This window comes from Diorhabda sublineata, chromosome 2, assembly GCF_026230105.1.
Source record: "Diorhabda sublineata isolate icDioSubl1.1 chromosome 2, icDioSubl1.1, whole genome shotgun sequence".
NCBI lineage: Eukaryota > Metazoa > Arthropoda > Insecta > Coleoptera > Chrysomelidae > Diorhabda > Diorhabda sublineata.
The window spans coordinates 36,777,942-36,922,120 of NC_079475.1; the positions used below are offsets into that span (position 1 = coordinate 36,777,942).

Genomic DNA, 144,179 nt, shown 5'->3' on the forward strand with positions numbered 1-144,179 from the left:
TATTCATCTTTGAATTTCAGGACGTTGCACGGTTATTCACTCAGGAACGGGGAGCACGACCTTTACCTACCTACTCCACGTTCGTAATTAGTTGGGGGCTCAATATTTTACAATGCAAAAAAATGCACAATCACTTGTCAATTGGAATCAAATCGATATCATCTTTTTCCGCCTTTCGCAATAATTTGAGGGCGTATTTACTGGAAAGTGCTTTCTACTCTGTAAACGACTTCTATTCTATTTATTCTAATAATAATATTTATTTCCGGGCATGCTGCATACTGGTTTAATTTTTCATTGGACTTCCATCTATCCTGTATAATTAGTTGTTTATAATTATTGATCAAGGTTAATTAATCCATATATGTAGTTATATCACAACACTATTTATGATGTGAATTCATTAACAATCCTTACTAAGTCTAGCAATGATGAATTTCCCAGCAAACATTATCGAAAGTCACCTTGCTTTGTATCATGCTCAGTAAAATATTAGCATGATACAATTACTTATTTCGGAGAGTAGTTCTCTGCAGTCCCTGTCCCTATAATCATTCAGCTTACATATTTTCCACCATGAAATAAACTAGATGCCGACTCTTGTTCGATCTCAAAAATTACTTGGCACTTTTTTCTCTTTCCTATTCATTTACAATCTATAATAATTGTTACGATAAGCAAATTGTGTAATATTTCATTTGGAATGCTCGACAGGAATCCAGTGATTACTACATCTTATATCTTTAATTAAAAACTAATTAGTTTTGTCTATTGGGAATAGGCTAATTCTCATTAAAACCTATTAATTAGGTCGTAAGGATCATGTAGCTTAAGTCTACGTTGAAAATCTAGTTAAGGTTAGATGTCTACTTGGACAATTTTTTATATCCGCTTCGTCCGATTCGACTTGAAGATTACGGGCTATAACAAAACTAAGAACAAACTTTGGAGCATCTACAACAATAATTGTTAATACTTTCAATTGGAATCCTGTCTAAAAAAGTTTGAGTATTTCTTTTTAAAGAACTTATTTTTCTTAAATGAGATTTTCCACCCTTTGATGCAAAGGGTGCTTGGTAAAAATTTATTCCCTCCAGGTTAGGCACTTATCTAGGTGTATACTCAGTTATCTGCCAACGCTTCGTTGAGGTAGATTTTAATTATTTAGAGTAACTGGACATTTGCCTTTACGTTTGGTGAAAGTTACCAGTGCATCTCAATTTATTTGTTTCAATTCTCTATTCTCCATTAGTATCTGAAGTATCTGAAAAGTTTTAAATGATAATAGTGGTTGTTTTTCAGATCTCGTAGACACCCAGAATAAGTTTTTGGTTTTGTTGATCCCTGGAAAGCCGACAGAAAAGTATTTTTACTGTTTCTATCAAAATACTCAGTAGAAAGCTGGATATAGTTAATAAATAATTGGTTCTTACACTCTTTTATTAATAAAATGAATTGATGGAATATGTTCGGATCATTTTATTGTGCTGAAAATTTATTTAAACAGTGTGTATCTACATATGTCTATCTAAAATTTTTATTCAAGGGGTTGATTGTTTTTTTGTCATATAATCACCGAATACTGTTCTTATAACAGCCATGTAAGAATAGGACGTTCTCAGGATCTAGAAAATAATTTTAAACATTACGAGTGAAATAAAGTAAGATAATGTTTACCATTGTAAATGTTTCTAGGGTGAGATCGAATATTCCAGCCGACAAAACAATTGCTTTCGAGCATCTTGTCATCAAAATTAATAAAGACTTTTTTACTTTAAAGTCGAATTCGTACCATTTGGACAAATAACACGCCTCGGTCACTCTTTCACTCTGTAAAGTAGAAAGCATAATTCATATTTAGTGAATACCTACATCCTGAATATTGAATACTAATTTTTTCTTGTGAATATATAAACACCAATCCACCCAATATATGATAGCATATCTAACAATATCAAAATTATATGAAGTTAGCGAAAATACGAACATGAATCATATCCACCAAAGGCTGTCAAGAGCTTATATAATTTGAAATCAGCAGTAAAATTAAGTAATAATGTATCAGAGTCTTTCACAGTCAAGAAAGGCCTGAAACAAGGGCGCTGCAACTCCCCAATACATTTTAAAAGATATGTTTCGAAAGCTCTAACAACTTGGAAGAAAAGATCAAAGGAATAAGTTTCAAAATCGACGATGACACCAGTTTAAACAATCTATAGTTTGTAGATGATCCGATAAAATTGAAAGCAACTAAATTATAGCGAGTTGGGAGAGCTAGGAGTTAATTTTAACGAATAGATAGAGGATACAGAAATAAAATGTAGAATAAACAGGAGAACAGGAAAAACTAAACACTAATTGAAATACGGAGAATCTACATAAAGCAATGATAAGAATTACGTTGGTATATAGAGAACAATTAAAGAAAAAAATAGAAGTCACAGAAATGACGCCTCAGGAAGAACAAATAAAACGTCAAGGCAACGAGAAGGAAATATCTCAAATTGGAATATCTAATGGATACCACAGGAGAACAGAAAAAAAGTAAGATTAAGAATATCACTGATCATGGAATATATTCTTCTAAAGTCTATGAACAAAACGTAAAGATCACCATTTTCTACTATTTTATGCTTCAAATTCAAGGGACAAACATTTAACCTCCTTATAGACAATTGGTCGATATAACCAAAATCGTAATCAATAAAATCCATCGTATTTCGAGATAACGATAAATGTCTTAAATGTATGGAGATATCAGGCTCCTTCCCGATGATTTGTTAATTTTTTCGTGTTTTCGCTTACTTCCTAATTCCAAAAGAATTCTAATACCAGTTATCAGAAGACACACCTCCAAACAGTTTAAGGATCGATGGCATGCGCACTTGTCGTTCGTGGGTCATCCAGTTCTGAATTTTTAGTAACAATTCCGTTTTCGTAAGTTATTGATAACGTTAGCTCAATTCTGAATGCGCTTGCGCATAACCGCGATCCTAAATTGGTTATCAAATGATTTTCATTTTTCTTTATATTTTCATATTTCATTTATTTATATTTTTATTTTTTGCCATTTGTCTGGTTCAGTCTTGCTCTTATCAGTAAACAAGAAGAATGAATTTTTTTGTAAAAAGTCGTGTTGAAAAAATAAACAAAATGATTTTTAATAAACTCCATTTTAAAAAACTGAAAATTCATGAGAAATACATATTATGCTGGTGTCAAATTCACATTCAAATGTATGTGAAAACGGTCTGAACTCAAGATAATACTAACAGCTCTCTATTTGGAATGCCAATGGTCTGAAGAGAACCACTGGATTATCATGATGATTCCTACTTCTGTCTTTGTGATATTAGGAGGCATAACAGAAAAACTTGAAATATATTTTGTACCGAAACAATATCAAATCAGCTATCAGACCAGTTCCTCGTAGTATAGATACTATACCCAGCAAAATATTGAAAACTCCTCATCTTTCAGCTCCCTAGATGCGAACCATCAACTTCAGGTCAAAACCAGCTATAACTATTTCCACAAACCGCACTGAATGTTTTAGTAAGAGATTAGGAGTTTTAGAAAAACCTCTCTGAATTAATGTCGTCAAGGTGGAAGCAGAAAAAATTGCTCGCTCCAGAAGCTGTAATTGAAAATGTAATACATCAAAGTCCTATTGACTTTGAATAAGTTTCACTTTCATTATTTCAAATTAAACTTGAGAAAAAATTTGTTAAGGTGTTGTTTTAAATATTTCGGTTAAATATTTCCGGATCTATCAGATGCAAAATAAAAGGACGGAACATCTTTATTTTAACGCGAATTAGAGTTTTATGAAAAATACGGAATTTGCAAATATAATTGAAGATATAGAGAAAAATGGAAGTTGTACCTAAACTATGTTGATAATGTGTGGAAAAATTCAGGATTGTTGCTTGTAATATGTTCATAAAAAAGTTTCCTTCAACAAAGAAAAGGTGATTTTGAAAAGCGTAAATAAAAACTTAATATTTCGAACAGTTTCTGTACAGATATTTCGTATATTTCTATATATTTTCTCCAATTCGAAGTATTTATATATTTCAGAATCTTGCTGTTTTGATTATTTTGGGCTTGTATTATCGAAATACCTTTACCTTAATCATCAATTTTTGACCGAACCATGTATAACAGAATATTTGAAAAATCATGGAAAACAAGTAAATAGATTGTATAAAGAATGTTTCAGATGGAAATGGTATCTAAAAATAAAATATTTATTTACAAAATAAGTGAACAATTGTCTGTCTTACAGTAACACTCAATTGAAATCCTAAAACGCAAATGACCATTACACTTCCAATACATTGCACGAAGATGAGAGTGGAATACATTTTGTGAAAATTCCTTACAAACCTGAAATATTAATATAAAAATCTATAGTCATTGTACAATAGAGAGAGGTAAATGAAGCCGGTCCTGTTCGACCATGTTAATAGAATCCAAAATTTAGAGGATCCGCCGGGCACAATTTCCAAAAACTGTTACAAGGCGGCGAATTTTTTAATTGTATTTTTATAACCTGCTTAAAGTATGTTGTGGTCGTATTTTTGAAATCAATTTCTAAGAGGGTCTTTTTGTTAACAATCTAGAATTGTAATTGCATTTTCGAGAAATTCGTTGTGCTTGTTTGTTAGCCACTAGGTCAGTAATTGATCTGATGTCATCCCGAACACATCGGGATAGACAAATAAAAGGTAAATTTAAGTAAATTATTTGGGTGTTTAGTAATAAGTTAGTGAATAGTTAAGTCTTTGCGGATAATTTAGTGAATGGTGCTAGTGTTAGTGCATAGTTTAGTGTATTTAGTGTTAGTGTATATATGTAAGTAAGTAAGTATGCAATAAACATCGTGTGTATAAATTCATGAAAAATTACAATATATACCGGATTCTCTAAAACTTGTTAGAAGTTGCTTTCTAATGTACGCAATTGAACGGCGTGTAATTATACTAATCAAGTGATCTATAGATAAAAATTAGACCTTGATGCATCTTGTATCAGGGCTAAATGGTAGCTAACAATAAATGTTTGATTCTCATGTTTTTCTTCTCATGCTCATAGTAGATTGGTAGATAGAAAAGTAAAATGGGATCCGTTTAGACAAAATTTGAAATGTTGAAACCACGAAGTGGAGTAATAACTAAAAATGGACAATATAATAAGTTATATATAGGTTATAATCATTCAACTTGCAATTGATCTTATACAGGCTTTTTCTTCTTCTTATTCTTCTGCTGTCTATTAATGGATGTTTGCGATCATCTCTAACCATTTTATCCTGTATCTTATTGTATGAAATAATGGTTTTTAACCATGCTCAATTTTTAATATTATGGAGCTAACACATCCTCTTTCTGCCCAATCCTCTTCTTCCTTCTATCTTTTCTCCTATCAAGAGTTGAAGCTCTTGTTCCGTACCACATGTCCCAGGTATGCTGTTTTATCGTGCCCAGCAATCGACGTTCTCTTTTTATTCTCCTCAGAATTTCTTTATTCGTTTTTTCTGTCGTCCATCGAACTCTCAGAATTATTAGGTAGATTCATATCTCAAATGCCTCCAATCTATTAATGGTGTTAACTTCCAGTGTCCAGCCTTCCATATCGTACAGGTAACATGGACAATACGTAATATTTAGTGAATCTTTTTCTGAAGTTGAGGTCAAATTCAGAGTTTGTAAACACGTTAATGAATTTCATGAATGAGCTCCTTGCCTTTTTTATCCAGTACTTGATTTCTACGTATGATGAACAGTCTTCAGATAACCAAGTCCCCAGATAGTTGAACCCATACTAGGACCGGTGGAAGTATTCCATCACGTAACTCAAACTATGGATTATGAATAGTTATTTGTATGCCAAGGACTGAAAGTGCTATAAAGTAGTATTTCAGCCGCGGCGTACACAACATTTTTTAGACGACGCATAAGATCCAAAACTTTTTCAATTACACCGAGGAAAGAAAATAAATAACAGAGAATTATAAACATTTTATTTATCGAACAATATAATGAAGTTAATGATATTTGCAATGTCAATATTAATTTATTAATTATTTGCAAAATGTAATGTTGATTGTACCTTAATATTTATTGCATTGGTTATGGTTAGGGTTAGGTTAGGTTAGGTTAGGGTTATGCAAAATCATCGAGGTGAACCTGTCAACTGTCAACATTGAAGTAGCTAGAGTCACAATTAAGGAAGTTAAAGTTGTCTACTCCAGAGCGTCCCAAAAGTGTTTTGCGGTACGGAACTGTCACTTTCACTACATGGAACACTCAAAACACAACTTTCGGTATGTAAATGAATACAGAACGAACAACTTTCAGATGGCGTCGTCTAAAAACACATATTTCTACATAATATCTTCTATGAAATCAAACATATTAACCTAAAATCGATTGTCCATCTCAGAAGACCAACTACAAGATAAGTTTACTGTGTTGTTTTCAGCGAGTTTTTGAATTCAACTTTCATTTACTGTTAAAAACAGATCTTTTAGAAACTAATTTAACTTTTTATTCAATTTTACACCGGTGAGTACAAATATAATACATCAACTTGTCAACTATTGACATTTTATGATACCTAAGATGCCGTGAGACGGCAATGCTTATGTTACTAGTATATTAGTGCTAAATAGTAAATAGTAAATCTTTGAAGAATTTTCAAAATTGCATTAATCAAGTGTCTGCTTATACTTGTAATTAACCAACAATTATAATTTCCAAACGTTTAGTGGATGAAAACACGTCACTGAGACTCGATTTTTTTTCCATTTTTGAACTATATTCTGTCCCTTTTGGAATGTTACATTTTTCTTATCGATTTTCAACTTTCTTCCCAATTTTCGGAAACTGACTACCAGTTTTCCGTGAACCGATTGAATTGTTTTTTTAGCTTTCTTCAGATCTTGATTTTGTTCATAAAACTTGGCAATTATTCTACGTTATTCGTTTCCTTTTAAATTTTTAACTTCTTAGCAGACGTAATGTTTATACTTGGGACATTTGACAACTGCCAAATTATGAGAAACAATAATAAACATTCTCAGTTAACGTCTACTTTACCAGCTAAGTCGTCTAGCCGGATTTAATAGCTTTTTCAGTCAAGTTAGCTTGTAGTAGCAAAATGCGTCCTTGGTCACCCTATTCATCGTCGAAACGCTTATTTGCCTTTGACAAATTTCTAAACCCTTATCTCACTGCACTCACTAGCAATGATTCTGCAGTGAATGCAGTATTACATTCTTCAACAAATCACAATCTATATCAAGGATTGAATTCACACAATTGGTTCAAACTCTTATGCAATGTCCCTCCATGCATTCTGAATGATAGAGATAAGGTTAGCCTTGATGAAGTGGAGCTTTGTCTTCCGATCTAGCTTGGATCGTCTTCCGATGAGTCATGTTAGCCCTTTTGTTTTCTTGTCTAGTCTACTAGTTAGTCGATGAGGTCCTTGAATGTTATTTCTTGATCCAGCTAGAAAGCCAGGTATTTGGCCTTGGTGTCCGAAGGCACTAGTGATAAACAGCGAAATTGTACCACGCGGCGCAGATTTGCTTTCTGCCTTTACAGCATTTACTTTTAGAAAGAACGAAAATTAAAAAAAAAAATAAGTTCCAGAATGTGAGAATTTCTAATACCAACCTTATAATTTCGATATGATTCAATATATTCTTATTCAAGTTTCGATACAGTTGAATATCTCCTTTCGAATTATCCAAATTGGCCAGGTTGAACACTAATATGTCCATTTGACAGCATGCTATATCTACTAAAATATAGTATGTAATATCAATGGATCCATTTGGTAATCCGCTTGCCAGGTATGCAATTGATTGAAAAACTAACGTGGAATAGTAATATTTGGGATCCTGCAGGTTAAAAGGAGACCAGCTAATAAGAACAAGAGTTCTTTCGTTTGGGTGTCGCAAGCAAGAAAACAGTATATGAACTAAATTTCCTAGAACTGCATACCTTCAACAAAAGTATTAATATAAATATTTTAGTCATTTGTGAGAGCTGTTGATAAGAAATGATGCAGAAAGTAAATTCCATATTTTTAACTACACAAGAATACGATTTTTATTGGTTTGCAGTTGTGACGTCATAGGTTTAATAAAAATATTGAGCAGGTGTCTGCATGATGATCAGAAGGTTATCGTTCCTGGCAACGTAGCATGTGCCGTTATAATACAGTTTTTATTTATTAGTTACGTATAAATAAAACATTTTTCTATAAATAGGAATAAAATGAATAAACCCTTTATAGGTTAAGTTCTTACATCATTACATAATCAATGTTAAAAGTTAAAAGCATAATAAACTTAATTACTTTGAATATTGAAAAAAAGTTGGATTGGAATCTTACTTTAATTAAAATGATCCTGGCATCAAAAGTAATTACATCTCGCCGGATTGTCAAAACTACCAACACTTTGAAACCATTTTTGTTGTATATCGAGCTTCTTGGAATCATAAAAAAGCTTTATCAGGTGGTTTAGTTGTGGTATTTTTCAGATTAATCAAAGTTTAATAATAAGGTTTTTTTTTAGAATAACCGAGAAAACAACTGTCGTATTTACTTTGAATGATATGTTCAGTATTTATACCTTATCTTATACCTAAGACGTCACGCAATATGGCGACCTTACTGAAATGTTTAAGCTACCTATAAAATTTTGGAATTTTCAATAATTTTTTCTCTATAAATATTGATCAGAATTGGAAAGACTTATAATTGAATATAAACTATTCAAAACTATTTTTTCTTACTCCATGCAAGTACCCTCTTGTTTAGATTTAGCCAAGCAATACAGTAGTCGAATTTCTGGCCTATCTTATATATTAAAAAAATTGATGATTTCCATTCTGAGTCCGTTCGGCGTTCTACCCAACCGATTTGCTTAATTTTTTTTTCAATGAAAGGTATTGTTGCACAGATCAACCATCGGATTTCATCTAATTTTCACCATTCTCAAGTTATACTCAAGTGCGATTTCCCCCTGTACATTACTTATGGGAGTTTTTCACATACACACGTTCTATCCTCAATATCTCAGGTTCTAATATAGCTACAGAGTTCGTTTTGATTTAAGAACACTCGCTGAAGCACCTTCTTTCTTTTGAGTTTTTGGACACTTAAATCGGTTGAGTTGGAGAGGAGCTAGGCGCGGACATTCAATGTGGAGTTATGGATTTTTGTAGGTTTTTGGAAATTTTTCTACATTCAAAGATCTATATCTCAGGTTCTAATATAGCTACAGAATTCGTTTTGATTCAAGAACACTCGCCAAAATATCTTCTTTCTCTTGAGGTGTTGAACACTTAAATCGATTGAGTTGGAGAGGAGCTACGCTCGGACATTCAATGTGGAGTTATGGATTTTTGTAGGTTTTTGGCAATTTTTCTACATTCAAAGATCTATCTCAGGTTCTAATATAGCTACAGAGTTTGTTTTGATTTAAGAACACTCGCTGAAGCACCTTCTTTCTTTTGAGTTTTTGGACACTTAAATCGGTTGAGTTGGAGAGGAGCTAGGCGCGGACATTCAATGTGGAGTTATGGATTTTTGTAGGTTTTTGGCAATTTTTCTACATTTAAAGATCTATATCTCACGTTCTAATATAGCTACAGAGTTTGTTCTTTTCTATTATAATGATTTCTGATACTTATTTAATGGATTCGATGCGAGCGAAGCCGCGGGTAAAAGCTAGTATTGTTAATAAATGATAATTTTTTGGTTTAAAAAAATATTTTAATTTATAAATACTCATTTTCTACAAATAATTGCGATTGCTCTACTAGATTGAAGTTTTTTTGCACCTACTCATCATTTTTTCTCTGATAGTCGTTTTGTCAAAATAACTTTCAAGAAATTATGACTTTGTGAAGGCTATAAATAAACACGACGAAGAATTCAAATACCTTAGACAGATCTTTCCCTAGTTCAGTAACGCAAAGTTAAAAGAGGGTTGTTTTATTGGGCCACAAATAAGAAAGTTGCTGGGCACTTTTAATCCTATACAAAAGCTTATCACGCAATAATTTAAAGCTTGGAACTTATTTGTATGTGTCGTGAGGGGATTTTTGAGCTACAATATGGATGAAAACTACAAACATCTGCTCAATGAGCTTTTAGATTTCTATAATTCACTTGGTTAATGAATATATTTATCATTAAATCCATGCGTAGGTATTATATAGTAAATGAATGAGATTATATATATATATTTCAATTTATGGAACAAAAAGTAGGTATACCTTTGTGGGAAATATATCCAGCTTCTGCGGTTCTCCTCTTTTTTCACATGTTCCATTATTCCCATCGGAATATTTGCTACATCGATTGAATTTATATGGTCCTCGATGCTTTTCATAACCTTTGAAAATACAAACAAGGGAAATTTGCACAAGAACGTAAAGCTGATCACGATGAAATGAGAAGCGTCCAAAAATTTTTTCATATCATTGACGAACGGCAACATCATAGTTAAACATAAATTCAACACGTTAATACTGTAACACACGAAACAACGCAGTCGTTGAAACCTAATTTTTGGACCAACTAGTGGGTACACTCCAAAAGTTTGAAGTAGAAATTTTTCTTTATCGAACGCTTTTTTGAAATCCTGCAATGTTAGTATGATTAATAAATAATCACAGCTTAAAATTATAGTCAAATATACTACAACCAACGGGAAAACTATGTATATCACCTGAGCGCCGAAGTTTTTGAAGGGAAAATATATTAAGAATCGTACACTATAATTTTTCTACGGATGCGCTATTTTGACATGTTAAAATAATTTTTATATTATACTTAAAAATGCAACTGAATAATTTTCAAATTTTAGATCCTTGTTGGTGTTTCGGTTCAACACATCGAAAATTGAAATAGTTATTAGCTGAAAACGAAGTTGAAGTTGATGGGAAAACGTACTCAGTTTTCAAAGCATTGTTGTGTCCAGGTTCTACCGGGGCTGGAGCCTGAATAGATAGCACTACACTTCATGACCTTCTCAGTTTTTTTGCCATAGCACGGTTGATGAAGATATGCCTAATTTCCCAAACTAAATAGGGTTGGGAAAATAGTACATTTGTATTTGAAATGAAGTCAAATATAGATATCACAAATGCAAATGCAAAGATAGTAGTCAAGTCACGCCTTCGTCTTAGTAGAAAGGTATCGCGTGGGGTTGCTTTTGATTTTTGTTCCACGTAGCGTAGTGCTGCCTCCAACTCCACCAGCTCGTTAGTGGAAATCATCACTGATACAATACTATCTTCGTCATCGTCATCATTTATTTCGTTTGACTCAGACACCATTTCTATGATAGCAGAATTAGCCACTCATCAGGGTTGTCAACCCTTCAAGATACGTTATAGATTATCGTACACCTCTCTAATTATCGCGAAACTACTGTATACGAATTCCATATTCGGTTATTGTTAAAAATTTCCCTTCATTTTATTTAAAGAAAAGCGCGTATGGACTAAGGTTTGGTAGAGCTCTTTTGTGAGAATGTTGCAATCAACCATGAGATTTTTTCGAACAGATCAGCAATTATTTTTCATCAGGTGCATCTTGTAGAAATTATTGAATTTCTTTAGAAGTTGAGGTTTGTGAAGTTCTGGAAGATATTTTTCCAATTATAGTGTTAAAATGAACTTATTTTGATATATCAACAAAGTTTTTATTAATTATGTCACTCCTCAAACTCGACTACTGGAACCATAATGTATATGATCACAAATTTGTTGCAAACGAAGTTATTTCATAAAAATAATTCACCCTGACTTCCAATCTCCAGTCTATTTCATATTATTGTCTCTAAGAATTGTTATGACCAATTTGAGAGAGTTTGGAAGACGTTATCTTTACAGAGCAATGAGGTATGTGGAAGTATATTGAATATTTATGAAAATTGAGGGTCATTTAGGAGTTTTGTTATCTGTGACGACAGTATACAATCACTGAGCATCTCGAGAAAAAAGCTGCAAGCATAGTAGAATGTCCAATGTAGAATAACTCGTACTGAAAATATTGGTACTAGAATTGAGGGTGAAGGGATAAAAGATCCAATTTATTGTGGTGATATTTATCATTCTTCAAACACTTTAGCTTAAAAGAAAAAGTTTTTTTTGTTGGTTACCATGAAATTAATACTATCAAAAAATCCCAATGTATATACTCACAGGCTTAAACATAACGAATGATTTCTTATCAAACAAGAATAATTTATCAAACTTATATAACTGGAATTGAACTGAATCATTGGAAAAAAAAACGGTTCTATTAAAAGGAATTATTTGAAACAGAATTTAAAATGAGGAGAAAATTGTGCTCATCGGCGTATGCTACTTTAATTCCGCAATTTTTAATTCAAAACTCTCTTTAGTATGTTTATTTTATATGTTATCATGTCCAGATGTGAACAATTTATTTTTATTTGTAAATATTTTTTAATTGAAATTATCTTCGTACTACCCAATAATTTGTTTGTTTAGCTTAAAAAGTCTATTTCACAATAATAAAACAACATTTGCTTTGATTTTTATTTTACAAATTCAAAAATAAATATATACATTCTTTTCACTTAAATCTATTTTTTCAGTAATGGATACAAATCTTATTTATTATTGAGAAAGCGAGATATGAAAAAAAGGCAAAAAAATCTAACCTACACTTTTACTTCTGAAACTTATCAAGGCAGTCTGAACAAGTATATATACATTGATATACATTATACAAAAGTTAGAATTAAATTTAGTTCAAACTTTGTCAAAATATTTTTTTAGCGAATTTTTTTTAAATATAATCTTGTTTTGACACTTATGTGACATGCAAAAACACCCTTAAAATATTTATATTATTTTCTCTAGAATTCCTTAGTGTGTTTATTGTTTTTGATTTTCATTTTAAAATAAAATTGGTTTGTTCAATCTAGATGCAGTTTTTTAAATGAAAAACCGTTTTTTTTAAATCAAAATTCATTTTTGAAATATTTGATTGAAAAAACTATTGGCCGCAAAGCAAAAAAGCACACCCAATATACTAGTACTTCCTATATTTTTGTCTGTGGATTTCATTGCTGAATTTATTTTTTTAGCTTGTAAAATTTTTGATTAAATTTTTCAAAATATCATCTCATTCTTGTACGAGTCATTTTTAGGGTTTCAAATATTTTAAGGGTGTCTTCGGATTCTTTTAACCGAAAAGTACATTTAAAAAAATTATTTTTTAAATCTCAAAGCTAACTTCCAGATTTAAAATAAATATTTGAAAAACTTCCTGTTAAAAAATATTCTAAATTCACTTCTGAAAAAAAAAAAGATAAAAAAAAATATTTTTTGTAATATACTGGCAAATTTTACGATTGTAGTTATAAATTTGTATATGACTTATAACTTTTATGAAAGACATTTTTTTCTTGTTAGTTTTTTGTAATTTCCTAGTCAATTCTAAGGTTGTTGTAGAGTTTTGTACTTTTGTATGATTGTTCTTGTCTCTAAACTCTATCTTAGAGACAAGAAAGTTATTTATGCAGTTGGTGTATCTAGAAAACAAAACTGAAATTGCAAAATATTTCAATTTTTCCTTGATCCATTCATTAAACACTAATAAAATTTGAAGGATTTGTGTCTGGAGTTGTGATGTCACTGAGTGACAAAATTAATATCTTTGACTAGTTATAAATATTCAACTACGGTTGAAATTTGAAATATACCGTGTTTATGTAATGATTGCTTGATTACTAAAAATACAGGTTTCAAGTTTAACCCACAACGAAGTTATAGGGATTCGAAAATGGGCTGAACTGTTTCGAAAAAATGATGGTACGGGCGTGTCGCTTTTTTCGTTCACCTTGGAAGGGAATTGCCATGCTCCCAGATAAATTTAATTTGCCTAAGAATAATAAAACTAATGTATTGGGTATGAATATATTTATCTAGACTGTGTTAGCTTACAAAAAGATAAACGGTTTTTATAAAAGTTTAGTCGATACAAAAAAACATTACGTAAAATATTATTTTAACGAAGCTGCCGTTTTCGAATCAAAAACTAATAGACCCAAAAGTATTCTTAGGTCAATACCGAGTGGTTTGAATAGAAAATCATTAAGTAGACCAATTTCAAACAAAAGCTGTATTATTATTTATAATAATAGCCTGCTCATTATATCTATTCATTTTATATCAATTCAAATTCAACGCATAACATTAAAAAATAATTTAAAAATTAACACCTGTTTGTTAGAATCGATTAATAGACCTTGAAAATTAATTGTGAAATTTTATTTTCACCAAAACTTAAAAACTACTACAAAAGATGATATTTTACTCCATAATTGCAGCAATTTCTATTGGAAACTCAATTAACTTATAAATTTTAAAAAATCGTTGTTATTAATTCAATTACTATGAATTGTTTCATTGAGGCATGACGTTATTCAACTTAACACAGCATAGTGAGACCGATAATATCAAAACGTGGTCAAAAGTATATGTAAAGTTTGTTAAAAACAGTTTTTTGAAATATATTGAAATAACAATAATTTATCATAATTTGTTTTTTTATATACATTATAAACTATCGTCGCTATCAGCCGTGAGTTCAGTTGAACTTCAAATAATTTATTCACAGATGTTTTCTACCTCATAAGTTGGCACTAAAAATTCTAGAATTTTCGGCGATAATGGTTTCCTTCATTTCTGTGGCAATTTCCTCCAACTAGTAATAACTAGATTTGATGACACTAGTAGAATACTAAAAAGATCTGCAGTTCTCAAGTTTTAGATTTTTGAATTATTAACTATTTTTGTGTATATATTATACAGGGTGGAACGTTACATACTATTACCACATGTAGAGCTTAGGATAAATTTACAGGGTTATTAATGAAATTTAAAATAAATTTTAATTTGATATAGTGTTTAAACAGCTCATTTCAAAAATTTTTCATCATGTAGTACAGAACTATCAGCTAAACTTAGAAATTCCAGGACAGGCTTTGAAAAAATAAATTTAGGGATTCGTAATGAATATAGCAGTTTTTTTAAATGCAATAAGTGATTTCCAAACTACATAAATAATGAAAACGGCATATATGACAATGTTGTCGCACTTCTGTGATTGTTCAAAAAATAGATCAACAAAAATGACGTATCACATAATATAATATTAATTTAAACAAATTTTATATATTTCCAGTGTTTTAACTAAAACTACAACGTACTGTATAATCTAATATGTAAGTATGAACTCAACTACATCTTTATTTCCAATGTGTATAATCTCTAATTGCAGAGTCGTTTTTCAATTTTTAATTTTAAGGTAAAAATCGCATTGGGGCTTCATTTATGATAAATAATGAATCAAATTTATTTAAATGTCAAATTTCTTATATGCTATAATATGTGTTGATTGTAACTCATTAACATTTTGTGTCAGATAATAATACATTGTTTCAATTTTCCCAAATAAAAATAACCTACAAGTTACGATTTGTTAAGTTAGGTTAGGTAAGTTAAGGTAAGGTTAGGTTAGGTTAGGTTACGATAGGTTAGGTTAGGTTGGGTTGATAATAAAAATAACGAACAACTCAAGATTGGTGTTAACTGTTTCCTATTGTCATTATTGTTATTATCGACCGTTATTTTTGTGTAGAATACATTTTTCTTCTGTTACGCCGGTCCTGGAATTTCGAAGTTTTGCGAATACCAGTCGGATTCTTTATTAGGTTAGGTTAAGTTAATAGTAGTGAGCTGCATCATGAAAAAATCTAAAAAGTAAAGAAGAGGAGTCGACACTTTTTAGTAAACACATGATATTTTCTCTAAGTGGTTCTACATATGGTAGTAGTAATCAAAGTACCCCATTACTCATCCTGTATTTAGTGATTACTTCAATAGTTCCCTTCTGTTTTAAAGTTTTTTGAGTTTGTTAGTGCAAGGCAAAATGTTTTATTTGAATTTATTCAGTAAACTGGAGCCTGTTGTGAAATGATGTGGAAACCCACAAAATATTTAACATTTACTTTTTATTGCAAAACTATTCATAAGCTTCCTTCCCACATTTGGCAAAAAGTAAAAATACAAATTACATGGTAACCCTTATTACAAGGTTGGTATTTGTTTTTACTATACCTAGATTATATTGTTTATATAGTCCCAAACTGCCACAGTTTCAAACACCCTCGCTAAAACTGTGTGTTGTGTGTATTTTGTTGGTTGTTGCTTACAAAATATACTGTATATTAGTAGCCTTGGTCCTGGTATAAAGTCCATTCTTCAAACTTCCCGTCTTATAAAGCTTGTATTCTCTGTTAACCTAACATTAGATTGTAGTTTGGCTTTTATTATTGCATAAAAATTTGACAATAAGCTTCTCAAATCAATTTTAGTTAAGGTTAGAGTAAAAACATTTTGTGTGCTACAGGAACTAACGTCTAAGCTTTTAGACCGATTTCAATCAAATTTGGACCTTGGCGACAGTGTTTTTTGGCTACAAATTTTATTCTTAGGATGACTGGAATGATAAAAATGCTGCAGGTGTGTATAGGAAAAAAACGGAAAATCTCCCAAATGGTTACAAGCTTCGTTTATTAAAAACCGAATAAAAAGTTCCTCAAAGCCTGCCAAGGTTTAGCAGGTGAAAAAAAAGTGTATAAGGCGTGACATGGTTAAACCGTAAAAGAAAATAGCGAAAAAAATAATTTTAACAGAAGCAGAATTGGAATCAAGTCAGAAAGAACTTGTTGTCAATGTAATTTTTTGGGTACTAAAAGGACTTAGCGTTATCTTAAGAAGACAAGAGCATTAGAACTCTCACATTCGATTTACAAAAATCTCATCCTTTACCATTATTATCGACTGGAAATTGGATGTTTCAATTAGTGAGAAAGCTTGAAAAAAAAAAGACTAACAGAAGAGTATGTGTTCAGAACAGAATAAATTGGCTTAATACATTAGAGACATAATTAAAAAAAGAAGATCCGCAGTTTATATAAATGAAATCAAACTTAGAAGGCGTTATTTGGGTGGTGATATTTGTGATGCTTGTCCTCATAGACGCTAAGGATTATTACCGATTTTTAAGAACGGTCTTGGTGGCCGAATTTGAAAACGACAACAATGGCCTTTGTGGTAGACTTTAATCCAGAGCTGGAAATGGATAAAAACAAATAAGGATTTCCATTTAAAAACCTTACTACTTACTTACCTAACCTTACTATTATTACTAGTAATAAAGCTTGTGTTAAATGTTTTCCAATAGTTTTTCATTGCCAGAAGTTTCTTTATGTACTGAGTGATACATTATTTAGTAAGATTTTCCAGAAATAAAAACATAAAATGTTTATTCAAGGGCTAAGATAAACTGCTGATCAACCAGATCAAATAAATATATCCTGGCTGTAAAATTGAAGGTCCAGTGGTCATAAATTCAGAGCAAATCTTTAAATCGCTCTCTGTAAATTTGCTTTCTTGTGGATCAACATACCATTGCACAAGGTTCAACACTGAGGTGGAATTCAGATTTTTGTTTTCAGTAATGCATTTCAGATCGGAATTTCGCTGCAACAATTGTTTAAAAACTATGTCTATAGCTGTAAAGTCACACCATGTGTAAAAGCAAACATGTTGACACCAGTTCTGACATTGAGAAGGTCACGATATAGCAGATAGATACAAGGCTTTCAGTTCGGATAGATAATTGTTTGTCGAAATTTATTATTATACTTCAAACTAGTTACCAAAGTAAAAAATTTGAAGGTTAAGAAACATGGTATGACATGCAATGTATGTTGAAAGGAAATATGATATTTTTTTAATATACAGTGCTTTTCAGATAAAAGTATCCACCTTTAATAACTTTTGTAATACTGGTATTTAGAAAAAATCCAAAAACACGTCAATTTATGTTGGAAGGGGCAAGCATTATGGCTTATTTAAACTTACTGGAAAAGCCACCCCCTCACCCCTAGCAGCATCCCCTTTATTTTTTTAAATTAAATTTGGATACTCCTCTTTGAGCTGATTTCAAAAATGTATAATACTTGTTTGTTAAAGTGGTTAGTTTATGAGATAAACAATTTTTCTTTTAAGAGCACAAATTTTACTTATTATTTACTTTCACCTTATTTGCCTGTACTAAAATGGGTTGTACAACAGTTCAAACTCTTTAATCATTTTAACTGTGCTATTTATTCTACTTAAAAAATCCAAACAACGAAAAACTCTACTTTTTATTAAAGTTTGACATTGTCAACTAGAATTTGTAGTCACTATTGATAGTGTAATTTGATACATTATTTATTTTGTTTCTCTGAATTGGTTTACTCTTTGCAAGAAAGAATTGAAATTGTAGGTTTATACTACCAAAATAATAATTGTGCAAGAGCTGCTGCTAGAATATTTAACGAATTACATGACGGAAGACATGCAACTCATAAGTATGTAATTCAACTGATGGAGAAATTTACCACAACAGGGTCTGTTTGCAATAAAGTGCATAAGCGAGAGGGACTCGTAAATAACGAAGCAATCCAAGTGGCAATTTTAGGGCAAGTCAGCTTAGAGGCTCAACAACCCCAATCGTTGTCAACAATAAGTAGAGCGATCGGTGTTTCATCTTCTACAGTTTTCCGAGTTCTACATAAATTCAAGTACCACCCATACAAAGTTAAGTTGGTGCACGAGTTGAATGAAGATGATTTTGATCGTCGTCTAGAATTTTGCGGATCAATGACGCAAATTATCAATAACAATCCACAATTGTTAAACAATATTTGCTTTTCTGATGAATGCTCATGGTCATTAAATGGCTTAGTAAGTAGGCATAATTGTAGATATTGGGCTGAAAGTGATCCACATATTATGCGTGAATTCCATACACAACATCCCCAAAAGTTAAACGTTTGGTGTGGTATCCTAGGTGACCACATTGTCGGACCTTTCCTCATCAACGGAAATTTAAATGGTGAATCATATCTTGAGTTACTCAGGGAAGGGGTTGACCCACGTATTACAACAATAATAGAAAATGATGATAACCTTTCCGAAGATTTACTGGTATTTCAACAAGACGGAGCTCCCCCACACTATGCTATGCCTGACCGACAATTTTTAAACGAAACATTCCCCGCTCGTTGGATAGGTAGAAGGGGGCAGATGATGGAGTGGCCACCTAGGTCACCGGATTTAACACCCCTAGACTTATTTTTATGGGGGTATTTAAAAACAAAAGTTTATGCTACCCAACCAGAATCTCTGGATGATTTACGAGAGAGGATAGAAAATGAATGTCGACAACTAAATCCAGCCGTATTAAGCAATGTCAGAGAGGCATTTCAAAATAGATTATACCATTGTATGGAAGTGAATGGTACTCATTTTGAACACTTATTGTAACTTATAATAATATATAATAATAATATATAATAAGTATAAATAGCACAGTTAAAAAGATTAAAGAGTTTGAACTGTTGTACAACCCATTTTAGGACAGGCAAATAAGGTGAAAGTAAATAATAAGTAAAATTTGTACTCTTAAAAGAAAAATTGTTTATCTCATAAACTAACCACTTTAACCTACAAGTATTATACATTTTTGAAATCAGCTCAAAGAGGAGTATCCAAATTTTACATAAAAAATATGACAAGTAATTTAAAAAAATAAAGGGGATGCTTCTAGGGGTTTTTCCAGTAAGTTTAAATAAGCCATAATGCTTGCCCCTTCCAACATAAATTGACGTGTTTTTGGATTTTTTCTAAATACCAGTATTACAAAAGTTATTAAAGGTGGATACTTTTATCTGAAAAGCACTGTATATTGAAAAGAAAACGAATACTCATCGGATTTATTAATTTCACGTTTAATATCCATATAAATAGCTAAAATTATTTATGCTAAATGTTGTACAACACTCGTTTATGAAATACATTTGTGTATTTATTGAAAAAAAAAATTAAGTACTTAACTAAATCACTAAACAGAGCTACTGAAATTGCAGGCGCCTACTACATATTTCACCATCTTGGATTTATCAACATAAAAAATGTTAAGAATGACATTTTTATTTGTGGACTTTCAATATAGCTCAACTTAAATTTATATTTGAAGAAAATCATTGATTCTCTTCAATTGTAAGATAGCGATCTTTTCGTTGACCCTTCTTTCACACACTCTAGTTCAACTAATAAATAATTGTGAAGCGCTATAAATACTAAGTAACTAGATACTGATTGTCGTTGTTGTCAATTTAGTTTTTAATTCAGTACATCATTCCAGGATGCATTCCATTTCCTCTTTGAAAGTATACGTTCGGATTGCTGCTAAGTGTGGGTTCTAGTGTTGTGTACACATTTCCGTCATCGGGTCGTAATAATATGCCGGCTGCAAAAGATAAAAATATGTTAAAAAAGGTCTCGAGCATAGAACAAAACTTTAGAAGAAAACGACAAGAATTTAAAATAAATTTGTGTGAACAGGTCATGTCATACCATGACATTTTCTTAAAACAAAAAAAAAATGAGAAGAAATTTTTCTAAACATGCACTCTTTATTTAAAACCTCAATTCAAATAAACTTTTTGGCGTTTGTCTGCTAACGTACAAGGGAAATAAAGTTGAAAAATGGTTGTAGTGCGTGGAAAAATAATTAACCTTCCGGAACACGTAGCTGATCTGAGAGATCAACCATTCGTGATATTTCGGAATTAAATTTCAGTTACCATAGCTCTTTCTCGGTAACTATAGTTGCTATAGTGAAAAAAGCGCTATGCTTTGATGTTGAATTTAGGTTTGTTTGCATTTTTCCACTTGTCACACCCTGTATAATTGAAAGATCAGTTATGGAGAATTAAATAAAATTAAATAAAGAAAATAGTTTTATGAAAATACATAATTTACGTAGCAAAATAAATAATAATTGGGAACTTGTTTATCCAAATTTTTTGCTTATTAAAATTTTGTAGAGCGGCCATTTTTTTATTGTTTACCGTCCTGTTTTCCTCAAGGATATTTGCCTAACACAAAATCCGTTATAAAAACATTCCGATAAACTGTACCATTTCAATGGTCACGATTAGATCTTTTAAGGTAAAGAGAAAACACCATGAAAAATCATAAATATTCCGATGACATTTCAGTCACTAAATTCTTTGAAAGAAATATTTTAAAATGGAAAAGACAACTATAGGAAACTACAAAGAACCGTTCAGAAATACTTCATTGCAATGTTACACGTTAAAATTGGATACTTGTAGCTGTATCGAGAAGAGTAAATGCTTAATAAAATTTAATATATCGCGTTAGCTTCTGAATACGTAACATGCTCGAAAATATGTATATATTCGATCAAATTTATATTTACGTTGACATTACTAAGAGTAAACTCAAACTCAAACTCTATAAAGTCTTGAATGACAAGTTTCCGACCTCAACCTGAAGATGTCAGCACTGTAACGTTGTTTCGTCGTTACGTTTGACGCCAAATATCAGTTATCAGGCTACCTCGGGAGCCAAGCTTCTATCATGGTATGCTTCGGGCAGTGTCCGTGAAGAAAATATAATGCTCCAAGGGAAAATGTGGTTATTACGAATACGCTGAAGCCATTTGAACTGATTTTACTTGCTCTTTTGGATTAATAACCTGGGTATTTGCTGTTGATGCTCCTTACAAAGTTTTTCAGATAGGGAATCGTACAATAAAGTGAAACAATTGTTAAAAATAATTCCTTTAATTAAAACCTGAAGAAACTATACATAAAGACACACCAATGTAAATAAACTAATCAGGAACAGGTACTTCCCAGTAACTAGCAGGCTATTATTATATCAAAATAAAACATTTGTCATTTACAGATTGAATAATTCTGTACGTATACGCGTGTTTGTTCACTTTAGACCAAAAGCGGTATCCACCAGATCAGGCCACCAGTAACTTTTTCCTGTTTCCTAGCTTCAAAGTTTCACAATTATTATTTTGAAGGTTTAAAAGGTATAGACTAGATTAAGTGTAAATATTTGGAAGGATTATGTTGAAAAGTATAATTGATTATGGCAGAAATATCTTCTGATATTGTCTTAGGTTTAAATAGAGGTTGTTCTTGAGCTGGATAGGGACCATTATTTAGGCATGTAAGCCAAAGCGCACTACGGTTCCTAGTTTTTCCTATTGCCATCTTTCTACTGGTGTCTTCACTTCAAGTCTTTTTTTTTTCTCCAACGTTTGAATTAATATCACTCGTTTTCCAAAATTTTTTCTTTTCTTTTTAACTTCTTTTATGATTCTTACAATGATTTTAATTTCAATAACTATTCAGAGTTTTCTGATTATTTGTTCGTATAATTTTTGAATATCAAATGGTTCGTCCTTTCGAGTTAACTCTGTAAAATCCTAATGACTGCGCCAATTAAGGGTTACTTAAAACTCGCTTTTCAATATGATACTTTACTGAAAGTACAGGAGACAACATTTAGTAACTTAGAGATTGTGTGTAATATGGATTGTGAATAGATCTTATGAACAATAAATGAATGGAACCAAATATACGCAATTTTATCTTCAAACCTTTCCCTATACATAGAATACTTCTGTTCACTTGATTCTCTTCGTTAAGTTACTATTTTTGAAGATAAATATTTGTTTATTGTTAACTTGTAGCTGTAGGAGTTGGATTTTGAACAGCTACGATTTCTATTTGCAGATCTATAGAGTCGTTTGATCTTCATTTCAAGCAAAAATAAATCTATTGAACTATGTTTAAATGAATTTTTCATCAATTTGAAAATGAAATTATGCATGAAGTTCATTTGTATACTCGATAGAATTTCATCAATAACGTTAGAATTTCAAAAATCTTCTTAACCATTAACAACTACTTGTAAGGCTTCCGCATTTATTATTAATGTCGGTACGACCTAACTAGCATTGAAAGTATCGATACCTCTCTTCATAAATCTGTTAAAAAAGATTCTAAATTACCAATTCTTTGTTCTACCGTTAGGTTGGTTAATAAGTCAGCGCCATCGTGCTCGATGTACTGCGCTAACATCACCCAGTGTATCAAAAACCCAGATTACTTAAATAATTGGCGTTTCGTGTGAGTAGCTTCCTTGAATAGTGGATTTAATACCTTTTTAACTGGTAGGTAGGTACCCTCGCGCACGAGTTACCGTTCATATTAATAATATACATGAACCGTATAAATAGTTCAAAAGTGCAGCTATGCTTACAAGTTTCCATCAATATCTTAAGTAATGAACACATATTTTACTGGTAATTTGGTGTAACTGAAATTTGATTAATATAATGGATTTTCGAATGTTATACTTCTATAAATGAGAGCATGCTCGAAACAGTATACTTCTTTCAAATAAATGAATACTGTATTCGAGAACTGCAAAAAATTCGTAGGAAAAAGTGGGTAGATGAGTTGAGAATAATGTTGTGACATGAAACAAATTTTGTCATACGACTCATAGTTAAAAATCCAAAAAACTTTGACAGAGACAACCTGTACAATCTAAAGATAGCAAAAATTATTTTCCAATCGATTTTTCAACAAAAATATAATCTCTGTTAATCTCTATAAAATTTATGGTTTAGAAGATACATAGATTTTTAGATCGTTGTACATGCCAAGAAGACCGTTTGCCATAAAGAGACATTCTGACAAAACTTATCATACATTGTGATTATTTATTGAAAATACTACCAAAAAAGTATTAGAACACAATCCAACATTTCTTAGAGAACTAATGAATAAATAAATAAACATTTGTACTACATACTATCGAAAATCAAATTACTCATCATCGTTAGAATACACTTCCATTGTGACGCTATAAGGTAGAATCTTAGAATGCTCTTCCAAAATCGAAAAAATATCGCCCATAGATTCTGGAAGTGTGTAAAAGGACAAGGTGCCCATTTCGAACATTTATTATAGTTTTTTTTTGTTTTTATTTGATAAGTTGTAGGCTAACAAACTAAATTTTTCTACATTTCAAATTTTTCCTGAGGTATTTCCGTGTTTTAATACCTCCCGTACCAATAAATAATTACAATTATTGATAATGTTTTTCAGAATGTCTCACTATGGCGAACGGTTTCCTTGACATGTACAACTATCTATAAATCTTCGAAACCATAAAGTTTATCAATTGAAAACCTCATTTTTGCTATCTTTAGATTGTACTGTAAAAGTTACGTTATTGTTAACCATTGGGCATGAACTGCCCCTGGCCTTCAGATAGTAGTGTAGAATTATTTATTTCGTCAAACATACTACATAATCATCTATTTAAAATTAAAATTGTACGAATCTATAATTAAGAAAATATACTTGAATGTAAGTTCTAATTTCGCAACTTTTAAGGCCTATAACTCAGAAACGTTGGGTCGAATGACAAAATTTTTTCTAAATATATAAACCAGCACAACAGGCCTTATAGGCTCATGACATAAAAATCGGAATGAACGGGACTTGAACCTGGGATCTCCCGCATGTGAGCCTTGGACTCTAGCCACTACACTACAGAAATAGTTTTTTTTTCTATGTCGCAGTATTATTTTCACGTCATCTACTTACTCCCGAATTTTTTGCATCAAGTCCAGGTATATCTAAATGGACTTTCGTAATTCCTATATTTCCTATAAATGGAGTTACTGAAATTAATTTCTTATTCCGGTTAATTCTAGTTTTGTTTCGCTGGAAAACTTTTCATTTCCTAGTCCTACGATTGAAGTTGATCTTTTATTGTATCATGATGCAGTGAAATTTGAGGTTTTCTTTTAGGAAAAATTCAATCAATATAAAGAAGCATTTACCCCAATATATTCAAAGATGAGCGCAAACAAAAAAATGGAAATATATACTGAAATTAGTTTGAAAAGAAAGACAACCGTTGATGAACCTAGAAACTCACCATTTAGTAAATACAGAAAATTTAAGTCACCAGGAATTCGATATTATAGGCATATATATTTATAAAGCAGAGTAATACAATAGTGAGGAAAAAACAGAATGGATACCATAAGTAGAAAGGTAAACGAAAATCTAAATGTAAGAAGTCATTAGAAGAATGATTAACAATCATTAAAAAGAAGTTTTACGTCTATTGAAAATGAGAAGATTTTTGCCATCAAGTTTTTTCATAATCCTTTTTGAGAGCTGATCCCTGTCTCACAGTAATAAACTGATAAATATTTTCATCGAACGAATTCCAATACGCTTCGAAAGAAAGATTATTACACATCTGATAACCAATGATATATCACAGTGTTCTTCGAATTTTGAGAACAGTCGGTTTCGGTTATTGCTGAGAAAGTTGCAATTGCGGATCTATGGACGTTTTCTTCCATTGCCTCATGTAATTTTGGAACTGAATTGTCATAATAAGCTCTCGTAATTGCGGTTACCTTTTGTGGTGTCAACATTAAATTGAATTAGAAAGATGTATCTTTACAACACATAATAATTATATCAAGCAATGAAGTTATTATTGATTATTAATATTAGTTCACACGGATGTTGTTTCAGAATATACTTAACCTATAAAATCAGTATCTCGTGATAGATAAAATCGTTCAAACCGTTCCGGACACTCCTCTATTTGCAGATTTTATTGAATTACCTTTTACGTAAACAGCATAGGACATTTGTATGCGTAAAAATCACAAAGGCATGTGGGTACGTATGTTTTCGGTATTGATGCATCGTGACAAAGGCTATTTAACACGTTACTAATTATCAGGAAGATGACCATTGACCCAAACATTTATACCGTTATAAGTTAACTATATGCAACTATTATAGAGACAAACTACATTACAATATGTCATACCTGCGATCCATAAATAATAATTAATATAAATATTGTCGATTATGATAGTCGTACCAAATAGAGAAATACCATTGAATTTTCATCAATAAATCAACTACTTATTAAAGTTGCTTGAAATTAATATATACGGGTTAAATAGAAAGCTTATCTAATATTATCGGATCCATTTTGTGGTTATAATAATACGAGTGTTAAACTAAATTTTCGAAGATAGAAACAAAATGAATCTGATGTATTCAGGAGATGACTTATAAATACAAGTCCATCTGGAGTTTCTCTTTATAAATCTTTATCAATAATCTGATTCTTTATCACAGGCACTGATAAAATGTGCTGTATAAGCACAATACTAAATATACCACTACGTACGAGTACACGCCATTGAACAAAATAAGTAATTTTGAAAATCTTTGAGTGCGTCTTCAAACCCTGCATTGTTGTCCCATACCCTGAAGTGTTAAGATAATAAAGTGACAAGTTTCAGCCCGTTTCGGATTGTCCGTCTGCTTTTATAATCGATTAAGTAACATCGTGTCTGTCGTGAGGCATGAATTTTGAACAACACATCCAGTTTTGTTTTCAAATGAGTGAACATGCAAGAAGTAGCTGGAAACATGCTAAAACCTGGCTATGGTGATGGTGTAATAACTGTCTTAGTGGTTTGAGCGACTTAAACGTAAAAATGTGTGAGTTAAGTTAGAGGAATGGTCGGGGACGTCGTTCTAACTCATATACAAAAGTGAGGAAAGCAGAAAATCTTGTTCGTTCAGCAGATGTGCGAAAAAAGAGTCCAGACCAAGGGCCCAACGGTTCTTCATTATGCTAACGCGCCGTGCTACAATGCTTCCCTTTATCACTCCACGTAGTTCATGAATAGTATGTCTAATATCCTGAAGTTTCAAAATTATGAGTAGCTAGTTTGATCTTATTTGGAATTGTCTGTCTGCTACTATAACCGATTTAGTAGGATTATGTCTGTCGTGAGACAATCGCATGGTTTAAGCGATTTAAAAGTAGAAATGATCCATTTAAGTTTGAAAAATGGTTCTAACTTAATAACAAATGTTGGGAAAATGGAAAATTTTGTTTGTCCAAGCAGATGTGCGAAGAAAGACCAAAGACAAAGACAGTAATTTTATGAGAAAACTTTTACTTCGATTTCAATCAAATGACTTTACCATATATTTTGCCACGTTTCTTTTTTGGAAATTTATATAAAAATTATTTATTAGTGTATGAGTAATTTATAGTAAAACATAAAAGTGGTTTCAATAACTACTGTTCTCGTTGGATGTTAAGACTATTAAGAACACAATAGGCGTATATATGTTATTTTAAATACTAATCCTATTGTATACAAAAGCTAAAATTAATTTATGGTCGTTAGAGTAACATCAATACAAATCTGAGGGTAAGTAATTAGGTTTATGATTCTTCACAGTCACATTAATATAAGACAGAAATTAGGTAATTTTATAATTTTATCACATATTTACACTAAACTATCAATATTGTGAATATTCGAATATTTACTTAATTTTTTAAGTAGACAAAAAATATACTCTATTAGAAAATAATTTTTATTTCCTACTTTTTGAGCAGAAAATTGTAATGAATCAATTTGTCCTTCTAGTCACGGTCGTGTGAACGTGTCTAAGTTTAATCAGCAGATAAAATATTATGAAAAATTAACTTTACCGTTTAGTTAACGTGATAATAATTTTGAATTATGATTTTCATTAATATTTTCCTAGTGGACCATGTTAGGTTATAACCAGTAATAATAAGTTATTTATCTCATAGTAATTTTGTTTATAATTAGAATGGAAAAGAAATATTCATTGAATATATATGTTTCAACAAATAATCTATAAAAAACTCAATTTATGTGTCTCCCTCACGCTATCTCCTTCTACGTGGTTAAGTCTATAAAAATTGCTACTTAGTTGCAAATTCGAGAAATATGTGGGATGAGAACTAACTGGAATTATAAGAAATGTATTACGTGCTATCTATAAACAATTTTTAACGAGATTTTATCATTATGGTATCTACGAGGCTTCTTTTAAAAGTTTTCGATCAAACAAGGAATGAGGACATTCTTTACAATAATCATTTTGAATTTTCAACATAGTCCATGAACTTTGTCCAGCAATGCTTTAATCCTTCTAAATAATAATAACTTTGAGGTTAGGAGACAAGAAAAAGTCGCTGGAGATTGGTGGTGCAAATGGCGCAGAGTTGAGCAATTTAAACACAATAAACCGCCTCTTTCTGAAGCAGTTCAAAAAGTTATAAAACTAATTTATGAGGTCGTATCCAAAGAATAATTGTTAAGCAGATGTCTGAGAGCGGAAACTCACAATAATTACTGACTGAGTCGTTCAATTCGTCAATTTGTACTTCTGCTCCGAGGTACCTCTATTCTGGGCCAAAAGTGGTTGAAATCACTACGTTAATTGCTGTCTAGAAGGATTCAAATTTATTCTGAAGACCTTGGGAACCGTGAGAGTGAAAATCGGCCAACAAGCTAAAGGATACGTTTACTAGCGTGATAGCTTTCGAGTCGACTGTTCAGATGCATGAGTGATGTTGTAAAACAAGTCCAAATCGCGAAAAAGGAAGACGAAGCAGCTCACGTGACTTCCAAGAAGAAGATGAAGGCCTACTGCATGATCCAGGCTTAGCCGATTTACGGTGAGATGAAATTTCTAGTATAAATCACATGCGCGAACTTTCAAATGCTATTCTCGTAAAACTATCTTACCAAACGGTGACCACGATATTTATACAGCATCTTTAATATATTTTGGGTCAGCAATTGAACTATGAATATCATGATTGCTTCAGGTATTTTTTTTTCTACGAGCGAAAAAATGAGGAAAAATATAATATAACTTTCCAAAGTGTATGAAAACTCAATTTTTGTTATTCAGAATTCACTTTAGCTCAATCGCTAATCTTTAATATTAAGATTAAAATTCCGTTTGGTTTTTTAATTACATATTAGCAGAATGGCCACAATAGCACCGTCAAGAACCGATTACTTAACAGAATTGTGTCAGAATTGGTATAAAAAATTCCGTTCTGGAGTTTTTCCCCTCAAAGATGAGCAACGTTCTGGACGGCCTACTGAAGTTGATGATGACCATATCAAAGTCATAATTGAAGAGGATCGATATATAATTGTTGGAAAGGTTGCGAGAGGCTTAATGTATCGCACACAATAATTGAAAAATACTTAAAATATCTTGGGCTAGTTAATAAGCTAGATATTTGAATACCTCACAAATTGAAAGAAATTCATTCAACACAAAGAATCAACATTTGCGATATGTACCTTAAGCGAAATGAAACCAGCCCTCCCTTTCTTGAAAATAATCCTCACTGGTGATGGAAAATAGGTCCTGTACAGTAACATAGTTCGAAAACGACTATGGAGCAAACGCGATGAACCAGTACCAACTACATCGAAAGTTGAAAAACAACAAAAAAAGCACATGCAGTCAGTTTGGTGAGACTACAAAGGTGTTTACTGACAACAATTAATGAAATTGGATGAAGCAATCCAAGAAAAACGGCCAGAATTGTGAAATCAGAAAGGTTTAAGTCCTCACACACCTTTGGCAACTCTTAAGAAACTATTGAAGCTTGGCTTGACAGTAATACCACATCTCCCATACAGCCCTGATTTGGCACCATCTGATTCCCATTTATTTCGAAGTTTGCAGAATTCTTTGGTTGGTGAAACTTTTACAAATGACGATGACCTTCAATCTAGTTCAGTTTTCTGCTGATAAGGACCAGAAATTTTATAAGCGCGGAATCATGAATCTGAAAGAAAGATTGCAGAAAGTCATTGAGCAAAATGGAAAATATATAATTGATTAAAAACTATTTCTTGTTTAAAAAGAATGTTCTATTTTATACTACAAAATCGAAATTACTTTGTCGCCAACTATAATAATATTTACTGAAAATATAGTTTTTGAGATACGGGAGTTTATAGTAAAAACTTTACGGAATCTGGAAATTGGCGTACATCGCCACCAATAAATTATCCAATCAATACTTTTTTGTACTCTTTTAATTTGTTTAGAAAGTAATAATTGCCATTCTGAATAATGGCAATTTGAATTATGAGTTATGTTTCGTTTTCAAATTTTATTTTACAAGGTACGTTATTTAATTTGTCTTGTATTTTTAATCTCAGCGGGTTGTACAATTATTTAAATAGCTCTTTAATACATAAATTACTATGGTGAATGAACTGGTAACCACATAAAAGCAGAATCGAATTAAGGGGTTTTTGAAGTAGATTATAATTTAGAAAACTATAGTTTCCTTTAATTTCTTAAGAAAATAATATCGAAAACCTCGATTTTCAATTGTGAAAAGCAGTTAAATAAATTGAATTGTTTAGGTTTGAATTTTTTTAAATTAAAAACATTTTCTGTGACACCGACTAATAAATACATAAACTAGAAGACTTTTTCGTCATTGTTCATTATTTAAAATTAGTAAAAATTACCATTTCATGTGCGGGAAAACTTAGTAGAATAATTCGAATAAATTATCATTTCATTTTATGAATATATTTGAAACTTTATTAGAACAAACAATAATTTAAGTGATTATTAAAGAGGCATTGTTTATAGATTTAAATCCGCACCTGCATAATTGCAAATAAAATCTAATTCATTAATGCAATTATTTTATGATTCACTAGAACGAAATTAAAACCGATATATGGTTAAACAAATAAACATTTTTCGAAAGTTTATGGATTTTATAGCGAAGGAGTGAAACGGCAGATTCGAGAGTGTAATTTTTATGAACCAATAATTATGTAGGCACAGCAAAACACCAGCTGCTCCTTTAGATATTTTTTCCAATCGGAGTTATGAAGTAATTTTACACTTAGTTTAGTTTGAATTATTATAACAATAGTTTATTCAAATATCGAATTGGTAAACTGGTAAACCAAAACCCTTTAGAATCTTGTTTATGAGTGTAGATTCTATCTAGCGGAGAAAAAACTAATTTCATCTACTTTTAGAATGTTTTATGCATACAAGCATATCCAAGGAACGATTACCGTTAGAAATCTGTAGGGACTTAGAGCTAACATGCTTCAAGTCAGCGCAGTTACTGGTTCATAAAAAATAAACCTAGTAATTTGACACTTGTTTGATTAAGGTAGTTTTATTGGTGATAACAGCTAAAGAACAGGATATAAACTATAATTGACCAACGGATTATTACGATGAAGTGTTCTTTGTTTTAATGTGCACCAATAAAAAAACACGTTCATGGAATGACTTCAAGTTATTTTAAAACATAATCCAACTCAAATTATTGAATATTATTATTAAGAAAATATGCTACAAATTAGCTAATGATAACTGTAAAACACGTAGTTTATTATTACTTCTGGTATATGATTGTTAGATTTATTTTGAGCAAAAGATTTTATCATGAGTATATTTTTATATTAACCTCGAGATTCGGTATAGATAAAGTCCATTGTTGCTTTTGTATTCGTAAGCACTATGAGGTTATTGGAGGGGTGTTCATCCCATAGAAATAAAACTGTTTTTTCACCCAAATTATTATTGAATTAACTTCAATATTTGCTAGAATGCTTTGCTTGTTTTTCACATTAGCAAACAATATGAAAATATTTGAAATTCTTCACCATTACCTATACCAACGAAATTATAAAAGAAAGCAAAATAGTTCACATGCAGAAAAAATAATTCTAGACAAGTATCTGAAGAGATAGTTGGAAAACGAACTGCTTTATTGGAAGATGAAAATATTAGGGAAGTTGTAGATACGTTCGTGTATGAGTTAGGACAGTAATAGGGAAGTAAATAATCAATTTTGAATCAATTGATGATATGATTAATCGATCAAATTTTAATACACAGATAAATAAAATAAGTAAAGTTTTAAATTAAAATCGGGCAACAGCTCTTTCGAATGAGCTTGATATATGTACGAAGTCGTGTTAAGCAGCCATAAACCGATGGAGGATGGCAAGAAGTTTTCCTTTGTCTGAAATGCATTTGCGTCGTTCTTTTGGTGTTGTAAAATTTTTTGCAGAAAATTTAATTTTTACAAATCACGGTTTTACAAACAGGTCTTGAAACCGACACTAATTTCTAAACAGCAGCGTTGTTTTCATGTTGTCCAGTTTTTTAGTGTTTGAAACAACCATTGCGCGGCGCAGCTATCTATGGATGGGTCTTGGTAGGGTAGGGACAGGAATTTGGATATAGAGCATACAACCTAAAATCGGAGTACGTCACCTGAGTGAGTTATTTCGTGTTTTTCATATTTATTATAAGTCATTTGAAGTTGAATATCCAATTTTCCTATCCCACGATCACAATGTCGACCTGGTGGCCACAGAATGAGTTAACTAAGCCACCCCCTACCTTCGTTTCAAGACCTGTATGTAAGAATATGCTACAAATAGAACGTGTACAATACATAAAATAATAGAATAATGAAGTTTAGTTTTCTGTTAATTATAAAATTGTTTTTTTTTGTAGAATGATTTTGTTTTCAATGTTTTTTATTCACACTGGAATAATTTTTCGAAATCTCATTGTATCTCAGCCTCTCTTATTCATCCAGGAAACCCAACGTTTCTTTGTCATAATCCACTATTGTAGTGTTTGTTGGTGTAGATCAAGAGTTAAATTGCATAGCTTCTGCCCCACCCTATCTTATTAATTGCTACACTACCCTGTACGGAAACTAGTTTTTAAATTCGTAATCGCCGTCAGAGTGGATCTCTTTCGATTTGTTCTGTCTCATCTTCCACTTTCTTCTAGCAACATTTTTCTACATCACAGAAAGATTCAGGGCCAATAAGTTCATTAGTTATGTTTGCTTCTTTCTCGGTTATTTCTGTTTGATCAGAAACACAGAATAAATGCTTGTACATAATCCTAGTACTGAAGCCCCTAATTCCAGCTTCAGCTTCGGTGGTGGTATTAGATATGTATACCAAGTATTAGTGTTTCTTCAGAAAGATTGAGTGGTATATTGCTTTTTCAAGTCTTCCTTATTATTTAGCAACCTCCTCGTAAAGTTTATATACAGATTACAATTTCTATAGGCTATAGTTTTGGCGTTGCAAATATTCATATCCCAATATATTTTTAAATCATAGGTCACAGAAAGGGAGATTTCTGTCAGGAAAGGGTGTTAAGTGCTCTCATCAAATCTATCTATGAATCTCAAAGAGCTCAACAACATGTATTATAAATAAAATGTTTGAAAGATAGATGTAGAGGATAAAAGTACCTACTGTCAAATATAAAGTTTTTAATATGTACAACAAAACTAAAGTTAAAAAATGGTACTTGATTTCATGCATAACAATGAACATGCATATGTTACAGACCTGGTAGGTACCGTGTAGAGTAGTACCCCGGCGGGTAGCAATGGTACTGATACAGACGAGTATAACTCGGCGGGGCAGGAGGATACGTCGCCAGATCTGAAATATATACAGCATTGTGCAGACTATATACAATGTGGTATAGTATAATATGCAAATAAGGTTTTATACACATATATATTTTATAATAGATTTTATCCGGATGCAGACAAAATTGTTTTTTTTTCTCAATAATAATAGTTGGCAAAAAATAAACTCTCGTTATTTTCGAAGATTAGAGAGTAATATGAAATTAACAAATGATAATTATTCATCAAATTTTCAGTATTTCTGAGTATTTATATGTTCTTAACTGTGCGTATACGAGGGTTGTCTTAAAAGCTTCTACTTAACAAGAAAACAAGACATTTTTCTTCATAATAATTTCTATTTCTATTTCTTAGTCCAATGATGCTATAATCTACTAAACCTTTAAGCCCAATAATATTTGCCACTTTCTCCGTAAAAATAGGGGCCGACGTCCTTGTTTTATGAAAATATCTCTCCTGCAAGTTAAACTTCATGGTTGTGGAGCAGGAAAATGTTGGTGGCGAGTAGAACTTCTAGTGAATAAGGTGGATGCTCAAACAACTTGAAGTGTAATTTGGGAATTATAGCCATAACGTTCACAGAAGTAAGAAAAGGTGCGTTATCCTGAAGGAAAATCACTTTTTTTTCAAAATGCAGTCCCTCTCCTGTTATTGTTTTACTTTGAGATAGCATATTCCCATGACCTCACTTTTTCTAGGCGATGAAACCGCCTTTTCGGAACAGATTCACTCTTTGCAATCTACTGACTGTTTTCTAATTTGATGAGTATAGTGGTAGATCCAGGTTTCATTCATTTCCCATAAACCGCGCCAATAAAGCATGGAAAATATTCATTTGACTCTCCGTTTCACGTCATTCAATAAATCGTGTGACTGACACACAGATGGCGCTGCCATTGTAAATTCCATGTGACGTTTATGAAGTACCAGCTTTCAAAAGACAGCGTTTACTCACAGTCGATCAAAAACCACAACGTATTGATGATCAGTGCAGTGTTTGGCCGTGTGTGCACGTAATAAATCAGATTTTTGGCGTCGATATGTGACAATGGATGAAACATGGATCCATCACTTCACTCCGGAATCAAAACGATCATCATCTGAGTGGACTGCAGCCGGTGAACCACGTCCAAAGCATCCAAAGTCACAACAGTCAGCTGGAAATGTTATGATTTCAGTATTTTGGGATACGCATAGAATATTGTTCATCAACTATCTCCAAAAGGTAGAGACAATTAATCCAAAAAGTAGAGATCTCAAATGAAGTAGCATTCGCCGAAACTGAAGGCTTTTATGAGGCAAAAGACAAAATCTTCTACAAGCACGGCATCAAGAAGTTAGGGAAGCGTTGGAATGATTGTATTGCTCTTGAAGGAGATTACATAGATGGATAAAATCGATTGTTTTTCTTAGTTGGGTTGGTTAGAGTCACACGACTCATTTAGTGTTGTGTCTCATTCCTCTTCAATTTGCATACGAGTATTTTTCCCCTGGATGTCAACGACAGCTGGGATGTGCAATGCTGTCATGGGCTGTGTGGGGCTCGTACCCGCATTACCCATTACAAAGGCGTTTCGCCTTTAAGATTAAAAATTTAACTCCAACTCCATATTATTTTTTTCTTATTTTCAGAAATATCTACACAACGATTCGTCCTCACAATTGTATTGAGGGTAGAAAGAAGGAGAACAATCTGTGTATATGAAAAGCATGGAAAGTTTTAAATGAAGGCGTTACTAGTCTATATGATGTACTTATGCTATAGTAAGATATCGTGTGAATAAATGTCTCGTAAATGGAATATTTAAAATAAAAAACGTATTCACATTATGCGAATGTATACCACTTTCTCAGTGGATAGATATTTATTAATATCATTGGATATTTAAATATAATAAATACGTTCTAATATAGAAACATAAAGTGAAAGTTTAAAACGTTTGAATGAATTTTCCTCCTCGATAGAAAGTGTCACAGTAATCCAGATTGCGCGGTGTCTCCGTAATTATCTTAACCAAATTACCACACAACAACAAACAATAAAATAAAAAAATATTTTTTTATTTGATCTGGTTACTTATACTGTTTTGGTTTTTGTTGAATCTGTTTATTCTTACAGGTGGTTTTCATCAGTTTAAACTCAAGTGTGTTTTGGTCTGTTGAGTATTAAGTGTTTATTATTTCAATGGCTTTACGCTACAATGAATTTTTTCACTTCACTAACTGAATTTCCGATGTTTGGAGTTGCATCCACGACGCCCGCAGATTGCTCAATCGAGAAATTATTTGTGAACGCACTGTTCATTAACACTACGCCGACACTCACATTTACACTGTCTGACATAATATGAACTGAAAAAATAAACGTCGACGGTGGTTTTGCAAAATTACCCAATTTTGATGTGACAAATTTTGTTTTGATAGGCGTCTAGTATATATTCTAAATAAATTTCTCTTATATTTGGAAAATAATTCAATACTATGTAACTCATTAACGTCAAAAGTTATTATGCGAGTTTTTAAGATTTTTTAATCGTAAAATATCGAATGATGTTTACCAACTTGTTTTACCTAGCATTATTATCGTTAATAATTCATATTTTTCGCCTCTCATTATACGTCCCACTATTGACGTATAGAATGTTCATTGATTAGAGAATAAATATTCTCCAAAATTAGTAACTAATAATTAACCTGCTCGAGATGCACAACTTATCCTGCAGCTAATATCTAACGAAAGATTTATAATTCAAATGTATTATCATAACTGCCACATAAACTAATTTCAGCCATAGGCAATTAACTTGAAAACAATTTACCACCAGCACTGTCCATATTAAGTAACCAAAATTCGTAGATATCATCAATAAATACCGTATCAATCATTTAGTTGCATAATAAAATAAAAATACAGTGAATTCTAGACAAGTTTTCGGTTGACAGGTACACAGATTTTGGTTTTTTGGTGCTCATATTTCGCTACATGGTTTTAATTTATTTTAAACGTCTCGTTAACGCTACTTTCTCCGTTATAATCCAATATAAGACGTTGGAATGAGCTTTTACATGCATATATTTTGTAATCATATTAATATCAAGGTGAAGGTAAAATAAGGAGCACGCACTTATAAAATATTCTTTTACCATTTTATATTACCGGTAGTATCGCTAACAGTGGCAATTCGTGGTGAAAAATTTTAAATGTTTTGTGATATTTCCTTTAAAAACATACCTATTAAAAGTTTCATTATATTACAATATATTGTTATTATGTTCAAACAGTCAAACAGTGAACTAGACAGGTCGCGAAAACAAACCAAAACGCACGATGTTAATTGTAAATAAAACAAAAAGCTTTCAGAGAATTATCTTAGTATTTTTTATAATAATAGAAGGATCTATGACAATTATGTGTGAAATAAAATATCGGCCAAATGCTCACCACGGCTTCGGTGGCATACCTCTATCCGATGGTCCATATTTTCAATGATTCTGAGATATAATTGAGGTTCAATATCGTTAATGTGCCGAATTATTTCATCCTTTAGCTCTTGAATTTTTCTTGGCTTATTGACGTACACTTTTTCTTTCAAATATCCCCAACGGTGTCAAATCACATGATCGTGGCGGCCAAATAACATCGCCACGACGTGAGATAACACGACCATTGAATTTCTCGCGCAAAAGAGTCATTGTTTCGTTGGCTGTGTGGCAAGAGCCACCATCCTGTTGGAATCAAATATCGTCCGGGTCCATATCCTCAGTTTCTAGCCACAGGAAGTCCGTTATCATCTCGCGATAGCGAACACCATTCACGATAACTGCTTGGCCGACCTCATTTTCGAAGGATGACGTCGCCATCCTATCAACCGCACCAAACAGTCACTCTTGGTGAATGCATCGACTTTTTAACAACCACTCGTGGATTCAACCGACCATTTGGCGTATTGACGACGCTTGAAATGGTCAGCAGGCTTCAGCTCTTGAGTCACTTGAACCATGTAAGCGTGTAAATTCAAATCTTTAATCAAAATTCGCATCAGTGATGTTCGTGAGATGTTTAATTGTTGGACACGACGACGAGTCAAAGTTGACTGCCACACTATCGTGAACAACAGCAATGTTTTCCGCAGAACGGTGTTTTAACATTTCCTACAGACCCAGTTTGCTGAAATTTGCGCACAATTTTCCCGATTGTTGACACATTTGGTCGATTATGCTGACCAAAAAAATCACGAAGTGCACGAAATGCATTTTGATTTGAACGCCCATTTTCTTAAAAAGCTTGAACAAACTTAACGCGCTGCTCAATTGTGTCAAGTTTAGTTTATGCTCAACTTTCGTTGGAAACGAAGTGTCCCTCCATTTAATTAGCGCTTGTTTTGTATTAGCGACGCAATTTTTTAATTGTCTCGCAGTCAACATGTGCATTGATTGTTTTGCTTTGTGGTAGGAAACCAATCAGCAAAAAGAAAACGGTGCACAAGAGTTTTCGAGGTGTCAAGTTTAGTTTATGCTCAACTTTCGTTGGGAACGAAGTGTCCCTCCATTTAATTAGCGCTTGTTTTGTATTAGCGACGCAATTTCTTAATTGTCTCGCAGTCAACATGTGCATTGATTGTTTTGCTTTGTGGTAGGAAACCAATCAGCAAAAAAAACAGTGCACAAGAGTTTTCGAGGTGTCAAGTTTAGTTTATGCTCAACTTTCGTTGGAAACGAAGTGTCCCTCCATTTAATTAGCGCTTGTTTTGTATTAGCGACGCAATTTCTTAATTGTCTCGCAGTCAACATGTGCATTGATTGTTTTGCTTTGTGGTAGGAAACCAATCAGCAAAAAGAAAACGGTGCACAAGAGTTTTTGAGGTGTCAAGTTTAGTTTATGCTCAACTTTCGTTGGAAACGAAGTGTCCCTCCATTTAATTAGCGCTTGTTTTGTATTAGCGACGCAATTTCTTAATTGTCTCGCAGTCAACATGTGCATTGATTGTTTTGCTTTGTGGTAGGAAACCAATCAGCAAAAAAAAACGGTGCACAAGAGTTTTCGACGTGTCAAGTTTAGTTTATGCTCAACTTTCGTTGGAAACGAAGTGTCCCTCCATTTAATTAGCGCTTGTTTTGTATTAGCGACGCAATTTTTTAATTGTCTCGCAGTCAACATGTGCATTGATTGTTTTGCTTTGTGGTAGGAAACCAATCAGCAAAAAGAAAACGGTGCACAAGAGTTTTCGAGGTGTCAAGTTTAGTTTATGCTCAACTTTCGTTGGGAACGAAGTGTCCCTCCATTTAATTAGCGCTTGTTTTGTATTAGCGACGCAATTTCTTAATGGTCTCGCAGTCAACATGTGCATTGATTGTTTTGCTTTGTGGTAGGAAACCAATCAGCAAAAAAAAACGGTGCACAAGAGTTTTCGAGGTGTCAAGTTTAGTTTATGCTCAACTTTCGTTGGAAACGAAGTGTCCCTCCATTTAATTAGCGCTTGTTTTGTATTAGCGACGCAATTTTTCAATTGTCTCGCAGTCAACATGTGCATTGATTGTTTTGCTTTGTGGTAGGAAACCAATCAGCAAAAAGAAAACGGTGCACAAGAGTTTTCGAGGTGTCAAGTTTAGTTTATGCTCAACTTTCGTTGGGAACGAAGTGTCCCTCCATTTAATTAGCGCTTGTTTTGTATTAGCGACGCAATTTCTTAATTGTCTCGCAGTCAACATGTGCATTGATTGTTTTGCTTTGTGGTAGGAAACCAATCAGCAAAAAGAAAACGGTGCACAAGAGTTTTCGAGGTGTCAAGTTTAGTTTATGCTCAACTTTCGTTGGAAACGAAGTGTCCCTCCATTTAATTAGCGCTTGTTTTGTATTAGCGACGCAATTTCTTAATTGTCTCGCAGTCAACATGTGCATTGATTGTTTTGCTTTGTGGTAGGAAACCAATCAGCAAAAAAACGGTGCACAAGAGTTTTCGAGGTGTCAAGTTTAGTTTATGCCCAACTTTCGTTGGAAACGAAGTGTCCCTCCATTTAATTAGCGCTTGTTTTGTATTAGCGACGCAATTTCTTAATTGTCTCGCAGTCAACATGTGCATTGATTGTTTTGCTTTGTGGTAGGAAACCAATCAGCAAAAAGAAAACGGTGCACAAGAGTTTTTGAGGTGTCAAGTTTAGTTTATGCTCAACTTTCGTTGGAAACGAAGTGTCCCTCCATTTAATTAGCGCTTGTTTTGTATTAGCGACGCAATTTCTTAATTGTCTCGCAGTCAACATGTGCATTGATTGTTTTGCTTTGTGGTAGGAAACCAATCAGCAAAAAGAAAACGGTGCACAAGAGTTTTCGAGGTGTCAAGTTTAGTTTATGCTCAACTTTCGTTGGAAACGAAGTGTCCCTCCATTTCATTGATTGCGGTTTAGTGATGTGTGAATCTTAGTTAAGAAATAATCAAATCATTTATGGAGTATGGAGAATATTGATAAAGACATTGAGTGATAATTTTTGTGTTTTACCACAAACAATTTGGAAATTATATATGAGGAAGATATTTTTTCAAACGTTAAAGCTTCAAAACTATTTCCAAACATACAAAGTACCTAGTGAGGATGAAAACTTTAACCAACTCGTATTTTAGATAATTTGTTATATTCGATTAACCCTTGTACCATAATCTACTGAAACAAAAGGGAAGAAATAAAAGAAATATCTGGAAGCAGGAGGAGACAATGGAAATACTTCGTATACAGAATGTCAAATCATTCGAAGAAACCGTACAATTTATTATAGATTTTTTAAATCAATAGACTTTTAATAATTATATTGTTCACTTTCAATAGCATACAAATAATATTGAACTTTCAAATATGCAAACAATATTTCTTATTGACAAATAACTGCACTAATAAAGAACTAGGTAACTGGAGCTTTCTTTACACGTTCAAATTGAAGTACCGCTGAGAATACAATCAACCTATAGACATACGATCAATACAGAAGCAATTAAAATCTGTCAATATTTATTATTGATAAAATAGATTTATGATATGATAATCTGTTTCCAGACAGATTCAATAAATATACTGGAAGCAGTTATATTGCATTTAATAAATTATAATGAAATAAAAATGTCGAATACAGTAATCATGTAGACGAGGGCTTAGAAATATAAATTAGGTTATAAAAGCGCATGCTATTTACTATATAGAAATGTCACTTCACCACTATGATTATAAATTTACTGAATATCTTTTACAAAGTAATTACCACACGATGCCTCCAATGCATCAAAACCGTTTTTTTTTTCGCATTGAAACGAATTTGGAACCAATATTTGTGGTGCAACTACACGCACTTCTTGTGCTTGAAGGGTACCTGTTTCGTATAGGAAACCAAAGCTGCTATTATCATCTGGTTTATTTTAAAAGAATCATGTTAGAGCTGCCGCTCTTTTTTAAATTGGGACGTCGTATCAGTATTGGATTTATCGCTAAAAATACGTCAAATTGGTCAATAAACAATGCGGGTTGTATTGTGACCAATGTATTGAGTATAAATCATTTGCGGATTAACAACTCGCAAGAAAACTGTATTTACGTGAGCAGATAAGAAAAAATCCGTATAAGACACATGTTTTCCGAAAACATCGAAAATCTGTTAGCCAGATATATCAAAATAACCGTTCGAATTGAGGAAGTTGTCCAGATCACCTTCTACAAATGGTCGCCGTGGGATAAACAAGTGATTTTAACGTAAATTTATTTATGATTTGTGTGCGATTTTAGATCTTATTATTATTGGAAAAGGGCTTCTTTAAAAGCTGTTACTTAGAAAAATATGAAATATCCTCAAAGAAGCACGTCTTTTTTCTCGAATAGACAGTGTTGTGTAGGTAAACGGTTAATATAGCCTGGAAAGGAAGTTTATTGGAAATTAGTGAAGTCTGACCAAGCTCTTTTCATCTAATGAAAATAGGTTAGGTAACTTCACATAAGGTAAAGCTATAAGGTTATCCTTGTACCTTTATGATCTGATTGGTTTATCATTTAACAACCTTAAAAAGTTTGATAAACTTCATTGCACCAATGGAAATTAATCCCCAATAGAATTGTAAATTGTTTGAGAGCATACTTACAGACTGACTAAGAATACTGCAAAAATACTTAGTATCAGCTATATTGGGTCCAATGAAACAGGTCTAAAAATATTTACGAATTTTTCAGCGCACCTAATATGTTGGGAGGCTATCAAAGCATTATAATGTCGTTGATTTTCTATTGCTTTCCGAGAGGTGGTTCGCTGGATTTCCAATTTTGGATGTCAGTTGGATCCAGTTCCGAACTTGTTTGCGGCACATAGGCCAATTCCAGCCATAAACAGTATAGAAAGTACTTAAGATTTCTTGAAAAATCCTTGTGATTCCATTGACATTTTCTAGATAAAATGAGATTTTCTTTACAAAATCGCATCAGGACACTTTTGTTTTTTTCGAAAAATCTCATTTTCCCAGCACAATTTCAATGGGAACTCAATGAGTTTTCTATAATTAGTAAATACTTAGTAAACTCTTTCAGTACTTCAAAAGGCAGGAATCAGAAAATCGCCGACTAGCCTAACACGACCTAACTTAACTTCGGTCCAATCCCTCCTGGTTTTACACTCCAACTACACCATAGTGACAACTTCTATTGCCTGAATTTATCCCTTGAATATTATTGTTATCAATATTTTTAATAAAAATGTTTGTAAATCGATGTATCTGATCATTGTAATGTTTCGCCAGATATATTAAGTCAATATTCATTTGGAAATTAACGGCTTGTATCAACTTTACAAATAACCTATGCCTTGCGATTTAATTATACAAGATTTAAAATACAATATTTGATAGGAAACTTCCATATACATTCATAACACTCTTCCACTTATTCGGAATATATAATTAAAGAAAATCTTTTCACTAACGATGTAATAGTAGCTACTTGGTTTTAATTTTCAACTGTTTTTATTCTATCCGCTTGTTTGTTGTATATGGTATCCGGTTAAAGGTCATTTAATTGATTAAAGTAAACGTATTAAATAATTACCCACTTGATATAATCTAGATTATTAGATCGTATTGACCTCTCACCTACTAAGCCTTTTTGTGAACGTCCATGACACAATACTTATCTTTTAATTGTCCGTTCAAATAAATTGTGAACTAGAACAGCAACAAACTAAATGAATTTGTTGCTTTCCCATTCATTATTTTACGAAACATCAAGGAACTACCGCTCTTACTACTTAGGATTAAAATCAAAATTTAGAAAGATGTGAGTCGGATGTGACTCAAATCTGTAGATGATAAATATTGTCAGACCTGAACCACCATATACTCAACATTTTTTCTATGAGTTTGGTAGCTAGGTCCTTTATAAGATTTGCATATTCTAGTTTTGGAAAAACGAATGCATTAGAAATCGAAGATGCGGTTTTAACTTCAGTAAACTGTCTGAGTTTCTAAGTACAAATTCCAGGTTTCTAAAGGCATCATCAAGGATAATATTGATATGCTCAATAAAGTTGAATTTCTTATAAAATCTTTGGATGTTGCAGATATTTCAAGGATATTATCAGAAATTAGAATGGATGGGGCCAAGTTTTTTAGTGAGAAATATTAGTATTAGATTTTGACCACTCACACATTGAATCTAAATCAGATTGAAGTAAATGACATTTATATTTATATATTTATATTATAATGTAACCTCAAGACAATGTCATTTAAAAATATTGGAGGTAATAACGACTAAAAAACTGATTCTTGGGTGACACCACGTGTTGTGTTGATTTCTATGGAGTTGAAACCATAATAAATAATTGTAATTTTTCTATCCGTTAAGTTGGTAATAACAGTGATTATTATAATTCTAATTTGACCGTTATGGCACCGTGATTTTGAAAGAAACGTTTTTCTAAATGTCATGTTTCAAGTCCAAATTCTGTTTGTGTGATAAAATTCAAAACACTTTTGGTGAAAAGCTCAACCAATGTAATAATGAGTGAGACAGTAACGATGTCAAATAATGATACCAACGAATCGTACTCAATTTTCCGAGATGACTTCGTGAAAGTGTTCTGTGTTGCGGCATCCTTTCAAGGTGGTGTGGCTTACCTCTTGATGTCAGTACATGCAGTGAATCCACATATACTGAGGTCGATATTTCATATTGATCCTTATTATTATATTTGGGTTACTATGTTGTATGGAATAGCGATACTGATATCTTCCAGACCGTCTATGAGACCCATATCTCCAGTAAATAGAATAGCATTCGGTGTTTTGGGATCACTTATGTTTTGTCATGCTAGTATGGATTGTTTCGAATGGATAAACTCAATTTACGCTCATAGACCGTATATAAGAACTTTTATGGGTTTTTTCAGCGGCAGAATAATGATGGTTCATTTATTAGCATTTTTATATCACATGGATACAAGGACGAACATACCTGGCGTACATGTTCAAAGAGATCGAGCTTTTGAACAGATGTATAATAATCCTTAATTGGGTATCAAATTTTTCATAAATCTGATTATATAATTTGAAAAATAACATAAAACTAGTTAAATCTAGAAATATCCATACTTCGAAACAAGTTTGCCAAAACTTTGTCCTGGAATACAGCTTCAGAAGACATGTAGTTTTATAGCACTTTTAATTTGGAATTGCATTGAAAACAATAATTGAAACCTAACTCAAAATATAAGAAATTAAATAATGTTGAAGATGTGATAGCTACATCATAAATCACCGAATGCCTAAGGTTTGTACAAATAAATATTTCGATATTTGTGCTAATTAATATGTCATCTAGTAACATTACATTTACATATAGCCAGTAGTTCGATACGGTGAGTAGTCGATTTAATTGCAGCTAATCAGGGCCAAAAAAATTGTTGAATATGTTGAAGTTGAAGTACATCTATAAATCAGAACGAGTATGGACTTTTGAAAAGTGATATGAAAATATAAACAGTAACATTTTCAAAACAAAAAAAATAAACGAACAAATTGAAAGAAAGAGGAAAAATATTTAACTGGTGACAGATAATGATAAGAAAGACTGCAAACGTGATAACAGTGGTCGAGTGGATAATAACGAAGTATATGATGATAGATATTGTCGAATATTCGGTGGTTGTAAAGTTTGTAATTCGGCATTGAAAGCTGTATTAATTAAGATTAAAGCTGGATTAAATAAGAAAATAAGAACAAAACTTATAATAAGAGAAAGACACTCATGAATAATCGTTTTTGCTTCAGAACAAAATAGATCGGTTGAAAATGTTTCACGTTTCAAATCAAGTCTGATATATTAGAGCAACCTCAAAAAAGAAATCAGGTTTCCTCATACCATTACTTAGTTTCAAGGTGAAAAGATCTGCTTTTGAACAAGAGAGGAAATCAGAAGATTTTTCTACATTTCTTCGATGTGATTTTTGTGAATTATCAAATAAAATATTAAATGAAGAATTTTGATTAAATTGATATAATTTTGAACAGTTTAACCAAATCAATTCCAATATACCAACGTTGGTAGTAGATTCTCTCTTCACTATACTGGAAAGTAGTGAAAATGTTTAAGTTAAGCTCGTTTTTTGATGGTTGTTCATTTGCATCTGCGTCCAACCAGAAATATGTTAATTTCAAGAAATGTGAACAAACAAATTATGAGAGAAATAGTATTATGAAAAAAGTGATAAAAATATCATTAGACATATTAAAAATGAAAATACTATCATGAATAAAAATAGTTCTTCACGTAGTGCCATCAAGTAGTAGCCTACACATCATCAGATTTGCCTTCAATGTTTTATTGTTTGGAAATAAAAAATATGTCAAAATGGCTCTGAAAAAGCTACTAATATTAACAAATTAAAGGACAAAACAATCATAATTTATTACGATCATGTTTTCTTTACCAATTTTTTTGTTGAACAAATTAATTCAATGTTCTATTGAAAGTTGCACAGATTGGTTGGGTTATATTTTGATGAAGACTAAAAGAAGTCGAAACGTTAAATCTTTATCTGTCTTTAAACAATTATGAAAGAAACTAATTTTGAATCAGAAGAGTCCTAAAATCAAGAACATTTAGAAGCATAAACATATCCAAAGGTCTAAGAAATAAAAAATTGAAAAAATTTATATTTTGAAATATTTCCTAGCGTAAGTATTTCTTATCAATAACATCTAAAGTGTTACTTTCACGCGATCTCTTTTTCTCTAAAATGTCCATAATTATCGCGTGCAGTAATTATTACACGCATCAACAGTTTTATAAGGAAATTATTGCAATTTCTTGGTCTAAACAAGTCAGGTATAAATATTTTTTCTCTTTGGATTCTTAGATTTTGTCAAGTTGATTTGGAGCGACAGAGAAGCTTCTAGGTTGAAGTTTTTTATGGAAACGTGTTTGACCAGTTTATATTTTAAATGATAGTTGTCTGTAATAATTAATTCGATAATTTATAAATAATCTTCAAGCATCAAGAATAATTGTATAATATAAAAAAAAAATAGTATCGCCAGAGGTTTATTATTTCACTTTTGATGTGGTACATAGACGGTACGAAATATTAAACCAAGAAGGAAATTACAGTGAAATGTCAGCTTTTCAGAACTAAGATTTGAAACAACTGGAGAAGGTATCATTTTCCTTTCTTTTCCGGTGCAATATTTTTTAGAGGACGCATTTTTATTTGTGGGATATGTAGGGGGGGGGGTCAATACAAGCTTAACCCCAAGTAATTGCAGCAATTGCTTTAATGGCACCATTAAGAACCTTTTTCTATAACTGGAGACGAAAAATGAATCCTATATCATACTCTAAACTTCCAAATGAATAAATAAATCACCACGAAGTACTACGAAGCCAGACTTACATCTCAATATGGCGCATTTTTGTGATTGGTAGAATATACGCGGAATTGGACATTTTGAATTCTTCAAACTTGGATGGACAAACTGTTAATGCAGTTCATTATTGTGAATGATTTGATAGAAGAAACCAATCTATAATCGAAAATATCCGGTTTTAGTGGGTAGAAACTTGAAACTTGAAAGAAATAACTGAATTGTGGTGGGAGGTACTGCTTTACCCACCATACTCGCCCTATATTCTAATCGCTATAATATTTTCTCAGTGATAAGAGATTTGAAAATTGTGATCATGTCCAAAATGTTATCTCAAGATAATTTACTCAAAAAATAATCGATTTTTATCAGCTGATACTGAAACTTTATATCCCAGATGGAAATATATTGTTGATAATACAGTTAATTAGAAATAAAAACTTGTCAAACCGTTTGGAATTCATTTAGGAATGCGACATAATTTTTTGGTCCTTTTTTTATATAAACACCTACTATTTACGAAAGAAAAGAGAATATTGAAAAAGAATGAATATCAGAACAGAACAACCTAAGAAGATTTAAGAGTAGACAGTAGATACAAATATCTAAAAATTGAAAATAAGATCGTTGTGATAATGTATATTGTACAAGCACAAAACGCCAAAAGACGTTAATACTAAGGCCAATCGGAAATAAAGAAAATGAAGAATAAGGGAAAAATAAGTGAACAATTACAAAAAAATGAACAATGCAGTTGAATTATTAAGAAACTTCCAAACAGTGTTTATAATAATATAAATGTTGTGAATCTGAGGTTTTAGCAGATGGAAAAGTGATGCATAAAAGTTTGTTTCTTGTCGAATGTTGATGAACATTGGTCATATTTACGTTGAAATTAATCACCTCCTCTTCTAAAACCAACAATATCTATTATTGGTCAATATTTTTAAATTCTTCTGGCTTCATATAACTGGTAGCAGCTACAAGAATGTACCCATTAGGATTACGAACCGGAACAATTCCTTCCGGCGTTTATTATGATTAAATTAATTGGTTTGCTTATTGTACTGACCGGTTGGATGGTATATATCTGTTTATTTCTTTTGTTGCAATTATAATATAGTTGGTAGGATAACAATAATTAAGTTGGGTACTAAAGCTACCGACAATATTTGTAGATTCATAATATGAATTTTATAGAAATAAATATTATTCAGTTTATGAAGAACACTATCTGTTAAGAACTCCATTCATCTTACCTACTCATACTTCTTTTTCTTTCTTACTTATTCTTCATATCCGATGAAGAATTTTATATTAATATAGAACAAAATGAAATTGTAAACTCGTGATTGTTCTGAACAACACATCATCAATAGTATGAATACATTGATATCTTCTCAATATCTCTATTCCATTGTAAATTTTGAAGCATATTTTGGGCCCGGTTGAGTCTCATTCTAATACAAATAATTATTAGCCTCGTAACTTTAGTGGGAACTTTTAATTGTCAAATAGATGTTACAGTTTTTTAAACCCAGTTGATTTGAATCCGAACTAACTACTAAGTATTTGTGACTTTATATGTGCTTAACAAATAGTATGGTTGGAAACACTATGAAAGATGCCTGTATAGCAATCATCCATCTCTTGATAAGGAAAGAAATAAGCGGTTTGTGAATTGTGTTTGTGAAAATGATCAGTACTTAATTCTCTTTAGTGTTTTGGTAAGGTTAATGTTGTCACTTGGGTCTGACAATGGATCCTCAAGATCGCAGATAAAGATAATTTTTGTAATTAAAATGTTATCCTGATTAATATGATGTAATTTAAAACTCCTTCTAAAAACGGGGATGAATGGATACCAACTTCCTTACGTCGTACGAATAATTCAAAGCTGCAAGTGCCCAAAAAACAAAAAACTTCGAAAATAAGCAATTCTCGACTGAAGTTGGTGGACATCCAGCTTGCTATAGCAAGAAAAGAACTGTCATTTGTAGAAGAGAAGCAAGCTTTAGAAAGGCAGAGGGTATATTGGGAATATAGAAAGAGAATGCTTTTATACGAAAACAAAATTGAACTTGTAGAGTTGAAATTGAAAACAAAAACAAATGTAAACAATAAAAGGTTACTAAAATAATATTTTTCTTGGATTATTTCATGGTCTTCCTCTTTAATTAATATTGCACCTCATGTCTGTAGATAATATAGTAGTACTACACTCCAAAGAGTCATTCAATGCAGTTTCTTGCACTTATTTGTGACTTATACAAATTTCTCTATGTGGATTGGAAAATAGAGCTAGAAGTAAGGCCGCATGGGATATCCACTATCTCCAAGCAGTATACCTTCACGATTTTCGCCAGCTTCAAACCTCATTTTTATTTGTGAGCTATTAAAATTGTGACTATCGTGATTGGATCCTGGCCATATTGCCACAATACTTGATATTTTTAAGTTTAGCATCACAGATAACTTGTGTGATTATTAAAAAGAAATATTTTCTGTTTATAAACAGCTCAGCATAAATTCCTTCTAAAAATTAGTATAAAGACACAGAAACAAAACATGTAAGTAGTTTTCACACTCATAATTCCACAATTCCATAAATTTCCTCAATAGTTTTTCCGCGTTAATCTAAGAAAATTTCATACATTTTTTTCTTAAAAACATAAAGCGGGAACAAATGTTTAATAATTTTTCAAAACAGTTGATTAGTTAATACCACTAAAGTCACCAAGAACAAAATAGAAGCTACCTGTAGCCAGACATCTGAAAGTTATCAATAATTTATTCATTGGTGAGACATCTCTTGATAAATATCTGTACAAATATTAATAAGAGTACAAAAATATATCCATAGAAAGATTTATTATGATAGCAATTCACCGATTTGTTTTATTTTGTAAAGTTTGTTTTATTTTTTGAACAATAAGCAGTGGACAAAAAATTGTAATGATCAATTTTATGTCGAACGGAATAAGTTCGTTCTCCTGGCATTTGCTGCATTTTTTCAGTTAATTCCTCATCAAACAAATCTTCTAAAGCATCTATATCAAATATTCAATTATTTGTCGCTATTGTCACACTGTGAAACTTGTGACTGCCCAATAACTTATTTGGCAAATAACTCGAATTATTCAAGGGTTAATTTGTTAGTTAGTTAATTTTTAGATTTTTTATAGTGTCGTTCGAAAGATACTTCTTCAAAATCACTTCACAAGGTGATAAGATTAAAAACGGCGATTTTGTTGTCCAGACTGAACAAAATATATTATAAAGAATGTGTCGGCCAATGTAGATACAAAGGATGTACAGATTCGCATAATTATTATTATTATTCATTTAATAGGTAACACCAATTAATAAGAAAAATAGAAAATTTACCGCAAGAACTGGTCTATAAAGTTGATCATCATGTTCTATAAATATGATTTATCGATTCCAGTAGTAACTTCTTGTTATATTCCTAATGCAAGTCAAGGATCTATAAATACTAGTTAACCTCAGTATTTAAATTGTATGGATTTGTTTCACATAATAAATATTTAATAAGACTAAAACTGGATTCGAGAAGCAGCATTCAGCGTTGCCAATGTCACGTTTTCGTTTTCGTAGAATCGGTAGCAAATCTAATAATTCCAGTAAAGTGAAAAAGCAACTTTAACAAAGATACGATTTTAAATAACCAATATTTGAAAAATATTTTCTATTATTCCTTGAGAGCTACAGCTTCTTGAAAATTCCCTTGCCTCACTTGAAATTTCCACTCGTCAGTGTTACAGGTTTTCTGCAGTTTCTCTGTAATCTAGTGAATAGTTGCAACTGTACCCATCTTTTTGTCTACTATCACTAATTCATAAACGCTTTTGTCTTCGAACCATTTTCCATTCTTTAATTTCTAACTCTCAATTCAGCCTGTCAAATGTAACAAGCAAATATTTCCCTAGTTTCCATCCCTCCAGAGGAAACTATTCCTTTGTCATGGCCATCCCAAAAACAAAACGATATTTTTCATAAAATAGAATAAAGTAATTGATTGATATGAGACAGGAAAAAAACAATAACGTTAATGTTCCAAGTATGTTCATAGTGTAAGTTCCATTTCTATTCATATGGCAGTTCCGATCATGCGCCGTAGTTACTTTATCTCAAACAGAAGAAAAGTACACTTCAAATTGTTGCTGTGATCCTTGTAGTGCTTCTTTATTACATCAGTCTTCATTAAAAATGCCTTTGCTTATGAAATTAAATCTGTGATTCGTTTTCCACATGCGAAGAGAATTAAAGTGGAATCTTCCGGAAAATCTGCGAAATTACGGACAAAATATTAGTGAAACAATGATTCTAAGATGGTCAGATAGTTCATTGGAAGACGTGACCAAGTGAGCGAGTTAGAACAATCTGAACGCCTGTCTTTTAATGATTTGGTTCACGCAATTTAAGATGATCTTGAACAAAACTGGAAGTTACTATCGAATTTCCGCAAAGCTCACCATCATTAATTCATAAAATTGTTACTGAAAGACCGAAATTTTGAGAACTTTGGTCATATTAGGTATCCAAAATTCTCACTGATTAGCACAGAAAACAACGTGTGGGCAGTGACATGATATAATGAAGACGGTGATGATTTTCTTTCTCTGATATGAAGGATGGTATATTATGACACCAGAAACTGAGTTAATTTATTGATGGAAAGGATGCACACTTCGTTCCTAGCATAAGTTAAGCCTAAGCAAATCTTGATACCTTAAAAACTCACGCGCACCATTTTTTGGGGCAAGAAAGACATTGTGACGATTGATTTCTTACCACGAAGCCAAAAAATCAATACACATGTTTACTGCAAATTATAAAAAAACTGCGCCTCGCAATACAGAACAAGCGCCGAGGATTATTGTCAAAAATGTTTGTTTTTTTACACGATAATGCTCGACGTCACGAGAATATGTCGAAAAAACTCCTATAGGAATTTGGTTGAAACGTGTTTGATCATCCTTCGTACAGTTTGGATTTCGCTCCTAGTGACTTTCATCTCTTTTCACACTAAACTATGAAGGCTACGCTATTACAAGTGCTCACAAAATGTATGAAGCTATGTAGAAAATTAGTTTAAGAGCTCCAGATATTTTTACAATATATATATATATATATATATATATATATATATATATATATATATATATATATATATATATATATTTTATCTATACACGTTATTTTATATAACCAAATAAAACTTATTTTATGGATCTACCTCGTATATTAACAGTATATTCCAGTGAGTACGAGGGTTGATACTTTTGCCACACCTTTGTCTCATTTATATATCAAAACAATTATCCTCACATTACATTTTAAACTATTAAGTATAAACTCTAGAGTCTAAACTTGTTGTGTAGAGTGTAAAGTGTAGATTGCAGATCCGAATTCGAAGAGTCACATCTCAGTATTAAAATGGATCGTGTCGAGCAATGCGCGGTGATCAAATCCTGATATTAAATAGTTACATTTTGAAATCTACAGTTACATATGACATAAATTCAAATACATTTTTTTATTGTAAAATGGTAAGAAGTAGAGCAATCTCCTACACATTCATTCAGTTAATTATCTCAGTTTTAAGAAAAGTAGATGAAAGTATGGTAAGTAACGTAAATGTGTAGAATATACTAATTTAAAATAAGGAATTACATAATGTCTTTAAAGCATCTTAGTTGTGTCAAATAATAAACAAGATAGATAGTTTGAATAATGATTTATTGTTAGATACGTCGTTAATTTCACTCGTTTCAGTCGCATTAGTAATAAACAAATGCGCAGCTAATTTAAGTACTACTGTTGTTTCACTTATATTATCCTTATCTGATTGAAGTGTTCATCATATTGCGTTATGTAAAAGTTTACACGTTTCTGCTGTCAACTCTGAAAGTCTAACTAGTTTATTAAGCAATTCACAGATATATGTTGAATAATAGAAGCATAAGTGGTGATTAACTGGAAATTCATATTAACAGGAACATTGTTAATGATTGTCTATTAAAAATTACGCAACGGAAAATTTATTTACAAAAGCTAAGATCAGACAAATGAAGAAATGGTACAAAATTTTGACATAGTATTAGAAGTTAGTTGGAACTGAAGATGTCTGTCTAGATTTCAATTTGTTTATCTCTCAAAACGGATAAACGATTGATAGTCCATTTATCTTGGGCCAAATTGGGTGAATATCTCGGAAAATCGATATAACCAGTATATTATCACGTAGAAACTTGTATTTTGGCATCCTAAAACTATTCTTAAAATTCACATATAACTGGATGATTGCAAGTTTGCAAAACGGGGGTCAAATGTCACAAAAATCCATTTTTTAAAACATTTTTTGCAAATATCTTGTCTTCTATGAGTTTTACGCTATTTGTAGTCGTTATCGATATTGTGGAGAATTTAATTCTGTACAACTTTTGTATTTATTATTTTCTTATACCTTGAACTGCTTTCCAGATAAAGGGCGTAGAGAGCGCGGTCAGAGAATTATCTGAGATCAACTGGTAGTCTCGATCAAAACCTCGTAATGTTAAGGTTTATAGATTTATTATAGTTAAAATTAATAAAAGTTTTGAGAACAAGTTCTAATTTCAATTCTCTTCTTCTTCTTTTTTCCCTCTTCTTCATCATCGTCGACATCGTCCCTCTGCCGCAGAAGTTTCTCTTCTTCTCTTTCAGCGACATTTGTCTACAAGTCATGATATCTGGGTCAAAGATTCCATCATCATTAATATCGGTCTTATATGGTATAGCATTAAGACCAGATTGTCCATTACTCTGGAGGCGTGCTAAAGAGAACTGTAATCCGCTTTTCTGTATCCACATCTTGAGCCACAGCCACTTTTGCATTTACAGAATATTGTATTGAGAAATTCATCTGGTGTAGGTGGTAAAATAATCATGATAGGTTCCAGGAATTCGTTACACATTGTCCAAACCTATTCCTGGTGTTCAGAATCATGCCTTAATCAAGTTTGAATTTGATAATAAACGCGATTGAAATATTAGTTAGCTGCTCCACTCGTTGGTGGAATATTTGATAACTGCACAGGTTTATTCGATTTTGATGAATTGGCGTATGGTGCATGACGGAGATGATCGATACTATCCACAGATTTCGAAGCCTTTTAAAGTGCTAATGAGGTTTGCAGTTTTCTTCTTCAAATGCTGCAGCAAGTTTACGGATTTAAAAAAATATGTACTTAGTAATTTTTGAATTGATATATTTTAGTATTATTACAAAGAAAGATTAAATCTATAAGTTTATTATGATATTATATATTTAGCAATTAATTATAATATTAATATTAGTTTTTGATTGGTACTACCAGTTGATCTTAGACAATTATTCTCTGACCGCGTGCTCTACGCCCTAAATCTCGAAAACAATTCAAGATATAAAAAATGTTAAATACAAAAGTATTTACGATATTTACGATAAAATCGATTTTCATGACCTTTAACCACTTAAACATCGAATTATATGTGAATTTTGAGAATAGTTTCATGATGCCAAAACACAAGTTTTCACGTGGTAATATATTGGATACGCCGATTTTCCCATAATGACTAGACTATGATGATTTGACTGATAGAGCAGCCCAAATATTAGATCCTTAGATGTTGTCAAACCAAAAAGGACATCAATTTATTGATATTGAAGGAGTCATATTATATATGAGTTCTTTGTAATAATTATGTTGCTGTTTGCATGAAACGAAGACCTCATTATTTGGAAAACAGATTATGAAATCATAAATACTTATATTATAAAAATATAAAATGTTTGTATCAAAATTAAAACGTGAATTTTACTAATTAACGACAGAAAATCTTCATTTGGTTAGAAGAAATATTATTTGATATCATATAATTATTAGAGTTGTTAATGTCAGATGTTATGATAACAACCGAAGTTAGGTAGAAACATTAAACATAAATTCTATGCAGAAACCAATTATCTATTGAAATGGACCCAATATCGAGACCATATGTTCAATTAATTAGTAGTTATGTGGTATCACCGTCTCAATATTTTAGTTGATCAACTGAATTTACTATTAAAAGTTAAATGATGGCTTTAATGTTTTCAATAAATACATAAAAAATTCCCAAAATTAGTAGAATATATATCAAAAACAAAGATTGGTATCATAATTTTGAACACAATTTTTTTCACGCCTCGTCGGCTTCTTATATAATAGTTTTGAGGTAGATGTTTTCAAATGTCACCCCACAAAAAGAAAACGTGTTAACTTAACAACTGTATCGTGAATTACCGTAATTTGTCTTCATTTGAATTAAAAATAATTACAATGAAGCTGTGTGGTTATCGCATTTAACCACGCATGAAGTTTTAATTATTTTGAATCAACTGTATATGAGATAGGTGTACGATTTGACACTGGCACTGAACTGAATAAAAACTTAATTATTTTCCGTATAAAAACCAAATTTCGTTTTCAAACAATTTCGAATACTTATCTCAAACACTGGAATGCGGACTTGTTTCTTGTTGTTTCTAATTCTCATAATTCTAGTATATATTTCATCATATTTTCATTACTTTGTTTTGATGAACTCAATTTTCATTCCAATGAAAATATATGAGAGAGAATTAAATATCTTGGAATTCTACGCTTAAAGCCTAAAGCCTTTCTAACTATTTATAGTGACTCTTGTTAAGAATATTGCTTCATACAGTTAGTATAGGTATAAAGGTTTTAACTTAAACTTTTAAATAACATTACGAATCGAAATCAGGAGATCAACTATCGCAATCAATATTTACAAGTAGTGCCTCCATCATTCCATCAGTAATATTGTCCAATTTCCACATTTTCCCTTCTTCTTTGAAAGTATGATCCTATTCCCAGTTGTCAGGCGTCACATTACTGTCAAAACAACCACTCATTTTATCTGTGCCCATTCCAAATAAAACAGGTTTAGAACGGTGGTGACTTTACCAACACTCATCAATTTTATATTTTTTTAATATTTTTTCATAGAGGGAATACAAAGAAAACAAAGTTTTTTCTCACAGAACCGGGATGGATCTTAATTATCTTTGAATTTAGCCAATTCTATAAATCTCTTCCTATCACTTGGTCGAAGACAATTTTTCTAGAAGTCTCGTAGGGTATCTTAAACCTTAAACCACATTTTTACTCAAACTGTTTAAACTGCCGATGTGTACTATTATCAATAGATAATAATATATCTATGTATCTCCCTCGTTGATTCAAAATTTTTTTTATAGTTTCATACTAGAATATAGCTTCTTTCTGTTAACGTAGACTCTCTGAAATGCTTTTTCCATCGAAAACCTATTTTTTTAAATTCCATAGCATGTTTCGTCTCAGTTCAGAGTAATCTTTATCATCTCGAACTATGACAAGAGCTTTGTCTACCGTGGGACATTTTTTTAAAGAATTGCAAGCTGCAACTAATAAACTGTTAACAATAAATAAACAACTTTGACCTTATTAAATGGAAAAACCTATAATCTTATCTCCGCTGAAAGTTATTGGGAAGATATTCCTGGAATTAAAATAGAACAATATGTATTTTATTCTCAAATAGATAATTATTGTGAAAAATTATATGGCTATGTAATCTTTAATACACCGGACTTTTTGCTTGTCCAAACCCTGATCTATTGTTCTGCACAGGTTATGGTTATAAATAAGAAATAATAAGATTATTCAGTAATTATTTTCAAAATTATCGTATCAAGTTTTACGATAAATATGCTAGACTAAAATAATCCTTTTGCTAGATATCGACCTTGCAAATATTTATAAATTGACGCAGTACAAGTGAAACTATGAGGAAAAAAAACTGGAAATTATGTCATTCGTAGCTCGTTTGAAATTCCTCGCAGTACTTCAACTACGCGTGTAAATTGCTCTATTTGTATTCGATCTCCGACGACCCGATCCCATGAAAAGTAACATCAACTAAAGACAAATTTCCTTTCTTGTATGAATGTGTGTTCTAATGGATATATAGGCATGCTTGTGGTTTTTATGGCGTCAAATGGATTTACTCAATGTTTATAAGTCTCAAGTTACCATTACTTGGGTGTAAATCACCGCTGAGAATTATTTACTGAAATATATTGTGAAAGTGTATCGCTAATATCTGCGGAATGCGTTTTTGATGTGTTAATTGGTCGTTTCGAAAAATAAATATGCCATTGGAAATTGTTTATTTTAACTATTTACAATCCTTACAAGCGAAAGTTCAACTGTGAAAAATAAACATTGAATTGAAAATCTCTTAATATGGGGTGTAAATTTTCTAGAATTGAACATCGACAATTTATTTATTTTTGAAATACCAATATCAATAAAGATACTCGCATTGAATCAAAATAAATACAAGCAAAGTAAAGAGACTTTTATTTATGGTTAGTATTAAAGATGGAAGCACTGACATGAACGCGCAACGTGTATGGGTCCTAATGAATCGAGATCGTTAATTAACGGTTCGTAAGATAAAAAACAAACTAAATAACAACCACAAGATGGTCAAGCAGATTTTAACTCAAATGGATCCAGAAAATTTAGAAGAGTAAATTCAATATCTGATGTCAATCAGAAACTGTGGTGTGCTGTGGAAGGTTCTATACATAGCTTTTCAAAAATTTTACAACGCCTATTAAACTTTCTGGAGATGGTGTATTAGAGTAGAAAGGGAATTAATGCCTCATTATACTGTCAAACTGAAACGATTTGTAATTATCCAAGATGTTTGGTTATCGAAATTAAAGGTCTTCGTTCACTGGAAGTTCCATGTGAGTTTTATAGATAAGCTTTATCATAGAATTTTCTATATTCTTCTGCTTCTTCTTCTATCTTTTCTAGAGGCAATTCTTTCTTTTGTTGTGCTTTTGAGTTATATTATCGCTCCATATTTTCCGGGGTGGGTAGACCGACACTCCTCCCGGCCGGCGATTTTCTATATTCGTTAGCTATAATATGTTTTCACCAACAAAATTATGTCTATAATCTGCAATACTTTCATCATATTTTACTTATGTGTTGGTTTCTTCTCTTGGACTGATTCAATATAAAATGTTTCTCGAAGGTTTTGAAATAACGCGATTAGTCAGAACGGGATCTCCAAAGTTCAACAAAAAACATAAAACTACGATCGGAATGAAATTGTTAATGTTTCAAAGCTTATAATCAAGTGCATTGGGTACTGTTCTGTGTACAATACACAAATTTAACAGAAGAATTTGAAAAATTAACGGCTTCAAAAATAGGATGGCAAACAGAAAGTGATTCGTTCATATGAAACTACCCAAATATGTTTTCATACAATTAAAGGTGACTTTTTGGGCTTAATGGAAAGGTTACATAGTTAGCGAGGAAATGGTTATTAATAGAACCACGTTTGCTTATACTAGTATTTTTTAACATTATGTTGTATCAATAATCATATTCAAATCAAAAATATTGATACTCAAATTTGTAATGAGTGCGCCACCTTGTTGTTTGATAGATATTATGCCTTCTAGTTATATTTATTCGAATTTAGTTATTAAATTTATACACCCGACATCGACAAAGAAAACATTAATTCTAGATGACCATACGATAGACTCCAAGAACCTCAAACCTGTTTAGTGAGCCAAAAAAGTGTGATGCTTACACTACAGGGTTCAGGGCATAATAAGCGAGGATTGTAGATCCTTAAAGTGACAGTTTCAAAGCCACAAGAGGGATTTTACAATCAAGGTATCGAAAAGTAGATGAGAAAGCACTTTGAACTAATTGTTATAAATTTTTGGTTGTACTTACGTAATAATTGATGATTACAATAATTGAAATACCAGATTTGGTGCATTTTACAAACCAATTCGAGTTCAAATGAAACTGCACACTGCTCTTATCCATATTTTTGCACTACTTGAAAATATAAAAAAAATTCAAATGCTTTCTATGCAGTATACAGAAGATATTGACCTCTATATAAAGAATAATTGAAAGTTCGAGAGCGTGCTATAGAGAAATCTAACGGTCATCATTGAAGAGGAAAATTGACTCATCTTCCATATCATCACATCAAGAAACTAAAAGTTTCAAAAAGGTGCCGGTAAATCTAGACTCTCATCATTGAAGAGGAATATCTTCATTCGTGAATTGATGTGAATATTATCAGACAACTAAGCAAAAAAACCAAGGAAAAACTTATGAATAACCATATTTGTTCATTTTTGTATAAAAATTCGTGCAAAGATTTTCAACGTCTCCTTACTTTCCTCTACGTTATGATCTGAGTCTTCTTTGGAACAATTATGACACAAATATCAATCTTTATGGTTTGGTGTATGAGTTTTGTGTGCAGGTACAAGAATGATGAAACATTTTTTAGTAGTTAATGCAGAGTAGAGCGTTTCTTTGATAAATCTTTGAAGATATTCCTCACAAAACTAATCCGTTTTCTTCATATTTTGATTCTTGGTGAGACGTAATTATTCTTATATCACCTTCTTATCTTCGCGTTTCTTTTTTTCTTTTCTATTTTTTTTTCTTAAATCCTAAATCAGGCCTGCTTTCAAATAACTTCTTGTACTTTCCAGGGGTTAAACATACTTTAGGTTTGGTATTTATTTTTGCATTTGGGGAATGTGGCTACACTAAAAATGGTAAAAATGAAGTATTAGCCTTTTGACCCTCCACAATGAGAAAACAAATTTAACTAAACAAAAATATGGAATTTCGGAATTCAATATCCATAAAAAACCACAGCGTAATACGATGTTTTGTTCTTAATTTTGATGAAACAAATTCTTACACTTGAGAAACGAAATCACAATTTTTTATAAACAGTTGAACTTCTGGAGCGGAACGATTTGGCAGAAAAAACCCCAGTAATGATATTTAGTAACAAGAATCAGAAAATCCTCTGCCTTTGCTTATTACAGATTTTCAAAAAAGATATCTCCAATAACTCTTCTCTCAGTATGCAGTTGACCCTATCTCAATAAGATTATAATGAGAATTTTATGTGCAATTTGTTTTGTTTTGTATCCAAATTCCATCTAAACATTGTTATTACGGTAATCAATACAAAACAAACTTCCAGCACGACATTTTCTGAATATCTTGTTTAAGGTGATAGTTAGTTTTATGTCTGATCGTAATTTCTGTTTTGTTCTGCTTCGGTCAATTTATATAGGTACTGTTATATATATATATAACAGTCTCGCTTATAACTGAACAAAGCGACTTGATGTCGACTATTATTCTCGTTTTAAAATACTTAACTATAGTATCATTCTTATACACCACTGGCGGCAATCTGATACAATAAATCAAGCAATTAATTCGATCGGCATCGTAGAATGTGCATTTATATAGAGTGAACAAAACAATTGATTCAATATGAATTTTAATCCGATCACATCAATTGGCAATTATTCTATGACAGCCGAAGAATTTTATCGCCAGATTATCTCATGATATTCCTTTTTAGTAAATTTCACGTTTTCATTTCATGTTTCGCCGTTCGAAATGGTTTGTTCTATTTGGTCCATTATCATTTTATTAGTATAGGTACTTTCGATGGTTCATTATTCATTCCACCTGTCGTATCGTTTTTATCCTTCCCTCCCCCTTCTTGTGAAACTTCTTCTAGCCGGGATCCTTTCCTACACTGCTTAGTCTTGTTGATTTTGTCACTTTTCTTATCAGGCTTTGTGGTGTTATTTCCCGTACCAGTTTAAAAGACTTTCTATTATTTTATTTCCTGTTTGAGCTTCACTATAATTCCTTCGGGGACTTCTTTAAATGATTAAAAAGTCTTCCTTCCTTATTTATTTTTGAATCCGTTTGTCTAATTCGTAAGCACGCTTCACCAATTTCAGAAAGACCATTTCACGGCTATCCACTTAAGGTGGGTCCACACGATACAGACTTTCATAAAATTATATAGAATTTTGTCTGTGCAAACTAGACAGTACAGACAAATGTCGATGCGATCCAAAAGTCGGAGTATTTATTGTAGCTGAGAAATTTGAATTGTATTTTCGAACGAAAAGTAATGAAAAGTCTGTACAGACATTCTATCCAAATGTTTGGGTAAAATTTTTTACTCCGACTTCATAGTCTGTACAGATATCTGTACGAAAAAAAATCTGTATCGTGTGGACCCTCCATTGGAACACGGAACACGACCTCTACCTACCTACTTCATGTTCAGAATTAGTTAAGGGCTCAATATTTTACAATGCAAAAAAGTGCACAACCATTTGCCAATTGAAATTAAATCAATATCATATTTTCCAGCATTCCGCAATAATTTGAGGGCATATTTACTGGAAAGTGCCTTCTACTCTGTAAACGACTTCTAATCTAATAATAATATTTAATTCTTACTTTATTACCCGAATTTCTTAAAAAGAAATAGTATGAAATTTGAAAATATCAATCATTACCACAGTTTTTCGAAGAAATAGTTCAATAAGGTTTAGTAAATTGAAATACTCGACACTGATATTTCACCAATGATACAGGAATAGAATAAAAACAAATAGAAGTCAGTAGAGACATAGAAACTTTATTCGGTCCAACATATTGTTTTTAATACCTTTTAATGTCCCAGAAGTATCTGGTCCAACAAAGAAAACACAACAATTATAGTCATTTTTCAATGTGGTCTCATTTCAGATGTATACACTTCTCCAATAAACTTTTTATAATAAGAATCGTCAATCTACTTAAAATAGCCACTAACTGCACCTTTTCCTTGTTAAAAAATCTTTGAATACCGAACTATATGAGTTGAGATAATAGAAATTAATCTAAGGGAGCTAAATTTGGGGAATGGGATGCATGAGATCGCAATTCGAAATTTAAATCATTAATTTTGGTTATCGCAATAACACATTTGTGAACTAGTGCATTGTCTTTATGAAAAAACACTTTCTTCTTAACCAAATGCGGCCGTTTTTGCTTGATTTCTTCGCTCAAACGTTGCAATAAGTTCGCATAAAAATCACCGTTGACAATTTTTCAACATAGTCAATGGAAATTATCCCTCGCGTATTCCAAGATTCCGACGCTATGACCTTGCCTGCAGACGGAACGGTTCTCCCTTTTTAGTCCATTGTTTTGATTGTTCTTTTGTTATAGGTATTAACAAATGCAGAAGAAACTAAACTGGTTAAATGGAAAAAGAAGAAGTGGATAGAATAAGAACAAACCAAGAACTAAAGAATCTGTACAAATGCTAAGATACCTAAAAGATGATTGAATCGTATTTTAAAGATGCCGGAAAGTGGAGTAGCAAAAAGAGTAATTGAAGCAGGGTAAGGATGTATAAGATGAAAATAGGGATCCAAGAAAATATGGTTGGATGCAGTTTTGGAAGATATTAGGGATACAGATTAAAAATGAATCGATGATATCATAGGCCTCGAGGGCCTGTATTACATATATTTATATGTAAATATATGAATATTTTTCTATAATAATATATATAATTAAAATTATTCTATTTATTTCAGCGTGAAATTTGAATTATATGCTCATATTTACGATTAAATAATTTTAATATTTATTCATGATGTAAGAACTTTTTGTGTCTGTTTTTCAGTTCCCACGAATTTATATTCTCCATTGTTTCCTCAACATCTGTCAAGGTTTACTTTTTACGTGGCCCCTAGCAATATATTTATTTATGTTTCAATAAAAAAACGAAAAAGGTTTAAATTGCGTATCAATAGCTCTAATATATTTGGAAGAAGGTTACAAATATCGATGTCAGTTGAGTTTATTGTTTGTTGACCATTTTTCAACACAAATTAGAAAATTAGAAAAAAAAATCAATATTAATAGTAAATTCAAATTGTTTTACAAGAAACAATGCGAGTATTAAATATAGCCCTGAAATATGCGGTTTAATTGCAAACAACGTTTAAGCTCCATGAACCGTGAAACCTTTTTTAGTTCCACTTAAGAGTAATACGTAATCAAATCACAAAGGAAATCAACATCGTATAAAAAATCGTTTCATACAGTAACTATTGGTTAAATTTTTATTGTTCGGAAAATATAGATTAAAAAAATGACGAAAAATATTAAAAAGTCCAGAATTATTTCTAGAGAAAAAAAGTTTCCACCTTTCTTATCGGTTCCATACGTTTAAAACAAAGAATTGATCATGTGAAATATTTACCATTTTAGTGTAAAATTTTACTGCTATTATGTTAATCTAAATCAATCATAAATTGTTACATGTCAAATTAATATGTCACGTTTTACATGTTGAACACGCAACGCGGACAATTTTGATATCAAGATGAAAATATTAAGAAGTATAAATAGAATTTATTGAGCTTTCATTACCATTTAAACCTGAATACAACAAGGTTTGTGAGCTCAATACTTTTTCTCGTCAAGTTTTCAATTACCGTCAATTAGTTATTATAATATGTATTTTGAACACATGATTTAGAAAATTTAAAAGACACACTCCTAGCAATAATCAAACTAAAAAACAATGCTTTGTTCAACATTTTGACACTAACTTTGCGTTTTGTTAATAGATCTAAGTGTAATTTCCAGTCCGAGGACGAAAAATCATTCACTTGACATAAGTTCGAAATGGCTCGGTGGTGTTTCTCAGTGTTTGATTTAATCTATAATTTATTTTTTACCTTTAAGTATTATCAAATCTAGAAGCGTGTTTTTTTGTATTTTATTTTTTCGCTTCTCAATTTGCTATTTTAAACCATCTAATATGTACAGATTTGTTAATGGTTGCATCTACATCTTTCTTATTATCAAGAGAAGAATATAAAAAGTGAATCCTGGCGAATCTAATCATGTTAATCAGATATTTTAATTGGAAATATTACATTGTTGTTAGTCTTTGAGAACTATTCAACGTTTAAATTGAATCTGATGGCTCAAAGTACGTAAAAATCGAGACCGAAAAGTCAGTTACAAATATACAGGTGAAACTAATAAAAGCGTGTTAAAAACAACGCATTCGTAGAAAAAATACAATGTACCTTTAGTGAGAAGATGACATATTACATCCTCACTTGATTCGTATCGGCAGAAATATAGTTTTTTCAGTCAAAATAAATCAACTTAAGTATTTTTTTATTATTGAATAAATAAATATTATCATACAAATGGTATGTTGAATTCAGTATGCAATATAACAATATTTAATTTTAAATTTCAGATTTCGTTGTTCTCAATAAGTATCACAAATCTTTGAGCTGTTGTTTTTCCATTGTAGTATAAAAGAAGCTTTGAGAACGGAAGGCGGGAGGGGATCAATCAAACCTTGTTTCCTAATACTCACTTCAATATTCTATCTTAGTTCTTACAAGTATCTTTGGACGTCTAGATATAAATCTCATTAGAAAGTTTATTCAAATTCTTCCCGATAGCCGATACATCTTAAATGGCTTACGTAGGAGTATGAACAAACTCTAAAATTACTAGCTAAGAGGAACAAAGTACTCCTAATGAGGCTACCAGACCCCTAGGGTACACCAGGCAATGAGGAAGCCTTGCCAATAAAGGGTGACTTGTCACCTATTAGATCAACAACGGAATGAGCAAATAGGTGAAGAATCAGTCTTACTAGAAAAAAATCCGAAGGATTTATAATCGTATTAGGTAAGAAGTCTGGGGAGCTTCAAGCGATTTCCAAAAACGACATTAAATCGGTAGTTGGTCTTCTGGCAAGTCCATGTTCCGTAAAATATAGCCACTGCAGATTCTGCAAGTACACCATATCGGAGGTATGTCGGAAAAGTAGGACAAACCTTGAGAGTGGGACAAAGTATCCCAGATAAATATCCTTCTTAGAGAATTTGAGACAGTCTATTTATAATCTACCCTTCTTCGCCCATTAGATGGATACTGACATATTTAACTCATCATATCACTGAACTTTCGGCATGACCATAAAAGGCAATATCAAAGAGTGGAAAGTGATACATTATTGATTCAGGATAACACTTATTGAATTTAAATGATTTCCCAATCATTGATTTCTATTTGAAACAAATATAAAGTCGGGAGTCATTTTTTTAGACGACACCATCTGGAAGTTGTTCGTTTTGTATTCATTTACATACCGTAAGTTGCGTTTTGAGTGTTCTATGTAGTGAAAATGACAGTTCCGTACTGCAAAACACTTTCGGGAGTAGACATATGTGACTCTAGCCACTTCAATTTTGACAGTTGACAGTTTCACTTCGATGATTTTGCATAACCTTAAAGCTTATATAGAAAGACAAACAAGATTGAAGTTGCTAACCGAATACTTTCTTCCACCCCAAATACGAATCAATCTACAAATTCTATCGAAGACACAAACACATCTACAAACTGTATCGAAGTCACGAACAAATCTACAAATTGTATCGAAATCACGAACACATCTACAGAGATTCCATCAACATCTAGTAGAGATATACATATTCCATCTGCATCCAATCCAATAAATATTAATAATCGTCCTCGAGGATATTGTTAGACTCGACAGACTTGTCCAACAAAGTACCACTTTCAGTCCTTGGTATACAAATAACTATTAAATTAAAAACTTCCAAATCTAATACGAGCACGAACTAATGCTTCAAGATTGTCGATTGAAAGTTCTAATAGTAACAACATAGAATGCCATTCCAACATGATCCAAGCCCAAAAAAGCTTGCATGAGCAAGTCGAAAGTGTAAACTATGCTCAATCGCTTCTTTGAAAGATAAAGATTTCGTTCCACCTGAACATCAAGTATTTTATCGCGAAGTACTTGATGTATTTCGAAAAAGGTCAACAGATTGCGCCGATACATCGCAAATAATTGGGTGATACATTGATACAGCGCGTTGAGTGTTTTAGTTTTCAGAATGTTTACAGTGTTAATTTTATAATCAGTTTCATCACTTATCGGTGCTAAATCAACGGATAGTTATCAAAATCACGGCTATTTCAGTAAAAATTTAAAGTCAACAATGAAACAAAAAAATTTTTCAATATTTTCTTGTTAAATTCTTGGCAGATTGTTTAGCATCAAGCCCCTCTTAAAATTTTATCTTGTAATATAATAATGAAAAATTTTAGAGATTCCATTTTGTTTATATCATTACAACGTTCGAAACTCTTCGTGATACAATCTGTATAAAAAACATGATGTTAGATCCGCAATTAAACGATGTAATGTTTGCCAACTCTTAATGCTTCCGTACCTCAACTAATTGGAAAAACGGATACCATTAGTTGAAAACATGTTACCTAGAGTGTAATTAAAATAGATGATTCAAATATATAAGAATTCTCGAAACTTATCAAACTTCCTTGAAGACTGCACTATTGATAGTATTCAAAATCTTATATTTTATATTTCCTCTATGATTTTGAGACACCCTATACATACTCTTTCCAACAGACTATAAATAATTATTGTTTTGTTAATTAACGTTTACTACAACGTCTTCGCTATGAGCAATTAATCTATCAGGCAGTTTTATGAATAAGGCAACAATAATGTTGAGGTTGAAAGGAGTAAAAACCAATCACAACAAGTGCATCAAAATGTCTAACAATAAAGTATTCGCAGCAAAAGTATGCGAAGACAATTACTAGCTAAGTAATAAAAATATATACCTAGAAGAAATTGAAAAACCAAATAGTAATTTTCCGTAGTAATTGAATGGATTTTTTCGATTGCACCTCGCTGAGAATGGAATTTCATTAAAAATTTTATAGATTACATCTTTTTATAATAATATTTCATAAATAATAATGAACACTTTTTTAGCATTCGGGAGTCTTTTATGAATTCTTTGATGAACCGAACAATGTCTTGGTTTTGTAGGATATCGGTCATATCAGAGTTATCGGATTCTTCAGTATTCTCCCACTTTTACATCTCCGTATATTTTCCTGATGACTTTTCTTTCGAATACTTTTAATATTTGTCATACTCTGTCATCGTCCATGTTTCACCACCGTACGACATATTTCCCCACGGTATGAAATCAATGGGTGTTTTATCAATATGCATTTTAGCAGTGGGTTGTTCTTCTGTAGACTCCGATTTGCGCTTTACTCTCATTGATTATCAGTTCGATATCTTTAGCCATTCCCCAAAGGGGAACTACTTTCCTGGCCAATTCTACAACAAGAGGCTGCTGTACCGCTCTGATGAGACGCAATAACATCGAAACTAGTCTCCTAACAATAGTATTATTAGGCATGTAGATATCGATAAAAATAATTAAATATTCGTAGCGGTATTAGCGAGTAGTTTTCTTTTTTTGAGGAATAACAGGTTATTTGATTGGAGGTTATTTATTGTGTAGTTTGTAGTTTTTCTTCAATAACCACTGAGATGGAGGACGGTTGCATGGTATCTAATAATAAATCTACAAGAAAATCATCAAATTCATGTTTTCTTTTAGACTATAGTATCTCATTATGTATCTAAATAATAGAATAATGTGTACGCGAGTTTATTATATTATTATATTGCATACATAAGTTCCAAGTTTTTTGGGTCAAACAATGTAAACATTTTTCATAACTTTCTACAAAATTAGTATCTATAAACAAAGAAATATAATTGTTGTCACCTCATAACTTGTGAATTAAAACAAAAATAAATAACTAAAATTAACACTCAACTTAATTACAATATCACTTTTATATTTTACGAGGATTCCTTCGCCTACTATTAAGGATATCAAATAGCTAGATTTCAGAATTATATACGAGGATGGTCTCAGTACCTGGCCCAACAAAGAAAACACAAGAATTCTGGAAACAAACATATTTATTGAGCTCCTCAAAATAGCCATTAACTGAGCCATTTGCCAAGTGTGAGAGCAGAAAATAGTCCGAGAGGGCTAAATTTGGCAAAAAGGATGCATGAGGTAGCAATTCAAACTCTAATTCATTACATACAGCTTTGTATTATATCGAATTTTGTTTATTGTGCTACCTCTCCACTACCCTCGACGTTAAGACTGGGGCCCATTAAAATCCTCACTGGATGAGAAAAAAACATACACGACATTCTGAAAAAGTTACTGAAGGTCCCATTTTCTTTAACGGCAACGCCCACATTTATTTATTAAGGAATTTATTCCATTTGGTCTTATACATTCCCATAGTATATTGAAGTATATCGGATTCTTTGAATCATACTGTAAATAAATGTAATCAAAATCGGGTGTTGACGTTCATCCAAATTGGGTGTTTAAAATTCGAAGCTGTGACCTTAGACTTAGACCTTAGACTTATTAGATCGGTAAAAAAACAAGAAGGAATTAAAATATGTCTCCTGGCGATATAAGAAAAAACTATACATGTTGTAATTCTTCAGCTATTCTTCGAAGACTGAGTCATTATGTTTTTCATGAATCTATATTATAAAGAAACTCCGTTATCTGGTAGGTTTTTTCTTTGATTATAAGCGTTATACAATAATTATTATTAAACATTTGAGTGGTTTAAAGAAAAGAATGTAGATGATGATTTGCAATGATTGTTTCAATAAAAAATTAGAAGAGCACAAAAGAACCAAATCTTAATTTTTGTAGGTGGAATTACTTGCAAATTCAATTATTATCTCTTCTAAGAAAAATAGAAAGTACAGTGATAGTTGGTGAGTTTGAAACTCATACAATATACCGGTTGAAGTCACATTTTAAATGTTTGAAATTAGTATAATCGTCGATTTCAAAAAAGGCCGATCATCAATCGGAACATTCCAGAAAGTGGTCGACACCTTTTTGGAACTGCTGGCAACATTAGACACAAGGAACGCCTTTAACTCGGCCAGGACAATGTGACGAGTAAGGGGATGGATGACAGATCACAGTCCCTACGGAATAACTGTAGTATTTTGGAGTGACCTTAGATACGAAGATATCTTTTTGGCCCCACATTCGGAAGACGGCTTGAAAGGCAGTCGAGACAACGGCATCCTTGAGCCGCTTGATGACAAACATTAACTGACCACGGCCAGAGAAAGAAAAGCTGTGGATGGCGATGACCCATTCGACTCTTCTGTATGGGGCGGAGATCTGGGCAGATGCGCTGAGAATCGTCAGCTCCTACCGGACTGTCTCTGCCAACGCTGTTCTAGTAGTCGCCCCGCGTGGACCTCCTGGCTTTCAAGCGTAAGAGGATATACAGAAGCAACTCAGATATAAGACTACAAGATGCGGCAACCGTCGAACGCACTAGAACAAAACAGATATAGCAACAGCAGTGGACAGAAGAAGAATCAGGTGAATGGACGCGATGACTGATAAAAGACGTTGGACTGTGGACCAAAAAGAAGTTCGGGGTTGTAGGTCCGCATGTAACCAATGGAGTGGTTTGAGACAGGAAGTAGAGAAGGCTATTGGCAGCCTGAGCCCCGAAAATACTGTCCCGGGGATGCTGTATAAGGTAGAATGGTGATAGAATTTAGATGAATGCCTGGTATGACGATATCAAAGAGAACGAACAATTTTGTTTATTGAAATTATTAAAGATTAATTAGAAAAGTGAATATAACTATTGAGAATTTACTGCTAAACTGTCGAGAATGAAGCATTTTCATTTCAAAACAAATATTTTCGAATTCGTATAGCGGTTTTTCTTCAACATATAAGGTCGACTTTCTGACTAATGGAAATATCATGAAGTTTTACACATAGTCTCTTAAAAGTTGGTACTTCATAAACGCCACATCAATTTGACAATGGCAGCGCCATCTATTTGAGAGTCACACGAAATATTGGATTTTTACTGAATGTACATACCTCACAATGAAAGTGGATCTAAATAAGTTATTCAAGCTCCTTTTCTATAATTTTCAAAATTTTAGATCAACATTTCTCATACTTGTTACGATTTTTTCATAATTTGCTGAAGTATACTTTAATAAATTGTTTTTAAAAAGTTATAAGAGTTGTTTTGATAAAATACTCGTAGAATTTTTGTTTTCAGATCGCACTGCAAATGCTTATATTTAATTCGTTGTTAATTTGTGTATCATTAGATGCATGGGCCTCAGGTGTTGCTTTAAGTTATTGTAAAATATGTTTGGAAGGTGAACAACTTTGAATTAAATGGTTAATAAAATATAATAGACATAACAATTTTTATTTATGTATTATTAGAAGAGATGGAAACGATAGAATACTGAATCAACAATGATGTTTGCTATAAAATATTCAAATCGACCAGTATCCACTATATTTTCCGAATCTTAGTTTTGTGCTGGAGAATTTGTGAAAAATTGGTAGAAAACAACATTAAAGATTCATTTTAATGACGCACAGACGTAAAATGTTGTATTGGCTATAAAAAGAATGTTGTAAGAGGAATTGTAGGCATTACATAAATAAAGAAGAACTTTCTGTAACATATAATGTGATATAACACAATCTTACGAGTAAATTACAAAAAATACAAATTTTTTCTTGCAGTATAGGTGAGCAAACAAAATAGTTGAGATAATTCGAGATCGACGATGTTAACTTGTCGTATAATGTTATAGTTTTTTTGTGAGAAATTGTTCTGTATTATTGAAATTAACAATCTTATTACCGTATCCTACACACATGTAAAATGTAAATAGAATCAAGTGGACTCTCTAATTAGCATTTAAAAGGAGTTCCATTGTTATGCATACACGTAAATAAAAGTGAAACCCCTGTGATTCCCACGATTGCGTAATTCTCGAAACAATTTGTAATTTTGTTGACCTCCCAGCTGAGTCTTGTTAAACCAAAGCAATTTTATTGTTGCCTATATACACGTTTGTTATTGGGATGTCAACAAGACAGTAGTTAATAAAAATTGTCTCATACATTAATAATAAATTGTACAATAGTTTCTCTACTAGAAAGTATAACACGAACTCTACAAAAAAAATCATTCTTTGTCGTAAAGTTTATTTTATGATTTTTCAGTAAATTATGCACCAAAATTGAAAGCAATTACCTTTTTGGTTTACTACGTAATAGATTTGATAATAATATTCTTTTTTATAGATTATATATACCACGCGCTTCGTAGATACGCAAATTCATTTTGTTATATATTTGTGGTTGTTAATTTAATACATTTCGAGACTAAAAATGAAATCTCACGTTCTATGTGAAGCCTACAAAAAATATTTTCACTATCTGTTCTACATCGACAAGCCATGGGCTTCAGGTGTTAAGTTATAGTAGAATATGTTTGGAAGGTAAACAACTTTGAATTAAATGGTGAATAAAATATAATAGACAACAATTTTTATTTCTATATTATAGGTTGATATCCTATAGGAGAGATGTCCATGGAATTTACAATATGAAGGAATCTGGCTAGAATCCAAACACCATTTCAATGTTTGATATTGCGTGAATTTGATTGAAGATGTTAATATCATAGGTCAGCGGACTAGGCAATAATAAATATTAGTACGACGATGGTCCCAAAAGTTCCTGTTCCCACAAAGAAAAAACAAAAATTTTGAAAAAAAATATATTTATTTTTCAATTTAACCTCCTTTTAGTTCTGTACACTTTCCCCAGCGATGTTCAGTAAGTTCGATACCTTTTTTAGAATAAGAATCATCAAGCTCCTCAAAATAGCCATTAAATGCCGACATCATCTCTTCATTATTGGAAACTATTTGACCACTGAGTCATTTTTTCAAAGTCCTGGAACGGAAAATGATCCGAGGGAACTTAATATGCATAAGGTAGCAATTCAAACTTTGATTCATTAGTTTTGGCCATTGCAATAACGGATGTATGAGTTAGCGTTTTGTTTTGATGAAACAAAACTTTCTTATTAACCAAATGCGGCCGATTTTTCACAATTTGTTTGGTCTAACGTTGCAATAAGTTCGCATAATACTCGTCGTCGATATTTTTTCCTTTTTCAAGATAGTCAATGAAAATTATCTCACTCGCATCCCAAAAAACGGACGCCATGACCTTGCCTGCAGATGGAACGGTCTTTGCCTTTCAGTCCATTGTTTTGATTGTTCTTTTGTTTCGGGTGTGAAGTGATGGACCCAAGTTTCATCCATAATTACGAAGCGGCGCAAAAACTCTGCTTTATTTCTCTGAAATATTACCAAACACTCAATAGAAACATCTTCACGACGCAGTTTTTGAAATGCCTACTGTGTCTGCTAGCTCACACACTTTCAATCGACGATCTTCCAGTACCGCTTTGTGGATATTCTTCAACATTTCTTGAGTTCTCCTCTCATTTAGTCGACCACTGCGATGCTGGTCTACGCAGATCTAACGGCCTTGTTTGGGTTAATGCCTTAAAGTTAATAACATAATTATGACCAATTTTTTCCATGTGTACAAATTCACTGAAAACGTTCACTATTGATGGCTGCCACACAGATACTAATTAACGCGGCGTCTTCAAACTTAAAACATATGAATTGTGTACTTTCTAGCACATTGGTATTTTTCAAGCAACTACCGCCATCTCTAAGACAAGCCAGGTACTTCTGCGACTATCCTCCTATGTTCGAAGAAAATTGGCTTATCCTGTGATCCAAGCGAATTGCGTTTATTCATTGGCAGCTCTTCGAAAAGTTTGAAAAATGTTTTATTACACAACAGAAATAAATTCCCATCTCTTCGAATCACTGATTTAGCACACCTTATGACAGTGTTAAAATTTTGCTTAAATCTGAATCGCGGATATATCTGGTAGCAAATTGGAATTGGTGGAATTTGTACAGTGTCTATGGAGCGAGTACATGAATGACAAATGTACTATATTCAAAGGTCAAGGCATGTACAAACAGATCTTGGTATCGGAAAACGACATTTGATCTGATTGTTAAAGCTCGAGGAAGACATGTGCTTTTTATTAGTTTTTTGTGACATTATCAGAAACAAAAGTTAAAGCTGAGTTTTTTTTATTAGCAAATTTAACAGATTTCTCCGATATAAAATTTACAACTGTAAAAAATAACAAAATTCCCTAAAAGAGCGACTATGTGTAGAATAAACAGCCGCAATAGTATGGCGAGTTAACGAGATTTGTATTTGTAACGAAAAAGGGCAGAATTTCTATGATTCACGAACAATTATTACGAACGTTTTATTTGTATTCGATATAATAATTTTATAATAAAATCGATATTAAGGAATAAAATTATTATTTTTCAGCCATTTGGAAAGTTAGTTAAGGATATGCTGAAGTACGAGGGCCGTTTTTTTCAACCTTCTATCGCTCCGTGCAGACGCTACGCAGGCAAAAGAAAGCGGGCTTGCGCTGTAAGCGACTTCGATCTCTCGTACTACACACTCCGCCGTTGTTATCATCAGGCGTCAGTCGGCGTTGTGGTACAGTCACGTAAACATGTCCGCCATTATTGATGCTCCCGCCAAGTGTGAATTGCGAAGTGTGATTCGTTTTCTACAGGCTGAAGACCATAGGGATACGAAAATCAATCGGAGAATGAGTCTTGTGTCTAGAAAAAACTGGTGTCGAAAGTTGAAGATGACCTTAATGATGTGCATGATAAAGGGGGCCAAGGACGCAAATCTGTCGTTTCAGATGACATGGTTTTACGAGATGACAGAATGGTTAAAGAAAACTCCAGATTCACAAATTACAGCTTTGTCTACGGAATTTCCAGAAGTTTCAAAGTCTGTTTTGTACTCTACTTGAATTAATTGGCGGCAACTTTCTTTGCGGAGGGTCTTGAAAAGATGTCACAGATATGGCAAATGTCTTAATCTCTTCGGTAATTATGTCGAAAAGCCTATAGGAGGTAAATACATGTCCTCAAAAAGAAACAATTGAAAACAACATGTGTGCGTATATAGAAGAGCAAGGAAAACGCTTCCATAAGGAGATTAAGAATTTTAAATAAGGGAAAACATGACAGGTGACTATATTTGAGGTTTACTGAGAGAAAAAGAACAGCTTGCACTTTAAAATTATTTTCCACTCTTTTGTAAGTTATTTTGATAGTGAAACCTAATAAAAATAAAAAAATATTTATTTGCTGCAATTGAAAGCATTTTGCAAAATATCGGTTTTTTGGATAAAAAAGCAAACTTTTTCGGCCTATAACACCGAAATTTTATTTATTAAAGTCATGTCAAATCTTATATTGACCGGTGTAATTCGATTAACGGTAATATGCAGATAAAAGAATAAATGAAATTTACATGAGAAGAAATGTAATTTTCCTTCCTATGTACAGTACTTTGACCGACTTTACAGGTAGATGCAACCTGGGTTATTGAATAAATAGGTTTAACTACAAGAAATTTGTGGTCTGCCATATCTTTTTGCATTTATACTATCCGTTGTTTTTCAAAACTTACAAATCAGTTTACTCAAATAAGCTCTCACGGCGTAAGAAGATTGAGGAACTTCGACTTGAATTTTTGATTTAATTATTCTGAATTAGCATTAACACAAACAATATTCGTATCATTGAGTTAATTTATTTCAAAATACGTGTCGTTCGTTATCTCATTCATAAATATGGGTGACAATAATAAAAAAAAACGTTATTACGTGACTTATCGATACTAGTAGGCCACTTTATAACAGCCAATATGTCAAAATTTCATTAGTTTTTCATTGTTCCACTATTCCTTGAAATCTCTCTGATACTTTGATGAAGTTATGTCCATAGATGTTCCGTTCGGACAAATTATTGTTTTTCCTTATGTTAAATTTATAAAAACTTTGTAACACCCTGTATATTTCTAGCAAACGCGGTTTGTACTTGCGTCTATAGCAGTCATAGTTCCTGGCAAATAACCCGTAGTTAGCAGACAACGTTTAAGACAAAACCTTTTGCTTTTTCACTTGACTTATAAATACGTTAATTCTTTCTTTAATGTTTCAGACGAGGTTAAATTTTACTGCCGATTTTATGAGGTGCATTATTTTTCAAATTGCGTTTACGGAAAAAAATTAACATGGATTCATACTTTTGTTGATCGCTAATGGAATATTTAACTAGCAGTCCTGCTGCAGTCGTAAAATTGAAGTCCGTTTTTGTTCTCGGCTATTGTGTTAAGCTTGTAAAAAATGTTTCGAAACATCTGCTCTGTAGGAATGATCAGGCGTACGTTAACTTTCATTATTCAAAGTTCTTTTCTGAAACGTTTTCTTACAACAGTTTCCAAGAAATATCGAGAATATAATGAAGAGTTAAACAGAATTTCAAAAAATATATATGCATTAGTTATAGGCTATTTGTCAAACTAATTCTAATTTGCATGATATAACAAAAGGTTTATTTCAGCAGACTGTTAACTACTTGATTATTCGCGTTATGAAAATCGCGTTACCACAATATCAAGTTCAAATAATAAACAAAGAGTTTCGCGTTCCAGCAACAAATTGAACTTGTTCAGTAGTAAATCGAGACCAGCAGAAATGTTTTGAATAAATTTTCAATCATTTTGATTCGCGCATATCATTATATATTTTAGATCGTGTATCGTGCTTTATCGGGTTGTTATTGAGATTAAGATGGAATTGAAGATAGTTATGAATTTATGCAAGTGAATTGTTACTAGAAGATTTTAAACGCAGACAAAATCTAACAATTAAATTCAGAAATACAATGTTGACAATTTATAGAAAATTTTAGGGTTAATAGAAAAATTACGAATGACATTGATAATCATTTGGAGCAAATTATTACATCAGTCAATAATTCGTGTGAATGACATACAGATGGCGCTGCCATTGCTGAATTCATATGACGTTTGTGTAGTACCAACTTTCAAAAAGACAGCCATTCAAGTCAAGCTACTTAAATTATTTTCAAAACAATGGATTCATGACAATTTCGTGTGTTAATTTATCATTGGTTCTTGATGAAACAGAAAATACCGTACAAGCTCATCAATGACTTTAAAAGTGGTATTAGAGCAGAGTACGGACTCTGCTCTAAAAGAACCATTTGTTATTGGTTAGTTAAATTAAATGTGGTCGTACAGACACCGATGTTGGTAAACGTTCTGGTCGTCCAATTGAGGTGGTTACTCCAGAAAACATCAAAAAAGTCCACAAATTGGTTATATCTAATGGTAAATTGAAATGGCGCGACCAAATAAGATAACAACAGACATAGTAGGCATTTCAAAAAAGCTGTGTGCCACGTTTGCTCAGAACAGAACAAAAACAGCGTCGTAAAGTTGTTTCCATCGAGTTTTTGGCAATAAAGCCGAATTTTTTTGCCGTTTCATAACCATGGATGAAACGTGGGTTCAAAGTTTCACACCTCAAAGTCTGAAAATTGAGAATCGGCTCCAAAGAAAGCAAAGACCGTTTCATCTGCAGACAAGGTCGGTTTTTTGGCATAATTTTCATTGATCAATAAACGTTGAGTATTAAGCGAAAAAAAGTGTTTGAAAAAATGGCTTGGTACTCAAAGATATCGAACTTATTGAACATCGGTGGAAAAAAATGTATAGAGCTAAATCCAAAATACATTATTTATTGTAATATACATTTTATTTCGTACTCTAATGATATTGATTGTACCACGGTGGTGTTGTGTAGTACAAACATTTTTATGTAATATACGCTGTGTTATCAAGTAAGCTTCCGGTTCTATTTTCATTTTAAATATTTGAGGTGGATGAGTTGATTCCATCTCTTAAAATGAGGTATGATCAGGGTATCAAGTTTCCCTCATATATTTTTATATGTAGTAGTTTTTACAGCTCCTGATGTGTAAATAAGTGAATAAATCGTCTAATTGTGGATGTATATTTCCAACTAGTGGATAATTAAAAATCCACTATTAACAAACTTTGTCTCAGCAATGGACATTCTACCATTTCTCAAAACTCCGCCCAGAGTCAAGGATAAAAAACAGAAAATAGAAAGGTTTGGGAAAGCAGTGGGGATAGTTTGGATAATGTAGATCCATTTTCAGTTCCAGATTCGAAGAGTCACTCCTGAAGTTACCAAATTCCCGTTGGTTGAGTTTGTGAAAAAGATTATTAGACATTAAATAGTTTGTAGAACAAATTACTGAATCTATTACAATATCTTTGGAGATAATGGTGGATTTTTTCAAAAAAAAACAGAAAAATTTGAACTTTCCCACAATTATAGACGAAGGATTGTTCTTAGTTAATACAAGCAGATTAGACATGTATTTTATTACTTTAAAGTAACATAATGTTAGTATTTGTTGAAACTGCAACAAAAACTTTCACATACTTCGTCAATATCATTTCATCTACTAATTTTTCAATTAAATACTATGTTATTAACAAATAGGGGGACATAATCTTAGAGAGATCAAGTCTCCCTGTTAGAAGGATTCTTGAACTCATTCGATTTATAACCCATAACATTTTTTTAGTTTATATTCATTTACTAGTACTTAATGAAATTTTCAAGTTCTAATTCAAACGAACTGAGACCACCACGATTTATGGTTTTACCGAGTTTTAATTACTCGAGAAATGATTTAGAACACAAGCAAATTGCACAGATGAAGTTCACATAAGTCAAAATGACAGCACAGCATGACACAAGAAGGTCCGCCAACCACTCTGAACGCAAAACCGCAGCCGCTAAAAAATAACTGTAGAGTCGGGATTCTTCAACACTCTCTCTTATTTGCATAGCTGACGCTATCTGAAAGTAGACCCAAAGTTTCTTATTGGTACTCGGTTCCAATTTGCTCCATAGCTAGCATCTCTTTCTTGACTCGATCTCGAATGAAAAGATATTTTCTTTTGAACTAAGATTTGTTATGACAATTTCTGTTTCCCAGGTGGAATCAGCAACTAATTCTTGACGACGGCTTAACCAAATAATAGCTGCACCTGCACTCGAGACAGCTGCAGTAAGGATACTGGTATAAGGTGAATTCAAAAGAAAACAGCTTCTATGCTGAAAGTTATATTCTACAAACTGCAATGAAGATCAAATATCTTATTCCCTAATATTAACTACAAGTTAAGGATTTTTTGTGAACTTACCTTCGGTGTCTGAAGGCGATAACTTGGTTATTGAAACTTGCTTCTGATCATGTTAAGTATTAGTAAATAGTGTATTCAGTCTGCAGAAGAACACACGTACGATATGAAAAGTTCTTTTAGTATATGTGTTTTTAAAAAAAATTGATATATTTATATCAGCTCCAATTCAGCTCCAACGGTCCCTGTATAATAATCACTGGCTATTGACTTCAATTAATTTTTAAACGAATGGAATCGTTGATATGATAATGACGGGCATCTTTCGTCCAAATACCGCGGGCGACTTGAAAGGCCAACAACATTTTAAACTTTACTGTGAATGTGTTGTCACTTAAGTCATTGGTCCCATACATTTGCCCTTTCGGCAATGCTGGTCTGATAAAAAAAACGTTGAAAAAGTATGGTTACGTTCAATTTAGCGAGATACGAGAGTGAAACTAAATTTAATAATAGTCCAGTCATCGTCTCTCAAAATTCACATATAATTGGATGATCGCAAGTTTGAAAGTGAAAGGTCACAAATATCTCGTCTTCTATAAGTTTTACGCTATTCGTGACCATTATCCATATTGTGGAGAATTTAATTCTGTACAACTTTTGTATTTATTATTTTCTTATACCTTGAACTGCTTTCCAGATAAAGGGCGTAGAGAGCGCGGTCAGAGAATTATCTGAGATCAACTGGAAGTCTCTATCAAAAACTCGTAATATTAAGGTTTATAAATTTATTATGGTTAAAATTAATAAAAATTTTGAGAACAAGTTCTAATTTCAATTATCTTCATCTTCTTTTTTTCCTCTTCTTCATCATCATCGACATCGTCCCTCTGCCGCAGAAGTTTCTCTTCTTCTCTTTCAACGACATTTGTCTACAAGTCATTCATGATATCTGGGTCAAAGATTCCATCATCATTAATATCGGTCTGATATGGTATAGCATTAAGACGAGCTTGTCCATTACTCTGGAGGCATGCTAAAGAGAACTGTATTCTATTATTCCTGCATCCACATCTTGAGACACAACCACTTTTGCAGTTACATTGTATTGAGAAATTCATCTGGTGCAGGTGGTAAAATAATCATGTTAGGTTCCAGGAATTCGTTACACATTGTCCAAACCTATTCCTGGGGTTCTGAATCATGCCTTAACCAAGTTTGAATTTGATAATAAACGCGATTGAAATATTGGTTAGCTGCTCCACTCGTTGGGGGAATATTTGATAACTGCACAGGTTTATTCGATTTTGATGACTTGACGTATAGTGCATGACGGAGATGATCGATACTATCCACTGATTTCGAAGCCTTATAAACTGCTAATGAGGTTTGCATTCTATTGTCAAATAATCTCTGAACCGGACAGTTTTCTTCTTCAAATGGTGCAGTAAATTTATGGATTTTAAATAAGATGTACTTAATTTTTTTCTCAAAGTCTATTAGTGTAAATGAGAATATAATTACAATGTAATTCAAGTGTATCCCTTAGTAATTTTTCAATTACCGAAAGAGATTATTGAATTGAATTGATAAATTTTAGAATTATTAGAAAAAAAGATTGAATCTAAAAGTTGATAAAAAATGATAATTATATATTTAGCAATTAATTATAACATTAACATTAGTTTTTGATCGATACTATCAGTTGACCTCAGATAATTATTCTCCGACCGCGTGCTCTACGCTCTATATCTCGAAAACAGTTCATGGTATAAAAAAATGTTGATCATAAAAGTTGTAGAGAATTGAATTCTCTACAATATTAATAATAAATACAAATAGCGTAAAACTCATAGAAGACGAGATATTTGCGAAAATATCGAGTTTCACGACCTTTGACCACTGACTTCTGGGAATACAAGTTTTTACGTGGTAATATACTGGGTATGTCGATTTTCCGAGGTGAACTCCCTATAATGACTGGACTAAAAAGTAAAAAGTAAAACAAGATTATGGAATATGTTAGTAAATAACAAAGCTCTTAGATGTCTACTAGATGGTGTACCAGCTACGTTTTATGGTATTTTATCGAACATTACTGACCAAATTTTAGAATTATATATGTTGATAATGAACAAAGTGTGGAGTAATTATGCAACAAGGTTTCTAGGTTAAGTAGTGGTGTGACACAATTAGATTCTAAAGGGTACTGTTTTTGACAGTAGCATATATTTACATTATAATAAAACAAAGAAATATATTTTAGATATTGGAAAAACGGTAATTAGGAAATTTTATAGTATTAATATTTAACTATGATTTCGGACGTCTGGCGTTTACAAGGATAGAATCACAAACTAAAAGAGCTTTTGAAATCTCGAAGTGAAGTCGAACTTCACTAAAAAGACAAATAACAAATATAAATAATGATCATTCCTTGGATGATCTTGTTTTTGTCAAGTTTGAAGATCTTTTTTGCCGAAAAAAGAAACAAAAGCTATAATTAATTACTTTTAACTTATAAAACAACCTCCAAATCAGAACGTATGCTTCATAAATAATATTAGTTCCCAATCATTGATAGTGATTGCCACCTCTTCTCGTGGGTGGATTTTTTTTACATTCTGAGTACAGGAATCGACGGAAAAAGTAATTCTGAGAAAAGAAAAAAATTTCTCTCACGTTTTCTTTGTAAAACTAATATTTTTCGAGTCATTTGTGGTTCAAAGTAATAGTTTTTCTACGAAAAAATCGACATTTTTTAAGATTCTTGCGAATAACTCTAAAACAACAAACAGCATCCTTTTTTTATAATTTTTCTACGATCAATACGAACCAAGATACGACTTGTTAATGATTAGTTTTTTTTTGTTAAATGCATGATTTGAAATATTCAAAGTCAAAAAACGGAAAAACTTTTTTCGAGAAAATTCATAGAACATTTTTTGTAGTATATAATTGCAGCTTTAAAATCAAACAAAAAGTCTCTAGCATGAAAATTGAGCAATTTATTATCAAAATAAGATCGCTTCCAGCCCTTATCTACTAAAAAATCAGTAAAATCAACCCCCTAACTACCGCCCCTAATAAAAATAGACCTTCACCCTTCTGTGATTCTCTACATATATGTATTATCAATAGACTCAAGACGTATGACCAATTTAAAATGCGTAATTTTAGAAAAAATTGGAGCAAACGATTTTTTTGCAATTTCGTATTTTTCACCCTTTACTTTTGAAAATGGAAACATCCGAGCAAAAGATTGGGGATGGCATGTTGATTAAAGTTTGTTACCCCGTACGGATAAAAAAAGCCGCCTGCACCTGATGAGCTTGCCAATGCAAAAAAGGGTGCGGCACTTTAAGCAGGTGCAGAAAACTTGGATTGTACTGCAATTTCACTTGTTCTGGTTCTGGTGGAGACTGCAATAATCGTCCACCAGTAAATGAAGAAGCCGAAGACGACATCGACTTTGATATAGATAAAATTAATGAGCCAGATCTGTAAATTTCTATATCTTTTTATATTCTAGTTTTTTAGATTTAGACCAATTTAATTATATTATAAAAATTGCTATGTTATTAAGGGTGGTTTTTAAGGATTGAAATATTATGAAATTGTATCCTATAGCATACAAAAATCCTTATTTAACCAAGCCAAATTTTGACCATGTTAAGTTTAAAAATTTTCCAATTTTTTACGATTAGGTGTAGTTTTCACCCTTAAAAAACAAAAAGCGTACAACGGCACAATATAGAAAATGAACTAGAGGTTGAAATGAGCCTAATCCCAATTTTTTGTACGAAATTGCGAGGTTTTTTTTTGAGCTTTATTTCCTGGACTATTATACGAGGAGCAGAGATTTTGGTCACCTAGATTGACGGTTCGAAACTCTTATTTCTTACTATCAACATAGAATTAAATTTTTCTAGTCAGTTTTATATTAATTTAATTTTACTTTATATTATGTTAGGTTAGATATACTTTATCATCGTTTTGTATTCAAACTCTATTTAATGAAAGGGTTGTAAGCATGTATCTAGCTACCTATAAAATTGCTTTCACATCACCAAATAACGTTTTGAAATATTTGTTTCGTTTATTATCAAGAATACCTCTTCTTCATACTACTTGAAATCAAACAAAACCACAAACAAAAAGAAAACTGAGAATTGAGGAAAGCTACATTATTTTTTAGAGTCTTTACATCTGAATCATGATGAAAGTAAAGACTGTTCATTAATTCATATAGTGCCCCATGACAATTTAATATAGTATTGGATGACCAACAACAAAACACCACGTAGCTTTTTCTGAAAGCTTATGTTTCATAAAGTTTATCAATAACAACTTTCCGCGTAGGCACTCTATTGTAGTTACTCGATTTCAAAGCATTAGAATTATTGTTGACTTAACCATAACAGCCAATACTTATGTCTTTTATTACAAATGACACCCACTAAGTGTACAATTGAGAGTGAAAAATGAACAATGTCCTCGCATTGCACCGCACGTCTAATACCACGCAACTCCGAAGTGTGAATAATACATATAAAGAATAAAACGCGGCGTTTATTGGGCATTGAAACACTTTTAGAATTTAAATGACCGTAGATCACTCAACTGTAATAGAAGTTGAAGAGTATTGATGGCATAAAAATGTAAATAACATGCAGATGCAATTTCAAGGTTCTCCTGTAAAGAAGAATGTCCATAATATAAATTTATGTTGTTGAAAGAATAAAAAATGCTTAACATTATTGTATACAAGGAGTACTGAATGGTATAGTTAGTTACACATCAACAAATTAATCATGGGGGTTATCAACCTACTTGGGTGCGGAAATTAAAGCTGCCATGGGAGTCAAGAAAGTGGGCCGGACTGGTTGTCTAGTTTACCATTGTACTCCACCTGCAAAGTATTTTATTAACTATAGATACAACAGAATCCAAGCAACAAAGGCCAATCGTCGTGAAGGGATTTTATCAAAGTCTCACGTATTCGGCACATGCCTTCTGTTAACTAGATAATGTTATAGATACAACACGCTGAAGAAAATCAGTGAAATGGAAAACGGTAGAAGTGCGAATGGAAAGCATAAAAATCGCTGTTACAAGGAAATTCAGTGGACAGTCGTAGCACTAACTTAGAATTTCTTGCATGAATCTACGAAGTATGATGAAGTTATAGTTTATTTCAGAAAGGTATAGAGTAATAAAACCTTATTAGGTATGGATCACAGAGTGACCCAACGAATATTTAAGCCACTTCCATTGTTTGGCATTTATTTCATTGAAAAATTCTTTTTCTTTTTATCAAGTGCAAGTAGTACTACCCGGGTTGGGGTCACAAACATTGAAAATAGTATGCCAAAGGCGTGCCGGTGGATGTTCGTAAAAAGAAAATCCGAATCTGAAATAAGGTTGGAATTAGGCAGAGGCACTAATAGAAGGGTAAACAGTACCTGTTAAATGGAAAACGTAACTGTATTATCTACTACCTAAGTAATCGCTACAGAATATTCCAATATTGATACTTCAGGCCAGAAAACATTCTCTAATTCTCTTACGCAATTACTTGAAATATTAATATTACAAACAAACTATTTCAAGACCTACTACACCTATGTCCAACACCGAAATTGAGCCGAACTGGACGGAATTCCCCATTTTCTTACTCTATATTTTTCTGAAATAAACTATAGTTTTATATTATCACACTAACAAGTGCCAGGTACTAAATTGAAACGATTTTTTAAGTTTAGAATGTGGCGAGGACTTTCACAAATTATTCTGGATAAGCGATGAAGGTATATTTTCATCTCTTCAGCTATTTAAACAATCAAAATGGAATGATATAAACCCACAAAACTCTCCATTCGATTAAGGTAACCGTTGTCTTCAATGTGAATTGTACAATTGAAATACAAGAAGGGAAGTTATTACTTCCTAAATTTTAGAAATATTTTTTTCTTTGTCTCCACGAACTCGGACTGAATGAAGAACAACAATTTGCAAGTCACATAGCACGCGGCTGGCGTGAGCATGAATCCCTTCTGAATAATACATCAACAGATAATCCATGTCGTAATGGGCAATTCTAGATAAAGATATAAGCATTTATCGAACAAAATGAACGCACTTAAGCTATTTTTTGATAAAAAATATTGTTTTGGAGTTATAAATCTTATTTATAAAGTACACAATCTATACAGCATATATTTCAAGTTTGGAGACGCCACGTTGTTCAGTATTTGTTTGGCAGCCATCAATAGTGAACGTTTTCAAAGAATTTGTAACATTGAAAAAATTGGTTATCGTTATATGAGACAATACTTTTATATGTATTGCATTAGCCCAAATAATATAAAAGCTGGATTAGATATTCTACTCTGAGTGAGACTATCTTCTCCATCACCTCAAACCTCATTCAAAAGAACAATCAAAACAATGGACTTAAAAGGGAGAACCGACTCCAAAGAAAGCAAAGACCGTTCCATCTGCATTTAACTTTCGTTGATTATCTTGCAAAAGGAAAAACTATCAACGGCGAGTATTATGCGAGCTTATTGCAATGTTTGAGCGATGAAATCAAGCAAAAACGGCCGCATTTGGCTAAGAAGAAAGTGTTGTTTCATCAAGATAATGCATCAGCTCACACACCCGTTATTGTAATAGTCAAAATTTATGAATTAGAATTTGAATTGCTACCTCATGCAACCTATTCGCCTGATTCAACCCCTCGGATTATTTTCTGTTCCGAGAAAATGGCTCGGGAGTCAAAGGTTTTCCAAAAATGAAGAAGTGATGTCGGCAGTTAATGGCTATTTTGAGGAGCTCGACGATTCTTATTATAAAAAGGGTATCGAACTTGATAAACATCGCTGAGAAAAGTGTGTTGTGCCTAAAGGTGATTACGATGTATACCGACTTATGGAATTGTACTGATCCTCAACAATGCCCCACCCCACGTGTAACCCAAAGATTCCCTCAACAATTTCAAAGGAACATTTTCTAACACCCACTTTACAGTACCGATCTAGCACCGAGTGATTTTCAATTTTTCTTGAAGTGAACCAGTGGTTTGAAAAGGCTTCTAAAATGACGTGGAGCTCAATGCAATCGTCACAACTCACTTCCAATATACATTTAATGAAGAAGGTAGTGCAAAGTGTGGAGAAAGTGTTTACAGCCCACAGAAAGTTGCAAAAAAACCCTCGTATATAAATCTAATAATTCTTATTTTGATTTCGTTACAACAACCCAATGATATTGGATCCGGGATCTACCTACACATACTCGGATTATCAAATTCGCAAATATACTGTCGATCGAAAAACCGAACACAAGAGAATGTGATAGTGATTAATGCCCGTTAATGAAATTCTCGTATGGAAATGCTGAGAAGATTGATTACCGCGAGAAGAGAAGAGCATATACCGAAAAAGCATAAAGTAATAAGTTTGCATTTAAACCACGCCTAGGTAGGTACTTTTACCTTCCCTATATGTACAAACAATGAATAACAATAGACCAACAAAAAGCGCATAAATCAAGATGAAAAAGAAATTGCGTGTATGAGAAAACAGGATTGGGTTGGCAAGCTTATAACTTCAGTTTAATTTATAAATTATAGACTACGAGTTTCAGTAAATAACTTTTATCTTTGAACGACTTTATAGCTTAGTTTATGTTACTTCGAACGTTCATTAATCGCTCCATACTAATGTGCAAATTTCAATAACAATATACTCATGCTGCTTGGGCATAATCAAAAGACATGATTTATTTCTAAAAGTTTATTCCCCGTCTTTTGCGAATAGTTAAACTATCACAAATTGACGTATATAAAAATTAATTATAATTGAACAAAAAATTAATTTTTATAACGTATTAAAACAAATAACCTTTTACTTATAACATCACGTGTGACTAACTAAGAAAAACACATTTTTTGCCTTAAATCAATTTTATTCATCAATATAATGTTCAAGAGCAATACAATTATTTCATTCTTTAGCTTCTCGATGCCGTTCTTGTAGAATTGTCTTTTGCTTCAAAATATACTGTCACTGGGGGTTAGAACTGGACTATACGGTGGATGAGGAAGCGATTCGAAGTGTAATTCGTTAAATTTAACCATCGTTACCATCGTCTTCTGAATCGTTGAGATTCAGATTGGTGAGACAATGGTTTTTCATCGACATATGAGGCCGTTTTTTTTTATTTTTGCATTCAAACGATCCAGCAACTCTATGTAATATTCGTCATTGAGATAGAGATAGTCAAAAACATCCCATACGCATCCCAAAATACTATACCCATAACCTTCTCAACTGTCTTTTGTGCCTTTGGACGCTTCCGACATGGTTCACCGGCTGCAGTCCACTCAGATGATGATCGTTTCGATTCCGGAGTGAATTGATGAGTCCAAGTTTCATCAATTCTCACATATCGACCCAAAAAACTCGATTTATTACGTGTAAACATGGCCAATTACTTCTCTGAATCATCAACACGTTGTTGTTTTTGATCGACTGTGAGTAAACGCGACACCCACTTTGAAACAGCTCTCTCATGGTAAAATATTCATACATAATTGTAAACACAGTGCTTCGGCTATCTCACGCAATTTCAATTTACGATTAGATATAACCAATTTGTGGACTTTTTTGATGTCTCCTGGAGTAACCACCTCAATTGGACGACCAGCACGTTCACCATCATCGTTATCTGTACGGCCACATTTAAATTCAGCAAACCAACAACAATTCATTCCTTTCGATGGAGCTGACTTTTCACAAAATTAAATAATAAGACTTTGTGCTGATGGAAGTAGAAAACAGAGCTGAAACTGTTTAATTTGATAACCGTAACCAAATGCATTTCCAATACTCATATACAAATATAATTTGTTTTTAATTGGAAACCTTCTAGGCTGAGTTAAAAAGAGATTATGTTGAAAATTAGAATAGAATTCATCGGTATAATGGAGTTACTTTTTTATTGACAAATAACCTCGTATATGTTAGACTTAAAAATACCTAAATACAATTATATCACAGTTATGTAAATTCACATCATATCCGTCCATATTAAAATAATCCATTAAGATAATGTATAAACTCGTTCAATTAGAAATAATCTATGATGATTTATATCCTTACAGGAAACTCATTACAAGGTCTAATGTCGATATGTTAGAAAAAAAAAGTAGTGCACAAAACCTGTAATAACTGAAGACAAATCTTTAGATATACGAGGATGGTCCCAGAAGTACCTGACCTGACCTAGAGATAGCGGTAGTTGCTTGAAAAACACGAAGACGCGTTGTTAAGTATTTGTTTGGCATCCACCAATACTGAACATTTTCAGTGAATTTGTAAACATGGAAAAAGTTAGTTATGTGAAACAATAGTTTTATTTGAAAGGTCTTAGCCCCAATATGAAAATCCTCCTTCTTTATCAACAGTAAAATATTGCGTACCAGAGTTTAAACGCGGAAGTACCACCAGCATCGTTGTGATCGACCAAATGAGTTGACGACTCCATAAATGTTGAAGAGAATCCACAAAGCGGTACTGGATGAACGTCGACTGAACGTTCATGAGCTAGTAGATATAGTAGGCACAAAAAATGCGGCTCATCGCATATTAACTGAAAATTTGGACATGAGAAAGCTGTGTGCCGCGTTTGCTCACAATTGAACAAAAACAGCGTCGTGAAGATGTTTCCATCGAGTATTTGGCAATGTTTCACAGAAATAAAGACGAATTTTTTTCGCCGTTATATAACCATGGATGAAACAATAGCACATTCAAAACAATGGAATGAAAAGGGAGAAGCGACTCCTAAGAAGGCAAAGACCGTTCCATCTGCAGGCTAGGTTTTTTGGGATACGCGTGGGATAATTTTGATTAACTATCTTGAAAAAAGGAATAATATCAACGGCGACTATTATACGAACCTTTTGCAACGTTTGAGCGATGAAAACGCCCACATTTGGTGCTGTTTCATTAAGACAAAGCACCAGCTTACACATCCGTTATTGCAACAGCCAAAATTAATGAATTAATGTTTCAATTGCTACCTTATACACCCTCGGGTTATTATCTGTTCCCAGACTTGAATTTATGACTCAGTGGTCAAAGATTTTCTAATAATGAAGAAGTGATGTCGGCAGTTAATGGCTGTTTTCAAGAACTTGACTATTCTTATTCTAAAAAGTGTAAAGAACTTCTTGAACATGATCTCGAAAAGTGTATGAAGAAGGTCTACATTTCATTATTTCCCAAAATTAAACGTTAGATAATATTCAAAATAACAAAATTTTATATGTTTCCAGAAAAAAATTACTTTGTAAATTCAAAAATTCGTTAATAAATTGTGAAATGACGTATACAGAATGATTTATTTAGATTGAAAAGACAAATCTAAAATCTGAGTAATTTACGGATTCCGACCATTTTTAATATAAAATAGAATATTTAGTTGACAATCAGATTTTAAATTTTTGTCCAATTTTCAGGGCATTCAACGATAATTTTTCGAAGTCTATAATAACATACTATTTCGATTAAAAAATAATATACAGTTTAAACACTTGGAAACGACACTGTGGGGACTGGGCACCTTAAAGCGTTATAGAATTATCTTTAAATGGAAAGAAGAAGAATCAGAACTAGAGAAAGCAAAAGTTAATTCAAACTAGTAATAGTTATTATGTTGGCACGTTATTGTGTATAGTTTATTATTTTTGTTTCACGTATTTTGCTGTACATGTTATTATATTATTTTTTTTTACTTTTCACATCTTGCCATATTGAAGCATCTTGGTACTTTTCCAATAATTTAGCTGCATCCAGAGCTTCTTTGATGCACGACGTAGGATTATGTTCAGCCGTCTCATTGAATCCAAAATTTGAGTGAAGCCGTTGTAAGCAGGCAATCGTCTACTCCGATGTAGATTTGGAGATTTACCACTCTTCAATGAAAGATTGTCTTTTCTATCAAACTCAGGTTTTGTTTCCACATCATCACTCGTAGAATTGATACTGTTGCGAACAAGCTCGTGAACTGGGTCCTTTAGGGCGGCTTTGTTCAGCTACAATTAAATTTTAAAATTCGGCGAAATCGCGCGGCGCCGTTGATTTGTTTTTTATAAATGGCGGACGCGCCTTTGATGAACTTTTTATTATAGAAGACAGTTAATTACATTAAATAATATCTAGGAAAGTTTTTTTATAACCCATAGCCGATAAGCACATAGGCTTTTTGATAGGCCTGTTTTTCATGATACGATACTTAACGAACGATTTGAAGGTATTTCCTTTATTACGGACAAAAATGTACTGTCAAACTTGTTGGAGCCAAATAAAAGTTTGTGAAATATCTATCATTCATAATTTACCAATTAATGGACAATTAAATATATGTAGTTGTCTAGTTAGATGGGTGTTTTCTCAGTCCTGGTTGTCGACGCGTTGGATGATAATAGAAGTTGCCAGCCTTGTGGTGTCGTGGTATAAATTTTTACTCCAAAGATTATTGCTTAATTATTTTGTAATCAATGAATTAGAACTTTACATAAAAAATAAATGAATGTTTTTGAAAACGAACTTCGTCCTATTAATCAAATCGCGTAGTTAGTAGGATATATACACTCAGCGCTTAGACCGTAGTCATTTACATTATAATAGCAGAAGAACCTTTTGTCTGTATCCCAATATCCATCGATTTAACTCGCGGGTTAAAATTTCGGGAAAAGTAACAGAAAAGGGCTAAGCTTCTTGACGACGTATTAGAATATATATCTATATATACAAATCTAGATATCTCGTAACTTTGAATATTGATAATTTTACTTTGAATATAAATAAAGTTTTATTAGTAAAAACGATTTTTGCGTATCAATTAGTTAATTCGGTGGAGCTATAAGGCAACAACTGAATGAACATCACCTAAACCCGTAGAAGTCTGGAAACTAAACATACAAAAAGTTTACCAAACCTATGCGAAGGACAAAACCAAAATTTGCGTAAGAATTGTCAATCAAGACTGGGGAATATTATTGAAATATGTATTGGACTAAATAATGAAATAAGAAATAAAATTTTTCATCATATTTTTATCTAATTCTAATATTATTTGAAAGTTTATTGTAAATCGGTTCTTTTCTCAAATATTGATATTACTTTGAACATTTTTCCTCCACTTGTAATTAATTTAAGAATTATGAATCTATTACAAAACACTGTACAGCGGACAATTGGATTTTTACTTGAAAAAACTGTAACCATCATCCACCCTATTCACCTGACTTTGACATGTCTGATATCTGATTATTCTTTAACTTTTCAAGAGTATTACAAAGTGACAGTTGCAAACCTTTAAGTTGTTTAAACTTTACAAAAGTACATTGATGTAGGTGGTGGTTTCTTAACATTAAATGGTCGTTACTTTGTTTAAAATATTATTTTTGTGAAATTTTGACAATAGATTTTCAAGTGTTCTCATTACAAATGAGTCTGTAGACTGTACATAAATATTTCTATATCTATGAAAATAAAATGTCTAATGATAGTTGAGTAAGATATTTGTTCTAACATATAATTATCAAAATGAATGAATAATCAAAGACTAGTATATATTTTCAAAAAGAAACCTTACCTCCTCCCAAAGTGGTAATAGAACTATGATGCTTATGTGACGTTCCATGATGGCTCAATCCATATTTAATCGGTTTGAAATGGAAAAACGAAGGTGAATATCCAGATGCTCTACTTAAAGTACTCAAACGATCTTCTCTATCTTCCACATAAACTCCTTCCTTTCCAATAGCCGCTAACTGTCTCCCCTTTGGCATAAACATTATTAGAAATATAATAACCGACGAAGTGACAAGTCCGAAAGCTATGCAAGCATCTTTATGTCGTTCGTTAACTAATAAGCCACTAACTGTCCAAATCAACCACGTGGGAATACTGCATCCTACCGAAAGCGCGATATAAGTAGCTTCCCGATAATTATCTCTGATTCCTCTCGATTTAACAGCCAAAACTGTTACGAATAAAATCAAAAATGTCACATAAATAAGCGAAAGAAGCATATCGATGTAAGCGGTACGACATAACGGAATAATAACGGGAGTATTGATATCTTCCACCGTGAGTAAAAGTTTGTATTTATTTTGATTTATTATCGTATCCACGGCGACATCGTCTACGAAAGGAGGGTTTGTTACCAACCATTGAACCCCTATGGCAACTTGAATAAGTATAGCAAAAAGTAATAAGAGTCCTTGATAAGGTGCTGGTAAATAAACACCCCCGTTTAAACTTATTAGAAATACGCACTTAACAAGTAAAGAAGCGAAAACGATAGTGTAAGCTACCCCCGTACCAAACCGCACTATAGCACAAGTTACTTGTGTTGGGGATGCAGCGAAAACAGCAGAAAGTCCCGCGCAACAGAACAACCCCAATAATAACATTTGTCCTAAGAAGAGGTGTCTTCTACTGGGGGTTGTTCTCCACGCTTTGCACAAAACAAACACTTCAAATCCTAAAATCAACACCATAGTAATTGCGGATAAAGCTAGCACTGGAATGACCCAAACTTCATTCCTAAAAACACCCACTAGTTTTTCAGTTCCCACGGGACACCCGGCGCAAGCTGTCTTAGAAATATAACTTACTGTTGATGTACTAGGGGTAGTACTGCTTGGCACTAAAAAAAACTCTGTACTCATTTCTAAACGGCGCTCTAAAGCTATAGTGGCGTTATTAACATTCGTGTCACTGTTAGTTCTTTCACCAAAAAACACAGATTTAGGACCCATGGTTGCGGGTTCGCGCTTTCATCCAGTACGTAATTGACTGTTTAAGTTGAAGATGTTGTCGGCATACCGTTGCACACTGTACGGCGGTCTGGGCCATACTGATTGTACCGGAGTCGTTTTCTTGTGCTTAGGAGACGACGGCGACTCTGGGGACCCACCTCCGATATCAGATATTGTAAGAAATACCGAGAAAAACATTAAGCAGTTTGGTTGCGATTTATTAAACGAGATGAATCGATTCGAAAAATGCAAGTCCAATTCACAAAACACTTCAGCGAAAAAGATGTGATTTTAACTGGGTTTTTCAAATTAATAATACTAGGAATCACAAATTTTTGTGTAATTTATTAAAAATACTATTTAGATGAAAAAATGTTGAGGACAACAATTGGAATTGTTTGATAGTTATATTATTTACATGTTTTTATAGTTAAAGCTTGGTTTATGTAGCTAAAATTGAAAATTAATATCAAACTAATATATTTAATTACTAGTACTAAGTTTATGCAAAAAATTTGCACTAAATTTGAGAGTTCACCAATTTTCAACTTCTTAGTTCAATTCCTTCATTTTGTGAGGTTATGAGTACATGAGGTCGGCCTATATATGTGGTATTCTTTTGTTAACAACATTCTTGTTCTTTGTCTAGGAAAATATTCGTGTTATTGCGCCGATTTCCGCCATTTCGTTTTATTTTTAAGACTAGTATCAAAAAAATAGGGAAAAGCAATGTCAGAAAGTCAGCAATGCTCTTTAGGCGATGGAACACTGATAGACAGTGTCTGGAGTTTTCCACATTTGTGTGACAAAAAAGACTCATTTTACAAAAATAGAATGAGACAATAAAAGGACTGGATAACCATAGGGATGATTGTTGGCAAAACATGTGGGTAAACTAGTTTCAACAGGAGGTTTTAACAGTGAAAAATTACATATAGCATAATTCTTGCGTATCGTCATGATCATTCAAAAACATACTGCTTATTGAATTATTGAAAAAGACTTTTTGAGCACGAACTTCATTAATAGACCCATCGAGACCGATATAGTGCAGCACTCATTGTTGTCCATTTTTTATTTTGCTAATTTTCCAAAGGGAAAAGAAAAACAATTCGAGAATATCAAATATAATGATTACAGCATAAACTTTATATGTAATACTCCTATATGGACAGTTGGTATGAGAAAAAACGGTCCTACGTTATGGTGCCGACAAGATTCATTTTCTTTTTCGTTCGAGACACTTTATCTATACAGCGCACGCTTGATAATGCGCAGAATCGAGCTGGACCTCGGAGGATAGAGAAATCGTTGTCATTCTGTCTTCCTTAGTCGAAAACTGTCCATATAGATGTATTACATAAACATTTATCACGAAGAAAATTTAGTTTCATGTTAATTTTCATTTTGCTATATAAATGAAGCTTAAGATTAATAGTTAAGAAATTGAATAATACGGATTATCTTGTGAATAAAATCTTCAGAAATATTCGCATTATCTTGATGACAATAATTTTTTACTGTTCTATTACAAATAAATGGATTCAATATTCAATAAATAATATTCAAATGTTTATCTTTTTTCAAAATTGTTATACGATCATAAAAAAATAGTTAATAAAATCCGTGCTCTTATACATATGTAAAAACTAGGTACAAGCTGGATGCCGGGATTTACTTAATGCTGATTAAAAACACATTTCACACATTGAATAGTCAAAATAATGTTTGAATACGTGATCTAAGTCTATTTTATGTCACAGTAGATAAAACGTATGTATTGTTGCCTTACAAACAATGGACTTTATCTAGGAAGTGCATTAAAAAAAGCAATTACCAGTTTCGGAAAATAACGTCATGACCACTGAGTTTCGAAGTCTCAAGGTAATCTTTATTGATCGTTTAGGAAATTATAACAAGAAATAAGAAAGCTTTAAAAAGGTAATATACTGTGCTGTTTTTAATTAAGAATACATTTCTAATATTCACAATTGCGTAAAAGTTTTGAGAGAATAATCTTGGAAAGAATAAAAAACACAAACTGGAGATATTGCATCGTTATGAAGGTGGGGTCTACTATAATTAAATGTAAATTAAAAAAGTAAATTAAATTTGATTTTGATTACACTCGTACAACTTAGAAGAAATAAAAATAATTCAAAACATCTGGAATGAAAAGATAACACGCGTAGAATTCTGTCAATATGTGCTGCAAATATTGGAAGAAGACCCTAATGCCTTGAATTTCATAATGAATTATTATTTTTACCTTAGAAATCTTCAAGAGAAGGAACTTGTTGAAAAAACTGATATAGAAGACAATGAAAATTAAAGGATATCAAAATAATATGGAAGGAAGTCTGTTAACATTGTCTTACATTATTTATAATAAATTTGTGTTGTCTTATTGTTTGACTACATATTAACATAAAATAGATGCTGCCTAATGCCTTATATACTCCAGATTCAAAAACATCCTTTGACCATTTCTGGAGAAGAAAATTAACTCTAATAATAGGAAGAGTCTTGAAAATATTGAGAATAAAATTGTACTAGTTTACTATAAGTGTATGTCAAGCTTGATTTCCTTCAATAATCCAGCTCGTGAATGACTTTTATCACCAACCATTTGTTGTAACCATGATGTTCACTCAAACTGACCTTGAAATATTAGTAGATCATAGCTACTTAAAAATGGTGATACTAAAATAAGAAGTATGCTAACTACTACTCTACTAATTTCATGATATCTCAAAATATATAAAATGGCCTTCATATATATTCAAAGTACTGAAAAATAGAAAAATATGTAGAGTAACAGATAAAAAATGAATATGCGTTCAACATATTGAGCAATATATTTCAGTATATGAAATAATTTTTAAAACAATCAGTTGACTTGGTTGAACTTGTGAAGATTTGTTAATTAATAGTGAAAAACTCGGTACATCATCAAGAAAAAACCATTCACACATTCGTGTGACGCAAGTATAAGAACCTGTTCATTTTAATTCGAATACATCTGAAGTTTCATCCTGTTAGGACAGGAAAAAAAATAACAAATTTTAATTAATGAAACAGTTCGAATTTTGGATGGGTGGTTCCATTTCGTTAAATTAAGATAAAGTATTGATAATCATATACAAAATTTACTATCGTAACGTTAACGGTTATTTATGATTTATTATTATCACAATCTTTTCCTAATCCACTAATATATCTTCGTCTACTGGGTGTTATGACAACTGGAGCATGGTTGACGATAACGTTACTTTGTGACATGATCAATTTAGAATGTTTTCAACTGTTTTTTGTCGCCAAGTGCTTACTTGATAAACGGTTTTCACAGTTGTTGAGTAACATCGACATTTTAAAAATGCAGATGAATTAACTTTGATATAAAGTGTATTTTTTTATTTCTCTACAGAGGGAGGAAGGGTTATATGAAATTTCATCTACAACCAGCACATAATCTATGAATTATTAAAAGGATATTGATAGTATTGATCTTATCACAAGATTTCTGAATTCATTTGGAATAACTTCTGTCATGGTTTCCTCAACTTCGAAAATTGTATAAAACTATTTTCAATTTAGCATATTCCCCATTTTTTAGATTAGCCAGAAACAGATGGACATTTAGTCGTAAAAAACTGATAAATAAAAAGCGACTTCTCGTACAGCGCGTCGTCATAATGAAATAAAAATGTTTAGCTCCATTTTTGGGTCTCCTTGCGTTGCTAAAACAGTGAGCATCAGAGATAGAATGAGAAGTCAGGATATTGTGGAACTAAGAAATTAGAATTTAGTGAGATAGATTAGACCAGGGATTCCCAGACTGGATTCTGCAGAATCTATTGTACTTAATTCAGGGGAACGTGTGACCATGCGACCCCGACCAATTCACCCATTAAGAAAAATGTTATTGAGATGATTCAGCAAATGGGGAGGGGCTCCATCATGCATGAACCACATTTCCCTGCGAATGTCGATAGGAATATCACATAACATGGGTGGGAAATTATTTTGGAGAAATTATAAGTATCGCTGATCAATCAGGTTATTATTCTATACTATAATATACTATTTCTGCGCACGCATTAACACAAAATCGATGTTGATTCTTTGTTTGAATTTGTACCGTGAGGATTATCATCTGCCCATAAATGTAAATTATGGGATTCAATAAAACCGTCTCGTGTGAAATGTATTATCAACTCGTTGTTTATCCAGAAATGAGTGTAGGCCAGTCTTGCAGGATAATCCTCTACTAGCATGCACTTTTTGGATGTGGAAGGGGTAAAGAAGTTGCTCTTGGAGACTCCCATGAATATTTGTTGTTGATGCGTTAAATTGCGTATGCTAGTTGTGGGATCATCATCAGCTGCATTTGATGTATTTTGCTCTAAATCTGGTGTTCGTATAGCTAGTTGTTGACCTTTTCCACCTTTTTTTTTGGTTGAACATAGGGTATAGCTCTGCCCAGAAAGCATTCAGTATACAACCTTCTGGCTTCTGACGAGTTAACACAAGCCAAACCATACATCAAATGCATGTCGGTAGGTGAATTAAATCATATTGAAAGTTTAAATACGATGTGATAATTATTGATGACCGGTATTGGCAGCAAACAAACATTGGCAAATTAAGTCGCTTGCAATTTTTAATTTTACTAGTAAGAGTAAGAGTAAAAATAAAAAATCGATTAAAAAATTCTTTTTTGCTATTATTAGATAGATAGATTGTACAGGTTGTACCAATAAAAGTCAATGAAAAACCATCCATTGAAAATTCATAATGTTCGAATATAAGTTCTGGTTTCGCAACTTCGAATGCCTATGTTGTATGAGAAAAACATTTTTATGTCAGAGCATTATTTTCACGTAATCAACCCACCCGAATTTCCGGCACCACGGCTTTGATGGCTCGACCGTCTGGAATGATTTTGAAATGCGATAAACCCCCATAATTCCATCTGACACATAAGATTTTCCGTTCAAATCGACTTCTCTTTGCGACGGGTTCTGGTAGTTGTCCTTTGTTTAACCACTGATTTTACATACTCGGGTTGTTACGATAAATCTATTTTTCATCGCTGGTCTAATAAAACACATTTAGTTTGAAAAGATAAGTTTAAATATAACTCTTGGTGTTAATTTTATGACTTATTGACGGATTTTATCCGTTACATATGAGCAATATATTAAACAGTAGCATTATATATTCTTCAAGAATGCTATAAAACATAATTGAATAAATTACTATTATTTTTATTGAAGCACAACATGAATGTTGTGTGATTTATTTTTTTTTTTTTTTTTCGGCATGTAACTTAAAGTTTATTTGTTGATATCTGAAGAGATAGATAATTATTGGGACATTAGGAACATTGGACTCGATTTCAGATGTATTCGGAGTAAATTGAGAGTCGTGATTGAATTGGAATACACTGTTTACACCACCACTACAACAACACACACAATTACACTGTCTGACTTCACCTTCAGTCTCTGAGAACGATAACTTGGTTATCGAAACGCGCGTCAGATAGTGTAATTGTGAGTAGTGGTGTAGTGATGGTTTTAACAGTGTGTTCAATATGAATATCGCCAACGATTCCAGAAATTCCAACTTAAAAATATCATGAACCCGAAACTTTTTTTGTAATTAAATGGATCGGTCCACCACCTAAATTTCGACTTAAATCTATAGAACACATCATATATTTCATTGCCGTAACCTTAGTTTCAATTTAAACCGAGAATGCTTACGGAAACAGTCAAGTGCATGAACCGCGTATATGCGTGACCAGTCTGTTTGAAATTGTATGCAATCGCTACTGCATTGAATTAAATCGACTTATCCACAATTATAATCTGACGTCCCATTCTAATTATTCGGTTGTTATGCAATATTTCATGATATGTAATGAGGTTGAAACATTTTACATATACGAGGTACATGAAAAAATAAATATCCATTTCAGAATCCAACAAAGCTCACAAAAAAGTTTGCTTGAGTGAAAGATGATTGATTATTTATAGAAATGATGATAATTGCTTTTTACAATGTAAAACTTCTTCTTTTTTATATATTATGTCTTAAATTAGAATAATTTAATCCAATAGAATGCGGTCCAAATGTATGGAATAAATTCAACTTTAGCGTTTTTACGTATTACGTGAAAAAAACCTGAAACACGTCTATTTTCATTCTTAAATACACAATTTACAGTATGCAAATATTATCCCCCTCCAGTACTTCATATCATATGCACCGCATTGTATTCATCACCATCATTTTATAGGGCAATGTAAACTCGTAAACTTTTGGAAAAATCATATCAGAATACTATTATTACTCCTCACCCAGTTTTTTGTATTTTAATAATTCAAAAACGTGTTTCGATGTCATGAATCTCATCAGAGGAATGTAGTATCTTCTCGTTCGGAATCTCTTGGTTGACATTGCAGCAAAATCTTTCTGGCTCTATACACACTACCAATTATCAAATTTCGAAACATTAGAGATGAGATATAGTGATTTTTTTGAAGACAACCTGTACAATTATCAAAGAAAGTGTATTCGTATTCTTCGTATACTCTCGCTGCAACATACATCGTCAGGTTTGAAAGGCGGTACTTGGAAGAAGATTAATACCTGCTATGTATAGACTACTTGGATAGCAACAAGCACGTCGCTGCTGAGGTGTTGCTAAAATTTTGCTCTAAGGAGGAGGAAGGATCAGATTCGAGAGGGATAGACTGATGTTTTTCGCAATATCTACTTCACGTCCAATTGTACCGTTTTTTATTTTTTTGTGTCTCTACCTCCGCTATTATCCTCAGTAATATCATTTCATGGGTTGTGTTTTCTACTTCAATTTGTTAGTTAGTACCTAGGATTGGAATTAATATATCACTCACCATTAGTACAGTAGAACTTACTCGTAAATTTTTATTTTTGTACTTTTTGCTATCATACTCTCTTGTTTACCCTTTTCACTTGATACTTTAGCTTGTTCTCTTCTCTTGTTCTTGTACTTGCACTCTGATGGTATGTTTTATATTTTCCTTATTTCTGTCTTTTATATGTTCATCTGTTTTATTTCATTACTTCACTTCTCTATTCTGTTTTGTAGCTCTTTTGTGTTGGTGAATATAAGGTCGCCCGCATACATTATTCTTTTCATGTAATTTGAATCTCAGTCTATTTTATTGTAAAAATATTGATAATATACCACACCCCTGTCAAGTTTTTTTGTTATTATCGAGAAACTATTCATTTACTTTATTTGTTCGATTATCTAGTAGGTTAAGGTACGCATTATGCAATTTTTCTCAAACTTTCAGAATCATTTCACATCATGAAACAATTTAATGAACAGTTTGTTGTTTATGAAATATTCATTGATACTTTTCGTTGTGTGTAATTTTGTATTAACAACTAGTAAACACATAGAACGAATCAGTGGAACAAAACGATGTAGAATCACAGAAGTAACCACTAGCGCATAGATAATGAAATCAGAAACCAGATAAATTGTTCTAATTGTGGTCAAACAGAATCATAGTATGGAAGGTACCACTCCATTTTTAAAAGTAATCAACACTTCTCTTATTAAAACCATCTCTTCCTTAATAATTTTATATCATGTATGATGATTGGGAGTGAAAAATCTTCCGTCAACCAATGGCTATAGCTATTTTCATTATAAAATTCAGAACTACTTTAAACTTTTAATCAATTCCGACGCTTTACTATTGTAGCTTTAGGTGGTTGTGTCTCCGTTCTCCTATTAGGGTTTTTAACTAGTATGTGTGCAAGTGGTAAACAAACCATTGGGTGCAAACTGAACAATATTTAATAGCAAAAAAATAATACTGGCTTATACCACAGAGACAATGAGTATAATAAAGGAAAATGCCGACATAATGCTAAGAATTTGAAGAAAACTTATGCATACTGCTATCAGACAGTAAAAATGAAAGAACGTTTACGGAAGAACAAATAAAGAAGAAATAGAAGTAGTGCGAGAGGGAGAGAATGTGGGGAAGATGATTCAAAAACACAAGAGTAATATGGCTGAGACATATTGAGAGCTGGACCGTAAGCTGGAACTGATGGTAGAGTGGAAGAGGAAGTGGAAGACCGAGGTCGAGATGTTCGGATGGATTTAAAAAGAATTATGGTGAGAAACTGAAAACAAATGGCTATAGGTAGGAATAAATGGAAAGAGAAAGTAAACAAGCTAAAGGTGACAGAAGACGAAGACATTGATCCTCTTAAAAAGGCTGTATAAAGCTCAAAAGAGCGGCGAAGTCCAAAGTGAGATACATCGTGCCATACATTATCCGTATACCAAAAAGTCTGAACATCTAAAAGAAAATTTTTTCTAAAAAAGTGTCAAAGACACCTAAAACCCCTCAGTAAAAAATGCGTTTTTGCTTGGCCTTCTCAAACAAAATGGAATGAAATGAAATTTTTTTCAGAAAGCCTCTCTGTAAAATGCGAGTCGTAAATTCTACTATAGTATCAAATAAATTGCTTCTTCATCCAACAGATTCTATAAATTTGGTTCCCAGAGATTACTGTCAGTTCTTAAGTCAAAAAAAAAAAATGGTTCAAAAGAAAGAACTATCAATCAAAAAAAACTTTGAGGTTAGAGAAGCATTGATTGGTCGAAGAAATGATGAACAGAAAGAAATTTGCTCAGAAAACATTTTTTTTATTTATCAAACCAAAGGTTTTTAGTAGAATGTATCGATTTAACTTATATGCAGATTAAAATATATTAATAATAATGATATGGACTACCAAAAACACAGGTTTTCACTTTTCGTCTAAATTCAATTAAATTTGCTCTCAGATGAAGCATAAGCTAATGACTTTAATGAGATGGCGTCATAAAAATAAACGTTTGCTTTGACAAATGAGTTAAAAATGTCATTTCTCACAATTTCGCCAGGAAAACATAATTTTTTGCGACTCCTTAGATAAACAAATTTCAAATTATATTTAGTGACTTTTTCTATTAATAAGTTGAAATAGCTCTTGGTACGATCATTTATTCAGAAGGAATAATGGGTATAATATAATAAGTAATAATTGAAGCAAAACTAAATTTATCCGATAGCAGACTTCCTTAAAATAAGGTATACCTCAACATATATGTCATTGTTATTATCTCACATAGATTAGGAAACTTTTGTGATATTAGCTGTGAATTTTTCGAATCCATTATCATCATATTTTAATCAATTCAGACATAATATCAACGTAAACCTTCAACATGAATCATTCTATAGGTTGGTGACATGAAAAAACCGTTCTGTAGTTATAAATAATATATAAATCAAAAGTAAATTTTTCTAGACCAGATTCGAACCCAGGACCCGCAGTTTGAAGGCTTATAGCATTAACACTGAACAGTATATAATACAATATATGAATATTGACCTGGTAACAGAAATTATTAATAACTATGAATGATATGGATAGAAAATAATAATTAAAATGTAAAAACAATCTCTTATTCGTTTATTAAGCTTAAGGTTATTTACTTATTCTTATTTAGAATCTACTCCTAACTAATCCTTTTATATTAAAAATCGACTCCATGCTCCATTTGTTAATTTTAAAAGTTTTCTAGGTGCTTATTAAAATAATAGAAGAAACAGTTTCGTTATAGGCAATTGGATTCAAGTAATAAATAGTGTAATAAATAGTTGGAACGTAGTTATAAACTTCTAGGTTAAATTTACGAGGTTTAATTAAAGAATAAGGTGAATTATTTTATTGAAAACAAGGTAAAACGGTTTATTCCAACTCTATAATATTCACTGGTTTCAAAAGTTCGAGTTTCATTATCATATCTGTGTGAATGTTTGTTGTATTATTAGAAATTTTGATTTCAACTTGCAAAAATTTGCTTTAATCTATTTACTTGAAAAAAAATAGAATTTCCAATCAGAATATTGAAGCTTTTAATTAGTTTCCAGTGAACTCCAGTGACTTCATCCAATGAATGTAACTTTTTAGAATGTTCTTAATTATGTTGCAATTTAGTAGCGATTTCAATGTACTTGACTCTGTGACTCACTCACTCAAACATGTAAAACATGTCCCACTGTTATTTCCTTGACACATACTCAGATATTTCAGTCTTGACAAGTAGATGTTGATGAGTCGACTTGAATTATCATTAATTTTGTCAACAGTACTTGTTATATTATTCCAAGGTTTCACTTCATGTAGCTTCTCTTTTGAATGAAGCCACTGATTTTATCACGAATTAACCTCTTTTCCTTTCATGTAAAATTATACGATAACCGTTTCATCACTTCCTCTTGTTTATTTTGTCTGTTGGACAGCTTCTTCATTATCCCGAATTCCAAAATAAAAAGGATCTTCTGGTCAATAGTAAGAAAGAATACATGCCGCGTTGGACACTCAACAGTAGTTCGACTAAGAAACGAAATGAAAAGAATATGTAATTCGAATACTTAATCAGCACGCATCTTAAAAATGAGTGTTTGTAACATGCCATTGGGCCTATTAACTGTAGCTGTCAAGATGAAGTTTAGCTGTAATCAAGGATCCAGCCTCCAACAACTTGGAGCCCAGTTGAGGACTTCAAATAAGAAAAAAAAAATGAGAACCAGAATTCACTTGGAAATTACTGAGAAAAGAACGAGTAGGTAGAATAGATCTGGATATAAAAGAGCTTATGCTGTAAGATATATAAAAACTAAGTTCAATATAAGTAAAATATAACTGAAAAATAAAAATTTACCTGGAGCTGAGTACAAAAAATTTGCTTAAAATTATTTTTACAGTAATTATGAAAGAAATTTTGAAAGCACTACATTTGAAAAGATATTTGAGAAACTAATCAGCTTATATAAGGAACAGTTTCACTACAAATTCACTTTTTTTACCTTTTTAAGCGTCGTTGATAGAGGCCGATTGGCATGTTACACATTTCAAAATCACGGTGCAAAATAGTCCGTTTCCGTTGCAGTTATTACGTCGTTTATAAAAATCAGGGATTCTGTTTTACAATATGTTTCAACTAATGCAATTTTTTGTCTATTTGTGCTCAATCGTCTATAGTCAAAGGCCTGTTTCAATATTTTAATCTGTATTTGAAAGAGAGAATAAAAATTCATTCATCAAGTTTTCAATCACACTTTCGAATCAAATTCGAAATATACTAAATTTTCATTTCTATATTAACTAGCTTCTAAAATTTGGTTATAAATATTTGTTTGATTCTCTTTACACTCAGATAAATGATTTCGTACTTGTTCAAACACAAGACAACAACAATGGTTTGAGTATTGATTTCACAGAAACGTTTTTGTAACTATTTTTTTGACATTGACGTTCAGTTTGTATGTATGTATGTATTTAATCATTTTTAATCACACTGTCAAAAGTTCTATTTCTTTTTTAATTTTAATTTAACCCAAGAGGTTATGGGCCCAGATTTACGCGAGTTAAGGGGTTCATTAAATTGACGTACCTTAATAAAGTTTGTTTTGGGAACTGGTGTGTAGCATTGTGATAGTTGATAATGATCATGTCAGGATCACTTGATTTCAAGGCTTCTATTGAGAAATTGGAGGATCAAAGCAACTTGACCTTACTGCTGAAGCATCAAAAGGTTTTGGATATCGTAAATGATAAGTTGTGTCTCTGAGTAGGTTGCTGAACAAAATAACAAGCCTGTATCGGTTACCGACGTTGCTTGTTGACAATATGAGTGCTATAAGACTGATCTGGAACCAAGAGTTTCATCTCCGGGCTAAGCACCTAGAAGTGTGTTCACGAAGAGTCTTCCTGTTTCTGCTAATAGGAAATCTATTGAAGCCTTGAGTTTGGGCGAATGTGTTGGAGCTACCTACCTCGTACTTGAATATTGAATTCACGGAAACGTTTCTGTAACTATTTTTTTTGACATCGACATCAATTTTTATGTATGTATGTAGTCGTTTTCAATTACACTGTCCAAAGATTTATTCCTTTTTCATTTGAATTTAACCCAACAGGTTTAAAGTGCATCTTAAGTTTCAATTGGTTCCCACCATAATCATGGTCATAATAATCAGGTAATTTACTTCAATTCATTCAAGTAATTTCCGTTATTTTATATTGAATACTTGAACTACTTGTGAAAATATCGATATTTATTTAATAATCCTGGTAAACCAGTTTTGTTTTCTAGCAATTTGTTGCAATTATGTTTGACATGGATTTTAATGACTGTCTTTAACGAACGTGTTAATTAATTCGATGCAAACAAAATCATTCAATTTACAAAATACACAAACTTAAGCTTTCATCATGGTGTGTACCTAGATATATATATATATATATATATATATATATATATATATATATATATATATATATATATATATATATATATATTTATATATATATATATAAATATTTAGCATTTAAATTAGTTACATTCTATTAATTGGAGAAATTCATCTCACACATCAACACAACAATAGATATTATTTCCATGAGTTTATAATTATAAACTCAAATTATGATATTTTCCATTATAGTCATAAAAGAATCTAAATCAACACATGCCATCACAGAGCAAGAAATAAATAATTTCTAGGGGGTATTGTAAAGCAAAGTTCGTAGCTCATAAATGGGTTAGTGCGGGATTAGGGATAGTTACGCACATAGTCCTTCTAATAGGTATTGAAACAACCAAAAGCCGAAGTACTTTGAAAAAAAGTTAATCAGGCACCTTGGCTCGCCTGTATTTTTGAACCACGCACTAGTGAGAGCGGGACTATTCTTGGTCTAGGTCTTGTATAATCTTATTAACGAATTTTGCCCGTGAAACGTTTCGAGTATGGAATCAAAGATTAATTTTATAGTGTGTATATACATTTTTTTGTGTTATTATTATAATTGTATCGTTAAGAACTCTTCTAGAAAGAAAAATGTATATATTCATAGTTCTTATACCATATCAATTTGGATTAGAAAATGAACCATTGCCAATCTTTTCGATTCAACTATATTACATCGTATTACCATCGACCGCGAGGACACAGTTTCCATCGAAATTAGCTATGGATGACTAAACAAGAAGTACAAATTAGATTTTACAATATTCACACGTAATACCTACTTAATAATATATCTTCCGCATGCTTCATACAATTCGATCATATGATAATTGGAATTCGTATTCAACAAAGAAAGTTGGTGAGCCATGATTTATAAGGTCCTGAACTCGATGAATACTGGCCGGTTTATTATTATTATTAATACAAGGGGATGATGAATAATAGTTTTTATAATTTGATAGTTAATTTTTTGCATAACCACGACGAACTTAGGCGTCGCATTACAGCATTGTTTCGAACTCCTTCGAACTCGTCAATTAGCATAGAAATAATACTCCTAGAAGGATAGTAGAGTACCTCACGGATGAAGCGAGAATGATATTGAGCTTTTATGACAATACGCTTGCCCATGTAATTATTTAAATCCTTATAATACACTTGCGTTTGTATAGAACATCCCGTTTCATGATAATTTCAATTTCCAAGGAAATAATTATTAAAACCCAAAATGGGATCTGAAGTCGAGTCCATATGATAAATTTATTTTTAAGTATCCTTTAAGTATATTGCCAGAAGAGAGCGAGTATTTAGGATGCCATAAATATGCAGGAGTGCATCCACTAGTTGTAATTAAACATTATAGGATAGGAAAAGACATATACAAAGTTCGATTCAGAAATAACAAAGTTTTTGAATCGTAGATGCTCAGAAGCAACAACAAAATAAATTATCTCAATAATCTGATTATGTCGCTTCTGATTTTGAATGGTTGACAAAACAAAAGATATGTATAATGATATTAAAATGGCAATCATACTGAAAAAAATTAGTAATTTAATCACTATAAACTATTTTTGTTTAAGAACCGTTAAAGCTTATGGTTTAATCTAATCATATATTAACCTCTTTTTTTAAAATGATCCTATCACATTGTCATTCATTGTTAAGTAAAAATTAACGGTCTTGTTTAACGACTAATAAACAATGGTAGAGACAAAGTTATTCGGAATTTGAACTAGAATTGCTTTGAACATATATGTACATGTCATAATACCGCAAATATATTGAATTTAGCTTCAATTAATATCATATATGAACAAGAAAGAGGTGGGAACTAAAAAAATCGAGATGTTAATAGTTTCAGTCGCTATTCTTCATAGTTTAACAAATTGAATATAAAATTTGTTAGCTACAATAGAAGAAATTCAAATACCATAGGCAAAAAAACTGAATTATTCATGCTACAAAACAATTATCATTGATATATTTTTATTGTATTTTGTACAGCTACGAGGTCCCAGATGTATCTAGCCTGACCTATAAATGGCGATATTTGTTTAAAAATACCACAACTTTTATTTGAAGGCCATATAGTCCGGTCCAAATTAGACCAAAAAAAAACGAATGAAGCTACATAAATTCATCAAGTTGGCAATCAGTAAAATGTTTAATATACAATTTAAAATAAAATTTGAATGCTCTCCATCATTTCTGTGTATGGAAAAAATGTTATTCAAGGTCAAAGGTCAAAAAAATGAGTTTATTACTTCAGAACAAAATTATAGATCATAAAATTATTTGCAAGAAACGTATGAATACTTTTTTCCTACGAACCACCGTTTCTGAGATATAATGATTGCATGAGAAATACTAATCCTCGGACTTCAGCAACATCTTCGTCATTTGATAATTTATTTGATGAACTTATGACAGTTCCCAGCACAGTTAACAGAAATTTCTTGCAAATACTCACAACTTGTGTCGGTTCATTTCAATGTTGTAAGAAAAGTTTACATCTGAAAATATATTGGTGAAATTATTAAATACAACTTTTACAACTTTTTGAATCACTATATCTCAGAAACAGTGGCTTGTAGGAAAAAAGTATCAATACGTTTTTTATAGATAATTTTAAGAACTACAATTTTTGCCTAAGGTATTTTTATGAGAAAACTCATCGTTTCGCTGAAAATTGCGAAAAACTCTTTTTTATGATCTTTGACCTTGAATAAAACTTTTTCCATATACGGAAATGATGAGGAACATTCAAATTTTATGTTCAATTGTATATTAAACAATTTTATTGATTTTCAGCTTGATGGGAATTTATGTAAATTGATCGGATTATTAGCCCAACCAATATGTTGTGGACAGTGCAGTTGTCTGAAAATACTAAAATTTTCCGCTTTTGTTGTTTCATGTCCCCATTAAGGGTTTAATTTTTTCCAATCCGTCCATATTTTCTGCAAGTAAAACTGTCAACCTCTCTTTACTATGTTTTCCCACATAACATTTTTCATTTTTAAATGTAAACGTCTTGTCCGGTAAAAATTTGAAAAATAGGCCAGTTTCATCAGTATTAAAAAGTCTCGGGCATCATAGTTTTCAATCAGATGCTAATCTAAACAAACTGCATCATCAACACTTCCACTTTCCCTACAAACTTTTTTAAACACAACTTCATTTCTCTTTTTGGAATTTGTAAGCCACCCTTCACTTGTCGCAAAGTTTTTGATGCTTAGAGTAGACACGAACTCTTTTGCTTTGTCCTTCAACAAGTTTCCGCTAATAGACGCTTTTTGTCCTCTACACTGTCTTAGCCAAATGACCAGGCTTTCTTCCAGATGCGGAATTCACCTTTAATAGTTTTTTTCCATACTCCAGGAGTTTGAGCAGCATTAATGTTCTCCTTGTACTTTATTATGGTTGAGAGAGTACTCATAGAAATGTTAAATTCTCTTCCAACATCATTTTTCTTCTCATCTTCCTCTACTTTCACGATTAACTTCTTCTTTACAGCAATCGTCAAACATTTATACTTTCTAGGGCTCATAACTAAGACAAACTTTTTATCTGTATACCAACTAAATGATAATTAAATAAACTAATCATAACAAAAACAAAGGATCGTGTACGTTAAGTTTGAACTTGTCACCAGGGCCGGATTAAGATTTATAAGGCCCGGGGCTAAAATAATGACGGGGCTCCCTTAAGGAATTCGAAAACTCGGAAAAATTCACAAAATAATATCGATACGTTAGATTTGTGGTATCAACACATCAAAAAATACATAATGATTTCTAAAGAATGTGGCCCTTTTGGACCTGGGGCCCGGGGCTATAGCCCCCTCAAGCCAAATAGCTTAATCCGGCCCTGCTTGTCACCAAATGTACTTACAATCTTTCCATCTCTTTTTCTCTGCAACTTGTCGAGTGTTGGACGCCTATGAGTTCGAATTAACGCGTCGTTTCGTTATACAACTATGTTTTTTTCATTCGAATTTCCAAGTGCATAAAAATATATTGATTTAATTCGAAATATGAAGAGATTTTGTAAGGAACTCCTGAAAAATTTGAATTATAGAGAGGTTCGAATTATCGCAAATTTTAATTAACGAGAGTCGACTGTAGTTCCATTTTAATTTCCGAAAAATCGGTTTTTGGTACTCACCCTGTTAATTTTTCAAAAATATATGTTATCTGGCGAATCTTAACACGAGGAAATTAGAAATATTTCCAACTTAAAACGTAATAAACAGAACTACAGATTAATTTAATTATTGAAATGATCATGACATCATATAATTAAATAAAACTTATTTCTTCTGACATTTCTGACTGTATCTTTGATCGTTAACAGAAGCCTTTAACGTCCTAACGGTAGTTTTATGTCTAAATTTGGAGTTTATATATATATATATATATATATATATATATATATATATATATATATATATATATATATATATTGGAGGAGAAATAGGATTTCGTTTAAATGCATTTATGGGCGGGAAAGATAAAATCGTAGATGTCACATACCGTATTAGAATGTTTTATCTGTATCTGTTAAAGTCGACTTATCCAACGATAGTATACAAATTTTATGATGATGTACTTCCAAGCCTCTTCCGCAATCAATGTTTCTATGCATGTTAATGAAACGGCACAACTTTTACTCATATATGTTAATCGAATTTCGATATTGAACTATACACCTATATGAAATGCAACGCCATTTCCTGATTTTGAATGATTCAATTAGTTTATAATTGAAGTAGAAGTACCGGTTGTCTCAAATTTGTCGACTTTTATGAATACCGAAAGCACTTGAATTAAATAATTGTCACTGGTTTTTATAGCGATGCTATGATTAGTAGGACTTCATAGGAGATCCGAATTTTCCATGTCTCGTTAGATAGATATTTTTAATACCAAAAAACAAGTCTCGTTTTCGTCGATAAAAATTCTCAGTTTAATTGAAAATTTGAAAAATATATCATTACATTTTGATAAAGATGGAAATAAGTCGTAACGTCAATTTTTACCTGTTATTTTAAACTAATTTTCAATCAAATCAGAGCTAAAATCAAGACAAATTTTCCATCGAAGCTCTAGTATTTCTAATGCGTTTCAAAAGAAAGTTTCCAAATCTGGAAAATCTAGTGGCTGCTTAACTAATTCAAGACTGCTTCAGGTATTGCGGTTGTTATAAAGATAGAGTGGATCCGTTATACTTATGCAATAGATCACCAACTTTCCCTTACTTTTTTTTTCTATTGCCTCAAGTAATTTTGATAATGAATAAATAAAATAAGCGCGTGTGATTGTGACGAATGTCTTTTACAGTTTCCTGGTATGGGCCTGTTAACCTCATCGATCTTGCAATTCGAAATAATGGAATTTTTAAAAATTTTCATGTATCAAAAGGATTCTAGATGCTCTATCCTACATATACAAAACCTTCTATCACAGTTAAACTCCAGACACAGCTTTTCACTACTATATAAAGGATCAAAATTTGCCTGGATATGTGAAAATGTGCCATGTGTCTTTCCACAGATATTTGAAATTCATTCTCTCGTCATGTTCTAGTAATGTGAATCAGCATTCATTACCCTGACTTTACTATAGTCTATTTTTATGAATGAGAGAGTAATAAAATGATGAAGCATTCCTTATTTTGACAAGTCAAAACTTTTTCTATTGTTCTGTACAACTAACGGTTATAAAAAACTAATAAAATCCCGAAAACTTGTATTAGCTCAGAATTGATTCTAGTTTTGGAATAGTAAATAGGTTTGGCGCAAGTATGATAAGTCACCCCACAACGATCATCATGAAACTCTATACATAGACTATTGATCTTACGAGAAATCGATTTATCATATCTATTTTATGCGAAAACATCTTCCGAAAATACCGGAAGTGGCCATTATCTCAGGGAGACTAACAGATATCGAACCATGGATAAGTTTGTTCGATAGATCTCATCAAGATCTATCCTTGTGTGAAAAGTCGTGATGATTGACGTATGTACAGCAGAGTTTATGTGGAAAAAGTATGCAAATGCATGATTTTCACGAAAAATCAGAAGGTAAAATGAAAATTTAGTAATTTTTGTAAGGTTAGGTTAGGTTAGGTTGAGTTAGGTTAGGTTTTTTGATAAAAATGATGCATAAAATCCTTCCTACATCTGTTTGACAAAAAATTAGAGCTGTAACTAACGATTATATATTGTTTATAAGTAGCGATTATAAGGCCTATCATGATATACCGCTCAGTAGTATGGTGGGAATTTATGAAAAAATAGACCAAGAACAACCTCACGAAGGTGCAGAAGATAGTAGCATTGACAATCACCGGAGCCATGAGAATTTTTACACCAGCAGCACTAGTAGCAATCTTAAGCTTGCAGTAACCTATAAAAATGTTTATAACAGGTCTAGCTTCAAAAAGCGGATTCCAGTTGAGATAGAACAACTATTATGTATATACAACTACCTCGCAGGAAATGGGTAAAACAATAGAAAAAAAATATAGGATCTATCAGCTCAAAAAATGAACTAAATGATCACAAAAACAGACTTCGGCATCGTAACACAAAGTGGAACAGGATGCAGTGTGTTTTCAAAGGAACTGAAGATCCAAAAATCGTACTGACTAAAAACTGACCTCCGGGCGGAAATTTACGCAATTAAGAAAGCTGATAGTCTGCTAAGGGAAAATAGTGAATCAAACAGAAGCACAACAATTTACACAGATAGCCAGGCAGTCTTAAAAACAACAGTATTTAAAACGAAAAATCTCTCCGGTAATTAAGCATTTGCTGGAACCTCTACACTATGAAGTGGAAGGAAACTCAAAAGCAGATGGGTTTTCTGAACGTGGGACAAGGGTAGAAGATACCAAAGAGACAGTGCTACTACCGATGGAATTGTAAAAAAATTATTATTGACTCAAGAATTAGGGAATATAAGATTGAACAAAAGTGATGGCACGATATCCAAAGATCAACGAAGAAAAAGCAACAGCAAATCTAAAGAACAATTTGGCTGATTACTGGACATAATAATTTGGCACAAGATCCCGGAAACAACAAATATAGCTAAGAGTTCAACAGATGTAGCGTCTGATTTGCCGTGTCCTGTCTTGTTAGAAAAACGAATTCAAATTCTGGGATATAAAGAAATAGAAAAAATGATAGGAATAGAAATGGAAACTATAAAAACCTCATTATGCGTTGCAAATGCAGGAAAATTAGCTATTAGTAGAAATATACATTAAAAATAATTATCTAATTAATTTGCATTTGTTGAAGTTACAAATCTTTTTTTGAACTTAATTTAAATGCTCATACAAGAATCCTACGCGCTTTTTCACATCTCGAACGTAGTACCCTAGTACTTTTAAACATTTTAACGATGTCAAAAAAGTAACTGGCAGCTAAGTTTAGAATTCACCACATCAAACTGAACAACCTTTAGTTGAATGGGTAACATTTCAAGTTTAAGACATTTATTTTTTTAAAAGCATTTTATGTATGCATTGCATCTAAGAGGTTTATTCTTTTGAAAAACGATTTACAAAAATATTTGTCCTTGTGCTTCAGCGATCGTGTTGTAACTTCAGAAGTTATAGTCTGGGAGCTAACCACGTAAACACGACCAATAATTGAACTTCAATAAAAAATTAATTAATAGAATCAATCACTTTATGAATCGGTATAATGAAGATACGTATATTTCTGGTTTTGATTCTCGAGCCTTCGAAATCTTCATTTCAGTAATTTCAAGCAGAAACAATAAAGTATGATAATGCACCATCCTGCAGAAACCAAATCTATCTACCGAAGCGTGTATAATGTCTCCGTATCCATCGAGATTTAGTATCTAAGTATCTACAATTGTTGCTATTAACTCATTATTTAACATAGACGTGACTTCATGGTATGACAAAATTCCATGTACCTATTTTTTCGAGGAACCAAACCTTCACGTTGCTTGTCAAGATGCGGTTAATTTCGTATTGATTTATTTTTTCATCTATATTTATTTCCTTCGTGTAGTACTTCTCGGCTTTAAAAAAGAAGATAAACTATTACCACAAAAGTATCTTCACCATTCGAGATACCAAAAATTAAAACGAAACTAGTCTGTTTTATCTTTGGAGAATTTTTGTAGTAGGATGAAACTCATTGTTTCTTAAATATTGCAGATGAATCCTGCAATAACCTCTTGTGAGCCGGATACTCGATGAATGTATAAGGAACTTTTATGAAACATTGGTCACCGTTCAAGAATTTTTTATCATTAGTTATGGTATTTGTTTGATCAGTATTAAGACGATTTGGATATGTATAATTGAATACGTTTTTTTACGATCGCCGTTACCTAATTACATGATGACAGAAAAATCTGTTACTTTATTAATATAAACAATGTTTTGAAAATTTTAATTCCAATCGTAACTTTGGAGTTATTGAATGTAGAATTAAGCGGTTTTCGCCGTTGTTTTTATAATTTTATTACACCATACAAACCTCAGAATATCTACACTGCTTAACAAATATGTTAATAAAATTTGTAAATCTAGAAGGAATCGAAAAATTTTATTTTACTTTATAGATACACTGTATATGAAAATATGAAAGAGAAAGAAACCTATTAACATAAGAGATGTTGAAAAATCACTAAAGCAAGAATAGATCATGGAAAATATAAGAAAAAAACATCTGAATCGATATAGATATGGTAAAGATGACAAGAGATAGATCCGTGAAAAAAAATAAGTGAGAAGCAACATTTATACGAGGAAAAACACCAAGAAAAAGATGGAAATACTGAATTGAGGAGCTGAGGACAATAAGAGGATTCAAGAAGCGGGAAATAGACCGAACGGTGAAGCCATATTTGAAAGGGGAAAAAGAAACGATGGATGAGTGATTCAACTTGTGTAAGTTCGTGAGTTGTTGGAAATAATAGTGATTCAACTTGTATGTGTGTCTATGACGTTTATTATGACATTCTTAGTACGTTCAAATTGTTTTTAATTTCATAACTTTTGTTTAGCTAGAACTTTGCTCTCGGACTATAGTCGAATTACGAATTTAAAAGAGTATTTTTTCCAGGAACCAAACCTACACGTTGCTTGTCAAGATGCGGTTAATTTCGTATTGATTTATTTTTTCATCGATATTTAATTCCATCGTGTAGTAATTCTCGGCTTCAAAAAAGAAAATAAACCATTACCACAAAAGTATCTTCACCTTTCGAGATACCAAAAATGAAATCGAAATTAGGTACAGGTTTTTTCAATCTCCAAGTCTACAAAAGTACTACTTGACTTTCCAAAATATGAACTATTATAATCAAAATATTGATTATTACGAGACTAGTTCAAATAGCAGCAGAAAACATTTTATACAGAATTTTATAGTTCCATTATATTAATTTTTCAGTGATATTGAAGATACAAAGCAAGTAGATGTTTATTAAAAAGTCAAACTTAAGATAACTACACCCGGCATGGGTCTTGGCCTCCATAACAATGCTTTTCAACGCTACTCTTTTGTTGATAACACATCTTCAACCATTCACTTCCATCACCAGGAGTCACAATATCATTTATTATCAGATTTCCAGCACAACTGTCATTCTAGGATGACCGGAATGAATTTATTCAACTGCTATAATTCGTCATACATCCGGTATTTATAGAAGATTGTAGTTATATATAATAAAATTTCAACCTCTTTTGAATGATATCGTTAGTATATAATAGCTCCATGCATATTTTATCATTTAAATATTAACATTCACAATGTCTTTGTATAGTACATGTCCTTAGTATGAAAGAACCAACTAAAAAGTAGGAATAATAACCAACAACTCAGTAGCGGTTCTATCTGAATCTTGAAGTGAATCCTTGTAAAATTATTGATGCAAATCTCATTCAAACAATGAAATTTTCCATTTTTTATCAATGCAATGTAAATACTGCTGATTCAAGTTCGTGATTGAATCCCGTCGATGGAAATTAATAAGGTATTTCAAATTAGAAGTTTGGAAAATTATTTCACAGATTGATTAGTTGAAATTTCCGTGTACAAGAGTTAATTTGAGATGAGAATCTTCTCGATTTAGACCGCGTTGTTTTGAGTTCAAGGTCAATGTTTAGCTGACACCCAAACGCAAACATTTTCGTAATCTAAAGATACTAAACTTGAAACAAGAGAATAAGCTTGGCAGTACTGAGTATAAAAAATGAAATTTCACAAGTATTAAAAAACTTCGTTCTATACAGCTAATATAGTCAAATGAATATTCTATAGACTTTGTACAAGTAATGATTTTATTTTGTTGTGCATGTCTTTCTTATTTGCATCTTTATGGTTATATTCATTAAAAACTAATAAAAAACCAAGTTCATAGGGAAAGTATGATACCCTTATAACAGTGAAGTAGAATCCTACACAGGAGAAGAAAAAACTTTTGCGTTAGTAAGCATCTTACCATTTATAAGTCTTTTAGTGAACACCTAAGAATATTGGGCCAAAGAAAGTACACAAAATTGAATTTAAACCAGTTTATTAGAAACGAACATTTATTTCTAGTATTAATCAAAATATATAGGAAGTGTAACTAAAATAAGTTCATTTCAATGAGAGCAGTGGACTCTTTAATTTTGGAAAGTATGTTGTTGCCGCCGTTCTGAGACAGTTGTCCAAATGTTCATCGGTCAGTCTGTTTCTATATTTGTTTTTTATGAATTTCATACTTGAAAAAGATGCTTCACACAAGTATATAGAACTGAACATAGCTTTCAATTTCAATGCAATTGAACCACAATTGGATACTTTTCTTTGAGGACTTGGGGCCACATATTTTCAGTGAGATACAAGTCATTCTCAAAATCCAAAACTTCTATTTCAACGGCGGCTTGATCTCCACCAAAATGTTTTACAACACAAGCTGAAAAATCTTCTGCATCGATCTTTACAAAGGGAGAGGAACTGTGCTACAATCAATATATTTTTAAAATCTTGATCAAATTATTGTCATAAATCTGAAATTTCCACGTATTTCCAAGGTTATTGTTGTATGGTGGAGGATTTTTTTTGTCAACATCTGCTTCAAACTAGGATAGTGCTTGTTTTCAAACTGGGTTATATTCTGTTCCCACAGCTCGAGCTTTTTTGAAAATGATGTTACATCTGAAATCATTCCACCGATGCTTGCCTTGAAGCTACAAGTTTAAGCCATTCAACTTTTCAGTTATATCAGTAAGAAAGGAAAAATCTTGTAGCCATGTGAAATCTTCCAGTTCGGTGAGAATTCAGCGAATAATCTTTTTCAATTCCGCTGTGAACTGTCTTGAAATTGTCTTTCTTCACAACAGACACATTACAAAGTAAACACACACACTTGCGTAAAACAGTAATCGATTTCCCACTCTGCATGCTAGTGAAAAGTTTTCGGTTTTTGCTTCAACTAGTTATAGTAAAAACAATCAAGGAAAGAGCTTAAACGTGTACACGTGAATTAAACACATACGACACAGACATAACCTCACTCTGGCAAAAACGTGTTATTCCGGTGATAACTAATTGACTGCAGCGCTCCCAGATACTCAGTGCTGCCAACCCGCTGAGCGTTACCGCGAGCTACCTAAAATTACCCCGCGAACCACAGAGCCACTTTTTCAAATGTGGGAACAGAAATTAATCCGAGGGGGCTAAATCTGGTGAATAGGGTGTATTCGGTAGCAATTAAAACTTTAATTCATTCATTTTGGCCATTGCAATAACGGATGTGTGAGTGGTGCATTGTCTTGATGAAACAGCATTTCTTCTCAGCCAAATGCGGCCGTTCGCTTAATACTCAGCGTTGATGGTTTTTCTTTTTTCAAGATAGTCATTGAACGCTTTAAATATACCGCATGAATCTACCGTGTGTTGATGATTAAATGCGTACTTTTGATCAGTTCATGTTTTTCTGGATCAAAATTGTTCCTATATTTGATATTCAAAAGTAACTTTTTGACAGAAGTATTGAATGTCAGTGTTTTGCTTTTAATATAATTATAACTCGTCTAAATAGAACGGGGATGAATAATTGCTATGTTTTGTCCAATTTTCTGTTTGGGTCTAATTTTCAAGGTGGTGTCTTCTAGTTTGTTAAGTAGCTATTTAGAGATTGAAAAGTCAATAAAGTTAAAAACAAAAATATTTATCCGAAGATTGCACTCGTAGCAGAAGAGAAACTTCTGACTAGAACACTCCACTAATTTTTTGAGAAATTGTAAAAAATCGAGTAGTAACTAGTTACAGTATAAGTAACTAAAGAAACCATCATCACTGTAGAAAAAAAAAAACAATCGTTATCATTGACGCGAACAGTTTGATGGAAGAGTGACTTTTCAGTGGTTTTTACTTCCACTAAGAATACTAAGAAAACAGCTGGAGTGAAAAATCTCATATATACCCTTAGGACTTCACACATGATTTTTAGATCTGTTTCAGTGAAATAATTATAGCGGAAACCGAATATTTTTGCAGTTTTTCAGTTAGTTTGCCGTTAAGCTTTAGGGCAATGAACAAAATTTAAAATATTTAGTTTTTCTTCAGAAATTAACATCCACTGTTCCGTTCAAGTTTATCAAACATGGGTGAGTAGTTTTCAAGGTTCCAAAGTGATAACCTAGTGGTAACTGAGAAGTACTAGGGTAAGATTAAAACTTTAGGTGGAGTTGATGGAGTCCTGCTCATTCTTCATAATATACTTGCTTTTCAGACTTATTTGCCACTTACGAAAAACAAAATTGTATAGTCGAAAAAAAAACAACATATCGTTTCCCAATATTTTACAAAATCTAACAGTTTTAGAACTCATAATATGAATTATAATATATTCGTCTTTGTTCCCGATTAGATACTTTTTGTTCTTAAAATTAAAATAAATGGCTTGTTGAGAAATAATTTCACACAAACGAAGAGGTGATTGTAGGGATAAACGCGTATTTCGAGGAGCTTGAGAAAGATTACTTTTTGTAAGGTTCACTGAATTGAAAATATGTATTCAAAAATAAAACAATTAAAAGTAAGTTTCTTATTGAAAAATCACTTTTTTATCAAACCGCTATCATTAATAAAATTAAAATTTATAAAACACAAAATGAATGAAAGATATAATCCATTGAAGTCGAAGCTAGTTTCCAATTGATTCACTATATTCAAGGGATATAAATCAAATATTAAATAAGATTATTTGTTGGTAGATTATGTGCGTTGTTTGTAAAATTTCTTCTTCTTCTCCATTCCAACGTGCCTCTACTGGTTGCATTTTAATCTCGCCACCGCAATCGTCTTAGTACCTATCCGCATAATAAAAACTTTCACATTGTATATGGCTACTAAATTACAAAATACTTTTCATTTATTTACACATTATTTTCTTGTTGTGTGCGTATGCACGTCGAACGGTGGCTTAACAAAAGAAACTAACTAAAAGGAATGCAATATCTCTCTTCAAGAAACATTTAGCATGTCTGCTCTCAGACATTGAACTTGTCTATGACAAAGGGCTATTATATAAATTATACATATTAGTGTGCACACTTTCAAGTCATACATATGCATGCAGAAGCGGAACTGGGGCGGGGCTAAGCGACACAAAAGATTACTGTCACCAAAACCATCAGAAGATTGTGACTCGTTTGTACAAAATATGAACTCTGTTTAAAAAACTTATTATATACACAAATATGAATGGAGAAACAAAATATGTGAAATAGTTAAAAGCTTTATAGATGATTCTAGCTCTAGCTTTTTGTATATTAGCATAAAAATTGGTACAGTTTGAAGTAACACTGAATTCAACATTTTATTACCAATTCACACGCGTAATAAAGCTCTGGTATAACTATTTTTTTATTTCTCAGTATTTATATAACTCTACTTCTTTAATTGATCTGTCTACTACCAAGGCAACTGAAAATGAACTGATTGCGCTCCCTCTAGTCGGGTTTGGAATATCTCTAACATCTCTTGTTTAACTTTATCTTTCTTTTATTATAGTTTCGGCTATTTTCTCATTCCACGCGTTCCTTACCCTTATCGATTGTTGACTCTTACGTTGACTTACACTTTGACTATCATTTGCTTTATTTAGTACTGCTCGGAATACCTGAGCTGTTGATTTTCTGCTTCTCCTACCCATTATTTTGCTCTTCATTACGAAGTGAAGAAAATCGTATTTTTCAGGGTTGCTCATCATATTACCATTGTAATTTGTAAAACTTGCTCTCGCTTCGACTATTCTTCCATATACCTCAGCGCTAATATCCCATTTAGTATGTTGTTATTTTCAATGGGTTTGGGTTCTTTGTTGAGAAATGATGAGGTCCAAAGTTTACAAATTGTTCAGTAGTAAATGGGCCTCTGTTACTCCACTACGTGGAAAATTTGCGAAAGCATTGCAAGAGCTACCAATGCATCCTTGAAAAGTCACTGTTTGGTGTGGATTATGGGCCGGTTGCATTATCGGGCCGTACTTCGTTAAAACCGACGATGGCCAGAACGTTACTGTGAATGGCGAGCGCTACCGTGTGATGATTGACGATTTTTTTATCCAAAATGGAAGAATTGGCCGCCTAAATAGTGTGATTTAACGCCTTTGGACTATTTCATGTGGGGCTATGTTAAGGCTAATGTCTACAGGGATAAACCAGCAACGATTGACGCATTGGAAGCCAATATTGAAGGATTTATTGGTTAAATACCGGCCGATATGTTGGAGAGAGTGTGCCAAAATTGGACCTTGCGCATGGACTATCTAAAGCGGAGCCGTAGCCAACATTTGCATGAAATCATCTTCAAACATTAAATTACACTGATTGTTCTATCGATTCCAATAAAGATTTCATCAATTTTTTAAAATTTTTTGTGGTTTTTTCCAAAATCAAATCCTACACCTCTTAAAAAATCAATGATTATTACTTCGTAGATCATATCTCTCTATTCTACATCTTCAAACCAGTAGTTGTGTTGTAAACAGTGCTTTTCACGTACTCAATCCATTTCGGCAACAAAATTATTTTTTACACATGGCTCATAAGGCTCATAATTCTGCATTCTGATGCCTTTCGCTTTTTCGGAATGACCGCAACAGTGTATTTCAATCAACACTAGTTTCTCAAATAACATTAAACAAACTTGTCAGTAATTTGATCACATTTTCACCGAATAGCTTTGAGATTTATTAAAGTTTACTATGTAATCTCTCTTTTTATATATTCAAATAATTTGGTCAGATTTATGGAGCAAAGGTATATATTTGAGTCCTCCCAGATACGTGAAAAAATTGTGTCATTTGGTACTGAATCCAACTTTCATTCTATTTGAGTCTTTAATTCCAGATATTCCAACTACCGCATTCTTTCAGTTTTCATAGCATTTATTATGCCTTCTTATTTGTAAATTGGTTATGATAATATATTTATATTTTACTTATTCTCTATTCTGTTCCAGATACTTCACCTCCCAATATTTACTTCATAAGCTTTACTGGATAAATCAATGAATCCTTAAGGGGGAAAGATTTAACAGCGACGATAAAATTTAACAGAAGAAATTTTTATTTTATGAAAATTTACTAGCCCCCTCGTATTTCTAGTGAAACAAAGCCGCTTAAAACTCACTCCTTATGTATCTAATATCCATTTTATATGAACCTCATTTGAAGTGTCATATTGTGTTAAGAGAAGTTGGGTGTGACCAAAATTTCTCAGTTTACAAAACTAGAAGTAATCATTAATTGAACCATTGTGTATAAACCATTTCACGTCCAACTATTAGTCACAATATCGTAACGAATGTCTCATGTTAAAAGTATGTTGTAACATTTGACATGAAGTGGATGACCCTGTACAAAAGACAGATCAACAGACTGTTTATGTAACGTGCGTGGTTGCTGCAAATCTACATATAATTCAATTCGAAATTTCTCCAGATATTTTAAACGTTACTCATGTTGAATATAGTTCGAACAACTACCTTACCGTTGTATAATAATTTCATAACAGGCAGCTGATATTAAAAATTCAATTGTATAGATCTAATGGTTTAACAGAATTAGAAACTGACTGCCAGACAAAGAGTTGAATATTGTACAGCATCAATTATGTTGACGACAGTGATCTCAATAGATTTCAATCTTAATGGGACCTCTCACTTTTTAATTATTCTTTTTTTCTTCTCATGCGTTATTAGTTATCATTTATTTTACTTATCTGAAGCTTTCAACATTGATACTACGAGGATTGCTACTTAAGTTTTGGAAAAGACAAATAAAAACAAATATTTATAATTGGATATGGCTTTATCGTTTTTTCAAAACATTCTCCATTAAGATCAATAAACTTTTGCATGTGAATGATTCAATTTTTAGCTCTTTTTTTATATCATGTATGGCTTAATACCGTCCATATAGAGAAGTATTTAGAGGTAGTTAAGGGATTCATTGCAAGGCAGAACTATAACGGATTCAAGGAGTCACCATCAATGGGTATTTCGTCAGTACTGAGGGAGTTTGGACCGATTTGCAGATGTAGGTTTATTCGCCATTCTTTCATCGTTGTTGGAAAGATACTTGTTGGGTGGACTAAATCTGCAAGACCTCCAGTAGCCAAGACTGAGGTACACTATCAAACGTTTTCTTGTAATCTACGGAAGCAGTGTGTATATTCTGGTGCTTGTTGTAGTATCACTTACATAGTCCACTTACATAAGTTATTCTTGGTTATCTCTTCTACAACCTTTCTGTACTGAGTAGGGTCATCCGCTTGGAATCAAATGAGTGGAACGCAGAGCTAGAAATGTTGAGATATCTTCTGGGTTCAGTAGGTGGTGAGAAAATTGCTTCGCTAATTTCCTATGTACGCTCGGGAAATTCTTATAACAGAAGTTTTGGATATTATTAACTCCCGGTGCATTTCAGTCGTTATTATTTACGTGAATATATTGATATCTAGTTAGCCTAGACCAGTTCCATGCATAAACAAAATATTGCGTTACCATAGCAACGAACAATAACTTATTAGAAGTGTCAGTGTATAGTTTGACGTCGAAAAAGTAAACCATAGTTACGCAATAAATTAAAAGAAAAAAGATATCCACCGAAATTGCGAAAATCGAAAAATTGGAGTATCGAACCATCACCAAGTACCTGTATTTAAAAGGGTTCAGAGGTAAGCAGATTGACGAAGATATACTTAATAACATTGGTGATCAACGTCCTTCGTATGCGTGGAAAATTGGACTGCAAGCTTCAAGAGAGGTAAATTTTCCATTGAAGATGATAACCGATCGAGAAGGCCAGTTTCTGTGTCAGTCCCCGAAAATATCGATGCAGTTCGTGATATGATTTTATCCGACCATCGAATTTGGCTAAAACGGATATCTGACATGAGAAAAATTGCTGCAAAATGGATCCCAAATGTTTGACTGTTAACCAAAAATTTGCAAGGCTAGAAGCGTTCGATCTGTGCTCGATTTGAAAACGATGTAGACTTCTTAAAAACCGAATTGTTACTATGGATGAGACTTGTGTACATTTCTACTATCCATAAACAAAGTAACAATTGATGGAATGGCGACACTCTGGTTCTCCAAGACCTAAGAAGTCCAAAAATCTGCTGGAAAAGTTCTTGCTTCAGTTTTTTGGGATTGCCAATCGTGATTGATTTTTGGATGAGGGTAGAATAATAACTAGAGATTACTATTCAACATTACTGACCACTCTACGAGAAAAAATTAAAAAGAAAAGATGCGGAAAGCTATCCTAAGGTATTTTGTTTTTGCAGGACAACGCCCTTGCACACAAATCTCATGTTGCCATGCAAAAAAATTATAATATTCAGGATTTGAATTACTAAAACACCTCCCTTATTCACCAAATTTAGCTCCATCCGACTATCATCTCTTCCCTCAAATGAGAAGAAGATTTAAAAGGTCGTGAATTTTCTTCCAACGAGGAGGTAATAAAAGCTATGGAGGTCTGGTTTGCAGAGCAAGAAGAAACATTTTTTTAAAGGTCTAGAGACGTACAGGTTCACTGTAATAAATGTATCAAATTAAGAGGAGAATAGGTTGAGTAATAAAATATTTTGACATTGAAATTTAGTTCTATAGTAGGCTAATAATTTCTCAATATATCCTTGTAACTGATATCCTTTAGTGGAAATCAACAAACTGCATCGGAACAATATTTAATCGCTTCTCTTCGGCTGTTATTCAGTCGGCCTTTCTCTTGTGGTTTTTTAGAGTTTCAAATTTTCCATTTTTTCTCAAAAATTTGAGATTCAAATATGGTACATCAGGGTGTGTGGTTAGTTCGGTTTTAACAATCTGTCCATGCGGGCACATGCTTGAAATAACAGGTTTCTGAGAAAAACCTGTATATATCTATCGTTACGGTCTTCAATTATGGCGAAGGTGCTTGTGCATCTTTGATGTAGATATCCTGTCATATAATAGTCCTTAGTTTATACCAAAGAAATAATTATGGCCGTCTTGAACGGCTCCGAGAGTCATATTTCATTAATTTTTTCACTATTCTTCATTAAAGAAAAACAATAGTAGTTCCTACACTTCGGCACTGCGGGGTTTCTTTTAAATGAGAAATAACATGGATATAAATATGGTGGTGTCACAATGTTTAATCTTTGATTTATTTCTCATTGTGAAGCTGATCTGTCAGCTAAGATTTCATTAGTGACCAATTATAGACATTATTGCAATGTTTTATTTTTACTAGAAAACTGGTAGGTGCAGAAAAATGCTCAACATTGATAGAATTAATTTTCTAAGATTAATTGCTATTAATAATTGGTCAATCGAACACTAAATTAATTAGCTACATTATTGGCACATGAAAATATTGTACTTCAAGCATCAGTTCGGGAATATTTAGAATATTCTATGATGATTACGGTTCAAAATATTATTTTATACATGTTTGAAGCGATCCGCAGTAATATCCTTGAGGTACTCGTCGATTTTATAAGATGTTTTTATTGTCTCCAGAAATCCAATGTCACTATATGAGTCACTATAAGTGAATGTCGTTTACCTGTTGGTGATTGAAAACCTGTAGATGAACATTCAAGAACATCTTTATATGATAATTTTATAGCATATCTCTGGCTTTTTTCAACTTTCGTTGATAATTATGTCGTTTTCGTCTTCTTGATTGTTGGAATTTCCTTATTGAAAAGAGGTTCGTCTTATATCCCTTTTGTTAGCCTCGTTAGTAGATTTTTCTCATTGTAAGTATGTATGGGGCCTTCTAAGTATTAGGCAAGCACTATAGGGGGATTGAGGTTTTCGCTTTGCTTATTTTTGATGACATGGATAGATGTCAAGATGGTGATAACGTTAAAAGTAGTTATTTACTTTTCCACACATTTGGTAAGCAACAAATTCCGTGGATACCAACATACATCGCTATTCGAAATGGAAAGCATTGGGCATATTCTGCTAAAACTGAGAATTTCGAGACACTTCTCGAACTTAATTTAAGAAACATTTCAATGTTTTTGTGGATAATTTATTGTTAAACTTCCACAACCAATATCTGTATAGGGACATACTCTATAAGACGTAGATATTGAAAATTCAGCCGTAATGTCCGCTTACATTGATTTTTCTTCCTCTGTATGTTTCCTTTTGACAACAGTTGTTAATGAACTAACGTTTACTGACTTATAACTCAATTTGGAGCACGTACAACCAAAATCAGTATAGGGACTTCCTTCCTAAGAAGTATATATTGAAAAATTTGTCTCTTTTGAATTAACGAACTAGAAACAAGTACTTCTAATACCGTGAACCATTTTTTGTTAATTAGACATTAAATTTATGATTATGATTAATTATTTTGCTAAATATTTTATTCTCTCAAGCTCCCTTACTATAGAAATTTTTTTACCGCCTAGCAACCGAACCATAGACTACGAACATTTTAACCAACGAGTGCATTTTTAAAAGAAGTGACACTGAAAGGAGCACATGTATATCTGGTGATTTAATGAGGTAGAATGGTGGAATCGTAGCTAAATGCTTAGATAAGTTGTTGATCAAAGAGAGGAGACTGTTGGCGAACCATGTATCAACGTCTGCAGATTCTCAGAAACAAGATTCTAGCATGGAGCCTTTTAACACTGATTTAATTGTACGCTTTGGAAAATACACAGTTTTATTCTACAGGGAGATTATTTGATAAATGTTAATTTTTCACACAGAAATACATACAGGGTATTTTATGTCAAAATATAAATAAATATTCAATATTTTTCTCTCTCCAAGTTTTATTTCCGTTGTTTTTTTTTTTAGATACTCATCGTTAATTGTAGTTTGTGCTCTTTTTCTACTCATGTGCAACACTGTTTAAGTATTTTTTAATTGGCTGTACTAGGAAAATGCACAAAGCATATAAAATATAAAGCTACGTTGATTATAGCCCCCCTTAAAAACGTTTTAGAAAAATAGTTCAAGTTTTGAGATGAAAGATTTGATTTAAATTATGATAAGTGTGACCTGGAAGAGCATCTTTACCTGTAAAGTCGCAAAAAATGTTTAGATTGATAGAAAATAAAAGCAATCGCAGTTGTCTTCAAGTCCGAAAGCTACCAGAACCACATATATTGTTTTTATTTTATTTTTTTTTATTTAACTTTTGTATGAGAAAAATGTGGGCGCGATTAGTATATTGATGGACTTGTACGACGGAAAACAGAATATTTGGTAGAGATAAATTATGTGGATGCTGGTCAGTTGCAGTTTTTTTGAAAGCGAGAATGGGAAAATTGTTGTTTTCCTACAGGAGTGAAAGATCCGGAGCAAATAAAAACGAGTTACTGAGATTTTTTAAAGTATTTTTGACTACGATTATTTTTAAAAAAGGTTTAGGAGCACCATCAGACGATAGAGTCTTAATTGGCAGGTACTGTACCTTTTTTTAATCTTGTTTCTCAAATTTAAGATTATCTATGCATATCTATGTATAGTAATTGAAATTATTGTTTTTATTGTGTATTATTAACACAAATATACAGTAAAATAAACTAATTATTATTCTTTTATTGTACAAACTCATTATTGTCTCGCACAAACCGACGTGCAGTGACAACAGTGTCTCAAGAACAGAGCTACTTGAGTTACTAAAATAAATATTTTTTGCAGTTTTGCAGTCTTGATCAATATTTTTGCTTTGACGTTGCGTCTACCTTGAAATAGCCTCAATATTTTTAGCATCTCCTATTGATTCAAATTTTTTTCCGCCCAAAAATTTTGCCGTGGCATGTATGTGAATAAATAGTAAGGAATATCACTTACCATTTTTCAGGTAGAGTTGGTAGCAATAAACAAATGTGCTCAGGACAGATAGTCTTGCCAAAAAGAAAACAACGACTCTAGAGGGCAACAACTCTATATGTTGGACCAGAACTCTACTGTGGCCTCATGAGGTGTCACATCACTAACGAACTGAACTAATCACCAGAATCAGAAGGAGTCTTACTGGAGAAACACTCCAGGCCTAAGACAATCCAAAAGATTCATAACCATATCAGCTAAGAAGTCTAAATAACAACTCGTGATGACCAGAAATGACATGAAACTGGCGGTAGGTCTTCTGACAGGTCACTGATCCGTCAAATACCACCTTAAAACGATGGGTATGGCAAATGACGAGAACTGCAGATTCTGCGAACAGGTCCTATAATATATGATACTACACGATATATCGTTAAAATAATTTGATATAATAAGACGTGTGGCACTATTCGTCAACTTTTATAGACCTTCCTTAATGTAATGTCGATGTACGATATCTTTAGAAAGACCAAAGAAGGTTGTTTTCTACTGTTTCAGTTTCACACTTTGCTGTTCGCTCATTATCCTTGTCACTAGCTGCTTTGAAATTTTTTTTCTAATGTCTTAACAATGAGTATATTCACAGTACTATAGGCATTTAAGGTGTATGAGTTATTTTTCTTTTCTCATCGGTCTTGAACTGATTCCACAATTCTTCTCCAGAGACTGTGATTTTGTATTTTTGCACTCCAATTCGGTTCTACCTATCTAATATCCTTCAAAACTGCATCTAAACATTTTTTTAGTTTTCCTTTTCTTTTTGTACCTATTTCCACTTCGTCAAAGACTTTTTTTGTGAATATATTTCCCGACATCTGTTTAGTATGCCCCAACCAACTTATTCTTTGGGATTTTATGTATTAGTATTCATAGAAATATTTCAGTTCTTCATAAGCCCCTCTCCATAGTCCTTCACTTGTTTTTATTCTCCCAAAAATTTTCCTCGACACCTTCTTTTCCCATATAACCAGTTTTGTTTCTTCGTACTGTTGGTCGTACTGTTAATCCCACGGGTTTCCTTCCTTTGGCTATTTTTTTTATTTCTTTCCGTTCCTCATTTTTATTAGGCATTGTTACTCCAAGGTATTCGAATTCACAAACTTTTTATATCTTATATTTTTTGCCTTTTCCGCTATGTATTCCTTTCTATTAATTCTTCATATTTTGTCTTAGCACCATATACTTTGTTTACTTGATATAATGCTCTCTCCATTTCTTTTTTTGTTCTGGTTACTGAAGTTTTATCCTTTGCGTATACAATTATTTGTTGTTCATAGTGATAAATGGGACCTGTTGTTTGCATCTTATTTTCTCGTAAAATTTTCTTCAACACCAGATTAAAAGCTACTGTCGATAATTGATCTCCTTGTTTTAATCCCTTTCCTATCCTAAATTTGTCTGATACAATTACACAGTCGTTACTCTACTGTGTGAGTAACTCCACATTTTTTTTTTTTTTTTTGGGAGGGATTCATAGTATATCAAAGGTCTCATACATTTTATTTCTATCTTCTATATCATACACCTACTTAAAATGTATAAACATAATATGAAGGCCTAGATAGGGACCATAGCTTTTATCCATGATTAAGAGTAAATATCTGATTCTCTTCGTTTCTTGACAACCTCCTCCGAATATTTTTTCTTGAGTGTGTTTGTCGCAACTTCAGCCAAAACACAACTAAAATTGCACTATACTACACACTATTTATTATAAAAACGTACTGCCTCGTCAATAAACAAAGAAAGTGAAGTAGTTTTTCTTGTCATAGAATTTTAGAGAGAAGGTTCGACATGTTTGAATTTATCTACATATGAATACTGACATAACTTATGAGCCACCCTCTGTATTTATATTTTGAACTCTTGAAAAGAGATAAATTATAATATAACAACGTTCAATATTCAAATAATTGTACTACTATTATATATATATTTTTAATCACTTCGACCATTTAATGACAATGAAACGGACGCAATTTCAAGAAGAATGATAATCAGTTATTTCTTTGTTCAACCCACACGTATAGATAGGAATGGATTTATATATGAGGACGAAAAAGAAGAAAAAACTTGTATGCCAGATGCGATGACATATTCTCTTATAATCAATAGTTATTGCAAATAACAAATAATTTCTGTGACACACCTTATGATTACGAGAAACGATTTCTACCCTCATATAATCAAGCTATTAAACAGACTATATTTAGTGAAGATTATTATTTATTTTATGCAAACACATTTTTAAATCATTATCTTTTACGACACACGAAGCCGTTTGGCGTACTGCTTTGGATCTGGGAACTTAATGGGTACGAATTGTTTAATGATATTGATGATTTTCCAGTTTTAAAGATTAGTATCTCGAGATGATGAATATTTGAAGTTGAATTTGTGATAATACGAGGTTAGAATAATAAACGACTTTAATTTTTTCATTCCCGATCGTCCGTATTTTATTTTTGTTTCGGAATATTATCTTAGAAGTGAATTGGGCGTGTTTTCAGGTATGATTTTTATAACACAAGTGGTTATTAAAGTTATTCTTGCGGCACAAGGCACTCCATTATTTTTTATGGCGTTGAAATCGATCAAATCTGTGCAGAAATATAAGAAATAAACAAAAGTTGTTGGAGATTTCCAGTATCGTCTCTGTTATTGACGTGAAAGTTCTTTAAACTGAATAGTTGAAATAAAATTGAAAGAAAAGAAGATATATATAAAAACGTAGGTCCAAATAGATGGAAGAGGATCGGAAGAGTTTAAGGAGGTACCTTAGAACCAATGAAAGTAAGCTTATAAGTAATTTCAGACAAGATAGTATCGGTAGCAGATTTGAGAAACTGAGAGAAAGCAGACTGATGGATATAGGCTATAGAAGACACAATAATAGAATTGAATATCAAACAATTCAAAAAGGTGGTGGTAAACGACAGGAATATGAGAAATAATAATGAAAGGACACAAATATAGTGACCACATTTGAATACTTGAGACTCATTTGCTCAGAAGATGGAAAAATAGATATGCTTCTAAAGGTATTTGATTTTGGGTATCTACTAAATTTTAAATTTCTAAATTTTATTATATAATTTATAACTTTTTAAAGAAACGAATTTTTAATCAGAAGAGACCTAAAATCGAGAATATTAAAAAACATAAACACATCTAAAGGACCAAGGAATGAGAAATTAAAGAAAAATAGATACAGAGATAGCTAACAATTATGAGAGAGGCTAATCAAATACACTATGCTCTAAATAAGGTAATATTCTGAGGAAGAAATTATTGAAGATATGAAAATAAAACCACTAACATTATAAACCTTAACACGATGATGGTCTCAGAAGTCTCTAGCATAACCTAGAGATGGCGGTATTTGCTTGAAAAATACCACCGTTTTAAATAGTACTTAATTATACAGTATATGTTTCAAGTTTGAAGACGCCACGTTCTCTAGTATTTGTTTGGCAGCCACAAATAGTAAACGTATCAGTGAATTAGTAAACATGGTCATCGTTATATGATACAGTACTATATTAGAAAGGTGTTTGCCCAACCAATATAAAGGCATAGCAGTGGTCGACTCCAAAAATGTTGACGAAAATCCACAAAGCAGTACTGGTTGATCGTTGACTGAAAGAGCGCGAGCTATCAAAGATAGTAGGCATTCCAAAAAATGTGGTACATCACATATTAACTGAAAATTTAGACATGAGAAAACTGTGCACAAGATGGGTGCCGCGTTTGCTCGCAATAGAGCAAAAACAGCGTCGTAAAGATGTTTCCATCGAGTGTTTGATAATGTTTCAAAAAAATAAAGCCAAATTTATGCGTCGTTTCATAACCATAAATGGACGTGGTTCCATAACTTCACAATCGTAACAAAAGATCAATCAAAACAATGAACCGAAAAGGGAGAAACGGACTCCAAAGAAGGAAAAGACTGTTCCATATGCAGGCAGGCCACGGCATCGGTTTTTTGGGATGAGCGGCTAATAATTTTCATTGACTATATTGAAAACGGAAAAAAAACCTGAACCAACATGTGACAGAAGCAAAAAACATAAGAAGAAAAATGAAAGAAAGATTCGGGAAACATTTGTTAGAACAAGTAGTAGGTATAGGAAGGTGGGTGAAAAGGAAAAACAAAATGACAAATTATTGAAGTAGCAAAAGACTGGAAATAGTAAAAATGGAAAAAAAAAACACTGAAAATTAAATCTCCAAAACTCTAACGCTCGAAAGGGCGCAAAAATTAATAAACAAGTATTTATTTTAGTGGCAATAGTGAAAACCTCAAAATTTTCATTGAAAATATAGAGTTGGTAATACAAATACAGTGAATGATAATTAATGCTAAATATTCAAAGTAAGTAAAAGGATACTGCGAAATAGCTAATCACATACCAAAAGAGGAAAATGAATCGTTTCCTCCCGTGAAAAGTTTGATGCGAATCGGAAGGCCTTAATATTCTAGGCAGGAAACCGCTTTTCTTTTTGAGTGATGTATATAGTTGTGTTTAGAATACTTTAAAGAGAAAATTTTGAAACTCATATAACAGCCGAGTGGATAATTATGGATAACGATGACACCTGCAAGTCAAATGAGGTTATGCTAGGTATCATTAATGACCTATTAACTTTTTTTGCTTAACAACATCGGTTGTACGTCATCTCGGTATTAAATACATAGTTATGAATTCAGATAATACATAAAAAAAGCTGTCATATAGTTTTATAAATTTTAAAAATTTCGACCAGGAAAATTTGGAAGTGAGCTCCAGCGAAACCGAAGACAACGTATTAAAAGATTTGGTCGAATGGAAAAATGTGTGGCATTGAATCTGCTTAAAAAACAGATTTGAATATTACAGGTCGTTGAAAAATATTTTTTTAAACAGAAGACCAGGGTTGATTCCATTTTGTACGCGAATATATTCAATTTGTATTATATTATTAAAAATACATCAATTGCTGGGGTATTTAAAAAAATCACATAAAAACCTTTTTTATTTATTAAATGTTTCAGATTATGCTAATACTTAGGTTATGATATTTTATTAAAAACACATGTAAGGCATTCGTTATAGTAACGGGTATAACATGTATTATACTAGTTTGGGATTTGTTTTGCTATTCAGCTTTCTATGTTTGGAGTTTTGTTGAAGGCGTTTATAATAATATGCTAAAATTTGTACTTGTACACTAGCTCAAATCAAAACAGTCTTTCTCGTTTTTAATTTGTACACACAGTAGTTCCCGTGGGTTTTTCTTAGTAGGAACATAGCTGCCAAAGTTATAATTCAAGTATTTGACTATCTTGCCTTTTAACTTGATGAGGAGAGTACGAATTACGTGGAGCCGCGATTTAACAGCATATTTGGTTCAATTAGGCCAAAATAAATCGGAAAAGAAGAATGAAATTTTTTGATATCAATACTTAAAATTGTCATCAAACGTTAATTTAAAATTCGCTTTATTGAACAGATGGCGTTCAAAACTTCGTTTCAAATGAATATTTTATCACTTCGACTTCAATATGAATCTTGTAATTCAATAAATAAAACATTTTTTATTTAAATTCTATATTATTTACCCTGATACTTCAAAATTATATTGAAAAAAATAACGTAACTTATGGTAAATACATGAATAATTTGATGATTTCCATAAAGACATGTCGGTTGTTCTTCATTATTTATGAAATAAAATAAAATATTTAATGATAGTTTGAAGATTTAATTAGTAATTAAACATAAAAAATCCTCTTTCGAGTAAAAAGTATGTTCTGAATGCTCTCAAAAGTTATTTATTTTCGTTTGTTTTATATTTTAAAAACCAGACTATTGCAATATTTCACAATTATCCTGAAAAAGTTCTCTAGCTATTATTTTTGCATCATTTATCCTATTTTTAACGACAAAATCAACTGAATAAGAAAATCGTTCCAAATCTACCCGCTCCGAATTTATCTGCCCCCAATCTCCCCACTACAAACTCACCCGTCCCTCGCGGCCTGTGACTTTTGGACAGACCAGAATCCGGAGTGGGGCCTAGTAGCGAAGCCCCCCTAAGAAAAAAAATAAAATAAAACTAAAATAATCTTCACGCAAAGAAAAATTTTTTTAGAAAATTTTGGCTGTAAAACATTCACGATTTTTGAAATTTTTACACTCAAAGTGCACCACGAGAAGGCTAGGTTAGGTTAGGTTGATATGTACAAATTTTAGATAAAACTAAATTTTTCCAGCTTCAAGTATCGATATCTCGAGAACGAAGCGAGATACCGAAACATTTTATTCATCATTCTCGACTTATTTTGGGACAATTTACAAAATGGCATAGTCAAATCTAGGCGCCACGGAAATCGTACTCGTGCTAACTAGATCTAGTAAATATTGTTCTTTGCTCCAATATTTTCCGAATTACTAAAATTTTCTAATAAAAAATAACTCGTAAGTAATTCGATTAAATAAATCTTTCTAATTAATTTCCTTTTGAGTTCATATACACTATTCTGTGTGTCTAGAGAACAGATCAATAAGTTTAATGACACGACTACGATATACAAAATACAATACGTCTTTTAAATACCAAACCGCTGACTTCGTATTAAAATAATTAATATTCTTAGGTTCCGGTGTATTTTAAATGCATAATGTAATCGTCTTTGTCATGCATATTTTTATAATTATTCAATAGAAATGCAAACCTCCTGAATAAAGTTAACATAATATAAAACTGCCTACTCAACTTTCTCCAGACGTCTACCTATTGTGCAAACTTAAATATATTAACAATGTATTTTTCTACGCCCTCTATTAGTTACGGTTAACATTAGATGGTAAGGTTTACTTATTATGAAAAAGTTACTAAATCATATCATTTGAGGATAGTTATGATTGGGCGATAAAATAAGAGTTGTAACATAATTTTTGTGGTATATTGTTTGAATTTAATTTCAGTAGAATAAAATTTTCTTTTTCAGATAATCAACATTCAAATTAATTCGAAAGAAGCAACAAAACTATTGATATAATAGCAGTAAGATAACAAGTAATTTCAATTAGATTTTGAGGTTGTTGAAGAAACTACTTTTCCCTTTTTACCTTTACTATAAATTAACAAATAAAACATTATTTGCAAAAAAGTTTACATTTTCTTAAACAACTGCATATAGTTCTTCGAATATCAATTGCAGATTATAAAACCCCTTGCCCTTTTTTTGATATATCTACCAATCAATCGAATCATTATAAATTGGACGGCATTATACGACGTTATTTAAACATATGTACTTAATTGTAGTCCTACTTGGAACTTAGAAAACAATCATTATTATACCTTGTTAACTGAATATTCACAAAACGTAAATAGACGTGTAAAATGTACCTGCCTGTAAGGGCGTTTGGTTTAAACAGGGTACCAGACGTGAACTGAGCCCTTTTTGTACCCCATCCATCCATTTTTTTTGTAAAACGAAATTTCAAAGCAAAAACTATAAAGGAAAATAAATTCTTTGGAAATAAAAAAAAGAAAAAACAATTCAATTCCAAAGTATCTTTATAAATAATATAATAATAACATGTTCAACACAGTTTTTCCAAAGCTCTTGGCGGTCAGCTGCTAGAATTTTCTTCACGAGTTCTACAACCTCTGATTACATTTCCATAATTCTAAAGGGTTAAATATACAAAAGTAAGGAGGTGGTCTGAGAAGAGTATGACCCTGTACCTTTGCACAGCTTGTCAATATAATAAATTTCCTCTTACTTTAGACCTTTAACAACAGTACAATCTTTGTTTGTTGGGCCTTTTTTACGATGGATGACATCAAACCACTTTCCAAAATAATTCTTTGTCATATCTTCATGATCATCAGCTGCACAGTTTTGAAGGTATGCCAGTTAACAGGTTCAATCGCTTTGCTTGATAAACGTCTCATTACGAATTGACTGATTTATCGAATTCAACATATCTCTTAGTCTAAATGAGTGAAAAATTTTGAATAGACAGATCCAGCATTGGTAAAACCAAAATCTGGACGGCCAATAAGATGAAGATCTAAAACTATTTATGTAGGAAATTCCATTGATGCAAGAAGTATGTCCGCCTCGACTTTGTACACTCTTATTTTCAGATGAATTTTATTATCATTTCTATGGTGTGCGGGAAGAAAAAATACACTTGCCTTGTTTACACTGTTTATGAAATTGAAATTATAAGGGTTTTTACCGTACTAAATTCTTCACTTATAACAATAATAATGTGAGTAGAACTACTGAGTCTATACGGACTTCTGAATGAATTTGGCTTCATATTTATACCAATCCTCATGAGAATGGTTGAACTTATCTAATGAGAAACATTCAGTATATATAAACAGCATATTGACTTGTTGAAATGCATGACACAATAGTTATTTTCCAAACAAGTGCGGAAAGTGATACTTTCCCGCACGCGACTGCAGTTGTCCCGAACGACGCGGAGCGGAGTTCGGGCAAGCGGTTAAGTGCGGGAAAGACACTTTACGCATGTGTTAGGAACATTATTTTTTCTACGACCGTATATACAAAAAATTATACCAACCCATTTTTCAAAAATTATTTCAATCTAACAAACATAACAATATAAAAAACTGTAACTAAAAACTACTAATTATTATAAATATTAATATTGAAAACACAATTTGTTGCATTCTGTAGACTAGTAAGAATTGCCGATCCAGAGGAGTTATTTGGTTTCAACTGGAGGGTAGATGACGTCGATGAGGATGGATGGCATCGGTTGCAGTTCGCATAAAGATGACGATGACGGTGACGGCAACGGTTTTAAGTCAGTTGGCAGGAATTAGTTTCATTTGCAGCCTTCAAAATGGCTTCGGGAAGTTCTTCCTCGGTTGATGATGAATTAATATTATTGTATCGGATTCGGTTTAATGTGGTTTAATTTAGAAGAAGATTGCACTTATTCGGTCACTTCCAAGACGTTTTGTACAACTTTGACGTTTTAGTAGCAATTACATGGTTATATAAAAAATATCTGTATTATTTTATATTTTTAAAAAATTAAAAATGCTACAAAAAGCTAGAAAAGGTTTAAATTTTGTTTGATGGACTATTTCGTAAATATTTATTTACCTGCAGTAACAATAGTTATAATCTCAGAAGTGAAAAACTATCTAATATGGTCAAAATGTGCATAATTTTACTTTCCCGCACTAGTGCGGGAAAGTGACACTTTCAAAACTAAAATGCGTGCGGGAAAGTGGGTTAAAACGCACGGTCGTAGAAAAAATAGTTTTCGTTCATATTTGATGAGTGTGAACGTCATTATGACATATCGTATGAGTTGGTACTTAGCCTGAAACCAGACATTTTCACTTAGTTGAAATATAGAACGCAAAATAGTCGTTGTTAATGATATTTGATACCATAACAAGGAATATGATTTAAGATAGTAAAAATCATTCCAAGATCTGAATAGAACACGAAGGCGGAACTACCGTACCGTGCCCGCCAGTGAGAACACTCTCATTGACATCCCGAGGCTTGTGTTGAATAATTTTAGGTGTTGTTTAAAAAAAAACTAAACTATTGAAAGTTTTTGAATTTATTCACAAATCTTTCGATATTTTTATTTCATGAAACTTTTGGATAATTAATCAATAAGCAGAATCTTATCGAGCCATAATATTGATTGATCTTAATAACGCATGTACCAAGCAATAACAAAGATAGTTTTTTGAGTTTTCGTGTCTCTTTATTCTCCAACTCAAGTGCACTAGATCACAATAAAATATAAGTGAAGAAAATAATCCAATAATCCAATGGCATAAATACCTTGAGTGAATTTTCTTGTGCACCTTTTTTCCTGAAATGCAATTTTCAAATAATCATATTTGGTGATACCTATCTTTCGTTTTCAATTCTTTTCATCGCATGACTATTCACACGCTCCCTATTATAGTATATTGTTTAATCCATTCAAATAGTTTTGAAGCACTACTCAGTTCGAAAAATTGCGGAGAAAAGCTATTTACTTTGCACTCAAAATTAGAGGGTAATTGGGTTTTTTCTAAGAAAATGTGGAATGTTCACTAGGAAATTGGTTTATGATGTTTTCTCATATTAGAAGTCTATAATCAGTGCAAATATTCGATATTATTTTTAATAAATTCTCAAATATTGTAATAATGACCAAATAATCTTCTATAAGCATCCCAGAACCTAGTAGATATTACTAATTTTCCCCGAATTTCTCCTTGGAGAAGAACAATTATTGAACTTGAATTATTTACAAATATTAATGACGTTATCTAATGTCTCCATGCTGATCTAGTTGGTGGATCATTATCTAAGCCTCCCCATCTTTTTTTCCAGCAATTCCACAATTCGTTGAGGTGATATATCTTCAACCATTGTTTATCATATATCTTTTATCGTTGCATAATTTCTCTGTAGTGTTTTATAATCTTGATTAAGCTGTCGAATATTTAATTATAAAATATGATTGAGCCTCATAATATGCTCATTCAGTTGTATCACTCATGCTTTGTTATTTATTTCCGAAATTGTTCAGGATTTCTGTCAAGTTGTTAATGAAATTTTTGAGATTTCAAATTTCAAATTCACTCTTATGTTTTCATAATCAAATCTCGGCTCCTATGAAGATGTTTCATTATATTTGCATCATTTTTCTTTAGAACTACCATACAACTTATCTTAGATCTGAACTTTGTATTTTCTTATTGTGTCATAGTTATAAACTGATAGTATTAATTAATTACGTGTTCAAAATATTGTAAAATATCAAAAAATTACAATTATGTATTTATATTAAAAATATTTTGTTTAAATCACCGTTTTCATTGTAGATGCAAATTAAAAATCTTGTATTCTATATAAAACAGAATAAAAGAAATTGAAACTCTCACTAAGATAAACAATGACAGTGCGTATTTCTTTGTATACTTTCTTGTATGCACCAATGCAAATCAGCATCCAAATATCTGCATACATACACCTTTGGGCTAAAATTCTTTATTCCTTATCCACCACCCATCTCAGCATCAGCCACCAATAAGGTCGTTGACTTCTTAAACCAGTCATTTAATAGTCTTTGCTTGCACTTGAGACATTTCGCCTGCAAATAGGCCCGTATTCGATTGTGACGTAAAAAATACCCGTTATAACAAAATTTGTGACTCAGAGAATACATTTAGTAGTGAAAAAAAAAATTGGTAACAACGTTTAGCAACTACCTGTCAACCATTTCACTGTTAGCTTTTATAACAAAAAAGACTTTTACACCGGAGGAACTGAATGATCCATTTCTTCTGATCAAAGTAAGTCATCAGGGCTTGTACACAGGTTGTATTAATCATATTCAATGAGAGCCTGTCACACAAATGAGCAAGTCACTAAAATCTTGAACTTCTACAAAGGATTTAAATTAGAGAGATTAATAACTAATGCTCATTGATACAGAGTGCTTCTAAATTAAAATATGTCTCTTCTGTAACGGTTTTTTCTAAACGTGTCCGGCAATCCATGACACGTAGGCAACGTTCATGGATTTTGTCTAGGGTGGTTATTTCCAGCATTTATCATGAATCGTATTAAATTTTACATCTTTACTGTTTTCCACTCAATGTGTTCCACAGCTATTGATTTTGAGGAAAAAATTTGGGAATCAAAATTATTTTTAAATACAACCGGGATTTTGAGTTGGAATAATTTCATTTATGAAACTTTATCTAGAAACAAAATTTTAAAAAATACCTGTAGTTAGTCCTTTGCGTGTGGACGAAAATTACAGAATACACTGAAATTTTATCAAAAAAATATAAAAACCCAATTTTAGTTACGACCTTTTAAGGGTGTTATCTCGAAAAGAAGTCAGCTGAGGAAATTTTGTTATAGGAAAAACCCATCTTAATTTCGCCTGAATTTTGTCGCAAGAATTTAGAAACACCCTGTATGTACCAAAATCTAGCAGTAAATAAAAAGTTGAACCATATAGTGTCATTCAAAAAGATTTAGTTAAATACACCCCAGTTTGTTGATTAAAATTGTTGATTAAGATTATGAATAGCAAAATCCAAATTTTCAAAAAAATCGGTGTTGTTTCTCTATATATTCCACATGAAAATAGCTAGTTACTGAACTACGATTTGTTTTCAATATACAGATACATAATTTACGAAAATAGAGTTTAAGCACGTCCAAAATTCAATAAAAAAACTGTATTGAATAGAACTTTTGAGATAAAATTTGTTTTCTCAGTGTTGAATGGAAACAAGCTTATAATCAAATTACTGTCGGGTTTTGTGAATGATGTGGGTGTACATTTTGTTTTCACAAAAATTGTACTAGACGATTATTTAAATTAATATTTAATCGTTTCCAATAATGTCAAAATTAATAAGGTTAACAAACTGGCCTAATTTTTTTTGTGAAGTCTTCACAGATTTTCTGACAAGCGTATCACAGAACATTTTGACGTCGGTCAATTGATCAAAAAGTATTTTTTTTTATTAGCTGCGTTTTTGTATCTCATTGTGACGTTACCTTGAGGAAGATATATAATTAGATTAAGAAAAGAAAAGTAACATTTTTTGAGCTTCGATAAAAATTTTACACGATTTGAGCAGAGCGGAGTCTGTTGAGCCACGGGGTCTAATGATCCACCTAGTCGTAGATGGTATAAAGCGAAGCAGAAGGTTGTATTAGTCACCGGCCGGCGTTCGTTTTGAGTGCCAATGAAATTTGGTATAAAACTATGAATATTATCAAGTAACTGTATTTTTACTTAAATACGATTAATGTTAATGTTTTAAATTCCATGAATGAATTATTTTCAATGTATTTTTAATTCTTTGGCATATTACATGGTGAAGTATTACATGTAGGTATTACAAATGAACCATGTTCGAATTACCCCTAAAATTTCTTCTCGCTACGCTTTAGAATGCGACAAATAAAAACCGGAACGTGCTAATATTAGTAAATAATTGATAAAACAAGCTGTAGATGAAGTCCTTAAAAGTTCAAGCATCCGCAAAGCTGCTAAAGATAATAAAATAGATAGAACTACACTTTCGAGATATGTTAATAAATTTAAAGCTAACACTGAATCTGATGTATTCAAGGAGTACTTACGCACCAAGTTTTTCCAATTGAAGAAGAACAAATATCAAAATACTATCTTATTCTATCTTATTCTTTTATATTTTACGATTTAAGCCCGTCAGATGTACGTGGGCTTGCTTATGAATGAGCCGTCAAATATAATCGTACCCAATAGTTGACATACAAATAAATTAACTAAAAAGGATTGATTCGCCACTTTTCTTAAGAAAAATATTATGTAATCTATTAGAAAATTAGAACCGCCTGGCGACATTATTTAATAAAACAATCGTCGGTTTGTTATACATATAACAAGCTTTGTACAATTCAGCTTCCAGAATATGAAACATGGAACATCGACGAAATCGAATCAGCAACGGTGATGTTTATACTTTCTCGGAAGAAGTTTGAACACACTTTAACATAAATAGAACACTAATTAAAAAATTTTGGCTGCAGATAGAAATCCTGAAAAATATCCTGGACTGTGGAATTATGCAGAACGCGTTTCTCTCGTCATATCTTGCCGAAAAAAGTTTTATGCCGTTACAAACTTATTAATCAAAAAAAGAAGCAGCTGAAGTATCACAGAACATGGAGATTTGTGGTTATTCCTTACAAAAGTTAAGCCAAATATTGATAATTTGCTGTCAATCCATCAAGTACATCTCTTCCATATTTTTTTTAAATTACCATTGAAGAAGTTACATTAAATTTGTGAGAATTGATTGGTTCTTGTATTTTGAATCACTGTAGATTTCAAAAGAATTTGATGAAGTCACTTTTTCGATTGGATAGCTTTACTTTTTGTTAACCACTAATAGCACAATCAATTGAAATTTGATTTAAAATTTGTTTAATTGATTTTATTATCAAATAATTAATCCTATCAAGTAATCAAACTTTTTTTTGGAAACTGTTATTCGTCGTTGCAGCCACAACGTGAATTTACAGGGTTATATCTAATCTTCACTTTTTTTTCGAGATTTGGAAATTGGTCGTAAAGTAGCTGCTCGAATACAGCAAAATTTTGAAAGTGGTCTATGAAACAAAGAAGTTTGAGAACCAATGGTTTAATACATCCACAATTCCAAATGTGTAGACTAATGTTACCATTTTTTTGATAATCAAAAGTGATTGTCGTTTACCATAAAAAAAAAATTGTGTGTGTCAGCTCCGTCGCACGACTGAAGTTTACTCCTTAAGTTCGATAGTCTAACCAGACGCAAAAAGAGTTTATTTAATTTAAAAAAGATTGGTTGATTGCCAGAATATTTTGGGCTTCCTTCATTAATTTTTTTTAATCTGTAAGCTCGCTGTCTCTCGGCTGGAGTTTTTGAAGGTTTAGATTTTTTCCTAGTCAAAAAATATAAAAAAAATTTGAAAATTTATAAATGCATAATTATAAAAATTCTAACCGACTTTAAGAAAATTGATAAAAAAAGATTTTCATTTTTTTTTTAATTATTATAATTAATTTTTTATTTAAAATATAATATTATCTTAATAATTAACAAAAATGGTTATTAAAAGATAATTATGTCACTAAATCTTTTACATACAATAATAAATAGTAAATGAAAATTATTTAAATAAGCTAAAAAATAACTTTTCGAAAGAAAATTATATGAAAACATTATTATAATGAAAAAATATTGTCGATTTTTCTGATAATATTATCGAATTATTGACTACTGTTGTTACTATTTAAAAATTATTTATAAAATAAATCATAATAACGTGGAAGAATTTATAGACATCGACAAAAAAATTAATTTTTGGTTAGGTTAAAAATTTTCTATTTTATGTGGATGCGCTCGATAATTCATATTGGGTTGATTATCCAATTTTAGGTGTTGTTTTCAAATATCTATTTATATGAACTACATCAATAATTATTTAATAAATATAAATTGCACATGCTCATACATATAATACATGAATTATAACGTACCTTGCAACCACGTATTTGTTAGATGTTCCGGCAATATCATCTACACCTCTTTCTGCCATAGTTATTTAAAAATACTTTCAGTTCACTTTAGCGGAACACAATGATAATAAATAAAACTTCACAATGACAGCAATATAAGTATGTTGACACTGACAAATTAGAAAGTTGCGCATCATAGGGTGCGCACCAAAAACGTAACGAGGTCATTCATCGATAGATTTTACTCCTCACATTTTTCTCATACCGGGCCCCTTATATATGCAAATCGATTCTTAAGGAGTAAACTCCAAAAACATAATAGATATATAACGTGACCAGACGTCCCGTTTTGAACGGGACTGTCCCTTTTTATAGTTACGTATCCCGGTGTCCCCGAAATGAGCTCTGGGACGCAAAATTTTTGGAAACCGCGCGAAAATTTGAGTAGACAGGACGCGAGCAGTGTGCGAGAAGAGCGACAGTGGCGAAGACGTCATCGCTCTCGCTTTGTTTACTAATCGTTTGACAGATTTTTCGGTCAGACCGTATCAGCAACTGAAGCTGCAATTAAAAGACAATTTGACTCACAAACAGACCAATCAGTTTCTTCCATTTATGGTCCGTCAGTTAATAGTGAAATCGAAAGGTAATGTTACTGACATAGCTGAAGAGTTTGTGAATATATGGAGCAGTGGACTCGCTTTCTTAATACAGAAATAGAGATATTTTATTGGACCGAATTGAAAAAGGTCCGCACATGGCATGGGAAGACGTTCAAAAATCTCTGGATGCAATAAAAGAAAAGGAATATATTAAGTGTAATAAAGATGCAGAAGCTTTTGACGAACTTTCGTTAATTTGTAACTAAATTACATCGCAGAAAGTAACTGAATGGAATAATCTAAATATTTCCACGGAAACTCGTTGTAAGTAATCAAACCATTTCAAGCCAACAAACTTTTCTATTTTAATTGAATATATTTTATATTTGCCTGCTAGAAATGCTCCAGTAGAAAAAGTATTTTCTATGATAAACAAATTGCAGCCGTCTGAGAAAACCTAGTTACAAATTTCAGTTCTAAATGCGATGTTAATAATAATAATGTGAATACAAAAAAACATGCCAAGAGTTTTATTCTTACTTAAAATCGTCACCAGCTAGATGAAAGCAAATTTGTTCCTCTAATAAATATAAATATAACTAAATGTTTCGGGTATATATAGTTTTTAATTTGTAACTTTTTTTCTTTCACTGCCTGTTAATTAACCTAAATAAACCAATGTCCCGTTTTGAGTCAAAAATTAAATGGTCACGTTCTAGATATAGTAAAGTTATATTAAATAATAATCTGTATGTTATTTGAACGAGCCGTTCCTGTATACATACAACTCATAGAAAAACGTTTATAAAATACAAAATTATATTATTTCATCTAGACAGTGTACATCGAATCCAATTTAGAAGCAGTTTTGAAGCTTTGTTGTTTTATTTTTTGCTGTACCTGTTCGACAATTTAAGAGGAATGTTGCTTAGAAACGATCGTTCACCGTTCTCATCTCAATAATATGATAAGCGATGACTTGCAAGTATTTTTCGATAACCCCTTGAGATGGAAGATACTTACAATTTTAAACGTACCTACTAAATAATTTTTAACCTGTATATTTATTATTGCACATGTAGTCTAGTCAAATTAGATTTTTCGAGAGAAAATTGATATGTGGAAGCCACATGTTTTTTCTTGTTAATTATGCCAATACTACTGCGAAAAATAAGGGTCGTAACTTTTGGTGAAATTGTTACTAACTTCAATATAATAAAAACACTAAAAAAACCTACAAAACTAGTGGTTATTTGTTAAGTTTTGTCGATCATTTACGTCACAAATTGAACATTAAAAACGGTCTCAAGTTTTTTAATTTCTTGCATTAAAAAATTGGGTAGCAGTACCAAAAACGGGAACCCACCGATTGGCTTCTAATTTTTACCAGGTACTCTATTAAACACTAGATAATTGTACCTAAAATTTGTTGATAATCGTTAAATATTTATAGATATGAATATGAAAATAAGATATTCTTACTATTTATTTATATTATTGTTATAATTAAGAAATAAAAAGGAAAGAAAATAAAACAATCACAATTGAAAAATGAGAATTAGACTATTATGTAAAAAAATTTTCAACTAAAATTAACATCATTCACTTTGCTTTGTGTGCTTATAGCAAAAAACATAATTTTTATTATGGTTCAATTGTAGCTATTAGGAATATCAAATTTTTTATCATGAGATAGACACTAGTAGGGCTAAAACAAAGAGAAAATTGGGAAGGGGTTGATAACATAGATATCTTTAATTTTGAAAAAAAAATTTCACCACCTCTTCTTGCGAGACGTCAAAAATCCAGATCCAGATATTCAGATTCACTTATTTTTATATATTTGAGTGTATGTACGAAATTGCAGGGGATTTTGAGGGTTACCGTTTCCCGAACTCCAGCCAAAAATCGGTTGACATATTTAATAATTAAATATTTGCAAATGTATTGTACATTTCCTATAAATTTATTAATTATTATAAAAATCCATTTTAAAACTTAAAACATTTCGAAATTGATTATGGGCCTATACAAATAGCTGTCACGTGAAAACAAATGGTGGCTGATGGACGACAAACATTTGATTCAAAAAGTTCTTTACGGTGCCTACATTTTGCGTTGTGATAAAACGTGGAGGATGATATTAAAGGGATACAGTCCGTTTTATTCGAGCTATTACGTCGTTCAAACTTAAACAGTATCTTAACCAGCTGTTATGGAACATGGAAAACGATGATGGCTAGATGCTATAAAAAAGTAGATTTAACAAAAGAAAAGGCGAAATATACAAGATTATGCTCCAAGCACTTTATTTTAGGTACGTACTTTTTATTAGTAAACTGTAAAAGGTTTACAGCAGCATAAGAAAAGTATTCTCTTGAGTATATGTTAGCTAGATATATGAGTCCATCCTCAGCGTCTCTATTTCAGGGACTGGCACATCTGGAGGATACATTAAACACTAATTGGGCCTTTAGTTAAAACATGGGTTATAAAATAGTTGAAGCTCTCAATCTCTTAAAAACAAAAAAGATACGAAAAATTCAAAAACGTCAGGAGGTGGAAAACTGTACTGTTGAGAATGTAATTTTTGTATTAACCTGCGTAAAGTACGTACTTTAGATACACTTTCAAGTGCGCAAAGCTTCATTTTACACAATAGTGCGTAAAGAAAATTATTATTTATGTCTTCGTAGTGTAGGGGCTAAAGTACAAGGCTCAGATGAGTGAGGTGCCAGGTTCAAATCGCGCTCATTTCTTTTATTCCTATTTATGTAGTAATAATTATTTTAAGGTGCCACAAAGTTCATCTTTTAGTATTCTTATTAATTGAATTCCTAATGGGTTAAGAAAATTACCATCAAACTTCTGTATTTTGATCAAATTTTCGCTAGTAGAATAAATATAGTATGCAATACGTGTGTAAAGGCCTTCTTTCGACTCATGTGATTGTCGTATTCGCCTGTAGTTCATGATATTCACATTAGCCGAAAAAAAACTACTTTACAAGTAAAAATACCACAGTTGTGGTGACTAGAGTGAGATCCTTCATACATTAATTAACTCTGTCTTTGTGAAAAGTTACCGGAAAATATGCTTGAAGAAGCCTACTTCTTTTCAAATGCTACTTCTGTCCATAGTCTTGGGCAAAATTAAACATGCTTAATACTATCTCATCATCAAAGAGTATCTTTGTGTTTTACTAGATATCGAAACTCCAAGTACAAGTAGAGGATTTTCATGTAGATGTACTGAACAAGTGGAAAGAGATTTATCGTTAGAAGATATATCTGTATCATAAAACCCACCTATTCTAGCGAAGCTTTGAGAAATGAAATGAAAACTAAATACAAAACCGTTTTTGACATAATTTTAGGTTTACAGGAGTCTTACATAGTAATTCACTGTCATCCAGTTCTCACAGACAAAGAGCAGAAATTGCTAACATTAATAAAATTCGTTTTAATTTGGATTTGGAATATCAACGTCAACAGCTTCTTCGTTTTTTAAAAATGTTATATACATACGATTTAAAAATTTGGTGTCGTGGCCAGAGTATGTCATTGTCCACTTGTTTCAAAGAATCATTGCAATAAAAACAA

At 32.1% G+C, this 144,179-nt stretch overlaps 2 protein-coding genes across 3 annotated transcripts; both read right to left on the reverse strand.

Annotated features, from left to right (window-relative positions):
- Positions 1–1,490: 1,490 nt before the first annotated feature.
- LOC130440663 (odorant receptor Or2-like) lies at positions 1,491–4,383 on the reverse strand. The gene is made up of 4 exons (XM_056773926.1): positions 4,287–4,383; positions 4,131–4,235; positions 1,678–1,830; positions 1,491–1,625 (listed from the first exon to the last, which is right to left on the reverse strand). Exons 1-4 carry the CDS (start codon positions 4,365–4,367, stop codon positions 1,542–1,544), a joined length of 423 nt encoding a protein of 140 aa, XP_056629904.1. The 5' UTR covers positions 4,368–4,383; the 3' UTR covers positions 1,491–1,541.
- A 15,511-nt stretch (positions 4,384–19,894) lies between these two features.
- Positions 19,895–91,192, reverse strand: LOC130440517 (uncharacterized). 2 transcript variants are annotated; one of them, XM_056773743.1, is made up of 3 exons: positions 89,922–91,192; positions 33,313–33,408; positions 19,895–20,436 (listed from the first exon to the last, which is right to left on the reverse strand). In XM_056773743.1, exons 1-3 carry the CDS (start codon positions 91,090–91,092, stop codon positions 20,315–20,317), a joined length of 1,389 nt encoding a protein of 462 aa, XP_056629721.1. In that variant the 5' UTR covers positions 91,093–91,192; the 3' UTR covers positions 19,895–20,314. The 2 variants fall into 2 exon arrangements, with proteins under 2 accessions (XP_056629721.1, XP_056629722.1); XM_056773744.1 differs by lacking the exon at positions 33,313–33,408.
- Between the last annotated feature and the right edge of the window lie 52,987 nt (positions 91,193–144,179).

Excerpts from the sequence above, each read along its gene's own strand:
- LOC130440663 (XM_056773926.1), bottom strand. The coding sequence starts at position 4,367 with ATGTATTCCACTCTCATCTTCGTGCAATGTATTGGAAGTGTAATGGTC. Across the intron at positions 4,236-4,286 it reads GATTTCAATTGAGTGTTACT|ATACCATTTCCATCTGAAAC; the intron begins GTAAGACAGACA and ends TTTTATTTTTAG. Across the intron at positions 1,831-4,130 it reads GTCAAAAATTGATGATTAAG|AGTGAAAGAGTGACCGAGGC; the intron begins GTAAAGGTATTT and ends TCTACTTTACAG.
- LOC130440517 (XM_056773743.1), bottom strand. The coding sequence starts at position 91,092 with ATGGGTCCTAAATCTGTGTTTTTTGGTGAAAGAACTAACAGTGACACG. Across the intron at positions 33,409-89,921 it reads TATTACCACTTTGGGAGGAG|ATCTGGCGACGTATCCTCCT; the intron begins GTAAGGTTTCTT and ends TATATATTTCAG. Across the intron at positions 20,437-33,312 it reads CTCTACACGGTACCTACCAG|CCGGCATATTATTACGACCC; the intron begins GTCTGTAACATA and ends TATCTTTTGCAG.